Source organism: Paroedura picta, chromosome 1, assembly GCF_049243985.1.
Source record: "Paroedura picta isolate Pp20150507F chromosome 1, Ppicta_v3.0, whole genome shotgun sequence".
Lineage (NCBI taxonomy): Eukaryota > Metazoa > Chordata > Lepidosauria > Squamata > Gekkonidae > Paroedura > Paroedura picta.
Window position 1 is genome coordinate 26,869,620 of NC_135369.1, and position 143,394 is coordinate 27,013,013.

Consider the following 143,394-nt stretch of genomic DNA (forward strand, 5'->3'; position numbering starts at 1 on the left):
AATGCAGATATGGCGGCCAAGCCAGGCTTGGACTCTTGGGCTGTAAGAAGTAAAAGGGCACCTTCAAGGCAGAGATAAAGCATCACCATGTATTTAACTCTTTTGCTGCTGCTGCTATTCCCTTCTTGCCGGTATTTCCTTTTATATTTTTCCAGTTTGGTGGTTTTCTCCCTCTGTCTCATTATATGGCTCTGGGGCCGGCATTTGGAGGAATCCCATGGGTAGGAACGAACAGCAGCCACCGGCAGCAAGTTCTTCATATTATGTGCTTGATTTAGGAGGACCCCCCCGCCCCCCAAAAAAAGTACAGAAAGCCTTTAAGGCAGGGGTAGTCAAACTGCGGCCCTCCAGATGTCCATGGACTACAATTCCCAGGAGCCCCTGCCAGCATTCGCTGGCAGGGGCTCCTGGGAATTGTAGTCCATGGACATCTGGAGGGCCGCAGTTTGACTACCCCTGCTTTAAGGGATAGGATTCAGCGGTGTTGTATTGATATAGTGGTTCTTTCTCTCTCTGCCCAATCAGCCTCAGAGGAGCGTTGTGTGGCGATAACATGCAAGGGAAAAAATTGTAACTAGAGCAGAGTCCCTTTGAGGGGAGGCAGGATAAAAACCAGGATAACGTGCCCTCTTGCTGCCGCCCGAAACCTTCCAACTACCCCAAGAGTTTCCAGCTGTAATTAAATTATATGTCTTATCATCCAAGCATGAATTTGTGTGTGCTTTACAGTTTTGAGTGACTCATCTCAGTAGTCGAATCCCAGTTTTTCATGGGCAGGGTTCAAAGTTCATTCTCTGGGGTCAACAGGATTTCCTTAGTTGCAGGGGGAAGATTTGCAGCCTAAAAACTGCAGAGGGTTGCTGTCAGTTGGTATAAAAAATTTAGGCTGGAGAGACCAGCTCTCTACCTCACATGTGCACTGACTCAGTGCTGTAATAGATAAGGCATAAGCCCATAAAGTTCAAAATTATGATTTCAAGGCCCAGCTAGGGCAACTTCAGCATCTGTTTATGTTAGGTGCGGTATGTGTTTTTGTTTTTTGGGGGGGAGCAACAAAGAAGCCTGTCCCCTTCACACACATTCTGCTTGTGTATTGCTCAGGGCCTAACCTCACAACATGATGAGAATTCCATGTCAGGAGCACAGAGTTAATTTCTGTAAAAGTAAATTCTGTGGTGTGTGGGTTTCAGGTTTGGATTGCAGTGTAAAGGGATTGGGCTAAACCTCCCTAATTTTCCCAATGTAAACTGGCTCTCAAAAGATGCCACTTGCTCAGTTTGGAAAATAAGGCATAGTGATATCAGTACCTAATACAGGGTAGAAAATGTTCTAATGGTTAAACATTATTTAATCTTTACATGTGCATTTTGGAAGCCTTAATTCCTGCAGAGCGTGCTTTTTATATCATGTTCTTCTTTGAGGGGTATGGGGTCAGCTATCAGGATACGCTTGAATCTAAGAGTGCAAGAACTATGGGATATTTGTTACATGTATGGATTGTTAGATATCTCCCCCAAGAAGTTAAAGTTTTGCAATTTGTACAGTACACAAAAGACGTACATTCTGCTGCCTGCCCTTCCATTTCCAGTTTTATGGCCACACTTGAGTTATATAATATGTAACTGAATTCATGCTAGATCATTTTCACTACTGCCCGGTAACAAGCAGAATCATAAAAACATCTTAGCAGACTTGATAATCCTGGCAGGGCCTTCTGCAGAGCCAGCTAGGTGACTTGCAAAAGAACAGCCCACAGCCTCTTCTAGCAAGCTACTCTGCTGAGCTTGCTGCATGCGATTCTGTAAGACAAAGGGACATTCAGAGCTGGAATCCTCCTCTGCAGCCTGTGCCAACAGTCACCCACACCTAGAGGCATACCTGGAAGGAACGGAAAAGATGTCTTGGGTTTTTGAAAGCCAGTTCCTGGTAAAAGGTAAAGGTAAAGGTATCCCCTGTGCAAGCACCGGGTCATGTCTGACCCTTGGGGTCACGCTCTCTAGCGTTTTCATGGCAGACTCAATGCGGGGTGGTTTGCCAGTGCCTTCCCCAGTCATTATCATTTACCCCTCCAGCAAGCTGGGTACTCATTTTACCGACCTCGGAAGGATGGAAGGCTGAGTCAACCTTGAGCCGGCTGCTGGGATTGAACTCCCAGCCTCATGGGCAGAGCTTTCAGACTGCATGTCTGCTGCCTTACCACTCTGTGCCACAAGAGGCTCTTGGCCAGTTCCTGGTAGGTGTGGTCAGTTGTCCTTTTTGACTAGTGGGAGTACTGTCCCAAAGGTAAGTGCTAGCCCTACAAGCACGGCCACCGGCAGAATGTTACTAACTGGTAGGATTTGCTGCCCCAGAACTTAGTGGAAGCACATCTCTTATCTGGCTAAACAACAATGGCTTGGGCGGGCAGGGAGTCTTTATCACTATGTGATTGGCAGAGAAGTTCACCTGATACCCCTCCACTGACACCACTGGAGACGGTGAGCTAAAATGAGCAGGGAGGTGCACTGCTGTATGAAAAATGAGCTAAGCAGATGGGGATTTTTAGCTTAGGGGGAAAATAAACATGACAGAAAGGAGAACACAATAGCAGTTACGAATGAGGAATGGCAGGAGGGACAGAGCAACTATAGGAGAGCTACAAAGCGTCTTGCATCTTACAGATATGTCGCGGCGTAAGCCTTTGTGGACCCCAGCCCATTTTGCCAGAAGCATAAAATATTGTTTCTCAGCTGCCAAATCACCAAGACTGTACACAGCAGGGCCAACAAGAGGTCATGGGCTGGAACCCTCCAATTCATTCCACTAGTGGTAAAAACTTCTCGCCAGCACAAGGAGCCTTCCCCTGATGCAGGAGGGCTTTAACAAGCTTACAGCCATCTAGGTCCTCTGAAACCATGGAGAAGGGCATGCCTTTGTTTAGAGATTTGCAATGGAACAATGCACTCATAAGGGTGCCCTCCTGGGTAGTCAGTCACCCTGAATAGCTCAAGGAGCATGCGGAGTAGATTTGTTTCGGATGGCACTGTTGTTTTCTTGGGGCGGGAGCTTTCTCCTTGGCGCTGAAGGGAAGTGCTCGTGTTAGCCGTTCAGATCTGCACAGTGCACGGGGTCCAGCGTGTCTGTGATGTCTCTACACACAGCCTAAATGTATGAACGTTCATATAAACGTCCTTCTATGAACCAGACCACTGGCTGATCAAGGTGCACACTGGCCACTCTGACTGGTGGCACCCTCCGGGGTCTCAGACCAAGGTCGTTCACATCACCTCCGACCTGATCCTTTGGAAATGCCTGTGATTAAACCTGAGGTCTTCGGGAAACGAAGCAGATGCTCTGCCCCGGAGCCCTAGCTTCCTTCCCAGGTAAGAGCCATCCCTGACAGAAGTCACTTCTGAGAAAATGATCTTTCTGGCTGACAAAGCCATGGGTCACAAATGTCATTCTGTGGGCTTGGGCTACGCATGCAGGACACTGGGATGGCAGAATATTGAGATGGTAGAATGGGCTTCACCACTGCAATGAATGAGCCTTTGCATGCGGGAGGGGAGGGGGGAAGCTCCCACAACTAGCACAGCAGAAAGAAAACTGGATCGCCGTCCCCTTGCTTGCTGTACTGGCGTTTAATGAAGAGGGAAACATCCCAAACTGTGATATTCTGTAAGCCTGGCATGGTGTAGTTCATTCTCGCATCTCATCATTCTACCACCTCATTCTTTTGCCATTATAGCCTTCAAGGTGTCAGACATCTCTACTGATGTTTCCGCTGCAACACCAATACCCGCTCTGGAATTTGATGGATAGGAGAAATTGGGGTGTGGGGGTGTGCTCGTGGGTGTCGGTGTGCGTCCCTGTCCTCTAAACATAAATTAATGGGCTGCCAGCAAGCTCAGGAAGAGCTGCTTCGAGCAACAAGGGTAAGAACTTTGAAGCAACACCCACACGGTGCCATGACAGTCCGTGGCAGAGGTGGCTTTTCAAAGGACGTGGTGATTAGCTGTGATCCCTTGGGAAGTAGCTTCCCTGTAGAGGAGACACACAGCTCTGCATGCCGGCTGCTGGAGACCAGGAAAGGCAGTTGCATCTGGATGCCGGCTGCTGGAGACAGTAACAAATCATTGGGCAGCCTCTGTCCCTCCCCCCCCACAAAACCCCCACTAGCCTAGGGTCCTTCTGCCTCTCCTGGGTGTTGTCCTCCCCGTCCCCAATTCCTCTAAAGTCAATGGCATGGGCCAAAAAGTGAAGACGCGAGAGCCTCCGGCCGTGAGAACAACCTTTAATGAGGAAACAGAAACGCACTGCAGGTCGCTAAAACAGCCATTACAAGACTATTCCAACATGTAACAGGGCAGGGCTGCGCTCAGAAGCCGAGTTCCTCCACTGCGATCCTGGGAGCTGGGGACTCCGTCGCGCCCGGCTGCCCGGCCTCACACACCTAGGGGTTATCAACTAGTGGAGGGGGGGCAGGAAAGTGCACAAGTAACAGTTCACATTTCACGCTACTCCGGAGGGAGACCTGGTGGGCAGAGGGTTGGGGAAGGGGGTAGGGGGTAGGGGAGGGCCCCTTTGGCCCCCCAACAGTCAGCCAGAGCAGAGGGTGGGGATTAGCACCATTGTGTAGGGAGAAGACGGGTTGGAGCATGCTCCCTGCCCTCTCAGAGCACCCGTAGCTCAGTGGCGTGGGGCTGAGATCCCGGAGGTATTCCCCCATTCCCTTGGCATCAAAGAGGAGAGAACCTCTACTCTCATTTGCAACATCTGGGGGACATCCGGCGCCTTCAAAACCTGGAGCCAAGAGGGTGGCTGGAATGGCAACTGAGATAGCAAAAGAGGGAGCCACATGGCTGGAAGAGCTAGATCCGCCACCACTCCTTTGCTTCGGACTAGCCTTTTGGGAGGTGAGAGGGAGCAGCGCTGGGGGGGGCTGCCTCACACCCACAGACTCCTCACAACCATCAGCATCTGCTCTGGAAGCCTATGCAGGACTTAGGTCTTCAGAGCACTGGATGCCACCCAAAATGGAAGCAGCTGGCTTGGATTCTAGGAATGGGACAGATCCATTGAAGGGTCTGTCCTTGGGGCTCAGGAAAGGATGGAAGCAGAGGGGCCTGCTGCCCCCTCCCCAATCCTTTGAAAGGTGAAGAGGTGGGAGATCGTGCTGCTGCATATATCTGTGCGGACAGACAGGGGGATCGGAGGGAGGGCGGAGTCCGTGCCTGTCAGCCCTTGCCTGCTTTAACCACTAGGCTGCGTCCTCCAACAGGGATCTAAGCTCACCTCCTGCCATCTAGCTTGGCCCACTGCCAGAAGGGGCTTTGCCGTCACTCGGCTGTAGTGCTGTCTAGAGAGACATCTGCTGGGAATATGAAAACAAGGGGGCACAGAACCTCCCCCCAATCCCCACCAGCCCAATCCATTGTTCCCTGAGGGGGAGGGAATAGTGGCTCCCCTACCCTCCGGTCACACTGGGCTAACCCACCTGGCGCAGAAAGACAGCTGTTTGAAGGGAGGGGGCGGTTCGGCCCTCCCACCAGGTCCCCATCCCAGGCCCCCCTCCCCGCTTCTATCCTACTGCTAGTCACACAAAAGTACCTTTATTTCCGTATTTCTTTTTCCACGTGATGCACAAACAAGTCAAAAATGTCACTGATCCAAAAACCCAACGTGCAAAACAGAAAGGAACCAGCACAGACAGGCCCCCTCGGCCCTGCCCCTTCCCCCGGCCAGACCCCCCCCTCACCGCCACAGCGCTGGAGGGAGCCCCCACCCTCCACTAACACAGCAACAGCGGCAGGCTCCTCCTGGGCGCATCCCCCAACATTGCAGTGCAGCCATGGCAGGGAGGAGGGCCCCCTCGTCTCCGTCGGCGTGACGTTGGGTGTGGGACGGTGAAGGGCTGGCCGGTGTCGCTGGCTCCGATGAAAGGTGTGGCCACCTCAGGCCCGTGGGGTGTCGAAGGCAGCCGGGCAACGTGGGGGGTGGTGATGGCGTCCTTAGTTGGGGGACAAGTCTGGGGGGCAGTTACCAAATGCCGCTAGACCTGCCTCCGGGGGGAGCGAGAATCCGGGCCGAAGCTCGCTTTGGAACATGGTCATCGATTTGAGAACCTGTGGCGAGAGGAGGGAGGGGAGTGCTGCATCAGACGCACGTCGGTTAGGATTTTTAAAGAAGATGTTGCATCCTGCTCCATCCTGCCCCCCATGTAGGACGACTCAGGGCTGCTGTTGCAAGGCCGGATCCTGCTCCACTGGGATGGCCCAAGTAGGGATTGCCCAGGGCTCCCAGGACCCATCTTCAGCACCCCAGGAAGAGAAGCGTGGTGCAGATAAGCAAGAGGCAGGAGGGAGGGCATGCTTGTGGCGGTGGAAATGAGCAAGGATCATGTAGGGAAGAGACAAAATCATGCAGGGCTCACAGGAACACACACACACACAAACAGCAATGGGACATATCTGAGTAGGAGAGGGGCTATTAATCGCCTTTCCATGTTCAAAGGCAGAATATCTCTGGAGTCTCAGATGCTGGGGACAAATGGCACAGAGGAAGGGTGTGACCAGGGGTAGTCAAACTGCGGCCCTCCAGATGTCCATGGACTATAATTCCCATGAGTCCCTGCCAGCAAACGCTCATGGGAATTGTAGTCCATGGACATCTGGAGGGCCACAGTTTGACTAAACCTGGGTGTGACTATCACACGCTGCTTTGTAGCATCCAGACACATCTGGTTGGGTACCACTGGAAACAGAATGGGACCACATTGCTCTGATTCAGCAGCAGAGAAGATCTTAGAACACCTGGGAGGAAAGTTGCCCTGAGGTCAGCATTAAAACCATTCCAGTTTTTAGCCCATTCATTTGGACGGCCGTGAATTTGAATGCAATGGTCTACATTTTCAATGTTTTGATTGAAACTGCAGCTTCAGTGAAGTGTATGTCGCTAGGAGTTTGGAAGAATGAATGAGTGAGAGTGAATGAATGAACGAAGAGGGTCGAAGCAAGCATCTTTCCTGCAGAAGTCCACAGAACAGATGCCCCTCGGCCCCACACAACAAGCACGTCACACCTCCACAGAGACACAACACAAGGCAACACCCCCTACTCCTGCATAGCTGTAGGAGCCCGCCAGCTTCCCCTATATCCTCACTGAAGAGGTCCATGCCCTAGTAAAAAAAACCCCAACCCATGACTCTTTTGACATGCAAATGTCTCTAGCTCTACCGAAGAGGCCCCCCACAGAACCTATGGGAAAGATTTGCAATATTTAGACCCCAACCACACATCTAAACCCACATGCAGAGTATGCTCGCCCCCCAACCCAACTATTGCTAAAATAAGATTAGGGCTCTTCTGGGGATATCTGCTCTATAAAGGAGAACACGCCCCCCCCCCTCCGATTTGCATTATAAAAGGCCACTTGGGGTTATTTCTCCAGCTCTTGCCCGAGATGCCTTTTGCTGCAGCCTCCAAACGTCCACCTCTGACCCACACCTTTGTCTCCTGTTCCTGCATTGAGCAGGGGGGTTGGACTAGATGACCCTGGAGGTCCCTTCCCACTCTATGATTCTCTGTCTCCATCCTGTTTTGTGCTCTGCTTTCCACCCACAGAACTGTGCCTTCCTCCTCCATAACAAACGCAGGGAGCTACAACCCTCCCCCCATCCCTACTTGCCCCATCCCTACTCACAGCCACTGAACCGGGGCAGCAACAGGGGAGCAGACAGCGCAGGCAGTGAGACTAGCTGGCTGCTGGCCCCGAGGAAGCAGGACAGAGTGAGGAGAAGAGCTGTTGGATTTGAGGAGGGGCAGAAGAATTGAGAGCGTCTGGGCAGCCCTAGCAGAGAAATGTGCTCTGATCGTTTGTGAGTGTAAAAATCATTCTGTCCCTCCCAGCTGTCCAGTGATCCCGGATATGAAATGCTGCCCTCCGGGATTAGGGGGAAAGGGGCACCAGGGGTGTTTCAGGTGGAGGAACGGGCAACGTGGTGGTGGTGGTGATGGACAGAGCATCAGGTTTGTGATCTAGGTGCCTGAGCATCACTGGGGGGCCAGGGTTTCCCACTCCCTGGGGTCCTCCCCACAGAAGGCCCGCTCCAGCCCCGCTCTTACCGGACAGGCTGAAGCTGGACTCGTGGAGGTCCCTCATGCCCCCGTGTCTTGTGGCAGGTCGGGTGGGGGTGTCTGCAAGTGGCGTCCCCGTCTCTTTTTTCCCAGCGTGCACAACCACAGCCACGTCCCCCAGGTACGGGGTGCGGTCCACGCCCTTAAGCTTTAAACTCTAATTTTAAAAAAATACACAAAATAAAAGACAACCGTGAGAGCCCCACCCCTGAAAAAGACTACCTGCGAGAAGCCACGTCCCCTGGGGAGAGGCCACCTCAGAACTCCTTGACCATTTCTGCGGGGCTAAGGGGAGTGTGTGTAGTTGGGCCCATCCCCACACATGGGGCACAGTCCCTTAGCAGCAGGATTAGGCGGGGCAGGGCCAGGACGGGGCAGGTTCTTCAGCTGGGCTTCTCTTGACCCTGGGGTAGGAATTCTGTCCCTGGCTCTCTGCTAAGCAGGGGTAGCCCAACTGTGGGGCTTGGCTCAGTCCTTGCAATTTCCTTTCATAAAACAAAATATTTCTTGAAGCTAAATTCTGCACGCAGGTGTTGAAGACACCAGCCTGTGGGGCATGCACGGTTCTCTGCCCTCTGCCCACCCGCCACCTCCTTTTATTCTGGCTTCTACGAGCAGAGCAGCCCTCTCTTCTAGCATTATCCTTTTGAATGCCCAGCACTCTTCCTGCCGTGGAATTCCATAATCAATGCATGAACCGCCCCTCCCCGCAAAAACACGTCCTTTCACTTCCCCCTCCCTCGACAATTGCATGGGGCAGGCATCATCTAATCCTCAGCACTGGCATTATGTTCTCAGGGTCCCGCATATGTAGTCTCAGCAGAATCCAGGCCACCATCCCAAAGGTGGGCTTTTATCCCCTGGTTCTGCAAATGAAGGGAAGGAGTGCTGACTTGCCACCTTTGACGAGTTCTTCGTTTCAACACGGGACTCATATGCTCAGACTCGGTGCCACCATGCTCCGCCATCTCCCTCTCCCTCTCCCTCCAAGCTATGCCCTGGCCCCCTGTGCTGAGCGCTCCCCTCCTGGCCCTCATCTTCCCCACCGTACCTTTTCCCGCTGCACCAGTTTCTTGTACACAGAATCTGGGAAGGAGCGGAGTGGGAAGAACTTCCCGGTGCCCTCTGCACACATGAAGACGCCATTCTCGTAGACCACTCGTCCCCGGCTGATGGTCACCAGGGGCACCCCATGGCAGCGCATGTTCTCGTACAAGTTCACATCGCCACCTTGGGCCTGGGTGCTGGCTGAGATGGTCCTGCGGAAGAACAAGGAGAGCTGGAGAGGATGGCCGGCTTCCCTGGGGGTGACTGCAACCCACAGGACACACAGGTGACACTTAGAATAATAGAATAATAGAGTTGGAGGGGACCTCCTGGGTCATCTAGTTCAACCCCCTGCACTATGCAGGACACTCACTTGTTTGGGCAGATGGCAATAAAGTCAGGTGGATGGACACCACCAAGAGATGGAGCCCCAGCTCTTCCCTGCTTATCAGCAAAAGACTAATGAAGGTACAACCTTGCCTGGCTTCCTAGCAAAGAAGCTCCAAGCAAAGAATAAGAACCTCTCCCACTCCATTTCTTGGATGAGTCCTTGAAGGTTCCTTGGAAGAGTCCTTGTAGGTTCCTTGGAGGAGTCTGGTTCCTTGGAGGAGTCCTTGAAGGTTCCCTAGAGGAGTCTTTAACCTTGCACATTTCTCTTCTTCATCTCCCTGAACTTCCCCTTTGAATTCATAAGCCCAGAGAGTTCAAGGGATAAGTGGAGGTCCTTAACAGAGGAAGGTAACTCAATCATAGAGGAGCTACAGGCTCAGAGGCAGAGCACACAATTTACATGCAGATAGTCTCCCTTTCAATCCCTGGCACCTCCAGCTAGCAGGATCTCAATCAGAAAGGCAGGGAAAGACTTCCTAGCTGTGGGGGAAATCCTAGAGAGCTGCTGCCAATCAGAGTAGATAGCGCTCAGACAGATGGATCAGTGGCTTTGCTCTGTATAAAGCTGTTTCATATATTTTTTTCAATGCAAAAGGCTTGTGAGGCAATAAATCCATCCCCTCTTATTCAAACCAGGTTTGTACTGGGGTTACACCACCTAGAGCATCTTGGAGAAAGTTGCAGGAAAAGACGTCTAAAGATGGGCTTTTCTTTTTCCTAATCAGGGGATTGGAAGATACAGGTACTACTTTACTCAAGAAGCAACGCAAATTCACTGTTAGTGGACATAGCGGTAGTGATAGCTATGAGCATTAGAGCATTACAAGGGGATTCGACATGTTCATGGTAGATAAGCCTATCACTGTTTACTAGCCATAGTAATTAAGTGACACCTCCATAAACGGGGGCCAAATCAGAGGATGATCCTGGCCTCTCTGCCCTATCATTGGCCTTTAGAGTCAGAGGTTGTTTCCTGTGTGAAACAGGATGCTGGACTAGAGTGACCACTGGTCTGACCCAGCAAAACTGGTAATAATACGGACTTCCTACCTTCATGCAATCCCATGAATCAAACATGATCCACTTTTGTAAATCCAGTGAACTGACTCAAGACAGAATTTGAAAATCCAATGAATTTTAAGCACCACCTTCATTGTATGGCCTTCTGGAGAACCACAGAGTGCTTCAGAGACTGCACACACAATGTTTTTGTAAATGTGATGTTCTTTGCATCCCCTGTGTGGCGACAGTGATGGTTATATAGGATTTGTATTATTAAACTCCTTCCCTCCTTCTGAAAGCACCGTGGAACTGATCTGGTAGAGTCTTGAATGACTACCAGCTCCCCACTACACATAATGACAACACAAGTTTGACCTCTCAACTGGGTTATCACCCCACGTCCCAGGTGCCTACTTTGTGGCTTCAGGGTCCCACACAACCACGTCAGCGTCCGCTCCGGGGATGATGCGGCCCTTTCGAGGGTACAGGTTGTGGATCTTGGCAGCATTAGAGCTGGTGATGGCAACAAAGCGGTTCTCGTCCATCTTGCCCCCCACCTGCACATGAAGCACATGAAGCACATGAAGAGAGGCTGGCTGAACACTCTCCCTGCAACAGTGGGGTCGACGAGGGAGCTCCAATCTGCACTGGATTATGGAAGTGGAGTGAGGCATGCATGACATAGCCCGTTGCCTGGTTACAATCCCTCCTCCCCCACTGGAAGGAACCCTTGCTCTTATTCCTGTTAATCCCGTCATTCCTTGAAAGGAGTTTCAAAACTCTGGGCCAGGTACTGTGGTAGGATTTCCCCTGTGCTTATAGCCTTGGTAATACTATATGGGAGACTCTTGTGGCACAGGGTGGTAAGGCAACCGATATGCTGTCTGAAGCTCTGACCATGAGGCTGGGAGTTCGATCACAGCAGCCAGCTCAAGGTTGACTCAGCCTTCCATCCTTCCAAGGTCTGTAAAATGAGTACCCAGCTTGCTGGGAGGGTAAAACGGTAATGACTGGGGAAGGGAATTGCAAAACCACCCCGTATTGAGTCTGCCAAGAAAACCCTAGAGGGCGTCACCCCAAGGGTCAGACATGACTCGGTGCTTGCACAGGGGATACCTTTACCTTTACCACTATGTGGATCTTGCTTCCCTTGCTCCACTGAGATGCAGACCCTTGTATGAGATTCTTGGAGACTGTTTAAAAGGTAGGCAATGTGGGGTGGGGTGGGGTGGGGGAGTCACAGCCAAAAGAATATGGAAGAAGAGATGTGTTTGGAAGCAACAGACCAAGCACTGAAGAACACGGGCCTGGTGGGAGTGGTCCGGCTAGTCTGGGCGGTGAGCTATGGAGGAACAGCACAGCACAGAACCACTAGGCATTACTATCCTGTGCACAGAGAATGTTGCAGATGGACCTTGATTAAGCAGGGGCAGTCAAGTGTCGCAACTGACTGCACCTCACGGTGGCTGGTGGCCAGAGTCGTGGGCATTCTGTTGTGGGATGAGCTGCCCCTCATAAATAGCTAAAAAAATCTATCCCAAGGCTACTAACAACATTAACAAAACTAATACAGGATAAAGAAAAGTAAAAAGTCTCTTCTTATTATGTAGGTTTATTGTAGCATCCGACCAGAACGGGTTCCAGATATCTCCCGTTTTCAAAGGGAATTTTCCTCAGTGGTTGTTCCTCTCACTTGTGTGAAAATTGGTACTTCAATACCTCTATTCAATCTCAAAATGTTAAGAATATACCCCGGCCTTTGGCTCTATACTGTAGAGATGCTAGTAATCCAACTGTACCAATTTTTGCACAAGTGAGAGGAACAACCACTGAGGAAAATTCCCCCATAAATAGCTTGCCATCCAGAACAGGACAACTCTGCACCCCCACAATTTCCAATGGCCCCACAAGCGGCAATTCCACCTCCAGCTACAGCTGTCGGCTTCATTAGGAGATCTTGCCTGGCTATGTGGTAGCCGATACTGGAGTGCTACATGTCCCTGTAAGTGGCCGAAATAAGGGGCAGGTTATAACTCCTGGAAAGGCTAGGCAAAGAATGATCGGCTTGCCCAAAACATTTTTTATTTTAATTATTACACAGATTTATAGACCACCTCTCTCTGCAAGTGGGCTCAGGGTGGTTTACAAAATGGTTAAAACATTCATAATCAAAATTTAAAACATCCTACAATTAAAACTCCAAACCCAACCCCACTCTACCCCAACCATCTTCCATTTGAATACAGATTGGCCCTTAGCCTGGAACATATGCCCAGCCGAGGAGAAAGGAGGCAGACCTGGAGAGGAGAGGCAGAAAACCCACATGTTAAGCCGCCCTGGCCTCACCCATAGGCTTGGTGGAAGAGTGCTGTTTTACAGGCCCTGTGGAACTGGGATAGCTCTGTCAGAGCCCTAACCTTGGATGACAACTCCTCCCACCAGGCCTTGGCCAGTGCTGAAAAGGACTGGCCCTGGTTGAGGCCAGGCACATCTCTTTGGGACCAACAAATTGGCACTTAATGAATGCAATGCTCTCTGGGGGACATATTGAGAGAGACAGTCCCTCAGATATACAGGACCCAAACTGTGTAGGATCTTAAATTAACAGTGATTTAGGGGACCCTGTGGGTTCCCGTTTGTCAATTTCCTATGCTTAGAATTGCCTCCATGCACCCACTGTGAAGGGGGCAAGGATCCCTGCCTTCTAAAATCACCCCACCCCACACTCGTCACCTACCACGCCACGTTCCCAGATGACAGCCATACGGTCCTGGACCCCACTGACTCCATGCGGGATCTTGGTGAAGTCCTCCTTGCCCATGGCCTTCTGCTTGGTGGTGAACGGCCGGTGATCGGAAGCCACTATGTTCAAGGTGTCACTAGGGGAGAAGTAGAGAGATGGGTAGGGGAGAGAGGGGCCCCTGCCTTAATGTCCACCCCCAGCACCATCACTCATCTGAAAAACAGGGTGCTCCTCTGCCTCTCTGCGCAAAGTCAACCCCTCTTATTTATTTACTGGATCCCCAATGTAGTTTACATCATTAAAAAGTACAGTTATAACAATTAGAATCATTGAGTTGGAAGGTACCTCCTGGGTCATCTAGTCCAACCCCCTGCACTGTGCAAGACACTCACAACCCTTATTATATTGCATACAGAGCCAGCTTGGTGTCATGGTTAAGAGCTGGGTTTGATTCCCTGCTCCTCCTCCACGGGCAGCCAGCTAGGTAACCTTGGGCTTGTCGCAGTCCTGATAGTGCTGTTCTGAGCGAGCAGTAGTGTCAGGGCTTTCTCAGCCCCACCTCCCTCACAGGGTGTCTGTTGTGGGGAGAGGAAGGGAAGGCGATTGTAAGCTACTGAGATGCCTCCAGGCAGTGAAAAGCAGGGTATAAAAACCAACTCTTCTTAAGAAACACCACCAGAAGCCAGCTGAAAGATGCAGGCTTTGATCCTATGAATGAATTCCAAATCAACCCTGGCGACCAACGGGATGACAGACATTGCAGCCAGACGACCCTCATATCCAGTGAATGAATTCCATGCATGGTAGACAGGCTCTGCCACAGAGTGCTTCCCCTCTCCCACTACAACTTCTGTTTCTGCAAGATCCATGGTTTTCAATAGGCCTTTGTGCAAACAGGAAGTTTAGTAGGAAAGGTATGGCAGAGACTGTCTAGTCTGCTCAGGACTTATTCCTAGGATCCAAGCAATAAGGGATAAAAAAGAAAGCCAGCAATTCCTGACGTAATAAAAACCCTTTCGCCCCAGGTCCAATTGCGGGCATCTCTAGTTACGGTTCAGGAAAGACCTCCACCTGAGACTCTGAAGAGTCTCTGAGTAGACAGTGCTGACCCTGATGGACGCATGTTCCAATTCCATGTCTTCACGAAATTCCCCATTCTCAGGCCCCAGTGACTGTCCTTGGGCTCCACAAACCTTCCCTCCCAGAAGAGCATTTTGCTTAGGACTCTGAGCCCCCAAAGCTCCCTTACTTGGCAAGCAAGCTCATGAGGTAGGTGGAGGTGTTGGTGTCCAGCCGCAAGGGTGGCACGGTCACGTAGGCTGCTGCGTGTGACCAGTCCTGGTGGTAGTAGTGCAAGCCTGTCAGCGTGGCGTGTGCCGTGGTGGTCTCTGCATACACAACCTTGCCTGCAAGAAAGAGAGAGCAGGAGCCTGAGGCTTTGGTGGCGCATCCTACTTGTCATAGGGCTTTAACACTCCCTCTATTGCAGGGGTGGCCAAACTGTGGCTCTCCAGATGTCCATGGGCTACAATTCCCATGAGCCCCTGATGGGAATTGTAGTCCATGGACATCTGGAGAGCCAGCTTGGCCACCCCTGCTCTATTGGACTGTATGTACTCTCAAGCCAAATACAAGATCCATGGCAGACATGAGCCTCTAACTCAGATGTAAGTGTGGTTCAGCAAGAGCCTTACCTATTATCACAGAAGTGTACTAGTGTCTCTACACAGACTGCTGCAGCCAGATGAAAGAAACCAGATATCTAGTCACCCAAAACCAACCCCTTCAGGAGAGGGGACAAATCAGTGGGGCAGCCACACCTAAGAGCAGGGGTAGTCAAACTGCGGCCCTCCAGATGTCCATGGACTACAATTCCCAGGAGCCCCTGCCAGCAGTCCATGGACATCTGGAGGGCCGCAGTTTGACTACCCCTGCCTAAGAGGAACCAGACATTCCTGCCTCCTTCCTTCCAATGCATCACAGTCATGGACCATTTAGAAGGAAGCAACCGTACGAGAAAACCTTTCAGAGGTCCAGGTTGGTGCACTTCTAGGCTGGGAAGTTAGTGCAAAAGCGGGCATTTTACACTGACTCTGGAAAAGATTACGCCCCCTCTGGAGCCAGGGAACAGTGGGTCTTACCTTGCATTTTGGCTGTGGCGATGACATCCCCAGCCGACATGCTGGAAACATTGACCAGGTAGACGGGGCAGTGAGTCTGCCAAGGGAGGAGAGATACAAAGGCATCAGGTAAGGCTGTGGGGCAGCCAGGCCCCAGTGATGTGGGGATGATTCTGCTAGGGATCAGACTCTGCCCTCACCCAAGGAGCTCTGGGGCTGAAAGTAACTGAGAGAGACCAGGGTGTGTGTGTTGAAGTGCCCTGGGGCAGACAGAGGGCCAGGGCACTGTAAGAGGAAACCCCACCAGTTATATTCCCAGGTCCAGGTGAAAAGAAGGGAGGTGAGTGGGCATGGGGGCGCAACTGCAGGGGCTAAGGCTGGACTGAGGCTTCGGCCTACTGGGACAAGGAGCAGGGGATTGCTTGCTTACCCGGTTAGCAATGGTGATGACACGATGCGTGGCTTCAGCTTCCAGCTGCAAAATGCACAGAGGACAGAGAGATTACAGAGATGTCAGGCCAGGCCACCAGGAACAGCTCTGGAGGTGGTTTGGCTGGATGCAAGCATTATTTTTTTATTCATTTGTTTTATATACTGCTCTTCCCCATGAAGCAGGCTCGGAGTAGTTTACGATAAATAATAAATACCGATAACACCAATCCCTCTCCCTTCCACTCAGTAGATGCCCTCCACTGGGCTAATAAGATTGCAGGATCTCAAGCATGGGGGGGGGGGAGCTGAAGTGAAGGAAGGAGGCCCATATCACTACCAGACAGCCCTGACCTCAGCCATAGGCCTGGCAGAAGAGTGCCACTTTGCAGGCCCTGTGGAACGTTGACAACTTTGTCAGGGCCCAGATTTAGACTGGCAACTCATTCCATGAGACTGGAGTTACTAGAGAGCCTGCATGGTGTAGTTAAGAGCAGCAGACTTCAATCCACAGAACCAGGTATAATTCTCCATTCTTCCTCCACATGCATGCAGCTGGGTGATTTTGGGCTAGTTACAGCTCTCTTACCCAATCTCAGCCTCACCTACCCACAGGGTGTCTGTTGCAGGGAGAGGAAGGGAAGTGTTTGTAGGCTGCTTTGGGACTCTTTCAGGTAGTTTGTATTATTATACTCTGTTACTATCAGTTAATAATATTAATATTATAGTGAGTTGTATGTAATGTTTCCTGTATATATTTTTTCAGTTCTATGTAAACCGCCCCGAGCCTTTGGGGAGGGCAGGATATAAATGCAAATAAATAATTAAATAAATAAAAAGCAGGGCATAAAAACCAGCTCATCTCTCTTCTATTGTTCCATGTGTGGCAAGCAATGCTTATTTGCCCGCTGCAGTTCCCATCCGCACCAGCAGCATGAGGCCCTCCCCAGGTCAGGAGGCAGATGGCCTAGACAGACAGGCAGCACCATAATCAGGGAACCTCAGGTGAGGCCAGTTGTGGATTTTCTGTGCTAAGGAGGAAACAGCCTGTCTAAGCCCTGCCCACCAAATACTTCCAAAAATTAGCATGAGTTTGACTTGTTTTGCACAATTTATTCTGTGTTTGCCAGACACAGAGTGAGGTACCCCTGGATGGCCACTAGAATCTTTTCTCTGCTTGGAGGTGGTGCCTGAGACTTCATATGTTATTGCAGAAACCATAAGGGCTAGAAACTTACATCTTGTTCTAAACTGGGGCACAGTAATGCCTGCAACAGACCTCCCTACATGCTTGTGGCCTGGAAATAGTCAACTCGGCTACCTGACTGTCCTTTCTTTTACCTTCCTGAAGGTGCCAGGTTCCCCAGAGATCATGCATGTCATCACATCACCCACCCCTTTGACGTCTGGATGCTGGGGCTGACCTGTGAGAGGCCAAACATACCTGAAGACCTACTGAGAAGGGATATCTTGTGGCAGGAGCAGGGGAAGATGGGGTGGGGAGGTGGGGCAAAGGATTCTCTTGCAATATGAGCCACGCTTACCTCCTCTGGCCGGCTAATCTCGATTCCCTCTGGACCAGTGATGCCCAGGTCCAGCACCTCCCTGGCACCCTGCAGTGGAAAACAGAACAGTGCATTAGTCTGTGGCAGGCAAAGGAAGCACGACTGGTATTTTCCCTCTCTCTCTTGTCACTTTGGGTTTATGCTGAAAGTTAGCTGACATTCATTCCTTAAAAAAACAGCAACAACACAACCTCACAATCTAGAAAGGTAAAAGAGAGATTCCAAGCAAATGTATGTGCCCAAACCCAGCACACATATTCAATGCATAATTGATGGTGCAGGGGAGATTCCAATTCACAACCGTGATGATGTGTACAGAACAAGGGCTACTTCCCCCAGATTAACAGAAGGAGACTAGAAGGACATGAGCTGCTACTAGCTCCAGAGCTGTTCCATGCTTCATCAAAGCAGGGAAACCCTGCTCACAGCAACCTCTCCAACTGCACGGCATCCATGTCTGTGCTCAGAAGGTGATGATGGGCATCCTGGCCACAAGAGGGGTAAAAACCTTTGAGAGCATCAAGGAAAGGGCAGTGCCTGAAGAGGAAGAACAGTTCTGAGCCCCATTAGGGAAGAAAAGATCCTGGCAGCTCCAGTGCAAATATCACTGAGGTGAAATGGATCAATGAGGCAGAGGAGCCAGCTGCCAGTGGCACAGATCAGATGAGAACCTGCGGGTCCACCTTAGGAAATGTGTGTGCAAGCCAGAAGGAAATTATGTCTTCACTCCAGTAAGCTTGCGTTCTGGAGATCCAAGCAAGTGGGGGGAGGGAGACCAGTTTTATAATACTGGCAAACCTTCTAACCTCCAGGGAACAAGGACCCAAAAGTTGACTTCTACAGAGAGGGGCATTGGTCCTGCTAGGCTCTGGATTTGCAAGTTCCTCTCTACCCCCCCTATTTTGCCTTTCCACCCCCTTCCCCGCCTCGAGCAGCTCACCTCAGCAACCAGCTCTCCATTCTCCGCGTGGACACGGGCAATGGCCCCAATGTCCTTGCAGGCACGGAAGACCTGGTAAAGCTCACTGTCCCGCAGCATGTACAGATCCTTGTAGGTCATGAACATCTGGAAGGAGTTGACTCCCTTTTCTCGCACCAGGGTCTCCATCTCCGCTTTCACCTGTGGCGCAGGGAGGGCAGACCGAAATTATCCTCTTGCCCGTGACATGAATGCAAACCCCCAGTCTCAGGTGTCTCTCCTTCCTCTACACACGCACAAGGACAGCAACATGTGTATGCCACACCTTTGAAACCCCAGAGCAGGGGTAGTCAAACTGCAGCTCTCCAGATGTCCATGGACTACAATTCCTATGAGCCCCTGCCAGCGAATGCATTCACTGGCAGGGGCTCATGGGAACTGAAGTCCATGGACAGCTGGAGGGCTGCAGTTTGACTACCCCTGCCCCAGAGCCAAGATACAAGGTCCCCACAACTCAAAAGGCCATATAAACAAACAAAGGTGTTTTCCCCAAGCTCAGCCTCTCCAAACTAACATCACTGGCTAAATCCTGAGAGCTTAGCATCTGTCTCCGGGCTGTCTAATGCACATGCAATCTTCTAAATGTAACCCTAATATAGAAAGAAAAAGGGCCCTGGGCTGGCGATCAGATACTGGGGAAATCCTTGCGTTGGAATTCTCATGCAGAATCTGCTACCCAGTGAGAACTGAATGTGAAAATCCTGACGGCATGACCTCTCATTAAGACAAAAATAGTTTCCACGCCTAATGATTACAAGGTTAGGCCAGGAATAATGTGCAGGAGATCTGACAGAGATTCTGCTTTATTATTTCAGTCCACAGCAGGGTGCACTTCGGCTACTATTTCATATCAACACCACAAACAACTCAACTCTGCATACAAGATGAAAATAAGAGAAGCTCATGTTTAGAGGCTCAACGCGTGTTGTACGCAAAGCCCTAATGGCCTTTTAAAAACACAGCAATAAAAGTGGGTTAGGGTGGGAAGCTTAACCCTGTCCTTCTTGCCATTTCCCTGCTCCTAATGTCTCCCTCCCAGTGGCTTTTTTAAACACAAAGTTGCCTGATACTAAATCAAATTGGTAGCAGCTCTCCAGACTCATCCAGCTGGAGGTGCCTGGGACTGAACCTGGAACTTCCTGCGTGCCAAGCAGATGCTCTACCACTGAGCCACAGTCCCTCTCCTCACTTTGGCAGGGGCACTAGGACCCCACCTCCTCATTCGAATGGCCCCAGGGTGCCACGATTGGCCCTAAAGGAGCAAATAGGTATCAGTACCTGTAAATTTCCTCCAGGGGGCAAGTACTGATTCCCCCCAGAGCCATTTCCAATTGGGAGAAAAATATTCAATCCACTGCAACTGTGCTCTGTGCTCCTCTGGTTTGGTCCCAATGTCAACACATGATGCTACCATATACTAAGTTGTACCGCTGGTCTATCAGCATTCTCTGTTCAGATTGGTCCTCTGCAAGGGATCCTTTTAACTGAGGATGCTGGGGTTCGACCCTACAATTTCCTGCATGCAAAGCAGGTGATCCACAGCCCTCTGCTGAGATGCTGCATGATCACAGGTGCCCACAATACATAGGTCTGGTCTCAAGGTGCTATAAAGGGCAGAACTAGACTGGGCTCTGTCTCAAGTGAGTCGTCAGGAGGAGACCTGCAGGTTTAGAGGAATGCTGAGCAGACTGGGACAAGTGGAAGGGGAGGTCTGCAGATAAAAGGCTGCTGAAGGCAAAATTGCTGGATGTGTCAGGTGCCACAGAAACCACGCCCCTTTACCAGCCTCCTTCATCTTACCTTGGGTGCCCACCAGGTGATGCCCATGTGCAGGGCGTAGTCACAGCACACCTTGGGGTCGGCCAGGCTGCGGCACTTTTCGTAAGCATCCAACAGGGAAGTGTCTTTATCTGGAAGCACATGTCCAATCACCATGGTTGTGCCCCCCACCAGGGCAGCCTGCGGAGAGAATGGAAGAGCCTTGAGAAGGGAGCGGGAGCAAGAAGCCCCTTGCAGATCGAAGGAGCACCCTGAGGACAAGCATGCCTGCAGGCCCCAACCTCCAGAGGCTCAGTCAATCTGACAAGAAGGAGTGGCCGACTGTCTCTCTCTGCACATGCTCAGGGGCACTCTCCACGCAATCAGAACCCAGGGCCAGATGTTGGCTTCAGAAGCTTCCAAGTAACAAACCACTGGGGCAGGATTGAGCAGAGAAAGAAGCTGCTGAGTTCCTCCTGGTAGCTCCTCACACTTCCCCAGAAATGACTTTGGGTATTTATTTATCGTATGAAGTTTGTAGTGTAGCCAGGAGATCTGAGGATTGTCTGGCAACCAGGCAAGGGACATTCAGAGGTGGTTTGCCATTGTCTGGCTCCACATCACAACCCCCTGGAGTTCTTGGAGGATCTACCACCGAAATCTTGGAGGATCTCCCCTCCAAATGCTAGCTGTAGTCAGCCCTGCTTACCTTCCAAGATCTGGCAGGATCGGGCTTGCCTGGCCTATCCAGCTCAGGACATAGCTTTGGCTGCCATGCCTTTTGGGGGGCAATATGAGGGAGATGTGCATGGTACAATGACAGATCTCTCTTACCTGAGCTCTCTAGGAGGGTGGGGCTCACACAGCTGCTCCCTCACCCCATGAGCAGAGACCGAACTGAGCTTAATGTGGTTTACAGCAACAGAAGACTCCAATTTTGAGGGAGAATAAAATTTTATCTCAAAGAATACAATCAAACAATGGAAATGTGAATAAATATATATGAATAAATATAGCAGAACTGCCGAAGATTATAGGTATCTGAGCACAGGAAAATTAAATAGAGAAAAAAATCCCCCCTTTTTCCTTAATTCTAGACTTCACTCCAGGGTGAAATCAGAGTCCAGTAACACCTTTAAGACCAACAAAGATTTATTCAAGGTGTGATCTTTTGAGTGCAAGCCCTCTTCATCAGACTATAGTCAATGGCAGAAACTATAGTCCGACAAAGAGTGCTTGCACTCGAAAGCTCACGCCTTGAATAAATCTTTGTTGGTCTTAGTGCTACTGGACTTTTTATTGTGCTACTTCAGACCAACACTGCTACTCATTTGAATCACTCCAGGGTGTTAAAGAGAGAGGCAGAAATATTTTGCTGGTTTCAGGCTTGGTGTTTATTTTGGCTGTGTTTCCCCCCTGAGGAGTTCCTTCTGACCAAAATTCTCCATGTCACAATGCAGCAGGGTGGGGAAAAGCAAAGATTATCCACTGACTGAGCCAAACTCGGCCCGTTTGCTGTTCTCAAGCTGTATTAATTGTCATACTAAGTTGCTTTATTTCCCCCTCATAGGCTTGGAATTGGGAAAGGGTGAGGGAGTTTAACTCTCCGTTTTGACCAGGATAACTCTGAGCTTAACTTCTGATCATTCACAAAGTATAAAACCCAACAGGTCATACTACTGACTTGAGTGTTAAATTAGTCCTAGGGAGACCTGGATTCATTGCTACTGGACCACAAAACTTGACAATCTTGGTTCAGTCACTGCATTTCCATTTAACCTGCTATACAGGATTGTTGTGACAATAAAGGGGGTGGAGAAACAGATGTGGAAACCACAAAATTTGGGGGGAAATTTTTCCTGCCCTCCCCCAAGGGGGGCACGACAGAATTACAACATATTTTCTCTCTTGGAATGAAATATTTTTAAGACAAGGTTTTCAATTTTATAAAGTTTATGTTGCTAGCCCTATCATGACTGTATGAAATTGCTTTTTACTACAAAATATGTTTTCTGATTTCAACATTTATTTTTTCCTCTCTTGGATAGCAGAAACTGAGACACATGTACTAAGGTGAAGCATAGGGTACAGAACTTTGAATCCCCCCCCTTTTATTATTGTGTTCATTTGCTATCCTGCTTGTAGAAAATGAAGGCATTTATTTCTTTCAATGTAATAAATATGCAATAAATAAGTTATAAATGATGAATTTTGTGTTAAAGCACTAAAATGAGCTTAGGCTTGATAAGAAAGTAAGTATTGCATAGATTTCAATTCCACCCAGATTTCCTACTTTGCCTAGATTATTCCGGGCTTCATGATTTCCAGAAATATTGCATCTCTAGATAGGAAGAGACTATTTATGCTGCCCAGAGCTACATAAGGCAGGAGCTCTATAAACATTTTAATAAACATACTATATTAGCAGTGACATCCTAAACCGGGTGACACCCTTCTAGGTCTATTGAAGTCAGGACTGTCTAGGATAGCACTGCAATACAGCCATAAATCTTTCATGTAGCCTGGGGCAGCTCTCAGCACTGACAGATGGAAATATGTCCCTCACTAAACATTCTTCCTGTGCTGTACCATCTCTTCATCCCTCCTCCTTCCAAGTGTTATTGTTCCCATCACTCACTTCTGGTTGCCCCCAAATCTATGAGGCTCATATGTTACCCATGTCAGTTACTTGTGTCAACAAAGAGAATGGGATAGACTCTCTAAACACCATCTTGGGATTATTTTGTGATTTAAGTGGCAGCAGTTACCTCTTCCAGTGAGCATCATTAATCTGTAGAATTTATGGCTCTGGATGAGACTCTGGAGGATTTTCAAAGCAGTGGGTCACATCCTGTCAATCCATTCCACTAAGGGCAATACTCTCTCCCAGCACAAGGAACCCTTCCTCTGCACAGATCTTCTGTCCGGGGATCTCTTCATTGGTTAGTGGGGGAAAGCACCACCATTAGTAGCACAAAACTGAGCTCCTACTGTGGTTGACTTCCATTTTCAACTGTACCTGCTGTATTTCTGCTGTTTGCAACTAAGGACCTAGGGACCACCCTGGTTTGGTGTAGAGCTAGTTTGGTGTAGTTGTTAGGAGCGTGGACTTATAATCTGGCATGCCGGGTTCGAATCTGCACTCCCCCACGTGCAGCCAGCTGGGTGACCTTGGGCTTGCCATGGCACTGATAAAACTGTTCTGGCCGGGCAGCGATATCAGGGCTCTTTCAGACTCACCCACCTCACAGGGTGTCTGTTGTGGGGAGAGGAAAGGGAAGGTGACTGTAAGCTGCTTTGAGACTCCTTCGGGTAGAGAAAAGCAGCACATAAGAATCAACTTTTCTTCATCTTATTTCACCTCACAGGGTGCCTGTTGGGGAGACGAAAGGAAAGGCAACTGTAAGCCACTTTGAGACTCCTTCAGGTAGAGAAAAAGTGGCATATAAGAACCAACTCTTCTTCTTCTTCTTCTTCTTCTTCTTCTTCTTCTTCTTCTTCTTCTTCTTCTTCTTCTTCTTCTTCACTCTTATTTTGAAAGAAGCTAGAGCTTTTTTTACCACTGAGAAACCCTTCAGGCTTCAAGAAACCCCAGAAATGGTACAATCATGCAGAATATGGTTGGGAAGCATAGCTGTGTACACACCTACCCGGGGGCCCTCCCCTTACCACCCACTCCAGGCCCATCATTGGCCATTTTGGAAGGGGGGGGGCAGATCAGCATGCCCATATATGGTTAGAGCACCCAATAAATGTTTAACACATTTTAATAATGTGTAAAAAATTAACTAACTCCTACTCATTCAGGAAACCCTTCCAGAGATTCATGAAACCCTTGTTAAGAAAGTATGAGTTAGAGGAAACTTTGGCCCCACTCAGCATAAGGCAGCTTTGTAAATTATCTGGGAATTGCTGTCCTGAGACAGAAGGCATGAAGAAGTGAAGGATGTTTCCATTGTTTTCTCCTCCTGGCCAATTTGGGCCCATCACAATCTGCTTATCTTTGTCTGTGGGACTGTGACTTCTGCTACCATTTTTGATGGACCTCTCCACTGAACATGAAAGTGATACCCAAACCCCGGGCTCCTCTCAAGGCTTTCTGGTGCTCATTCAGCTACTTCAACCTGGTGATTCCTTAAATGCAAACAAACCAGAGGCTAAGGTACTTAAGAGCCACCCACTCCCTCCTGGGCCTTTTCAATGCTGGTACCTCAGCTTTGGAATACCTCCTCTATTGTTTCCTAGCTTTAGATCGCAAACTCTATTATTTGCCCAGGAATCCTTTGCTATTGTTGTTATTGTTATTATGTTAATGTTATTGTTGTTACCACCTTACTGTTACCATTTTGATGTTACCTGTACCATTTTGTTGTTTCATGTAAACCGCCCTGAGCCTTCAGGGAGGACGGCATATAAATACAATAAATAATAAATTATGTGGAGTCCACCCCCTCCCCATGACTCCAGCTAAAAACATCACATCCTCATTTATGACTGCTCTCTTGAACTCAGAAACTGATTTATTTCAGCTTGATCTAAAAGGAACTTGATGTCTTTTCCCCCCACATCACTGTTCAAATGGAATTTTCATCCATTGCTTGTAATGTTTTTTAGTTATATTTCTCTTTAATGTGGATTCTTAAAATGTTGGCACACAGTACTTGGTCTTTGTTTTTATAATATGACCTACTTGGAATACGTTAAAATGGAAGAGACAGCTAATACCTATTTTTAAAATAAATCAAGTACAGAGCCTAAGTGTATATTACTGGAATGAACACATATCCTTCCCATTTATTCTGGCTGCCAGAGCTGATTCTGTAATGAGGCAACCTGCAGTAGCTGCCTTAAGTGGCAGGTTTTTTTGTTAGCACTGTTTTCTAATTCTGTAACCCAAGTCCTGTTCATTTGATATTGGATGCTGTCTGAATTTTGAAAAAAACTGGAACTCACCTTGAGTCTCAAAGGCAGACTATGAAGTAAATAAAGAAAACTGGGGAGGGTCAGCAACCTCTCTCTCCTGCCTGTCTAACAGCCACTTACTGCCCCATCCAGGAGCCAGAGAAGATCATTTTCCTTACCTCCTTATTCTCTCATGCCTGTTTAGAAATATCAGGGTAGGCTGTACACACCAGTTCCCAAATTATCACAGGACCCCTCCTTTTGGCAGGCGTCCAGCTCCCATTGCTAGTTGCCTGGTGCCATGGCAACCAAAATGATGGCCAACCACTCACGAGGGGAAATAAGCACACGAGAATTCAGTACATCTGATAGAGTAGATCAGGGATAGTCAACCTGTGGTCCTCCAGATGTTCATGGTCTACAATTCCCATGAGCCCCTCCCAGCATTCGCTGGCAGGGGCTCATGGGAATTGTAGTCCATGGACACCTGGAGGACCACAGATTGACTACCCCTGAGGTAGATTATCTCTGCTGGGGGCAGAAGCACAGGCGATGAACACATGAGGCTGCCTTATACTGAATCAGAGGTTGGTCCATTGAAGTCAGTGTCTGAGATATTTCGCACTGCCTTCTGTCTGGTCCTTTTAATTGGAAATGCTGGGGACTGAACCTGGGACCTTCTGCATGCCAAGCAGATGCTCTGCCAATGAGCCACAGCCCCTCCTCCAGTGAGGTAAAGGGGATCGTGGCTACTGGCCCTGGTCCCTCAGGCAGTTCATGACCTTGAGCCTCCACTCCCAACTTCCCTCCCCCTGTTGTCTTCCTCCAGCCCAATTCTAGAGCCTCTAAGCTCCTTGGAGACAGGGACCCATCTCCTGATAGTTCTTGCACACTAATGGAGAGCCAGTTTTGGTGTAGTGGTTAGAAGTGCGGACGTCTAATCTGGCATGCTGGGTTCGATTCTGCATTCCCACACATGCAATCAGCTGGGTGACCTTGGGCTCACCATGGCACTGATAAAACTGTTCTGACCAAGCAGTAATCTCAGCCTCACCCACCTCACAGGGTGTCTGTTTTGGGGAGAGGAAAGGGAAAGCGACTGTAAGCCAATTTGAGCTTCCTTCAGGTAGGGAAAAGCGGCATATAAGAACCAACCTTCTTCTTCTACCCAAGTATTAAACGGACAGAGCCCCTTCAGCTCTGGTAGGGAGTAAGGAGTAAATCTCAGTGTCAAACTAAATGTGCAGATTTTAAAGAGGCGGGCCTGGCTAGCCTAGTAAAGGAGAGCCCATGCTGAGAGAATTATTTTTCCCATTTTTGCTGCTCTACATGAGTGCACTTGGAAGTGCAGAAAGGAGGAAAGAACACCTCCCAGCCCTATTCCAGCATGGGAAGACCTGGGAAGCAGTCAGGAGCCCTTCCTCTCCCCACTCTGGAACACCCAGCCCAAACAAGCTCTCCTTTGTTTTTTAAACAGTCGTTCCCCCTGTGGCCTCTGCATGGCTGCAGGGAACCCGAGTTGAGTCCATGTGACCCAGACCCGGCTCTTTAAAAACTCACATGTCCAGTATGGTCTTCACTTATGACTGTTGTCGACTGAGCTGGTCAGGAGCCATGAAAGTTCTTCCTCTGGCTGCTTTAGTCTAATTGCCAGAGGCTGGAAGTGCCCAGAAAGTGTGAAAGGAAAGGGAGACCATTCATGCCCCCAAAAGCATTGCTTAACTTTGTCCCGCACTCACTTTTGGTGGAGAGAGAAAGAAAATCATTGTGGGCTGCTGGCTTTGGAGCAACTGTCTTCTCCAGAGCCCCCTGCCTTTAGAAGAGGGATCTGGATTAACCCACAGACCCAAAAGTAGGTTATGCAGCCTCTGAAAGTTGGTCTCAGGTCAGCCCTCCCTCTTGGATGCTCCAGCCCTTTGCATCATTCTTCTTTCCCACCTTGTCAACACCTCACCTTCCCCCCTCTTTGCAACAATATGTGGAGGAAATCTGTCAGGTAACTAGCAACTTGATGGTAGTAGCTGGAAGGAGGGGGAAGTGGGATCCCCCTTGCTTGGGGTAAGCTGCACCCTTTTGCATGATGCTTGTGGGTTTCTCATCAACACCTGGTTGGCCATTGCCGAAAATGCAGTGCTGGATTAGATAGGCTGGCCCTAAATGTGTTTTAATACCAAATAAATTTGTACATGTGAGTCAGCATACCAAAAAGACTGGGAACTTGTACTCTATTTCAACAGAGAGCTCTAACTTGTCCCTCTCAAGACATTTATTTGCAAATGACAAGAAGCCCAAACCAGGATTTCTAAGTCTGCTCCAGCCCTTTTTTAACAGCCTCAGGGGAAGTACTGATGTGTGAGCGTGGCCAGGAAAGAGCAAGGGGAGGGTGATGTCTCACTTTTTAGCCATGCCAGGAGAGCCGTCTGAGGCTATTTCTCATTGCTATGGCAAAGAACAAAGAAGCCCCTGGAATTTCTCAGGAACCAAATGACAACCTCACAGAAGCCTGGCTGCTTGCAGGAGTTATCAACCACTTTATTTATTATTGTTAATACTGTGCCAAATGTTGTGCAAGACACTGCAGAATAAAGAAAAGGACTCAAGGGTCTCTTCTTGCAGCTCACACGCTTTCAAAATAATAAACAGAAGGATGAAGTAATGCAAAGAGAAAGGAAGGAAAAAGTAAAACAAAGGCTGCAATATATAGCTGATTGATAGACCACATTAACGGGTTACAACATTTTGATGAACTACAAAGAAGCCCCCAATTCATTATGCAATTTATTCATTTTAATAGTTCTATTTAATACAAGCACTTCGCAAAACGGCAGATGGCCAGCCTTGTCAAAGAACAGGAATCTTTGTGCTTGTGCAAAAAGTGGGAATGCCCCTTGTCTGGAGATGCATGGGGTCTGGGACTCTGGAGCAGAGGCGGCTTTACACCTGGGGAGCACACCTGTAGTCAGACCACAGCAGCTTCTTCCAACTTAATAGAGCTAGAAAGGGAATGGAGAGAGAAAAGAGGTATCCTTGTGGGCAGAAGCCAGCTAGGGATTAGGCCAGGTGCAGAAAAAAAACAGAGGGAGTGTCTAGGAATGAGAGAAAAGGGAAAAATAAGTTTTGGCTCAGAGGGATAAGATAGGGGAAAGTAGGAAGGGGAGGAGTTTGGATTGGAGGTTAAAAAGAGAGCTTGTGACCCTGGCCAGGGAGGAAAAGGAAGGAACTCAGATGAAGTTGAAATGGCACTCCAGAAAGCCGATTCTGGGAGGCTCCTTTGGGTAGTAAAGAACAGGGAACAAACAGCAACAACAAGCCCCGCTCTTCTTCTTACTGCCTTTCTCAGGCTGGAGTAAATGCAAGTGAGCTGGAGCCAAAGGATGAGCTTATGGAGTATCAGGAGGGCTCTTCTTCTTTTTATTTATTAATTTATTAACCACTGCTCTCAGGCCAGCTGGCTCGTGGTGGTTTACAACAAATAAAATACAGTGCAGTATACAGGGGTATACTGAGAGAGCCTCTTGTGGCGCAGAGTGGTAAGGCAGCCGACATGCAGTCTGAATCTCTGCCCATGAGGCTGGGAGTTCGATCCCAGCAGCCGGCTCAAGGTTGACTCAGCCTTCCATCCTTCCGAGGTCGGTAAAATGAGTACCCAGCTTGCTGGGGGGTAAACGGTAATGACTGGGGAAGGCACTGGCAAACCACCCCGTATTGAGTCTGCCATGAAAATGCTAGAGGGCGTCACCCCAAGGGTCAGACATGACTCGGTGCTTGCACAGGGGATACCTTTACCTTTACCTTATACAGGGGTAGTCAAACTGCGGCCCTCCAGATGTCCATGGACTACAATTCCCATGAGCCCCTGCCAGCAAATGCCGGCAGGGGCTCATGGGAATTGTAGTCCATGGACATCTGGAGGGCCGCAGTTTGACTACCCCTGGCTAATACAATATTCCAATAGAATAAACTTCTAACAACAAAACCCACCCTCCAAAATGTTCGGCTCCACAGCCCAACTCGACCTAATGAAGATGCTCCTTGTGACCTACGCCAACTATTTAAAGGCACAGAACATGAGTTTCTTTTTCCTTTAAGCAGCCATTTGGAAAGGAAGTTGAGGACTCTTTTTATCAAAACAATGTAAATTGTGTGATATAATTTGGTTACTGTGCACACGTGGAATTTTCTCTGGTTTGTCCTTCAGCTTGCTCATTGAAAAAGGATTAACCCTATAACTTTGTTGAATTCTCTGGATCTCAGGCCAGTCTTCCACGGGGACAGTGCCCAGGCTCCTCCCCCATCTTCCAGTTCTGATATAATGAGCAGTTTGGTAACCAGCTGGAATGAGAGGTGGCAACAGGAATTCATGGTTGGGGACCTCTGGGCTGTTTCTACAGCTGAACCCCCCCCCCTCCATCAAGCTGTCCCACCCAAGCAGAAGTCACCGCTGCATCTGTTGGTTCAAGGGAAAGGCTGTATCCTCAAATGACCCTCACAAGCCACCAGCTAATCTCCAAAGCTGCTTTGCAGGCAGTTTATTCTTTGGCAAACAAAGAAAGGCCTGCAGAAGAGATGGAGGGGAGGAAGACGGCTGGGTAATATTTTCCAGGCAGCCCTGCATGAAGTTGGCAAGGATGAAAGGAAACCAAGGCATCATTTTGGTCCCCACCTTGCAGGACTCAAGGCTGAACACGCACCAGGCCGAGGATCAACACAAGACATTGTCGAAGGCAGATGCTGGCAAGCATGTGGGTGCAGGAACACACCTGAGATGGTCATGCAGAGTATAATTCTAGTCGGGGATCAGCCTGCTTTCAGGGCCATGATGGAACCTTGGCAACCTTTCTGTAAGTGGCAAGAATATGCCTCCAAACATGTGCAAAGAGCATTTCTACTACCATTCCACTTATCAGTAAATATGCCCAGAGACACCCAATGGCTGGGGGCCTAGCATGTGAGCACAGAAGCCAGTGGGGGTGGTTGAATCCTTACCACCTCTCATTAAAATGAACCATGGACAAGGTCTGGCCCCTCAACTTATGTAGAAGCAGGGCATGAAGGTAAACTGAAGCTCCAGCAGTCTCTTGGCCTTCTGTAACAACACAAGATTCCTTCATGTTTTATTTACTGATGTTATTTATAATCTGTGTTTCTTCCGTGGTTTACTCCCTGGGATTTGTTTCTGAAGAATGGAAAGCAGCAGATCTCTCACAGTGGGCAGACAGGAAGGCCACCACTAGGAAGGAAGGAAGGAAGGAAGGAAGGAAGGAAGGAAGGAAGGAAGGAAGGAAGGAAGGAAGGAAGGAAGGAAGGAAGGAAGGAAGGAAGGAAGGAAGGAAGGAAGAGAAATGTCATCCTTCATTAGACCCAACTTGGGGGTGGCAATTGGAAACTGATAATACATTGACTTCCTGAAGTGGTCTTCCCCAAGGGCTACTGCCTACATATGGACAAGCAGGACATCAGTTTGGGTCTTCAAAGTTAACCAAGGGGGCAGATGAAGTGTACAAGGTGAGAAACAGGCCTTGATATGAGTTAGGCAATGAATTCTACTTCCCAACCCACAGTGGCTGAATGCGTAACCTAGAAAAATCACTTCCCTTTTATTCCCAAGCAACCACCTGACAAGCAGCAATGGCCTTGTTATGTCCAATAGGTGGAACCCACAAAGCCAGAAGGAAAGTCAACAGACAATTTACGAATAAACCTAAAAATGGCTCATCCAGCGCAGCAACAGACACATGTGTGAGAGACCAAACCAAGGACCAAACCAGGTGAGATAATGGACAGTCATAATCAGCTCTTCTGATAGTTTCATTTTTACTTAAAAGAAGCCCTAGGGAATGCTGCATTTGTTTGGAGAAGTGATGCTCGAGGGGGAGGGGAGGTTGCCTGTTTTTTCCCCTGTTCCATTTCCCTGATTTTTCAGCACCCTGAAGCTGCTGTGGGCTGACTAGGGGAAATACTGGCAATACTGGCATCTTCTCCTGCCGCATAGGTAACACCAGCTTTTGTGTATGCATGGGAGAACAGTTTAGTTCATCCACACAAATGGGATTTGGAAAGAATTTAGATTTACGCTGATGGCCTTGAGCTTCTAGGAAGGAAGACAAGTTAAAAAATTAATTGACAGAGATCAGGAAATTGGCTGGGAGTGGAGACTTCCCCATTCAAATTAGTAACATCCATGTTTGTTTCAAATTGAACATTAAAATGCAGAATAGCCTTTTGCTGCCACCTCATGCATATTTTGGCCCTGAAGCATCCTGGAGTCCTTGACTTGCATAGGAACAAGTATCAAAATACTTTTAACAGGGTTAAGCAACTGTCAGAAAACAAGAAGCTAGTCTCCAATGTTCAGATCTCTTCCTTAGGCTTAATGTAACAAAAAAGAGAGTGGGAGAGAGCAAAAGAGAGCAAACTGTTGATGCAGGACATGGTTAAAAACCCTGCGTAAAGTACGTTACAGGTGGTAATACAGGAAGCTGTTTGTGGATCAGGAAGGTGTTCAACTCTCCTCCCTACAGCAAAGACCTGGAAGATAGAAGCAGTGCTTTTCCCTTGGGAAACAGAAGAGCCAACAAAGATATGACTCTGGCATGAATCAGAACTTACAAGACCTTTGGAAGGCAGGAGTTCAGTAGGAAGTGTTCAGGGGCTGCAATCTTGGCCTTTGTTCTACACAGTGGCAACAGCATCCCCTCCTGAGCCCAAAGTGATGGCAATGGGGTCGTTCTACTGCTCTGCTGAGACGCTTCTGCCTTAGGCAAGAAGCCAAGGTCTGTCTGTGTTTTTCAGCACCACTTTCAAGGACAGCTCCAGGCCCTGTAGCCTGCCGGTGGCAGAAGCCTGAAAGTTCACTGCTGGGGAAATCAAGGGAGAAACAACAGTGCACTGCTTCTTAACCAGCTGTGCCACATGGTGGCAAAAGGGATCCCTGGCCTTGTTCCTCTTCTCCCTCCCAGGCAGTTTCAGCTCTAGGACAGAGGAAGCTAAATCCCCCAAGGCACTTCCCCAGCTTCTCATCCTCCATCCTTTGGGCAGAAACAGCCTAGAACCTGTCCCATGTCACCAAGAACCAGACGACTCACTCAGATAATCCTAACATTGGGACGTGGAGTAGAACAGCAGTCAAGAGAATAAATGGAGGAATTTGCCCCTTCAAATGTCAGCTACAAACTCCCTGCACTAGCCTATAGTCTCTCGCATTTTCAGCCTACAATAGGGTAAGTTCAGCTTTATCTTATAAAGCTCTTGTAAGATTGCTGTGAGAATGTATGCAGGGATTTTTGAACTATACTAAATGATTCACAAAGTTACCTGGGACAATTACTAGGGACCATGCTCTATCCTGCTGTACATAGCTTGCCGAAACTAGGAACCTGCAATGAAACTCCTGCAGCATTTAATGTGAGCTGTTAACACACTTGGCTTCAGTCTTGGTTGCTAGACTTTTGGTTGGCTCTGCAGCCCGAATCCTATTGCACTGTTTACTGAGTGTCCCGTCCAGTGACTGTATTGGCTCCTTGAGTGTTATCTGCCTGGAGTCCAAGAGAGCAGAGTGGACTATAAATAACAAATACATATAAAGGCTAAGCAGGATAATTATAAACATCTTATCGTGCATCAGTGTGTGTGGGGGATTTTGAACATCATAAGCTGCTTTGAGAACTACTCACACCTGGAAAGTAGGGGGAAAAAACCAAATTAATCAGCCACTGGTGCCTAAACCTTTGCTGTACCTGGGGTGACCTGTGAAGCAGAAGCTTACCCTCTCCCAAAAACAGTGATGGGCTTTTTTTCCTCCCAGAGAGATCAGGTCCCCACCATGCCCACCACTTCCCTGGGGAGCATTATTGGGCTTCATAGAAATGCTGGCTGTTCAGTAAAGACTAAGGTTACCAGATTTTAACATTGGTAAAGCGGGACACCATTTACCGGGGGGGGGGGTCTTGATTTAAAATTTGGTCTATACAGAGCAACAAAAATTTTCATAGAATGCAAAAATAGTATTCTGACATATATTTTTAAATTTCAACATAAGTACAATTTGCCAGGTGCCCCCAGATGCCCCTCCAAAAGTGGGACAATCTGGTCACCTTAGTAAAGACCCCCACAAATGACTGTCTTGGGTGGCGGGGGGGGGGGCACACCAGAGGGTCATATCACATCATGCGGCCCATCTCCACCATGTGATCTAGATCTCTTATGCCCTAATGGCTTATTTGATTCTCCAGCAGGGGTGGTGGTAAGAATTTCAGCCTACATTCGCAACTGGGAGAGCCAGCAACTAGAGCTGCTCTACATTCATTAACCCAAAGCCAAAGAGCGTGACCTTTCACAGCGGGTCCGACAGAGCAGGCAAGCAGAGGGAGATGAAAGGGAAACAAGGCCTGCAGCAGGAGATGAAGCCAGTGTAGGAAGAAGAGGTTTGCAGAGAGAGTGGGGAAGGCTGCTTCAAGCAAAGAATGTGGGGGGGGAGTGGGAGTAAGAAGCAGGAGGGGGTTGCAGAGGGAGATAAGTTTGTGCAAGAGCAAATGATGGGAACTCATTCAGTGTCATCAGACGTGACTGACAAACCACCCACTCCTCTCTGGGGTGACAAGCAGCTCTCCTGATGTCAAAAGGGGGGGGAGACGGAATCTTCCACACTAAAACAAAAAGCTATTTCGTTCTCAGACCCACCCACACAGGTGAAGACCTGTTCCCATTTGGGAGGCTGGTAGATGGCTGCTTTCCTTCGAAGGTGGCATGAGAAAAGTAGGACTCAGTCCCCATTTTTAGAACTATTTGAATCGGTATGGTAATAACACAACATATTGTCCATAAAGTGGGCTGGGTTGCAGAGCAATTAGCCAATGAGCAGGAACAACAGAGCATCATTGGGTTTTAATAATGCTTTTAATATTTTAACTGTACATGCAGTGCGTTTTGTGACTCAACCTGCGTCTGCTCACCGGGAGAGGTGGTATGCAAGACCAATAAACAAATATTTATACTGAGGCTCTGCAGGCTATAATTACCCCCTGATGACACAGCGTCTGAACCACAGGCAGAGGCATCTTTGCCCAAGGGATCTCTGTCTTTTGGGAGACATTTCAGGGCAAGGATCCAGCTGTAGCTCTTAACTGGGTATTCAGAGGCCTAGTAGTTTTGTTTTTTTGGCTTGCAATGTGACCAATTAAACTTGGACCTGTCTGAATTGTACCTATAGAGTTACTGGGTCCTTTTTGGAGCTAAGCCACTCAAGAGCTGCCTATCTCTTCTTCTGTGAGTAGCAAGAGGGAAGCCTCTGGCAGCTGAAGGCCTCCCCCCTCCACTCATTCAGGGCCTCTAGCCCTTCTCAGGTTGCATCCATTGTACTCCATACAAAGGAGCCCTGGGGCCCCTGATGTGCCGTTGCCACAGAGACATGCTGGTATCCCCCAAGGCAGGAGGGAGTGGGGCTGCAAAGTAGTGCTCTTCCCAGGCAAGAAAGACAACCCAAAGCTCCAAATCCCACGGCAAAGAGCTACTTCCCTTCCTTCGCCCCACCTGCCTCCCCAGCACAATCCTCCTTGATTGCTCCTTGAATTGGCAGACTCCAGAGGAGTAGCCCTGCTAGCCAGCTGCAGAAAATCCTGAGGTTCTCAACAGTTAAGACCACTTTATTGCAACATCTCATCAGGTGCTCTAAGTCAGTGACCAATATCTTGGAGGTAGACATCCAGCATGTGGGAAAATACCTTTCCTATGATGTTAACATTCCAAAAGGCAGGTGTACTGTACCTGAATCCTCAGAGGGATGTTCAAAAGGTTCAAGCACCAAGAATCAGCTGCCCGTAGACACGGACAAACCACTTCAAACTTTGTCTCTGAAATTGTGAGGCTGAAGTTGGTTCCTCAGTTCATGTTTCTCAGTTCCTTCTTGGTGAATCTAATGAAAAATACTGAAGATAATTCCCCAATCTCTGGAGGCTGTCTCCTTGAAAACCAACTTGGTGTGGTGGTTAAGAGCGGCAGCTGCTATTCTACAGAACCATTTTGATTCCCCACTCTCCACATGCAGCCAGCTGGGTGACCGTGGACCAGTCACAGTTTTGTTAGGGCTGTTCTCACACAGTAGTTCTGTCAGAGCTCTCTCAGCCTCACTTGCCTGACAGGGTATCTGTTCTGGGGAGAGAAAGGGTAGGCAATTGTAAGCTGCTTTAAAACTCCTTCAGGTAGTAAAAAGCAGGGTATGAAGAAACAGCTCTTATTCTTCCTGCAAAAAGGAATGCAGTGGTGCACAGTCTAGAAAGTAGAGTTCTGATACCATGTGTTTGTAGTTGGGTTACTACCAATAAGCTTGCATTCAAAGATTTGGATAAGGAACTATTAATAAACTGTTAAAGAAGAAGAGTTGGTTCTTATATGCCGCTTTTCTCTACCTGAAGGAGCCTCAAAGCAGCTGACAATCCCCTTCCCTTTCCTCTCCCCACAACAGACACCCTGTGAGGTGGGTGAGGCTGAGAGAGCCCTGATATTACTGCTCAGAACAGCTTTATCAGTGCTGTGATGAGCCCAAGATCACCCAGCTGGCTGCATGTGCGGGAGGAGCAGGGAATCAAACCCAGCCCGCCAGATCAGAAGTCTGCACTCCACCTAACCACCACACCACACTGGTAGTGGCAGGAGGTTTGTGCCCATTATTTTCTAGCAGTACCAGGCCAGTTTGTAAATTGCAGAAGGATAAGGTTCTGGATGACGATGGTATGTATGGTGGGAGATGTGGGCTAAAACCTGCTTCAGACACATGTATGATGTTGGCTCTCACAAAACCAATGTTTATAGAAGTGTTATGAAGAAGTGTGACCGAGTGTGAACAACAAAGTCCGAAGGCTCAGAACTTACACCAGGAAACGTAATAAGGCAAAACTTAAATATAAACGAAGCAAAGTACAGATGCTAGTCATAATGGCAGCAATGCAGTTCTCCTTGATTGGCAAAGCAAGTCAATGCCTGTCAAGACTGAGGACTCTCAAAGGCAACCCAACATTCCCTCTTGTTTTTGCAGCCTTAATACGGGCCAGGCACTTATGGGAACAAAGCAAGCACCAGAATTTGATCTTCATAAGTCAGGGTCTCAGTTCAACAGCCCAGCTCTGGCGAGGAGCAGCACTTTCAGGAGAAATGTATCTGTGTGAGGGCTGCATAAAGAAGGAAAAACCCACCGCCTAAGGCCTGTTCCAGGAAAGTAGGGAGGACTCAGTGCAGACCCATTCAGACTTCATGGTTTTAACTAGGAGCCCAGGTAACAAGCAGGACTACATAATAATAACAACAGCAACAGCAACAACAAAGCAATAATAATAATAATAATAATAGCGGCAACAGGAAACTTTATTTTTATAGCCCACCATTCCCAGTTAGTTCTGCTTTGGGGGTGGAGGAGAAATGGGCTTAGCTAGTCATGTGATCGAAGTTGGCAGAGGGAGGAGAGAAGCCTGGACGACTTAAGGGCACCAGCCTCAAGCTGCTGGCAAGAGCCAGATGTTCTTGACCGATGGGAGTGAACGAGGAGGAGGCAAGTGTCAGGGGGCAGTCACCTGGCTGCCCTTCACTCCTTCATAATAGTCCCCTAGGGCAGGGGTAGTCAACCTGTGGTCCTCCAGATGTTCATGGACTACAATTCCCATGATTCCCACATGCTGGCAGGGGCTCATGAGAATTGTAGGCCATGAACATCTGGAGGACCACAGGTTGACTACCCCTGCCCTAGGGCTCACCAGCACACCCTGTGTCTTCTTCTCCCTGGCTGGGCATTGCAAGTTCCACAATGTCGACAGATATTGCAACAGGTAGCGCACTTGGAGCAGCAGCCAATGGCAGGCCTGTATGCACAACAGTCCAACTGCCTAATTGTGCTGCAACAAGAGGCCAGAAAACAAAGGCATTTCTGTCTATGCCCCCCTTCCCCAATGAGCTGATCTCGCTGCCAATAGTGGCTCAGAGGGCTTCGCCAAGGAACGGGTTCACTAAGAAAAAAATCAGGAATTTACAAGGAGGTTTATATAGCTCCAGAGATTCCTGTCAACAAAAGGATAGGCTTCTCTGCAGATCTTCCACGGTTAATATTTGTGCTCTTGTGAACCAAGTCCGGCTACAGACTGCAGGAAACAAAACCCACGATTAGGCCTCCATTTTACCACCGTGTGGAGGTACATTTATGCAATCGACTATGGAAGAATTATAGAGGTTTTAAAACAACCCTGTGGTTAGAAGCTTAAAGAAAATGCAAACATGCCTCCCTCCTAAACAGAGCTAGAAGCCACAGCCAGTCCATGCTGCCCTCTGCGCTGGGTTGTTATTAGTCACCAGCTGTTTGAAAACAAAGGTAGTATTCTTGGGCTGCCCAAGCAAGAAGTCAAGCTACTTGGCAGATCGAGTCCCAAGAGACACTGCTCTGGCATCTGGGCTGGTTTGGTGGGCTTCAAGTGAGAAGAGGTACGTTTGTGTGTGTGTGTTTGTGTTTATATATTCAGCACCATCAAGTCGCCTCTGATTCAGGGTGATGCTATGTATTAATGTCCTCCCAAACGTCCTCTTGCTGCCTTGCTCAGGTCTTGCATGGTTGATCTGCTCTGCCTCCCAGAAGCAGCCCAGGCTTCCACCTGGATACTCACTTCCTCATTCCTGAAGCAGGTCAGCTGAATCTGCACTGGAAGAGGGTGCCAACCTGATGGCCTCAGAGGGAGCACTGCACTCCTGCTGCTCATTCCCCAGCAAGAGGTTAACCTCTAAGCCTCTGGCAACAGCAGGAAAGGCAGAACAGCAAGCTGGGACCAGAGAATCCCAGGCAGCCACAACCCACCCACCCCCCTCAATATACCCAGTTCTAGCTTCTCCTTTGCCTGGTGCTGCACAGCTATCCCTCGGGAGAGGAAGGGGAGCACACATGTGCCACAACAGCCTCCCTAACTAAGGAGGCTACAGCCCTGGTCAAGACTGGCAGAGAGCAAAGCAGCAGCCATGACAGATTAAAGAGGGACTGAACATATTCCATTTCTTACCTGTGCTTGAATGCTTCTGAAGGAGGCCAGTGGATCAATATAAGCTCAGCCCACATGCATTCGTTGCTTTGGCACGGCTTGTTGTGGGTTTGTAAAAGCAAATTGATCCGGTTGGAGTTACAGTGCTGGCATTTCCAGCCAGCTCAGCTTACAGACTTGTGGTCTGCACATTTGCAGCTGACTACATGCAGTAATTTGCAATGCTTTACTTAATACATGAGTCTGTTTTGTTGTGTTGGAATGAGAGGAGCAATGGCATGCAGAGTAAGACCTTGTAGCCTCAGATCTATGCATGTATACCTCCCCAAGCAGCTGACACTTCCCACTTTTATAAAGCTGGAGGTCCTGGACTTCAACAGGGATAGTCGTGGTGATCCATTCTGCATGGACATGAATGTACATGCACAGGGGGTGGGGGATATCAAACATTCCCAGTTCTTCACTCAGTGCAAATATACGGTATTTTCAAAGAAAAATTCTGCTGTCAGGACCTGATTTTGCAAGGACCTTGGTGCAATTCCTAAGGACAGGGAGAGGAAAGGCACAGAGTTTGGAGGGAAAGGGAGTTTGGAGGGAACAAACAACTGGCTTAAGGCCTTCTGTCACCCCCACCACAACTGAAGAAGAGCTGTTTTCTTTTTTATACCCTTCATTTCACTACCTGAAGGAGTCCCAAAGCAGTTTGCAAGCATCTTTCCCTTCCTCTCTCCACAATAGACATCCTGAGAGAGCTCTGACAGAACAGCTCTGCAAAAACAGCCCTGAGAGAACTGTGACTAGCCCAAGGTCACCCAACTGGCTGCATGTGGAGGAGTGGGGAATTAAACCCGGTTCTCTAGATCAGAGGCCACCACTCTTAACCACTACAGCAAGCTGGCTCTTATGCACGGTATAACCAGAGAGATGTGCCTCAGTGTGTTGACAGTGTCTCTCGGTTTTGCCCCTCCCTTCTTTGAAGGAGCTCAAGGGGGGTGCACACAAAGCTCCTTTCCCAACTTTATCCTCCAACCCTGTGAAGCAGGTTAGACTAAGATCAGCTGGAGCCATTCATAGCTGCCCAGGGAACTCAACCCAGGCATTCCCAAAGCCCAGCAGTGTAGTCGCATGGACTCTCCTGCTCCATATGAAAGGCCTAATCCTGAGATCCCACATTGTCAGGGGTGGTGCCAATTAAAATGCTGCTGGAATCAGAGGTGAGTAAAAGAGGCCAGATTCAGGGCAAAACTGGAGCCCCCAAAAGGACAGGGCGGACATCAAGGAGATTAAGCAGCTTTCCAGATACCCGAGAGAGGGCTGGCTTGGATGCAAAAATGCTCTCACAGAAGAGAGGTTACAGAGCAAATCAATAGAAAAGTGGGGGGGGGGCAGGACAGTAGCAAGAGCCTCACTACAGTGATGGGAGGGTTCAACTTTTCGCTGCTGTCTTTGCACCTCTCATTTGAAGGAAGGCTTTCTCCCCCCTCTGAGATTCTCAGTCTTCAGCCACCCGGCCAAGACAGTGACTTGCCAGCAGCCTGAGGATAAACAGAGCAGGAGCAGGAAGAGAAAAATGCCCAAAGCAAAGTCTTGGGCTTCAGACAGCCACTCACGCCCCCATCCAGCAAGACAGCTCAAGGAGCCAATTGCGTCAGAGCAGAGGGAGTCCACATATTTTCCCAGTTAGAACAAGTCAGCTGGATCCTACAAACTGCAGGTCCAAACACTGTGGTCCTTTCCCATTTCCCCAGCAATAGCAGTCCTTTCTGATCCCAGGAGAAGTTTATTCCCACAGTCAAGGAACCTGCATGGATGAATGGTCCACAGGGAACACGGGTAGTCAACCTGTGGTTCTCTGGATGGCAGGGGCTCATGGGAATTGTAGTCCATGGACATCTGGAGGACCACAGGTTGACTACCCCTGGGTTAGAAGGCTGCAGTGAGAAGGGGAAGGGGACGAATAATTCCCTTCTTTCTCCTCTATCAGTGGAGCTGTCCTGATGGAAGAAATGGGATATTCCATCCTTTTCCCACTGCAACCCCCCACCCCATGTGTTGTAGTCTACATGGGTCGCACAATCTTCAAATTAAGCTTTCCTTTTCCATCAGTGCTTTCTGCTGGCAGACCATGGGGTCCACCTCAATGTTTTTACCATCAGCCCAAATTCGAAGCTACACAAGACTACTGCTAAACTATTTTTGCCTCTGCAGATGGGCGGAACAAGATCTTGCCTCACTCAGATGCATGAGACACATGCCACACTTTTAAGCTGCCATGGCAACCAGCTTTAGGAAAAAATAAATGGTTGTCCCATTAAGCCTGAGCACAGACAGGCAAGGCCTGGCCTCTGAGTCCAAGAGAATGATAGGAATCCCCCTGGCAAAGTGGCAGGACTGCCCCTCTTAGGAAGAGAGCTAGTGGTCCAAGTCAGCCACTGGACAAACTAGACCAAGCAAGCAATGAAACCCCACTGCCAACCCTGGAGACCCCCTCCAATTGCTTGCGTTGCCCCATGCAAGGAAGTTGGGTACCTTGGTGCCATGGTAGAAGTCATCAACGCAGGTTGCATTCATGAAGGTCTGGTGGAAGTGGGTACTGGTGTCAATGCCCCCTGGGATCACCAGCTTTCCAGTGGCGTCGATGACCTTGGCCCCACCAGGAATCATGAGCTCACGGCCCACCTGCTGAATGATGCCATTCTCGATGTAGACGTCAGCCTCGAGGGTGCAGTCATCGTTGACCACCTTCCCCCCCTTGATGAGGATCCGCATCGTCGCAGCGTTGGCCAACATGGCTCTGGAAATGGAGAAGGCAGGCCACACTTCAGAGGCAGCCTTGCAAAACATGCACCATGCATGTCTGAGCTACAGCTCCACATTTCTAGATTAATTTAGACCACCCCCAGTTTCCCAGGTTCATGGAAGCCATATAATATAGATGGGGAACATTGTTCTGAACACAATGGTTCTCTCTCAATCTGGTTTGCAAATTCTATTCAAGGACAACCAAATGGCCTGAAATTTTGAAGCTACCTGACTTCAAAAAAACAAGATGCATCACGGATTATCAATACAGGGATTTCCTAGCAAAAGGATCTCCAAGGAGTATTTCCACTCTCCTACTGCTTCATTAATCTGGATTTAAGAATTGCATTAACTAAACTTGTAGGGCAGATACTGGAAATCATACAGCCTCTCAACTTCCCAACATCAGAGCAGGAATTCTTTCTCCAGTTACTAAACACACCCACACAACTGGGAAAATGTCTGCCTTTAATTACTAACCTTGACATTTTTGTGAACTGCAACTGAACCCAAAAGACTGAGTAGCCTTTTCAGCAAAGGATTATCATATTGCATAATGTGGATGTTATGACACAGTTTACTAATTTGCTACTCATTTCCTTTCTCCTTATATCTGCAGTTTAATGACCCGTGTTCCATTGTGTGTTGTCTGAGGAAGAGTGCATGCACTCGAAAGCTCACACTTGAATAAATCTTTGTCTTAAAGGTGCTATTGGACTCACATTTTGTTGTTACACCCACACAAATAACTTCACATGCACACTACATGAATGCCATCCCCTTTCTCCATCACCAATGAACACCTGTGCAAAACACCTAGGAAAAAGCTGGGCAGGACCTTTGCTTCACATCAAGATGTCATCTTCCTTGTCTCTGGCTCATAAAAGCACTGGAGATGTGACTCTAGACTGGAGACAGAAGCTGGACATTTTGATGCCACCGCTCCCATGCTGCAAGATCCAGAAGTCAATACCAAAGCCTGCAAGTAGACCTACTTATGTAGGGAGAGAATGCATAGCTTACTTAAAACAGCAAGATCAGTCTGTCTGCAGAAGAAGCCTGCGCATCAGCAAGAGGCAAACATATGAAATTGCTGCACAGAGTCAGATTGTTGATTGATTTAGGTATGGTCTACTCATAACTGGCAGTAGCTTTGCGAAGTCAGAGGCCTTCCCCAGCACTGCAACCCACAAATCTTCAATTGGAGGTACAAAGGATTGAATGTAAGACCTTCTACATGCAAAGCACCCCCTACCCAGGACCTCAGACCACCCATCTAAGGAGTTCACTGTCTTGATCTTAAAAAGGCACATTGTAGAGGAGTTGTTTTTTATATGCCACTTTTCTCTAACAGAAGGAGTCTCGAGGCATCTTCCAATCACCTTCCCTTTCCTCTCCCCACAACAGATACCCTGTGAAGCTGAGAGAGCCCTGATACTACTGCTTGGTCAGAACAGCTCTATCAGTGCTGTGACAAGCCCAAGGTCACTCAGCAGGTTGCATGTGTGGGAGGAGCGGGGAATCAAACTGGCTTGCCAGATTAGAAGTCCACACTCCAAACCACTACGGAACCAAGTTGTTTAACTACCCTGCTTGCAGGCATGACGGAGACAGTAACCAAGGACAAAATTGGTAGTGGCTCTGCAAATACCTTTTTATACTCAGGTTGTTTTTATGATAATCTGGTGGTTTTATTTTATTGGGCTTTATTTTGTAAGCAGCCTTGAGGAGGCCTTTGGAGAGGCAGCACAAGCAATTTCTAAATAAAATAAAATAAAAATTTCTAAATAAAACTATATTTGTTAGTACAAAATTCAGGCAACAAAGGAATAGACGGACGGACAGAGGCTCATCTAAACCCTAGGAAATCTTGTCTTTTGAATGTCTCTTCTCCACAGCCAGGAGGACCCGGAGTTTGTTTTGTTAGAAAGTTTCTGGATGCAGACGGTGTCAACAAAGGCACTCCCACCCTGGCAAAAGAAAATACAACTAGCAGCTCTCAAGAACTCAAAAAGCACCCATGCTGTCATGCCACTACAGATGCCCAGATGAGCATTACAAGATACTTGTTTATCAAGCTGTTTGTTGGCCTCAAGCCCTTCAGAGATATTTATAATCCAGTTCTTCACAGAAGTACACAGCACAAATACCATCCGGTACTTAAACAATAGTCGCATCTTGCAGGAAGCCAAGCAGTCTGAAGGGGTGATGAGACACATTGCTGCCCACTGCCAGTCTCATTCTATTGTCATTTTTAGGCATGGGGAGGAAATTCCTCTGTGTGGGAAAGGGAATGAGAATCACACAGAGCTGGAAGAGATCACAAAGGGCCATCCAGTCCAGCCCTGCAAATTCTCAGGGACTGAAAACAAACAAACACACACACTCTTGACTGGTGCTCATCCAATATCCTCCTAAAAAGTTTTAATGAAGAAGACTCCACCAACCTTTGAGGCAACATAATACATCTAGTCCTCACTGTCAGAAAATCACAGAATCACAAAATCACAGAGTTGGAAGGAGCCATACAGGCCATCTAGTCCAACCCCCTGCTGAACGCATCCTAAAGCATCCAAGAAAAAGGTGTATCCAACCTTTGCTTGAAGACTTCCAGTGAGGGGGAGCTCACCACCTCCTTAGGCAGCCTATTCCACTGCTGAACTACTCTGATTGTGAAAAAAATGTTTGGAGATTTGACATGTTAGCAAGATGAGGACCAGATGAAGTCCTCTTCCACTGTGGAACGCACCACACACAATGGAACCAAGGTAATATTTCCAACATCTACCACTACAGAATGGCCCTTCTAGAGTTCACTAAAATCATTAATTTTTCCTCCACTTACACTCAAGCCATCATTGCTCATTGCTGACCATTTCTTGGTAGACCAGGGAGCAGTTTAGAGTCTAGACAACACAAGTAAGCATCAGAGCTACCACCTGAATGATTGCCCTGTGCAGTGTTTCTACAGTGGTTGATGCCTATCTTATGATGGGCAAACCATTCAGATCTATAGGAATGTAGAGACTCCCCACCCCCTCCCTTCACAGAGCTGGTAAACAAGAAAAATCCAGGAGATAGGAGTCACTGTAGGCCTCCCCCACCCATCCCACCTTGCTCCAACAAGGTGCATCTCATGGTTTTCTTTCCCCCGTTGTATTTTCACAACCGTGTGAGAAGGGTTGACTATGGGTTAGGTTGAGTATGAGGGGCCCAAGGTCACCTAGGAAGGTCCAGAATGGGGATCTGACCCTGGCTTTCCTAGATGCAACTCCAGCACTAACTATAACCACATACTGGCTTATTTTTCCCACCCTTTCCACAAGGCACACAGTCCCTTCCCCAACAAAAGCCCTGTGAAGGACATTAGACTGCAAGAACAATGAGTCCAAGACTAACCAAAGGGAAATCTGAACCTAGGTTTCCCACTAATTTGTTGACCCTTGCATGATCCCTGTGCAGAAGAATTAGGCAAGTCAAATTTCTCTTCCTTTTCTGCCTATGAAGTCTGCCCCAGGAAATTTGCTCTTGGGGGCAATGGCAGGGCCCCAGGCTTGCCCCCTGGCTGCTCACCCACAACCCCTTCCAAGTAGCATCCTTGGAATGCCAGCAAAGGGACCACTGTAACTCCATTACTATGTGCCTCCATAACCTCACAACAGTTGAAGTGGAAATTTAAATTTAAAAATGCAGCCTTGGGTTCTGTAGTTAAATAGCCCTGTTGACCTGCACGCTTCCTTCCATTCTGCCCCTCCAAATAGTCTAGGCACCCGGCAAAAGTCTTGAGTCTCTTCCAAGCTCTCCCAACCCCTGGAGGAGTTTCTCTCTCACTTCTCCTGCTGCTGCCAACTCATTATTTTAGGAATCATCCACTGGGGATCATCTACCTATTACACACTTGGGAAACTACAAGCAAATTGCCCTGTACAAGTTCAGCACGTGACTCAGTCCCCTTTCAGAGTATACGTACGTCTTTCCTGGAAAGAAAGCTGCAACTACACTACCATGCCCAGAAATGTATTTAGTTTTCATGCTGAACTCCTCAATTTTCCACGAACACTCTTGAAGCTTTATGTTTGAATTATTCATGGTTTGTAGCTAATGTAAAGATGTTAAGAAGCTAAACCAGGGGGGGGGCAAACTGTGGCCCTCCCGATGTCCATGGACTACAATTCCCATGAGCCTCTGGCTTACATACATTTAAGCTAGTCCAGTGTCCATATAATAGCCAAGCACACCTTTTGCACTGTAGACAGGTTTCTTTCCCATGGGATGGGTTTCCTACTCAGACACACTATGGGCTGTTTGGTTCTTTCCCCCTCTTGCATAGACAGCCCAATGCCTTAGTCGGCGATGTCTGCTGCAACAAAAAAGCACTTTTTCAAGGTCAAGAACTTTAAGAACACGCAGGGAAATTACAGCTTTCTTTAATGGCCTGAAAGAAGCTTGACATGCGGGAGTCTGCACCACTTTGCCTGGCAGGTATTTGTTGGTGAGTGAGGAAAGGAGGTCAGCTATCAAGCTAAAGCCAGACAAATCTTTTGTAATGATCTGCCAAAACCATAAAAGCCCTGACCTGCCTGTTGGTCTTTGGGGATTCCCAATCCTGGATTGCCTCCACCTTGCCCCACATCATGGTGATGTTCCCATTACTTGCTCTGTGCCCCCAAATAAACCATCTCCAGCACCCCAAACTGGTATTTTCTCAATCTAACGGCAAGCCTCTCCTCCTGGATGGCACCTAAATCCCTTACTAAACACTGCAAGTGTTAATCCAGGTCCTTGCTATAGACTGCAGTTTCATCTATATAGATAAATAAGCCACAGCAAATTCTGACATGCCACTCAACAGGTTATTCAGGAGAGTTCCTGGGATCAAAAGACAGCACCATGAACTCATATAGACCATCCACAGTAATGAAATTAGGTTTGTTGTTGTTGTCAGCCATTCAATCATGTCCGACTCTTGGCGATCCCATGGCACAGCAGTCACCACAGTCCCCAATCCTGAACTGCCTCCCTCAGCCATGTTCTGGCCAGTGCCCATCCTGATTGCGTCCAACCACCACACCCTTTGTCGGCCTGGTTTCCTTTTACCACTGACCAATCCTAGCATAACTGCTTTCTCCACTGAGTTGGATCACATGATATGGCCAAAGTAAGTGAGCCAGAGTTTCCTACCAGTGATATATCAGAAAGCAGGTTTAGCTTATAGAATCTCAAAGCTGGAAGGGATCTCCAGGGTCATCTAGTCCAACACCCTGCAGAATGCAGGAAATTCACAACTACCTGCCCACCCACAGTGGCCCCAATTCCATGCCGAGATGATGCCCCCCCCCCAAAAAAACAGCCTCCTGTTCCAGTTCTTGTTCCACAGTGGTTATCACCCTGGCAGAATCAAGACAGGACCTAACAATGCATATCCTATGCTTAGGGGAGATACTTTTGGTTTCATGACACTGTACTTGAGACAGAATTTAACTGAATCGTTGGCTTGGCCCCTGCAGTAACAGGGATTTAGTGTCTGAGGAAGTGTGCCTGCGCGCCAAAGCTTGCGGCCTGAATAAATCTTTTGTTGTTATAATAACAGGAGTCAAGGATTACCCTTGCCCCTAACATCATGAGTCTGCCAAAACCTTACCATTCATTCTGTGGAGGGGTTCATCAGATAGGCCTGCCCTTCTCACAGAATTAGTTGTGAGTATAAACAGGACTTATGAAGTATTTTGTACTCTGCTCCAGAAATCATGAATATGTACAAGCCTACATGATTAAATGACTTTCAGACCCATTACCTAGGGGTGGAAGTAGTGAGGAGTACCATCCCTTGAACAGTCCTGCTTTTATCTGTTCCACTTAATATTTCTGGTAAAGCCTAGGAGGAGGAGCTGGTCTCATAGCTTAAGTGCCACTCAGCGCTTAACACCCACTCATGGCATCTATCCTGCCCCTGAGTGCCTCCTCCTCCAACCAGCTGTTCAGCGGCCAGCCAATCGGCTTCTGTCCCCCACCCCTGACCACCCCCTCCTCCTTCCACTTCCTCAGAGGGTACAGATTCCTGCTGCGTGAGAGCAGCCCCTGCTGATGAGTTCCCTTCCTGGGGGCCTCCAGCCTGCAGTCTTTCCAGGTCCTGGGGGGAAGGGGAGGCCATCCCCAGCGTTCTTCCAACCCCTCCTCCCCCCAATCTAGCACCTATTGTATTCCTGAATGCAACAGGCTTTGTCCCTAGTTTAAAAAATAAAGCCCGATGAACCACAAATACCCCCTTCCTTGGAAATTAAACCTAAAATCATTTGAACTAGCAGGTCACTTCTGCAAGACTGAAAAATAATGTGCTTTATTTTGTCTTCCTATTCTCCGGGACCCAGGTGATAACTTCTGCTTGGCTCGTTTACTACCAAAAGAGGAAAATCCACTCTGCACCTTTACAACCAGGCTGTCCATGGTGTCGGTTTCCCCACCCCCCAACCTCTACACGCTGAGTCTTTTACTAGCTCCCTACGTCCTACTTGTCTCACATCCTTTTTGCATAAACAGAAATATCCTCTCTTCCCCCTCCATATTGACAAACATTCTCCCCTCCTCTTTGCAACTGGAAGAAAGAGAGATGGCGAAGGACCTCAGCACAGCTAACAGGTTTTCAATTCAATTTTGCAATTCTGGCATCCAAAGGCCTGGGAGCTGCTCCCCCCCCCCCCCCAGCCTTGCTCAGATGCAAAAGCAACTAATTCAATCCCCCATTCAATGTCAGAAGCTCCCGTTTGCTGTGAAATCCACACAGTAAACGGCAGGCCCGACATCTGCCAGCTTGGAGGCTCCCAAACAACCCACAGCATCAGCTCCTATTGTGTGTGGAGACAGGGATCAATGGGAGCTGAGAGGCCCTAAAAGCAGGAGAGGTCCCAGGGAGGGGAAGCAAACACCCATTCCCACAAGCCAGAACCAGATTAGAGCAGGAGAACAGGGAGAGAAACCTTCCTCATTCTAAGCCCTCTAGACCAATCTACAATAATACTTCTGACAGCAATAAATAAAGGGGAGGGGGGAGCAAAAAAAAGATTGCAGAGCAGGCTGAGAAAGATGGAAGAGGCCGGCAATTGCTTAGACAATTTACTCTTCAGGACCAGGCAGACACAGGAAAAAGGGAGGAATGGCCAGGAAAGCTAGCTCTGCCTGAAGCACAGACAATGGGCAAGTGGAGCTCCCACCCCACATACCTAGCCAAACCCTTGGCCCTAGGGCACCCAACTCCTATGATCTTCCCAGCGACCAATTCCCACTTCCCTTAAAGCAGTGGTTCTCAACCTGGGGGTCGGGACTCCATTGGGGGTCAAACGGTCACAGCAGGGCAAGCAGCTTGGCTGGGGGGGGGCACCATCCACACAACAGCCTTACAGGGTTGGACAAGATAGAGCGTTCATCTGTCTGGAGCAGTGGAAAAGAGTGAGATCGGCATGGTGGGACAAGAGGCAGAACTGAGAAACCCCAGGAAAAAAAACAATTTTTATACAATCATGAACAATGGATCTTCATGCCATTGGTCAGTTTTGGTTTAATTTCTGTGAAAGAACACTTGCATAATTTTATGGCTGGGGGTCACCACAACATGAGGAACTGTATTAAAGGGTCGCGGCATTAGGAAGGTTGAGAACCACTGCCTCAAAGCATAGTCCATCTTCAGGATGGCTCTCTCACATAATATAATCTCTCCCTGGATGACTGAGAAATGGATGTTCTTCCTCATTCAAATATTTGTGCAACTGACCAAGTTGAAATAACACAATTTATTATTTATTACATTTCTATAACGCCCTCCCATAAGGCTCAAAGGGCAGCCATGCCATACAGTCCCCAGTTATCCCCCCCAACACACACACACACACACACACACACTCCCCCAAGAGCTGAGGACCTTGGCAATAGTACTGGGCTAAGTAGACCAAAGAGCCTCTTGTAGTGCAGGGTGGTAAGGCAGCCGACATGCTGTCTGAAACCTCTGCCCATGAGGCTGGGAGTTCGATCGCAGCAGCCGGCTCAAGGTTGACTCAGCCTTCCATCCTTCCGAGGTCAGTAAAATGAGTACCCAGCTTGCTGGGGGGTAAATGGTAATGACTGGGGAAGGCACCGGCAAACCACCCTGTATTGAGTCTGCCATGAAAACGCTAGAGGGCGTCACCCCAAGGGTCAGAGATGACCCGGTGCTTGCACAGGGGGATACCTTTACCTTTAAGTAGACCAAAGGTCTAACTATGGGATGTATAAGTATTTGTTGACATTATTGTGCATGAAAATTTGAGGGATTTATATTAGCATATATTCTCAGGTAAGGGTTACCTTAGGCTTGAGTGGGACATTGCAGGTTTATTTGGAGCACTGTAGGGTTGAGGAAGAATTTATGACTCTTAGGAATAGCTTTAGAAGTATAATTATTTTTTGACATTATTTTGCATGGAAAAATAGACGAATACTATTTTATTTATTCTAATTCTATATTAACAAATTCTCAGGATAGGGTTAAGGATAGCTTAGGCGTGGGTCTGTTTGGGGAGTTTGTAGCAGTTACATTAATAACATGTTGAGTCTTTCTTACAGAAAGATGTACCTCTATACATGCAGGTTCACTGTAACCTGTGAACAGGGCAATGGGGTCTATCAGTTCTCCAAGATCTTTGGTAGAGGCCTTTCACATCATGTACTGCCTGATGCCATTAACTAGAGATGCCAGGGATTGAACCTGGGACCTTCTGCACAAGAAACAGGGGCCTTACCACTGAGCTATAGCTCCTCCTGTCTCAAGGCATTAAGCAACAAGGCCTCTTCTCAGCGTGGCCAGATGATGCCTACAGAATAGGAAGGTGATGGCAAACACCCACAACACATCCCCTGAAGGAATTTCCCACCTCCTTCTAAAGTCTGCATAGACCCAACACACAGACCCCAGCCCATATAATCTGGGCCATGGGTGGTAAGCAGAGCCAAGAGGACTCCTCTATGAGGCAGATTTTTATTCAAATAAGGACACAAAGGCACAGACTATACCAGAACAAACAACAGCTCGGGCTGCCCACTGTCCATTCTTGAGCATGTCTGCAAAGCAGCTGCCACCCCATGTGGATTGGAGAAGAGCAGTAAAATGTTGACCAGCTACCATCTTCTGACCTCCTGTCCTCCAGACCAGGGGCAGTCAACCTGTGGTCCTCCAGATGTCCATGGACTACAATTCCTATGAGCCCCTGCCAGCAAATGCTCCAGACCACATAGGTTCCAGAATCATTTGACTGCACTGATTCAACACCACCCCAACAGTCATCTAGTCTTAAAAGCACAGGCAGGGATGGCTAGAAGACCATCCAGTCACACCTCTTCCTCTGATCAAGAGGGTGGTAGAATCCAACCAGGAGCACATCCCAAAAGAACAATCTACACAATTTAGGCTGGAGTTGATCACTGGCAAATAGCTTTGCAGAGTCAAACTGATTGAGCCAAACCACACACTGCTAGCCAAGCTGCGCCTTCTATATATATTCATTCATTCATTCATTCATTCATTCATTCATTCATTCATTCATTCACACACTCACTCATTCCTCGCCTCTCCCTGTAGGCCCGAGGTGAGTTACAAACATAAAAACCCCATTAATACCATACAAATAAAACATATAAAAGCATATCATACACAATTCCCCACATAGTTAAACAAGATGTGGTAAAAAGTCAACTCATATCTAGACTAGAAGAGCTCTGTTTTGCAGGCCCTGCGGAACAAGGCGTTCCACAGCCAAGTGAACTGTCCTCACAACAAAGACAGGGACCCTGGAGTCTGCTAAATGGACAAAAAGTGCTCAAGAAGTCCCCTTCTCGGCTTTCACACCCATTCCTCCAGGAACTCCAACTAGATAGGGCGATTTGAGGCTCATTTTCTGCATGGGTGGGAGAAGGCTGCAGAGGAAGCAAGCCCACCCGGCAAAGCAACTGCACCCAACAGCTGTGGGTTCAACCCTCTCACCGACACCACCAAATCAGAACTGGGAGCTGAAGCCCTGCGGCCCTAATCCTGCAACAGCTGAGCATCCAGCAGGGCAGCAGCTGGAAGGAAAGACGCAGAGGGCATGGAGCAAGAGAATTCTGAGCCTGTGCATGATCTGAGGGGCAGGGCTTCTGACATCCCTCTCACCTCAAGGAAATCCTCTCCCTTCACATTTTCACAGAACAAAACTGTTCTCATGGTCCATTCTGCCCATCCTATGGAGACCATGGAACTTCTTCAAAAACAATTGGCATGACTGAGACTTCACCTTAGAGGGAAGACAAGACTCTGCTTACAAGAAACGCTCCAAGGTCTGCAGCTGCATGGAAGAGGACACTGGCTAGAGGAAAGATCTGGACCGTCTGTCTTCTGATTGGTCCTATAATCCTGGTTTTTGCACAGGCCATGGAACCATGCTAGTTCTTATTTGTTTTCTGGAGACTCAGCCTTAACCCTGAACATCTTTGGCGGCCTCCCTGGTAGTCCTTACATGAGACCCTTCATTTATTGTCTTTCTACCAAGTCAGTGCTGCGAGGGTACACCAAAAGGCCCTCTCTCCCTGTCTGCCCCTCAGCTATGGGGATTCTTTTCCTCTTGACTTCCACCCTCCTGGTGAAAGATTTCTTTAAGCTGGCTTTCAGTGACTGGGGAAGGGTGCTCTTGTGTATGGAGTTGCAACATTTATGAGGTTTTTACCTACCCCAATATATACAAGGACATTTTGGTAGTGGTGGAAAGTACCATCCATGTCACAACCGACTTAAGGTGATCCTGGAGGGTTTTGAAGACAAATGACCAGCAGAGGTGGCTTGCCATTCCCAGCCTCTCTGTTGCAACCTTGGTGTTTCTTGATGGTTTCATGTCCAAATATTATCCACCTTAGTTTCCAAGACGTGATAAGTTTGAGCTAGCCCGGGACAGGCTAACGAAAGAGAGGAGATGGGCTGAATTGTCTCTCAGCTCAATCAAAACTACATCAGACAAATGGGCTCTCCCATTGTCAGTCTTTACATTTTAAAATAAATTTTACCCTCCTCTCCCCGCCTTCACCACCTCCTTTGTTATCAAACCCCAGGGAGGGCAGCCATAGTTGTGAACTTTTATGGCCCCATCCAAGTCCCAACACTCAGCAATAAATCTGCACAAATCCTGCAATCACAAAGCTCGATCTAGGGAATGAATGGTTGCAAACAAGGATGAAATCCATTACATCTGATATCCATCACCTGATAAACACCAACGAGAAGCCCGCAGGATTCCAACTGCCATGTAAAATATGGAATATGGCTAATAGAATACAAACAGGCTTTGGCAGTGGTGCACAGCTGCTGTTTAAATGGGGCAAAATACCAGTTCCTGAATGTGATCATGATCCAGCCCGCCAAACTATTTTCCATCTTTTGCTGGAATGTGAGCATCGTGCTTTCCATGGAGATGTGATGGAGCTCTTTGTACTCCCCCCCCCCCCAGTTGCGATGGAGTGGATTCAATTAGACATTAGTATTTAGGGTGATTGTCCAATCTGTTTCCATAACCATTATACCTCCTTGGTTACAAATTTTATACTATGATATCGGCTCTGCCATATGAGAAATATGGCACTGTAACAAAACAAGATCCCACCAGTAGCACTTTAAAGGCTGAAAGAACTTATTCCAAGGTAAGCTTTTGTGTGTCACTGCTCCCTGCATCAGAAATCAGTCCATCTCCAATCTTGATCCAAGTCTTCTCTCCCCATCGCCTTCCCGCCACTTGTCCCGGGCTGGTGCTCCACTCTATTGTCTGCCTTTAACCTTAAGCCCACCACACAGGGGGGTCATTGGAGGCACAGGTGGTGCTCAGCACCAGGCTTCGAAAATGCAGCCCATTGTTTTCCCCAGGAAAGGGAAACGGCTCCAGCCAGAGTCACCACAACACAGAGAGGCCTGTGTGCCAGGGAGGGCAGAACAATGGCTGCCTTTGTCCCAAACTCCATTGTTAAATCTCTCCCCTCCACCACTGATTTCATCCTCCCCCCCTCCATTTATTTAACTCTTTTGCTGCCAGCCTTGCTCAAGCTGTGGTGCCAGAGAGTTGCCGTCTGCCCCTTGTAAGCCCTCGTTGCCCAGCTGAACACAGTGCAGTCAGTCAGGGCTTCCTGAAGCAGTGATAGGGGAGGCGCTCCCGAGGTCTCCTTCCAAGGATTTTGGAGTGGCACCCTTGGATCAGACGCAGGTGAAATCCAGAGGCAGGCTCCGCAGACTGCACAGCTGGCTCAGCGTGGCAGCAACCTTTTGCTCCAATTCCAAGGATGGGAACAGGCAGGGATTGATCCTCGCCCTCAGGGCTGCCGCTCCTTTCTGAGTGCCAGCGCTTTCGTTGCCAGAAGAGCCCGGCACTGTGTTCAGCTGAGCAATGAGGCAGCAGTGTAGAGGGCTTACAAGGCACAGACTGCAACCGTCTGGCACCACAGATTTGGGAAGGGAGCAGTGGAGGAGGAGGGTGCATTTCTGGCTTTAGAAAAAGACACTAACAGGGTGCTAGGGAAGCATGCAAATTAAAGCATTCCCCCTCCCCCCTGTGCATAGGGCCTGGGAGGGGGCCCAGACCTTCCCCCTCCCCCAGAGCACCAAATGATTTCCAACAGTGTGGTGCATTGCAGCAGCACTGAGATGAAAGCAGGTTCTCTCTCTGTTTTTTTGGTGTTTTTTTAATGATGGAAGCGGCTGGCGGAAGCTTAATGAGAAAAAAGAAGCTTTTGTGCAGGTTCCAAGCAATGACACATCGGTGGAGCGCTCGGTTTACATGCAGCTCTTTGTTTTGAAGTCCTCGTCGTCGTCGGGAGCACTGACAGCCCCGGTGGAGATGAGAGTCATTAGAAACATCTGAGGAATGAACAGAGTCGAGAAGGAGCTTTGGCACAGGCAGATCCCCACCCGTGGCCTCATTTAAAGCTTTTCATGTTTACGACTAAAAACTACGGCGTGCGTTTAGGATCCTTCCTCCTGTGGTTGGGGGAAAAAGGAAGGAGTCTCGTCTGGAGAGGAATGGCAGCCAGGCCACGCACTCCATTCTCTGGACGGGACTACCTCTGATAGCTAGCTTTGGGGCAGACTTACTAACACCCCCCAGAACGTGCTCAAGTGCCATTCGACCCTTTAAATGAGCAATGGTCATGGATGCCAAGTGCTCCCCCTTGCAACAGGCACAGCATCAGGTGGCCATTTTGAAAAGCAGCATCCGGGTCAAGTCATCTCCAGTCAAGAGAAGAAAACTCTGTATGGAACGGAGGGGTCTGTCAGAGCTTCTTGGGTGGATGGAGCATACGACAGAGAGGAAATGACTGCAAAGCACTTCATCCACACAGCTTGCAACTTATCCCTGCAACATGTGGAATGCATGGCACTCGCTTCTAGCCACACATCATGCCGGTGGCAACCACCGGGCCTAAGAACTCACAAAACTGGATATAATTCATTTGCTTCTTGGAAACAGTGGCTGCAGGATTAATAGAACATATCATAGTGTTGGAAGGGTCACCAAGAGTCCTCTATCCCAACCCCCTGCACAATGCAGAAACTCACAACTACCTGCCTACCCAGTGATCCCAATTTCATGCCCAAGTGATCCTCCCCCCCTGACCAAAAATCTCCAGAATCCAGCCTGGCCTGATGGAAATTCACCTAACATTCTACAGTGACAATCAGCAATTCCCTGGGTATGCAAGGAAGGGCCACAAGAGACAAACACTGGCACATCCCTTCCTGCCCACCCACTCACAATCTGCCTATGTTCATAAAATCAGAATTCCTGTCAGATGACTGTCTGGCCTATGCTTAAAAATTTCCAAAGGAGAACCCACCACCTCCTAAGGAAGCCTGTTCCACTGAAGAACCACTCTAACTGTCAGAACCTTCTTCCAGATGTTTAGCTGAAAATTCTTTTGAATTAATTTCAACCCATTGGTTCTGGTCCAACCCTCTGGGGCAACAGAAAACAACTCTGCTTCATCTTCTTTATGACAACCCTTCAGGTATTTGAAGATGGTTATCATATCACCTCTTAATCATCTTCTCTCCAGGGTAAACAGACCAAGCTCCCTCAACCTTTCCTCATACGACTTAGTCTCCAAACCCCTCACCATCTTCATAGCCCTCCTCTGTCTACATCTTTCTTCAGTTGTGGTGGCTAAAATTGAACACAGTACTCTAAGTGAGGTCTAAGCAGAGCGGAGAAAAGTGGTAACCTCACCTCACATGATCTGGACACTATACTTTTTTTTAATACAGCCCAAAATCCCATTTGCCTTTTAAGCTACCAAGTCACACTGCTGACTCATGTTTAGTGTCTGGTCTACTGAGACCCAAAGATCCTTTGTACTCAGTACTTTCTACTGAGACCCACACACATTACTGCCAAGAAAAGTCTTGCCCACCCTACAGCGATGCATATGAATTTTCCTAAATTCATTTTAACCCAGTTTTCTAGCCTGTCAAGATACCTTGTATTCTGACTCTGTCTTCTGGAGTGTTTGCTACCCCTCCCAGTTTAGGGTCACCTGCAAATTTAATAAGTACTCTCTCTATTCCTGCATCTTAATAAGCACAACCTCAATTCATTCCCCTCCAGCATCCTGACCTCTGAAGCATCTTTCGATTTTAAGGAGGACCAGGGTCTGTTGTGGGAAGCAGGCTTGGAGGCCACTGTTTTATCATGGCTTTGACTCAGTAACCATTTTTGGTCCGTAATACACCATGCTGGCCAAACACCACTGGGGTCCTGTTCTACAACTGCATGTAGCACCAAGCGCCTGTTCCTAGCAGTGGCAGCAAACAACAAACGTGTTCTGTGGCCAAAGGTCACAAGGGCCAAAAGCATTTGTGAAGGGAGCTGCACCAGGCACTGCACAGTGTTGTGGAGTAGCAACCAAGACTTCCTCTACCCAAGAGGCAGTGGGTGCTCAAGATGTCAGTCAGTCCTAGTGTGCACAGTTCTCAAGGGCCTTCAAAACTGAGCTGTTCCACCAGGCCTATGGTTTCATTTTTATCTACTTATTGTTTCATTTCCCACCGTCTCTTCATAGACTCAAGGCAGCTCGCAACATTTACACCTGGTTGAAGCCAGGTATAAACATCCTACTAGTGGCCTCCCAGCTGGAGAACCTGTCCACCCACACAAGGCCCCTCTAAGCTCTGACCAACCTTAGAAAGGTGCAAATGATTAGGAGCAGGGGGTGGTTTCCTTGTTTTTAATGTTTTTATTGATCTGTATATGTTTAAAGGTGATGTTATCCATCCTGAGCTGACCAGGGAAGGGCAGGATAGAAATAAAAATCCTTCATAATCATCATTATTATGGTTTGGACACCTTTTGGTGAAACCAAAAGATGAACACAACAATGAAAAAGAAGAAGAGTTTGTTTTTATACCCCACTTTTCACTGCCTGAAGGATTCTCAAGGGGGCTTACAAGTCGCCTTTCCTCTCCCCACAACCGACACCTTGTGTTGTAGGTAAGGCTGAGATCTCTGACAGAACTGTTCTAGGAGAACAGCTCTAACAGGGCTGTGAGTAGGCCAAGGTCACCCAGATGGCTGCATGTGGAAGAGCGGGGAATCAAACCCGGTTCACCAGATTAGAAGCCACTGCTCTTAACTGCTACACCAAATGCAGGGGTACATCCATTGAACAAGCAACTCAAGAGCTTGCCTAAGGATCATTCTGAAGACATGAACCTACCTTAGCACAGTCTACTCTTGACTGGCAGTGGATCTCCAGGATCTCTGTGGGAGGGCTTTCACATCACCCAATGTTTTTAACTGAAGCTTGAGCCTGGGGCCTCCTGGCATGCAAAACAGCCCCCTCCCCACACCATGTGCTTTGCTACCCAGGCCAAGGAATAACAGGAAAGAAACCCAGACAGAGCTTCCAAATGGACAGAAGACGGACAAAAGCACTGCTGATCACCTGGGAGGAGGAAGGAAGTCAGGAAGGACCCCAGCACTTTGGCAATATGACTAACTTTTTGCTAAGGGAGAGAATGCATTAAATGCAAATGTTACCCCATCCTAGACTCGCCGCACGTGTGGCAAGGGGTCTGTGTCTCTCCAGTGATAAACAATCACCGGTTAGCTTATGCCCCATGACCATGCCGCACAGACACATCTCTGCTACCAGATGGTCACCTGTGGAGGAGAGACCCAAGTTCTATTTTGACTGCACCCAACCGTTTGAGCCTCAAGACTCATTATGACCAAACAAAAAATGCCCTCTTGTGGCTTCTCTATTTCTCATTGCAGCCTTTTCAATCCTCAAAGCTTCTGAACACTGTTCCCATCTTTTCTCTCCTGACACAGTCCAGGGAACCCAGAACTCCTGGCTCTCTGACGTTTCAGTTCACCTCATCTGAGAATGGCTTCTTCTCACTGAAGCCACCGTGAGATTTGCCAAAGCAAGAATAGAATTCTCAAGGAATCTGCAGTTACTTATTCTGCAAACCAAGGATGATAAGTGGCCTCCAGTAAGGATGGACCCCCCCCATTTCACACAACAGCTGCCAACTTTGCCCAGCATCATGCACACAACAGAGGAGGTAGGCACGCTTTCTTCTCTCTCTGGGCCCCTCCCACCCTCGGCATTCTTCTGAACTGCAGGAAACCCACCAACTGACCTGGGTTCCCTGAGCTCTGCTGATTAATGCTGAAAAAGCCGTGGATTTCCTATTCTGGGCCCATTCCGCACACATAGGATAATGTGCTTTCAATGTGCTTTGGCAGCTGGATTTTCCTGTGTGGAACAGGAAGATCTACTTCGAAAGTGCCTTGAAAGTGCATTATCTATCGTGTGCAGAATAGGAGAATAGGCCCTGGATCAGAAGACCCCCTTATACCTTGCAAAGGGTTTAATTGTTTTAAGAATCCCACCCCACCCTTTTAAGGATGTTCCCTTGACAATTCCTTGCTACAGCGTGTTCTGCCTCGCAGCCACAGCAGCTCCTCAGGCACAGTAAGACAGAGGAGTTTTGGGTGTCTGGGAAGGGGCCCCTGCTGCCATTTATAGCTCCTGTGATCTCAGACGGATCAAGGCCAGTCTGCTTGAGGCAGCAGGAAAAGCGCAGAGGAGACTGCCTTGGCTTTGACACAGGGTGGGGGTGGGCGGGAGAAGACGGCCTAATTAATTCCATCTTTTGTCACTGAAACTGAGCACTCAGCGTTATGACTCTGGCTCCAGATGTGTGACAAGACAATTCAGATCACGCTGCCGGGCTGAACAGAATGGAGGATACCAGCCACAGGCGAGTTTCACTCCCAGTGCCATGTATATATGTAGATGCCTTATACTTAGTCAGACCCATCAAGGAAAGTACTGTCTGCTAAGAGTGGCAGCAGCATTCCAGGGTCTCAGGCAGAAGTCTTTCCCGTTAGCTGCCACCAGATCCTTTTAGCTGGAGATGTCTGGGATTGAACCTGCGACTTTCTTCATGCCATGCAGATGCTCTGCCAATGAGCCGCACCCCCCTCAATTCCCACTTGTTATAAGTTCCCCTGTAATTTAGGCTGGCTGTGAGCCCTCCGAGCAATGACCATGCATTGTTACTATGCATCAGTGTTTTCTGTAAACATTTAGGAGTATGCAGATCATTTGCATCCGGATTCCTGAATAAGGAATGAGCTCAGGACAAACCAAGGGGCCGGCTACAGATAACCCTTAGACACTGTGCAAAGCAAAAATAAAAAATAAAGTGTCAGCAGCCCTGCTGGCCCCCCATGGCATGATGCATGTAACTCCACTGCAATTTAGAAGTTTTTCATTAGTCATCATTCTGCATAAAATTACTCCAAACTAAATCAGTTACTCAGTTTCTTACTAATCCTACTAATCGTCATTGTTAGCATCTGAACCAAAAACAAAGCAGAGAATACTAATGTACCTAAGCTGAATTCAATTCCTTTTTAAAAGGGACCTTGAATCTCTGGGTTCAGGTTTTCCAGCATGGTCTACCCAGACCAGCACAGAGTCTTCATAGACAGAGAAAGCTATGCTTGATGTCTAGGATTGTAGCTGTGAATTTCCTGCATTCTGCAGGGGGTTGGACTAGATGACCATTGATGTCCCTTCCAACTCTATGATTCTGTGATCCTCCAGAAGGGACCTGGAGATTTCCTGGGATTACAGCTGGCCTCCAGGTACCAGTTCTCCTGTAGAAAATGGCTGCTTTGGAAGATGGACTGTATGGCATTATACTCAGCTGAGGTGCTTCCCCTCCCCAAATTTCCCAGCCCAGAGCTGGCAACCCCACTGAGCCCTGATATGAAAGATCATTTTAAATGGAGACACTAAGGACTAAACTCGAGAGCTTCCGCATACCAAGCACGTACGGTATCCCTAATGGATGCAGAAGCAGTGGAAGCAGACCTGGACTGTGTGATTACAGTGGAATAATGCTAATACACAGATGGCCCCAACAGCTTACTGATCCATCCAAACCTAATCCATGCACCCGATCCAGAACCCTGATCAGCTATGGTTACAACTCCAGTCTCCAGCCCTGGTAAGAGTTGTCAGATGCAGTTTTCATAGCAGACTCAATTCTGGGTGGTTTGCCAGTGCCTTCCCCAGTCATTACCGTTTACCCCCCAGCAAGCTGGGTACTCATTTTACCGACCTCGGAAGGATGGAAGGCTGAGTCAACCTTGAGCCGGCTGCTGGGATCAAACTCCCAGCCTCATGGGCAGAGCTTTTAAACTGCATGTCTGCTGCCTTATCACTCTGCGCCACAAGAGGCTCCTGAAAAGAGTCTACTAGAGGGTAAACAGGGAAGGTATCCTCTGCTAGTCCCAAACTTCAAAAAGGTGCAGAGATTGGTAAGGATACCAACCTGCAATCGAGGCCTGGAGATCTCCTTGAGTTACACCCGATCTCCAGACTGAAGAGAACAATTGCCCTGTTGAGAAGTGGAGAATGGACTTTGGGCACATCACGGAAGAGCATGGGATGGCACCCTCTTCCTCTTTCCGGCAACAGGATGCAAGTCCCTGAGGAGAGCCACTTGAAATTCTGCCAACAACTATCACGGGTAAAGAAGGGTTTCACATATGACATTCCTTAGCACAGCGAAATCACTGGCTGGCTTATTTCTCACACTGAGGAATCTACAATAGCTGAGTAATCTATAGGAAAGAACCAAAACTAAGAGAAGTTTCCTGTGAAGGAGACCTCTGATCTAACCTTGTGAATATACGTAGAGAGCCAGCTTGGTGTAGTGGTTAGGAGTGCGGACTTCTAATCTAGCATGCCGGGTTCGATTCTGCACTCCCCCACATGCAGCCAGCTGGGTGACCTTGGGCTCGCCACGGCACTGATAAAACTGCTCTGACCGAGCAGTGATATCAGGGCTCTCTCAGCCTCACCCACCCAACAGGGTGTCTGTTGTAGGGAAGAACCAACCATATAAGAACCAACTTCTTCTAGCTTCTTTATATATCAGGCCATTGGATCATGTAGCTCAGCGCTGTTTTCTCTACCCGGCAGCTACTCTGCAAGGTCTCAAGCAGAGAACAGTCTTCCTGCTATTATTATGGTATAGTGGTTAAAAAGCAGTGGACTCTAATCTGGAGAGCTGGATTTGATTCCCCACTCCTCCTCCGCATGCAGCCAGCTGTTATTGTAGAGCAGTTCTGTTAGAGCTCTCTCAGCCCTACCTAACTCACAGGGTGTCTGTTGTGGGGAGAGAAAGGGAAAGGTGTTTGTAAGCTGTTTTGGGACTCTTTCAGGTAAGTAAAAAGCAGGGCATATATATAAAAAAGCTCTTCTTCTTTAAATGGAGATACCAGGGACTGAACCGAGGTTCCTTGGCATGCTCTGTCCATGAGCCACAGCACTCTCAGAGACAATGCCGGAACAGGGAAGCCATCCGTGCTTTTAACAGTTTACAGACCCCCCCTCCTTTCCTCCAACCAGTGAACATGGTACAAGAAATACAGCATACCTGAAGCCAACTTCCTGCTGCATCCTTGAAACAGAACAATCACAGAGTTCCAAAGACACAAAAGAGTACCAGAGCCCCTCCTTAACTGCTTCTTCCATACTTTATCTACATCAAGTTATATCAACCGCCCCCAAATGGCCAATGATGGGCCTGGAGGGGGTGGGGAGGGGAGGGGCCCTGGGTGTCCAAAGCTATGCTTCCCAACCATATTCAGTACGATCTCACCACTTCTGTGGTTTCTCTAGGTCTGAGAAATGTTTCAGAGGTTTCTCACTGGTAAAAGAGTTGAAAAGGGCTGATCTAGGGAGTACAAACACACACTGTCACAACCAGGAATGAATATGATGCAGCCCATTAACCAGCCCGTGTGTAGAAGTCAGGTTCAGTAGATCAGGGTAGTCAACCTGTGGTCCTCCAGATGTCATTTGCTGGCAGGGGCTCATGGGAATTGTAGTCCATGACCATCTGGAGGACCACAGGTTGACTACCACTGCAGAAGATGACACACCAGATCGGGTACTAGCTATAGGGTACTAGCTATAGGACCCCTCAAGGCCACAGAAGCTAGACAGGCAATATATACTCCTAAGGACTCACAACCGAGATACCAGAATTTTAAAAAGTAGGTGCTTACAAAGCTGGATTCAGTCTTTCCAGGACAAAAAGACAACCTCCACCCTGGATCCAATGCAGACCCACCCTGAGTTTTTTGAACATAAACATGCTTCCAACGGCTGACAAACATGAATTCTTTGTCTGAAATCACCAAAACCCCATGTGGGAAAGTAGTGACCATCTTTAACTAAGCGCAGTATTTGGAGTTCCTTTCTATTTTAGACACATACAGACACACTTTAATTTTGTTCGGGGACTCCTTAATCATGTCATCCACAGTGCAGAGTTTACATGGATCTAGCAGACTTTGCATGGTACCACCACTGAACGGACAATTAGTAAGAATCAATGAACAACAATCCAGGTAGATGGCCGGCTCCCTTAAAAATAATTAATGTCATTAATGGCTTGTGCACTGGCTCTACCATTTCCATTATTAGGATAATCTGATCCTCGGGGTTTGGAAAGGAATGGCGATTCTGGACTTCAAGTTAACAAAAATGGCTTCGTATTAACATACAATTCTGCAGGGCCTGCAAAGGGGAGCTCATCCACCAGGTGTTATAAAAATCTAACAAATAAATACAGCACAGTTCAAATAGTTAGTACCAAGCAGAAGCCTTGATCTGGTAAATTTTCCAGATCACAGGGCCCAAAAGCACTCTCCCCTGTCCTTGTATTCTTTAATCCTGGCTCACTGCCTCCAAGTTCTGCCACTTCTAAGGTGTCTGTTTACAACACCGCAGTTCCTTCTCAGAAGTCTCTTTGAGAAAAACACCTGGCCATGAAGATGCCAAGATCTAACACCAGGTTCTATAAGCAAGTCCAACTCAGAAGAGTCAGGGTGGAAGCATAAAATGGGGCAAGGACCTTGTATAAACACAACCAAGTTTGACTCCATTGGCACCAACAAGGTTTTATTCCGTTTATAAGCTTTCTGAAGAACAATGGTTGCATAGGGAAGCTTACACTTTGAATAAAACTTTGTTGGTCTTAAAAGCACCACCACTCAAACTTTGTTCTGTTGCATCAGCCCAACATCTGGATCTTGTAGAAACACAGTGGTGACTTTCTCAGAAGCAAAGAGGGCAGGATGAGAGTTTTCAGAAAACAAGAGACGGAATCCACAGGAAGAGGAGCAGAAATAGCCTTAGGTCTGACCACTAAATAGCCAGATGGGGTCCTCCACTTGAAAAATATGATGGCCCAGGAAGACCTGTCTGGATAGAATCATAGAGTTGGAAGAGTCCTTACAGTCCAGCCCCCTGCTCAGTTCAGGAATCATCCATATATGTCTAGCCGCTGCTTAAAGACTGTTGATGAGGGGGTGCTCTCCATCTCCTTAGGCAGCTGATACCACTACTGAACTATTCTGTGATTTTTTCCCCCTGATATATAGCCAGTGCCATTCTCCACCTAGTTTAAGCCCATTACTGCGGGTCCTTTCCTCTGCTGCCAACAGGAACCTCTCCCTGCCCTCTCCCAAGTGACAACCTTTCAAATACTTAAAGGGAGCCATCATGTCCCTCAGCCTCCTTTTCTCCAGACTGAACATTCCCAAATCCCTCAGCCTTTCCTCACAGGGACTCCGCTTGTTGTTGGAATGCATTGATAAATTCAGCCGGTGAGCCAAATGAACAGCTCCCTTCAAAACCAGCAAGCGGAGGAAAAGCGTTGATGAATCCCAGAATGACTCTGAGTTCCACTTTAGAACCCAATCCATTCATCACCTTCCCATTGCTCTGTCAAGCCATTACGTTTTCTAACACCACAAAGACTGCAACTATTCCCAGAGTTTCTCCTCCAAGGGAAATTAATCCCACCAGGTTGTCTGAACATATCTTTACTTGGAAACGGGCAAGTATTGCTATTCAGACGATGATTCCCCCCCTCCCACACATACACAAAAGATTTGCTGATGGGGATAGGAAAGATTAGGGGGAAGGGGAGAGAGCTTCCTTTCTGCAGCAGTTTGGAAACCCTCTTCCCAATCCCTTTGGTCACAGAGCTGGTTGAAGACAGTTATTGTCCCTGAATAACTGTAGGGCATAACCCACACCAGGAAAAAGGTTGCAACTCTTGGAGTGACTTGACTTAAACACATAATGCTCTCCCCATCCCTGGTTCAAAACTTATTTAAGCCCAAAAATGGATCACTGGGAAATCACTCTTCTCTCTGCCTCAGCCTCTGTCCACACATGAACACGTATGAAGGTGCCTTCTACTGAATTAGGCTCTTGGCCCATTAAGGTCAAGGTTGTTTACTTAGACTGGCAGTCACTCTCTGAAGTCTCAGCGTGGGGTCTTTCACATCACCTCCTTTAACTGGGGATGCCAGGGATTGAACCTGGGACCTTCTGCATACAAAGCAGAAGCTTTTCCTCTGGCCTATAGCCCTTCCCCCACTGCCACATGGGGAAATAAAAACTGTCCTATTTGGTGGAACTGCTATGAAGAACCATTCTCAATAATGCAACACCAAGTATTGTGACTTAAAAAAAATCAGCTGCTTCAGTTGCTTATGTGGTCATTTGGGCAACAAGGAAAAATCTCTCTCACACAGTGCAACCCTTTACTCCGCTGCCTGTGAGAGCAGGCTTATTCAGAAACATTGGGTTGGGGGACCTTTTGCCTGAGCCTTCTGCACAGAAGGGCATTGTGTTTTAATTAAGAGTGTAAAAGCAGCAGCCAAGTAGTAGCTATTGTCTGCTGCCCCACTGTGCTCCACCCCCTTTCAGCTCAACCTGACTGCCTTGTTTTGTTTGCTCCTAACAGGCTGTTGCTTCCAGTCCCATCACCGGGCAGCACAGAAGGGCCAGCTTGGAGCCATGGCTTGAGTGTGACAATGCTGGGATGCAAAATGCACTAGTTCCCCACTGAACCTGCAATGTTCCAGATGCTGTATGTCACAAGACAACCTGACCTCTGGCCAGGAGGAGCCCAAAGACCAGGAGCATATGCCCCCTCCTTTCCTTAAGATCAGAGGACCAACCACTAGTCTAAGCAACATGCTCTTCCAGGGCTCAACAGACAGAAGCTCTGATCTTTCAGGCCCTGCTCCGCTTCCCTTAGACCAGCCAGTTTCAACTGTTCTTACCATTGGGAAAACCCTGAAAGATTCTTCAAGCTTCAACAAACCCCAGAAATGGCACCATCATACAGAATACGATTTGGAAGGAGAGTTGTGAACACACACACACAGGGCCTCTCTTCTTCCCACCCCTTTCAGGCCCAACATTGGCCATTTTTGGAAGGAGGGAGTTCACATGACCACTTATGGTCATATCACCTGATAAATGTTAAACAATTATATATATATTAATTCTTACCAATTCAGGAAACCCTTCCAAAGCTGTCAAGGAACCCCAGGGTTTCATGAAACCTTGACTGAGAAAGCCTGTCTTAGACAGCAAATGACAATGTGGGGATTTTAGTAAAGGTAAAGGTAAAGGTATCCCCTGTGCAAGCACCGAGTCATGTCTGACCCTTGGGGTGACGCCCTCTAGCGTTTTCATGGCAGACTCAATACGGGGTGGTTTGCCAGTGCCTTCCCCAGTCATTACCGTTTACCCCCCAGCAATCTGGGTACTCATTTTTCCAACCTCGGAAGGATGGAAGGCTGAGTCAACCTTGAGCCGGCTGCTGGGATCGAACTCCCAGCCTCATGGGCAAAGCTTTCAGACGGCTGCCTTACCACTCTGCGCCACAAGAGGCTCATGTGGGGATTTTAGGGGTGGCCTTAAAATAGGTTTGTGCCTTGTCATAAGGCAGGGGGATGACTACAGGGCCTTTTGGTCCCTTCCAGCTCTGTGAATGGGCAAATGCAAAAGAGAAGAGACCAACCGGTGAGAGGCAATGTTGTCATCTAGCTATTCATATGGACACTGATCAGATTAGAAGAAATATGTACAGTTTGGGATGTGTGTGCAGATAGATGCTTTAGATTTTTCCAGCTGTCATGTGCAGCTAGCTTACCACTGCATGAAACCGCCAGTGCTTAAGACAAGATGTTTAGTCATGCCAGCACCTCACATGCACACAGCCATCAATGAATTCATTCCAACAGGATCAAACAAGGGGATCCCACTTCAGTACTCTCTTCGCCAAAGCACCAGTGTAGGGGATGGGAACATTCCCAAGTATGAGAACATTTCCGATTTTTGCAGGAAATTTCCAGCCCATGCTAAAACTGAAATCAGAGTAGAGTAACAAACAGTGGCACATCATGGATAGTTCTCAGTATATCAGCAATTTTCAGAGTTTTGATTTTCCCCCCTTCAATTTTTAAGAGTGCAAGGGTGGATCTTTGGTTTTACTTAGGAATACCCCAATAAAAATAGTTCTCACTTTAAACTTTGCATTCATTCATACATTTGCACTACATTAAATGTGTTTTGCCCTGATCTGGTTGGCTGAGGCTAGCCCGATCGCATCACACCTTGGATGCTAAACAGGATCGACCCTGGTTAGTACTTGGATGAGATATCACCGAGAAAGCCCAGGACTGCTGCATAGAGACACATGATGGTAAACCACCTCTGTTAATCTTATCTTTAAAACCCTACAGTGTCACTATAAGTGTAACTTGATCAGACTTTCCACTACCAAATACGTAAATTTGGAAAGGTGTCCTAATCCACTATTTCTGTCCCTTGGGGGAAAACTCTGGTTTCTATAGCATATAAAATTGAGCCAGATTGTGGTGGCCTCTAATTTGGAGAACCAGATTTTATTCCCTGCCCCTCCACATACAGCCACCTGGGTGACCTTGGGCTAGTTACAGTTCTCTTAGACTGCACATATTAGGAAGGCAGTCTTAATTGTCCTAATTTGGCTCCTAGCGCAGAAAGCTGTCTTTTCTCCCACCACTCATTCTGCTTCCATCTATTTTGTGATTAGCTCAGTTAAAGGGTTTCTCCTTTTGACCCTCAATCAGGGCTCAAGACTGATTTAAAACAGTCAGAAGAACTCACCTATGTGTCTTTGTTTGTACTCCGCATCTCATTTACCCTGGGCTGGTATCAATACAAATTGCTACATGGCTAGTAAGCATGTCAGATATTGGCAGATGCTGTAGTGGTTTGCTAATTAAACACACAGACTGACTTTGCACAAGTAGGAGCCCAGTCTGAATGAGGTGCAGAGCTATACGACACAGTTGTTTCATCTTAGAAGCATAGCATTTAAAGCAGGCCTTACTTCTGAGTAATCGGAACTGAAGGCATCTTGAACATACACGAAGCTGCCTTATACTGGATCGGATCTTTTGGTTCAGTGAGATCAATATTATTTCTTCAGATTAGCACTCTCTCCCCAGGGTCCTAGGCAGAGGTCTCTCCCATCACCTCCTATCTGACCCCTTTCATTAGAGACACTGGGGTGGGATAGAGACCAGGGATATTTCTGCATACCAAGCAGATAATCTATGCTTAAGGCACAGCCTCTTTTCAGGTGAGGGGCCCATGGCCAGAGAGTTATCTACCTATGAGTTACCTTCAGCAACAGGAAAAATTCTACACCTCAATTATAGCCAAATTTGGGGGTAAAAAGCAGGAGGGAGAAAGACACCTGTCCTCACAGTGGTGCAAACTAGCCAGAGTAACACCTTTCTTTCTTTGGCTGGGACCTTTCTTTCCCAGGCAGGAACTAACTCAACACATAAACTCATAATTCCAACAAAATATTAACCCCCCCTCCCCCCCAAAAAGGATGCAGCTATAATCCCTCCAAGACGCTCGAGGAGAGAGCACAGGCTGCTGAGAAAGACATCCAGATGGAAGAAGACTCCCTCCTTGCTGGATACCAAAGTCCCTAGAGAGGTGCCAACATTAACCTCTGGGAACCGAGTCCAGATGGACTGACGTGTTCCAGGGAGCAAGTCCAGCACCGCCTGCCCTCTGCTAATCAATTTATTTCCCCAGGCCTCGCCCCAGGGGGAGGAGGGGGGGGGCTGGGCTGAACTGGAATGACTCTGCCATCTTTGTTCCAAGAAGATTATTTTCCCGCCTTCAATAAGAAACTGGGCTGCCGGATCAACAGGCCCTCGGAGTCACAGGGCAGCAGGGACGGCTTCCCTGCTCCCCCCCCCCCACCACCACCACGGGTAGGGCCACTGGGCCACTCCCTTCAGGACTGAGGCGAAGCCAGTCTCCCGAGCAGAGGCCGCAGGTGAGGCCCAGCGGGAGAGGCCTCCTTTCAGCCGGGCACAGCAGGACGGGTCACCGGTGGTTGCTCCCGCCAGCGTTGGTGGCTGTCCTTCTCAGGCCCAGGGGCCTCGGCCTCGGCCCTCCTCTTCGCCTACGAGGCGCAAGGACCAGTCAACCCAGCCGAGCGCCGCGCCTCGCCCGGTCCGAGCACAACAGGCGGCAGCAGCAGCAGCAGCATCCGAGCCAGCCCCGCCCAGCCGGGCCAGCAGCAGCCCCCCGCCACGGCTCCCCCAGCCAGCCAGCCAGCCAGCCAGCCAGCGCCCCTCTGGGGAGAGGGCAGCGCCCGAGCAGACAAAGGCCCAGCCCAGCGGCGCCGCCAGAAGCCCCGCGCCCCGGCCAGGCTGGAGCGCGCAGGAGGCAGATGGAGGAGCACAAAGACCGGGCGAGGGAGGCGCAGGGCGGGCGGCGGCGGCGGCGATGGGGCGGGGCTGCCAGCCAGCCGGCGCACCGTGCGCTCCAGCCGCCCCTACCCGCCGGCCCCCTCCAGCAGCAGCAGCAGCAACAGCAGCAGCCGCCCCCGCCAGCCTCCCCCGAGGCGCGCCACAGGGACCCCACGGAGGGCACAGCCCAGGCTGAGGCGACTCTCGAGGCATCCCCGCGCGCTCCCTGCAAGCCACGGCGCCGTCGACGGGGCAGAGCCAGCCGCTCCGGACAGCCGGAGACAAAGGGGGCAGACACGCCCCACACCCAGCCCGCACGCCCGCCGGCCCAATGGCCCCGACCAGGAGGGATGCCCCGGACCCGTCACGCTCCCCTAGGGCTGGTTGCTGCTGCAAGGCGGGAGGGGAGGGGAGCGGAGGTGTGCCCCCCCCCCCAGAAATCCTGTGCACATCCGAAGGCCACAAAGCACCCTTCGAGCCCCCTCCCCAGGCTCTCCCCCTTGGCTCGAAGATGACCCTTTCACTGAGGGGTGGGGGTGGGGAGAGGGAGCCTCGAGCCACTTACCCCGCACTCTGCGTGCCCCCCTCCCCCGCCGGCTCGCGCGCCTCTCTCGGTCCGTCCTCACCCAGCTGCCCCCCGCGTTCACCTGCTTCCCTCGGACACAGGCAGGGCTGGGGAAGGAGGCGGAGGGAGGCGGCGGGGCTCCCTCCACCGCCCTAAGCCAATCACAAACCTCCTCCAGGCTCTAGTGGGCGGGGTCCTCGGTGGGCAAAGACTACTGTTCCCGGAGGGCCAAGCGCCAGCGAGATGGGCGTGGCTAGCGGGAGAAGGGCGGGGCCTCCTCCATCCTCCTCTGATCGGTGCTTGGGTTGCCATGACGACTCTGGAGCGGGGCAGCGATACCTGGTCCAGAACGTGCCCCTGTGACTCCGTGTCAGATATGTCAATCGGTGGTCCTAGGGGAGGATGCCAGAGTAGGCTGCAACACGGAACGCCAGAGTGAAGAAGGAATGCAGTTGTTGAACTAAGTTTCAAAGATGTTGCCTTTTTGCAAGTTGGGAACCCAAAGGTGGAGCAAAGGGGAAAAAATAGCAATATTTATTACATAATGCCCATTATTATAGGATTAAAATTAATACAGTAAATAAATACATTAATCAATAAGACATATAAAGATACCATCGGAAACTCAAGATGAAACTGGGCACCCATTCCCAAAGAATCACAAAACGGGGTTGCACTTCCTGTAACCGTTGTTACAGGTTCCGACACTTGCACAGTCCCAAGGTGTGTCTGCACACAAGACCGACAATGAATAATGGGTTGCACGTGTATAATAACCAAAAGATCCAATGTGTTTAAACCAAAAAGGTCTTCTTCAGTGGTCAATATTGGATTAACACATGCTTAAGCTATATCAACATAAATATTTTTGAGGCTAGGCGGGTTGTATAGGAATAAAAAAAAGTTAAGCCTCCCCTCCATGGATGTAAATAAATTCTGCATTGACTAGGATGCCACATTAATCAAGCATGGTCTCTAAGAACCACCATTCTGAAGTTAAATTCCCCATTTGTGTGTTCATGTGCAAGCCAAAGAACAAGGTCATTTTGCAAGTTTCTCCAGTACTGGACATTGCTGGGTCCAATGCAAAATACCTTCTCCCTTTTTGACTAGTATAAAACCATTCGGGCTATCTATATATGGGTCTCTTTTTTTCTCTCCATCTTTGTGCTAGATAATAGACAATTTAAATGATTAATACCTCTACGTGAATAAACACAAGCCAATGAGCATGGATGACTAAGTATTCTCCTAGAAAATTTGGCATACCTTAGGAAAGTCTACACTCAAAATTGCTTAGGGCAGATTCATCATCATCATAAGCACAAGCACAGAATGTCTGCATGCAGTTTTGTTCCTTGGCGTTTCCAATCTCTAGCCAGAATCTTTAGTACTCCTTTTAAGGAGTTTTGCCAGCAGTCCTTGACTGTAGCTGGCAGTGGTGTGAGCCGAGCCTTGTATTAATGGACCCTAAGAAGTGGCAGCTGAGCTTGGATTCTGTACGACAAAGTTTGTTTCTAGCATTAGCCTTCCTCCAACTATCAATTGAGAAAACAACAAAACAGGTGCCTATTCAGAAACATTGCTTCCTCCTGTTCTCTAGCTAGCTTGTGTATCATACAAAGAAATATAAGAGCTTGAAAAGGTTTCGCACCTCCACAAAGGTTATTTCATTTTAATAGTGGAAAATCAGAACAGGGAAGCAACAGGGAGTTAAAATGTTCAGACCCATATTCACTTGGCCTGGACAATGTCCAGGGAGAGGTAGGTTGTGGGAGATTCACAGAGCTGGATCTGGTGAGATATCAAGACAACCTCCCCCTCCCCCCAATATATCATTTCCCAACACATATCCAAATGGTGCCTATCCTGCCACTTATTATCCAAGAGGGGAATGACCTCTCTGTTGCTCAGGAAATGTGAAAGTAAAGGAACATGACTAGGTGGTTGTCACAGTAGACAAGATCAATGGGTGTGCAGGAGGATTGCCCTAGCCCGTTCAACTGAGACATTCAAAAGGTGCTAGAGAAATCTAGGGAAAGCTGCTGGGGCCGCTAAGAGGCAAGAAGTATATGAACCAGACTATAAACAAAAGGAGGAGAAAAGAAATGTTGACACTAATAACATGTTGATTGTGATTAGCAAAGATGGTGATGACTGTTGGGAGAGGTGGCCTCAGACATAAGAACTGCCTGGCTGGATCAAGCCAGTGGTTCACCTAGTCCAGTATCCTGTTTCACCCCGTGGAAAAATCAGTCACTTTGCAGGGCCCACACACTGGGAACAGAGGCCGAGGCTAGCGCTGGTATCCTGAGGTTTGCTGACTTTGCATGTGGTGTTTCTCTCGATGAACTTCTCCTCCATGAATCTGTTGGATTCCATTTTTAAGCCATTTGTTCTCAGCCTCCACAGGTACTGAATTTATAATTTAGTTACCCTTTGAGTAAAGGAGCACTTCCTTTTGTCCATCTTTATGACTTCCAAGTTATAGGATTGTGTGTGTGTGTGTGGAGGAAAGGTTCTATCCATTTTCTCTACTCAATGCATAATTTTTTAAACCTCTCTCATGCCCTCTTCCTCATAGGAAAGGTCACAGCACACCCTCGGCAGAAACTCCTACTGAAGCTGAGTGATCAGCAAGCACCCTTGGAACTAATCAGTAGCACATATCTAGAGGGGGGTCTGGGAACTCCCAACCATGGATTGTGACTCCTCCCATGACATCAAGGTCTGTTACATTATTGATAGAGCTTCAGGATGACCCCGTATCTGCAGTCTTTCATTCCCCTTGGATGAGTAATTCTTCTTCCAGGATGTCACTTTGCCTAGCACGGTGGTACATATGAGTAAACACGGGGGGGGGGTCACTTTAGTTTATGGGATTTTTGCCATTAACAGGAATCATCTGCATCTCAGTTATCTTTTTCATGCAGGAGCACAATCTGGGCCGGGCGACGTGCGCCAGGCCAAATGCTCCCCTGCATGGGAGCAGGAAGAGGCGAAGCAACCTGCCCTGGCTCAAACTCCAGGCTGCAGCCAAGTGCGGAGCCTCCGATGCGGAAAAGGTCTCTACCTATTCCTTTCTATCTCCACCTGCATAGTTGATGATGTTAATATTTCTTCAGTCTCTGCCAGATCCTTATGCAAACGGGTGGACAGTCCCTCCCTCCCTCGCATCCAATTAAAGTTCTCCCCTTATGAATACAGTTGAGGTACCTGGTTGTTAAAGTAGTCTCACCCAGCTTGAAGTAAATCTAGTTTTTCTTAGCTAATATTATTTTGGAATCCATGCCACATATTTATTTTCATGATCCCCCAAACCAAAAGGTGACACTGGTAACTAAGTTGCTTGTGTTACAGTTGCTTGTGTTTGCTGTTTCATACAGTGGACTACATGTTCCTGTTTTGTGTCCCAATCATCTTTTCGATGTTAGGCAAGGCCTTTAATGTATAATGGCTTTTTGTAGTAAAGGTTACCCTGTTTTGACTGTCAAGAGTTCCAAGCCTTGACGCGTTGCTTCTGTCCTAGGGAGACCTGGAATGGACATTTCCACCACCGCCTAGCAGCTACGCTGGCTGCATGCATGGGCTGCTTTATTCTCTTTTGTAAATAAATTAGCAATCTGCAGGTTCCCCCTTGTGAATGAGAAGCATTTCCAATCCTCAGAGTGACTGGGGCAGCTCGCACCCACGCAAAGGGGATATATTTTCACAGTTTTGAACTGGGCAATGTTTTTTTTTTTTGGCTCTGCTTGTGCTGCCCTGCGCTGCAGTTTTGTACCCATAATTCCCTGTTTGCTCTGTCTTCTAAGAAACAGCTATGTTTATTATGTTCCCGAAGCCCAATATCCCTGAGACAAAACTGGCACTCCACCCCATCTTTCATTCAGACTGGCTTCTGTCGCTTCTGAGTTGTTTTTCCCTTGCCTCCCGTCTTCTTGCGAAGAGTCAGGGCCTGGTACCTTGGACAGCGAATGGAGTGCCACGTGATTCGCATTCATGTTGCTAGCGCTGGACGATCTGTATTCGTTCCTCAGCTCAGACTAGCAATTGCCATAAACTAGAGCTGTCCCCTTTCAGCTGGAACCAAGGATCACCAGGAATTGACCCCTTTCCTGGGTAAAGGTAAAGGTATCCCCTGTGCAAGCACCGAGTCATGTCTGACCCTTGGGGTGACGCCCTCTAGCGTTTTCATGGCAGACTCAATACGGGGTGGGTTGCCAGTGCCTTCCCCAGTCATTACCGTTTACCCCCCAGCAAGCTGGGTACTCATTTTACTGACCTCGGAAGGATGGAAGTCAACCTTGAGCCGGCTGCTGGGATTGAACTCCCAGCCTCATGGGCAAAGCTTTCAGACAGCTGCCTTACCACTCTGCGCCACAAGAGGCTCTTTCCTTTCCTGGGTAGTTCAGTTCAAAGGTATCTTTCCCTGTTGCACACACATACTAAGGTGGTTTAAGCCAGGGTGTCCGGCAGGTAAAGCACTTTCTTAGCACCTGCTCTGCATGCAAAGCACGCATCCCACCTCTGAAACACAGCCCTGCCACAAGGATGCATAAGAGGTTTCAGTGGACAGCCATGGGATCTGTTTGTCTTTTTTGTTAGAGATATAGCTGAGGTACAGATACTGCATGGGTTCACCTTCTCTTTGAGGCCTTCCTAATTAGACCTCCTCCTGCAACAACAGCACACATTTTAACTAGATTTCTGTGCAGGGCTGCCTTCAGTGTCTATTTAGAAATTTAAACTGGGACTCCCTCCTCCCGGCCAAGGAGGCCTACAAAATAGTACCAGTATGCCATGTTCTGTCAGCAAGGGATGAGAGAGAAGGGTTCCTGGAGATTGCCCCGTGATCCCCCTTGAAAGTTTGCTAAAAATCTTTGGGAAGGGCTGCAAGCTCCATTTGAAGAACAGGTGCATCAGTAACTAACAGTGATGTAACTAACAGCAAAGAATACACACATTTTGAGAGGTGGTGTATGCAGATACTGGGGAGAAAGAACACAGGAGTCTTGTCATTATGATTTCCCCGGGATGGACAAAGCTGGACGCAGAATGCCAGACTAGTGGGATCCTTTATCTGATCAAGCAAGGCTCTTCTTACACGTTCTAGATACCCACATGCGGCTTGCCTTGTGCTGTAGTTCTTGATGAATAGGAACTGGCTGCAAAATATCTTCCCTGGCACTTCCTTGAACTTTGCCCATTCCTGCCTCATTTCCTTAAAGGCATCAGAAGAAAATGGTCCTTGAGTGTTTGTGAAACTCCAGCAAATGGGAGATTTTGCCAGTGGGGGATTTTAAAATCTCCTATATCCCATGATGCTGTGCAAGTGCCCGTCTTGTTCAGATACAGTTTTAAGCTGGGCTATTTGTCAGAGTTACTTAACTACTTTGAAAAAAAATCTAATTTGATCTTTAACATTTTTGTTTATCTTGGCTGACAGAAACAGCTATCGGGCCAATCCTCTGAGTAAGGAATGGAAGGAAGTCTCCAGATCTCCAGCATGCATAGAAATAGGTCTCCATCTCCATCTCAGATGGAGCCCATGTTTTCTCCTCTCCTTCAGTCTCTCTTTGGATTTGTGAGCAACAGCCTTGGAAATGGACTTTTAGAAACTGCATTTGACCATGTTGTGATACTAAAAATCCTGTGATGGTGATGGTTTAAGGAGGCTTCTTTGTTCTTTTGTATTTGTGATGTTAATCTTAAAAGTATCTCTTAGGAAAGTTGCAGTAGTCCTGGGAGTACCACCCCAAAGCCTCTTTGACTGTAAATAGTCTCTGCAGCCCCCCAGTTGTCTCTTGGTTTCTGAGCCAGAAGAGCCTTTTATTTAGTGGCATTTGGTTGAACCCTTTAAAAAGCTGTTGTTTACACATAAACACTATCTGCCATTCCCCTCTCCACTATAATAAACTCTCTCAACCCAAGCAGTATCAAGAGTAGGGGCGGGCAACAGACTTGGCAGGAAAAAGCTTGAGGCTGGGTTTGAGTCAAAGTGTAATCTGAGGTGAAGTTTTGAGGCGAACAAATTTTTGTGGGGGGAGGGGGAGGTCCCTCGATTTCACAAAGGCATCAAATTCCAAATGTTTCTAATGGTTTCTCGTGCCATGGGGCTCAGCATTCAAGTGATACAATAGTTAAACCAGTGGTTCTCAACTGCAAAGCAAGCCTAGCCAGGATGCAGGGTTTTTCTCAATGAATACATTTGAATACCTTTGTATTCTCTCAGTCCCCATGTCTACATGCCTGGCGGTCTGCCCCGTGGTGACCTAGTCTGCTACGGATTATCCGTGACTCTTTGATATGTTAGTAATAACAGAATCTCCTGTAAACATATAAATGTCCTCCTTGGGAAAAGTGGATTTTAAAATTTTTATTGTGGGTGGAACTCAAGTTTTTTTTTTTTTTTAAAAAAGAAGAGACTGATGGGACATAAACTGTGAAAGGCAAGAGTAGTCAAACTGCAGCCCTCCAGATGTCCATGGACTACAATTCCCATGAGCCCCTGCCAGAGAATGCTGGGCTACCTTACAGGGTTGTTGTGTGATGATAAAACAGAATGGGGCAATAATGTTGTGAGCTGCCTTGATTCTCACTATGAAGATAAAGGTATCCCCTGTGCAAGCACCGGATAAGCAGGGTATAAGTATGCCTATCTAAATAAGTGTTGCTACTAGGGGAAATGGAAGCAACATCAAAGACACGTCTAGCAGGATTTGCTTACAGGGATTAAGGACAGAACCTTAAAACCAGCTTGGTGGAGTGGTTAAGAGTGGTAGCTTTTACTCTGGCGAGCTGAGTTTGATTCCCCCCTCCCCCACATGCAGCCAAACTGGATGACCTTGAGCTCATCACAGTCCTGATAATCCTGTTCTCACAGAGCAGTCCTTTCAGCCTCACCTCCCTCACAGGGTGTCTGTTGTGGGGAAAGGAAGGGAAGGTGATTGTAAACCACTTAGAGACTGGGCATAAATACCAACTCTTCTTCAAAACACAAGCCCTCACTTGAGCCTCTTCTCTCTCCTGAGACAGGTGTACACCCAGACTCACACAGGATGCCATGTTAACGTCTGAAACTATGGGACAGGGGACAAGCATACCTTCCACACAGGTGGAGAGTGTGTGTGTTTTTCTGCTAGAAGTTAAAGGCCATTATCTCCCCCACCTAACATTGTTTGTATCCTATACAGTACGAAGATCTGGATGGCGACTTGATGTCTTAAACTACCTGCAAAGCAATCCTAAACAGAGTTACATCCTTCTAAGCCCATTGAGTTCAGTGGAATTAGAAAGGTCTAACTCTGTTTAAGACTGCTCTTCAAGTCTCCCAATATGTGTGTTTCATTCCAGGCCGTCCGGCCGCGATGTCCACCCCCCTCCTTGTTTCCCCCAAACACTCAGAACTACCAAGGGGTACAAAAAGCACATGACGGCAGAGAGCCTCCTCTTTTTTTTTCCTTTTTGCACAAAACAGAACATTTATTCAAGTGTTCTCCAGCACAAGTACATCAGCAAGGAGCCTTCCTTAATTCGAGTGTTCTGGGCATGGAAAGAAAAATGCAAAAGATGGGGACGGAGGCAGAACGGATAGACTTTCTAACATCTGCTGCACCATTGACCTTTTAATTAGTTTATAAAACAGCTATGTCACGAGCAATACTTACACAGAGATACAACAGCCTGCCCACGGGGATGACGGAGAGTTGTCCTCCCCCTTCCCATCCCCTGGCAAAGCAGAACCATACTCTGAAATGTACATTATTTATTTGTCAATAAATATAGAAGCAACCCTAAAAAAAATAAAAAAAAGGGGGGGAAAGAGCATCTGAAAGGACGGGGCATCCCAAAACCATTTGAGAAAAGAACGGGGACGGGAAGCAAGGGGTCGAATGGAGAGGGGGCATGGAACTGGGAAAAGAAAGGAAGGAAAGAAGGAAGGACATCTGGGTTTAGCTGCATGGAATGTCAGGTGGGCGGCAGGCTGGAGAGCAGGGAATAGGCCAAGCTCTTCCCAGGGTCTCGACAGTTTTATTCTTCAGCATGAATACATGATTTCCCACAAACAGTAAAGCGTCTCAGCTACTTCAATGTCTAGCCTAAAACACATGAATTTTTTTCCTTTAAGTTTCAAGTACAAAGTTAAAATGCCTTTTTTTTTTAATAATAATATATAAGAGTAAAATAATAGAGCTCTTTTAAACTCCACTACAAGAAAACAAAAACAGTCATTGTCCAGACAGCAGACTTAAGTTAACAATAGAGATCTGTAATAAACAATTTAGCACCTTGGTTGTCACCTCGTCCCTCTGCGGATGCTGAAGGAATTCAGGCAGATGGGGAAGGGGGGCAGGGGCCGGTTGCTTTGCTTTTCAGTCTAGGGCTGTGCAACCTGACAAGAGGGCTCTTGGCTTAAAAGAGAAGGTGTTTGAAAAAGTCCATCTCTCCCCTCTTCTGTCCTCCCCACCCCCTGAGGGAAGCAGGTGGATTCTGTGGCAGACAGCAAAACAGGCCCAAGACAAATACACCAGGGGATTTTGAAGGACATAAAAACAGACAGAACGCGCTATCGCAAGGAGCCACTTCCAGTTTTGGGGAGGGTGCTGGGAGAGTCTGCGCTAGGAGACCCTACAAAATTGGGCTGTTCGGAACGAGGGCCTGCCCGACAGCCCTAGAGGAAAGCAAGGGAACCAAGCTAAGCCATGACCCGCTGGATAGGGACCTCTGGGGGGTGACGTAGCTAGCTAGCCCCACGGCTGAACCAGAAGTCCCTGGAAAGAAGGCTCTGGGGAGATGAGGGTGTGTTGACGCTAAAGCCACTATTCCCACCCCACCCCCCGTGAATGCCCCTCCAAAGCATACGGATTAGAAGGCTGGAGCCCCACTGCTCTTGGGGAGTGCGTCTGAATTTTCCCTCTGCTTCAGCCAGCCCCTTGGCTCAGATTGCCCTGGGTATAAAGCACCGCCCCACCCCCAAGGCCAGGTCATTACTGGGGATGGTCTTGCGTCTCCCATTTAGCACCAGTGAGACTAGGAGGGACGTCCCGCTCTCTCTTCCCCCTGTGGCAAGCGGGCTGGCAGGGAATCCCACACAGCACCAGGGAGACCAAGCCCCTCCAAAGGCTCCTGCACCCACAGGCATCCTCCAAGGCGGCCAGAGGGAGGCGGGCCTGGAGGCACGGGGGGGGGGCAGGCCTCTCTCGCTAGGCAGCCCCATCCAGAAGACTCTCCCACTCTCCTTTGCCCACCTGGCCCTGAGTTGAGACCCCAGCCCCTTTCACAGTTAAGAGGAGAGGTAAGAGGAGACTCCCGTCCAACCATCCCAGCCAACTCCCTGAAATGTTAGCACCAAGACCGGCAGCTACCCCACAGAGACCTCCTCTACTGGCTGCGACCGCTCCGCACCCACCGGGTGAGTTGTGCTGCGGGGGAAGCGTTGGCGGGGAGGGCAGGGGGGAGGGGAGAAGGCCGTCCGTCCTCACCCGACGCCACTAGCCGATCCCCTAGCTTTGCCTCAGCACCTGCCCCGCTGCCTCTGAGAGCACCACTGGACGCAGGGAAGACGGGAGCGGAGGGGAGATGCTGTCCCCTTTGGAGGCAAGAGGCAGGGGGAGCTGCTGAGGCAGGCAGCTGGACTCTAAGGGTCCCCTACCCCCTCTCCCCATTAGCACCAAGGGCTTGGGACCCTGTTGGGAGCTGCCCCTACAGGCAGAAAGGGAGAAGCATCCCCAATTTCAGAGTGATCAGAGCCCGAGGGGCATTCCTGACACCCCAAAGAAATCACAGGTGAGAGGGTCGCTTCCCCTGTTGCCCGAAGGAGTAAAGTGCACACAATTGCCTAGGCATAAACCAGGAAAACACAGTCTCCTCAGATGGGCCTCGCACAGGGAAACCAAGAAGGACCTAGGAGAGCTAGGCCCACATCGGAGCGCTCCCTCCCCTCCCCATTCCTTGCCCTTTCCATCCCCTGTGGTGAGAGGGCAGCACAGCCGGGGCCTGATCAAGCAAAACAGGAAGTATGGAATTCACATCAGCCACAGACAGGGGGAAGGAGGGGGGAGAGGGAGGCAGCAGGTGCTGACCTCCCAACACCACGTGAAATAACGGAGGAACGGGATAGGGGTGCTACTGCAGGGTAGGCGGGCGGGGCCTCTTCTCCCTACTGACCTCCCCACCCTCAAAAGTGGGGAGGTTTGCAATCCAAGGGGCGAAAATGGAGAAAAGGGGCCGAATCCAAGACCTTATGAACGACACTGCAGCTTATGAGTTCAGAGATGACCAGAACTGGCGCGGGGCCTCAGAGTGGCCCGCCTCCCTGTTTGCACACTGGGCAGGTGCCAGAGGGGGCAGCCCAGAGAGGACCTGCAGGAGGGCACCTGTCACAGGAAAGCACCAGCATCTTAGGGCTGCTGTTTGGAATTCCGCAGGGGGAGCCGACTGGGCCCTTTGCGCAGGGCCTCTTGCCCCTGGCCTGAGGGAGGGTCGCTTTCCCGGAGACGAAAAGCATTATTGCATGACACCCTGGGGCGGAGAGTGGTGCCTAGCTCTGCTGCCCACCCGCCCTCCCTCCCTCCCTGGGAAGAGGGGCATGATCGCTTCGAAAAGCCCCCCTTCCTCCTGCGGGCTGGCACATAAAAGCACCACAGAAGCTGCCATCAGCCCCACCCCCAGCTGTTGTAGAAGCACCATTATGAAAGTCAGTTGTACAGTAGTAACAGTACCTTTTATATATAGACATCTCTCTCTCTCACATAACTCTCACATATATATAAACTGTAAACAAGAGGTAAGAGCGGCGGTAGGGGCTGGGCTAATCAAGGTCTCCTGTGTCGTAGGCACCCGAATACTGTAGAAAAGTGTGTGGCTGGGAGGGGGGGCCAAGAAGGGGCTGGCGGGGCTCGAGGCTTCCCTGCTTGCGCTCACCCCGGGAGCGATGCTGGTAGATGCAAGGAGGCCCCGGCCCGCCCTGCTTTGTGCTCCTAAACCGAGCAGAGGTGATGTCGCCCCCAGGCCCGCTCAGCTTTGGGCTTGGCTGGCGTCTTCTCTGTTTCAACAGTGTCGGGGACAAAACCCGCACTGCTGGGGCTAAGCCGAGGAGAGGCAGAAACCAGACTAACAGACGAGCCCATCCAGAAAGAGCAGGAAAATTAAAGGGTTACCAACAGAAAGTGGGGCCGGTCGGTTTGATTTAGGGTGGTTCAAATCGGGGAGAGGATGGGCGGAGACTCGGGCGGCAGGAGCCGGCACACGCGTGGGGGCCGTCCTCTCCCTCCCTCTCAACCCACCAGCCACCTCCTCCGTTCTGGTGCCACTTCTCTTCTGTTCCTGGGGATGGTTGTGTTTGAGACTCCTCCCTCCGCTTTGCCAGTTCCGTGGGTGCGTCTCTTTAAACGCAGGCAAAGTACTCCTTCAACGGGGCGAAGAGGTGGCGGATCACCGGCACGCTCCAGGAGCGACCCAGCAGTCTCTGCCGAGCCAGGCGGCTCATGTTGGACACATCTGTGTAGTGGACTGGGAAGCCAAAGACCCTGTGGAGACAACAAAAGGGCAAGGAGGGCCCGATTACTATCAGAGACCCAGCAACCAGACTTTGATGATCTTTGGTGAGAAACCACGGGAAACCCGGGCAGATGGGAGTCAAACAGTCTTGGAGGCTAGCCTGGGGCCCTGCAAGATGAATCCCTGCTAAGGAAAATCAGCCAGGATGGTGGGTTGGCCTGGAGGGCAGGCCCAAGAATCTGACAGCTTTCAGAAAACTGGTTAGGAGAGCATGCTGGATCTTGGGGAGTTCTTGGTGATGCAGAGTGGGGAGGCAAGAAACAGTTCTAGGACTTGGGAGAAAAGCACAGAAGCTACAGAAACTGGCAAAGACGGACATTTCACTTGACGGTGGGCCTGGAATGAAGAAAACCACATCTGTCCCAACCAATTAAGGGAAGGGAAGGCATGAACAACAGATTATTAAAGAAAAACAACCCTGCCTGCTTAGCTTTCCCACCAAGCTGCTGCTACTCTGGATCACAGAAGGTCCTGTATTCCCAGCAGTACAATTCCCACCTTTCCATCTCAGTGCACCACAGGATATCTTCCTTCTCGTTCATGAAGACGGGGAAGTGCTGATCCTTGCCTTGCTTGATGGAATTGGACCGAGTGGTGATGGTTCGGACTTTGCTGAACTGCACGGGGGAGACGGCCAGAAAGAAAGTGATGGCAGGAAGTGTCCACCCTGCCTCAGACGGCTCTCCTATCCCACCACCCAACTAGCCCGAGTGTTTCCCCCTCCCACCACCTCTTTCCCCCTCCTACTTCCTCAGTGGGGTCCCTGTCAACTGTGCCTTCCACAAATCACTGCCCCGGGCATTCCTAGCAGCAGTCCATAGAATGAGAATCACACAGAGCTGGAAGAGACCACAAAGGGCCATCCAGTCCAGCACCCCACTGCCTCGGGGACTGAAGAAATACACACTCCTCATCCAATCTCCTCCTAAAAATTTATAACCAAGGAGACTCCACCACCCTCCAGAGGCAGCATAATCCACCCATGAACAGCCCTCACTGCCAGAAGATGCTTTCTAATTTTTAAGTGGAACCTCCTTTCTGGCCATTTGAACCCACTGCTCCTAGTCCTTGTCTCTAAAGTGCAGTAAGTAAGCTGTCCCCCTGTCCAACATGCCTACCCTTGAGGTAGTTAAACACAGCTATATCATATCACCCCTGCCCTCCTCTGAGCTTGTAGCGTCTGGAGGCACGCCCCTTCTGGTTCTGCCCCCTTCAGCCCTTTTGCCTGTCTGTCACTTTCTCATCAGACCAAAGATGGATGTTCAACAGGTTGCAACCAAGATGCTTTTTATTCAGTTTGTCGAACAATATACTCCTTCACGCTCCAGCGATCCCTCCTCCATTCCTCCTTCTCCTACTTTCACCACACCACCCCCCTTGCTCCCCTGATTCCTTTTATTCCCCCTGGTGACTCCGCCCTCTAGCACTTAAACAGCTGTGCCTTATTCCAGCCCCCAGCTGCTCTTTCCTTGGGCGTTGCCTGCTTCCCTTCCAGTTTTCTCTGGTAAGCATGTTACTTTCTCTTTCGCCTTGCCTTTTCCCTTCCTCCTCCCTTTCTGCCGATTTTCCAGAGCCCTCCTGTGTGATCGTTTCTATCCAAATCTCCTCCCGGCTCCCCCACTCCCCTGTCTTTTTTCCCTTCCCACAAGCTAGTCCGGAGCAAATGAGGAGTGACGGCTGCAGCAGTGTTTCTCATGCAGTCTTGACGCGAACAGGTCTGGTAAGTGTTTTGAGTCTGTCTTTTCCCCCCACCCTTCCTGGCACCTGAGGGGTCCCTACCTCCGCAGCTGCCTTGCCCACACCCGGACAGAGCTACACACACCCAACTCTCTCAACCTTTCCTCATAAGACACAGATTCCAGAAGTTGGCCACTCGGGCTCTGTTTGTGCCCCCCCCCCAATCACAGCAGTTCACAGAGAACTCCAGGCAGTTTCCTTTGCCCCCTCCCTGTCCCAACGGCTCCATGAGACACCCAAGCTCACCTTCGCTGTCCTGCCATGTTCCAGACACTCCTGCAGTTCCAACTTATCATTCACAGTTGAAGCCAGTGGCCTGAAACAAAAACCCAGAATTCAACTGATCTCGCTTTCCTTGAGAAAGCCTCCCTTCTGGCCAAGTTCCTGCTTTGCAGACAAAATACATGAAGGGACCCATCGTTTCCATAAAAGCCTATGATTATTCAACTTTCTCTGTGAAATACATGGGTGGCATTCCATGGATTTGTCCCTTTCCTGGGCTATATGGGAACTTTGGTGAGCAACACGGACTGACCAGCTGGTGGGGGGAGGGGGGGGCGTTTGGGCCTGGCCACCAACCTGTTCATGCCGGGCAGGTTTCCCCAGAAGTACCGGGCCCTGTGAGCTGCAGAGACCTCTTTGGCATCGATCATCACTGGGTTGGACTGTAGCCCAGAGAAGAAGGAAAGGAGAAAGACAAGTCACATGGCACAGTAGTGCAAAATGTATGACAGAACTATTTAAAATATTTACTTAAAACCTAGTCCTTAAATTAGGCAAAAGGCACGAGTATCATACTTTCCATTTAGAAACATAAAGGTGTGTAAAATTCGCATGGGCTGCTACAAGTGGCCTGGGATGCCCTGTAATAACGCAAGTGCCCTCTAGTGGCAAGAGGGACTCATTGTACTGGGGGGGGGAAGAAAAAAAACAGGTTCTGCCTCTTGGGCATCTCAGGCAGCATCTCTCTTGTTCCCGTCATCAGCTGCTTGGTTCCAGACCCAGCCTTCTAGCCCTGTGGTCCCTTGTTTCTAGGGTGGATGGGTCCTTTGCAGCGGCATGCAAGGTTTGGGCCTTCTGCCCTGAGGCATTTCCAAGGGTTAAGCCCCACCCACTCACCTCTAGGAAACGAGAGATGTCTCTTTTGTCACTGACGCCCATGGCCACCACGTTCTCGAAGAGCCAAAAGAAGGGCCGGTCATCTCCCTCCTTGGGCCGGGCCTCATGCAGAAGACGGTAGAACTCGAAGAAGAGCCGCCCTGTCCCCTCTGGGTTAAGAAAGCAAAGACAGGGAGAGGTAGGGGATCTTACACTGTGAATGGTGAATCCTCAAACGGAGCTCTTGCATCAGGTCTATGGTTGAGGCTGGGCGGCAAGGCAGATCAGGAGTGGCAGTAGTGATTTCCCTCTGCGCTCCCTGCTCACCCTTCCCCTCCAGAACGCATCATGGGGATTGTTAGAACTGGGATGAATATTTTGCCACAGCATCTTATCATCATGGGGCTTTGAATTGTATAGTATTTTATATCTGTTTTAAGGGGTTTTATTGGGATTTTATACAGACACTGTAACCCGCCTTGAGCCTTCAGGGAGAGGTGGGCAATAAATTTAAATATTACATAAACAAACTTTTTGTTTACAGAACACGGACATGTTGGCCAAGACTTCCATAGAAGGTGGTTTTGGAAGTTCCTAAAGAAAACTGACCAGTTTTCTTGCACTTGGAACAAACAAACCAGCAGAAAACCATCTTTATTCACTTGGACACATGTGTGAAGAGGCATTATACGCTGGACTCTTAGACTCTGTGAATTTAGTTGATGATTTAGGCCAGGGGTAGTCAACCTGTGGTCCTCCAGATGTTCATGGACTACAAATACCATGAGCCCCTGCCAGCATGTGGGAATCATCGGAATTGTAGTCCACGAACATCTGGAGGACCACAGGTTGACTACCCCTGATTTAGGCAACTACAGAAAGGCTCAGAACTCGGTTCTGTTTCTCCACCACCATTTCAAACACGAAATGGCTCCTCCATCAGCCTCCTGTACCCACACTTGGAGTAACCAAAGGGCAAATTTACTGGCAAGGGGCAGATTCTTCCTTCAACCGGTTCATAATCTAGATCAGGGGTAGTCAAACTGTGACCCTCCAGATGTCCATGGACTACAATTGCCATGAGCCCCTGCCAGCGTTTGCTGGCAGGGGCTCATGGCAATTGTAGTCCATGGACATCTGGAGGGCCGCAGTTTGACCAGCCCTGATCTAGATGAATTACAAGTTCTGAGTCGGGCTCTTGCTGAGGCGAAGATCAGAAGGTGGCACCTACCATAAAGGCCCTTCCTGGCAGGATTGACGATGGAGAGATCATTGCAGGGGCTCCCTCCAATCACCAGGTCAAAGGGGCCCCATTCCTGTATCTGAAATGCAGAGAGGCAAAAGTCAGGTGCAGGGAAAAGAAGCGTCTTGAGGTGCTGGGCCAGTCCCAGCGACACAGAGGGAAGGGGAGCCTCCCCCACAGTGCTCCACGTACGTGTTTCTGGGTGACATTGCGGACGTCCCCAACATACATGATCTTGCCCTGGTGTCGGACCATCCCAACCGTGATGGAGTCTTCACACACCTCAGAAGCGATGTACCGGTCCACCTGGATGCCCAAGTCCTTCAGCACCAGTAGGCCTGACGGCAAGCCGGAGAGGGAGAGAAACAGTTTCATTGTCTGGAGAGCCAGGCAAATAAAATTTATGTATTTATTTATTATATTTATATACCGCCCTCCCCCGAAGGCTCAGGGCGGTTTTCAGGGAACAGGAAAAGATACAGATAACGTAGAGCCTCCTGTGGTGCAGAATGGTAAGGCAGCTGCCTGAAAGTTTTGCCCATGAGGCTGGGAGTTCAATCCCAGCAGCCGGCTCAAGGTTGACTCAGCCTTCCATCCTTCCGAGGTTGGTAAAATGAGTACCCAGCTTGCTGGGGGGTAAACGGTAATGACTGGGGAAGGCACTGGCAAACCACCCTGTATTGAGTCTGCCATGAAAACGCTAGAGGGCGTCACCCCAAGGGTCAGACATGACTCGGTGCTTGCACAGGGGATACCTTTACCTTTACCTTTAACGCATGGTAACAGGTGATATAACATGATCCCAACAATAACATTAGAAAATGTTGGAATTGCAAGAGCCTCAGCTATCCCTTCCACTCCATGGCAGGCAGAGTCAGCTACTGTTCTTCTAATGGACAACCGAGCCCTTGTGATTATAAGCCTATCCTGATAGGCCAGTAAGCACATTGGAAACGACAGCGCTATACTGTTACATTGTTATACGGTTACAACCATTAGTTATTATTGTAAAATTATTCACTTGTTTATAGATTGTTCTATATATTGTTGTTTGTTCTTATGTAAACCGCCCTGAGCCCCCGGGGAGGGCGGTATATAAATATAATAAATAAACTAAATAAATAAAATAAAAAAAGACAAGTCAGTGAGAGGCAGGGAAACGTACGACTTGAAACTCAGGCTCCTCTGAACTTTTAATAAAGGGGGCGGGGGGGGGGCTTGGAAGATACTACACAAAGCTGGACACATTTTCCTGCACGTTTTGCTCACCTGTGGCGATGCCGTCGAAGAGCGAGAGCACCCGGATGGGCTTCCTCTTTTCAGCAGGAACTGGAGGGTAAACCTTTGGTGGGTCCTGGCAAGGCACAGAGCAACAGGAGGCAGGCAGAGTTAAGACAGGGCCCGAACAAACAGACAGGAGGGAGCAAGCAGGGGACTGCCGAGGCTTTCACATAAGCAACAAGGCCCTGTGCGCAACGCCACTGAAAGACAAGTAAAAACAGGTGGCTTCCAAGAAGCCAACAAAGCCAGGCTTGTGTCACCAGCTGCCAGGGAGGCTGGAGGGCACGGATTCCGTCTGCTCGCAGGTGGCAGGAAACCCCACACTCCATTTTGGCCTCTCCCCTTGTCCCCTATGCTGCACTTACAAACTCTTGGTCATGGTTGTTGGCGAAAAACATCTGGAGGCGCGATGGCCAGTCTTCCCGCCGCCGGAGCAGGCCGTAGACACCCTTGTGGCCGCACATGTAGCAGTTCCAGGGATCCTCCTTGATTGCTGCCTGAGCTGCACCAGGGCCCACCAGCAGGTCCACACACTCTACACAAAAGCACCTGTGGACACAATCACACACTGAGGGCTGGGCCTGGAGACTGCTGTGGGACTGGCTTTGGGAGGGCTGTACCACTTGGCCAGTCTGGAAAATAAGTGCCGTTCCGGCTATATTGTTAAGACCATTGAAACTGTGTTGCTTTAAAACCACTGTTGAATTATTGTTGATGTTACTTTTGACTGTTATATGTAAACTGCCCTGAGCCATATGGGAAGGCGGCATAAAAATCTAATGAATGAATGAATGAATGAATGAATGAAATATGACTGGCGTGTCAGGATGAAGCCCATTTCCAACACGAGCTTCTGATTAGCGAAGAGCCCCATGTTCACTTTTGTCCTAGCCGTTCCCCAAATGACTAACAGGGCCTTCTTTTGCCTTATTCAACTCTGAACTGCCTTTTTGTACCCATTACCTTCTGAAGAGCATCTTGCCTACATAACTAAACTCCCCGCAAACCATGAGCCTACTCCTCCTGAAGTGACTGGTACATTCATTTTAAGCCAGGCTTACTCAGCCAGGGTTTTGTGAAACCCTGGGATTTCTAGGTGGCCCTGGAAGGGTTTCCCAAATGGGAGGGAGTTAACTAATTTTTCTACATATATTTTAACTTTTAAAACATTTATCGGGGGATTTGACCATATATGGACATGTTGACGACCACCCCCCTCCCAAAATGGCCAATTATGGCCCTGGAGGGGTTGGGGAGGGGAAAGGCCCCACATGGGCATGTACGCAGCTCTGCTTCCCAACCATATTCTGCACAATCGTGCCACTTGGGGAGTTATCGAAGCCTGAAGAATGTTTCAAGGGTTTCTCAATGGTAAAGAAGTTGACAAAGGCTGCTTTAAGTCAAGGGCTTCCTACATGGGAGTAACAAGACGAAGGGCTTTCTCTTGGCTCCCCCGCGCTCTGGCCTACCTGCAGCAATTGTTGTTTCCACACATGAGGACTTCACGGCCTCCGCAGCAGATGGTGCAGTAGGACTGGTAGCCATCATCATCGTACTGGTAGGCGCACTCCAGAAAGCAGTTCTGGGGGGACAAGGATGTGAAGGGCCCTTCTGGCAAACCCATCCAGGGCAAGAGGTTAGTTACCCCACCTGCCACTCACAACCCACCACGGTTCCCATTTCACACTTTACAGGTGGTGATTTGGGAGGGCAGGACTTCCCCAAACAGCATGCCTAAAGCAGAAAGAAAGCCTTGAATCCAATTCTCCCAAACCTATGCACCGTTTCCAAGTTGTGGGACTGAATGCGGTCCGTTTAAAACTCCCCTTCTTGGCCCTTCGCAGTCTCCTCCCTCAGACCCTTGACAGATCACACTGTGATAAAGATTTGTCTTTCACAAGAGGATCTCTCCGTGCCATTTTGTGTGGTAAATATTATATCTGAAAGTGTCTCTCATGTCTGGGACCTTGGCAATACCCATGTAAGGAAGCCCACAGAAAACCAGAACGTCCTCGTCTGAATGGATGTCTGGACAAGCTCTGTGAGCAATCCATCTCTGGGCAAGGGGCTTGCTTCTAAATCTCTGTTCCCCTCTCTGTGCCAAGGGGGCCTGGTTTCTGCAACGTGAGCTTTAAAAGAGCAAGGAAACGTATTTTGAAAACATTTCCCCCGCAATCCTGGTGCATTTTAAATCCTGGAGTACTTTGTCTAAGGAAAACTTATAATAACTCATCATGGAAAAAGCTGCATTGCTGAGACCATCATGGAATGGTTCTACAACTTCCCTTCAAGGAGAGTGAAGATGTTTGAAACACAGAGGGGATTTTGGAAACTGTAAAGGCAGCAAACAGCCTCGTTTGCACCAACCAGCTTTTCCTACTTTTTCTGATACTCTAATCTTCACACATGCACCCCAATTCACTAGGCATTGACTTTGATTGGCCTTCAACCTGTTCCCTACCTTGCAGTTTTGGCACATTCCTCCAATAAAGAGAGGGTGTTCCAGGGTGACGTTGAGGCTTCCGCAGGAAATGCAGATATCTGGGGTGGGGTGTAAAGGGGAGGAAGAGAAGATATGATACTGAAGTGAGGAGAGACAGTTGTTGCCTTCTCTGTTTCTCAGCCAGGAGCCCTCTCCTCCAAAAGGACACCCAGCAGCTACCTGGCATGGACAATTTTGGTTCTCTTGGGATGAGTCAAGTTGCATGGTAGGACAGCACTTACAGCAGTGCAGAGGCAATAAAATGCATACACTCACCTTCAATATTCCTGCATTTCTGTCGGACCTCATAAACAAGACGCTCTAGGAAAATGAAGCCATGTGTTAGATGGGTACAGAGAAAGGTTTCTCCTGCTATTTTAGACAGGATAGGACACATCCTGTGTGCAAAGCAAATTCCCTACCACTAAGCCTTTGTGCTCCTTGCTCTCAACACAGGACCACTGGCCCTTCATGCCTTTAACAGGGCGTGAGCTCCTCCTCCTTAGGCTTCTTGGAGCTCTGGAAGCCTTGGCAACTCTTGCTCCCTCCACAAAAAGGGACCAAAGTGAAACTGGCCCGGCCACGGCCTCATACAGAACAGGGCGACAAAAAGGGAGAGAGGGAAGATGGGCAGGTAGAAAAGGAGTGGGCAGAGCTGGAGAAGTTGGCAGAGGCAAGAAAAGAAGGGGGCATAAGAGAAATATACATAAATACATACATACATACATACATACATACATACATACATATATATATATATATATATATATATATAGAGAGAGAGAGAGGGGTCCTCAGCAGGGGTGGAAGGAGGAGGCGGAAGAGGGGTGGACCTCACCATGGGCTTCTGTACTTTCATGCCCACAACCAAGCTTTGGATGAGAACTACTGAATGAAAAAGATATGACTGGCGTGTCAGGATGAAGCCCATTTCCTTCCTTCTTGTATTTCTCACTGAGCAGAGTGGGGCTTCCTCCTATCAAGCACCTTGGCAATGCCACCGGCCCCCACTAGCCCTTGTAAAGACAGCATCCAGGGCTTAAAACAAACTGCAGATTTGTTACAAAGTGGTTTTTATGACACATAAAGCAATGTAGGTCTCTCAAGTCCCATCAAGCAGCAACAACCTCCTCCATGTCTTCAGCCATTCTTGGGGCTGCATTATCCGTGTACTATCCTTCTGGGACTGCAAACCTTTCCATCTTTCCCCAAGCCCCTGGTAATCATGGACCGTCCTGGGGTCTCCTCTCTCCTCTTTATCTGCCTCAGGGGCTGGAAGGATGCTGCCAGGGATGGTCAAAACGAATCAGGCTGTCAGGCCAGCAGCCACAGCAGGCAAACTCCCACCCCTGCCCTCAATTGCCTGTGCTTGATCAAATGAGTGGTGGTAGAAAAACTGGGGAATAAAGGAGTCAGAGAGAGGGGAGGATTCCCGAACAATTCAGACAAGAGAGGCCTTGGCAGCCTGCACAGATGGGTCATGTTTCTCTATGGGGCAGAGGATGTGCCAGTGGGTTGGGTAATGTGAATGTAAGTACTGGTAGAAATGGGATTTAATTGGCCTCTGCCAATTTAAATATAGATTTATAGGCTGTTAGTGCAGCGAAAAGCTGCTCTCCCTGTAACAGAGGCAGGAAAGAACTGGGGATCACTGGGCTGCCCACACAGGAAACAGGAAGGAGAAAAAAGTCCTGCCTCTCTGAGATGAGGGGTGAGAAACACCTAAGATGTCTTCTGCCTCTGGGGGGAGAATAGTGATGTCACTTCTAGGTAATCCACTTTGCTAGCTCTGATCAAAGGGAGGGTATGCATTCTGTAAATGCTAACAATAATCACTCCAGTGCTATAGGAATCCCTCCCTCAAAAGCTCCTGGGATTCAAGGCTTGTGGGCTTGCCAAGCCTACAGGTGGACCACGGATCTGCCTCGGGGATCAGGCGGCTTTTTGTGTCCACGTGGCAAGTGCTTGCCTGCGCCCCTAGAGCGCCATGCTGTTCTTCTTCCCCCAGAAGAGGCTTGGAAGGCCCATAAGCAAGTCAGGGGAAGGGGACAAGCCAGCCCCCTTGTGAAGCTAATTGCAGAGCCACCACAGCCCATCCTGCCCCGGATATACCTCTGGTGCGCTCGTCTATGATCTCCTTGACCTTAGGCTTCTCTGTGCTTTTCCTTGGTTTTTTGGCTGGCGGAGGAGGGGCATAGGCAGCAGCTTCTGGCTCCACCCACATCTCCGTGTAAACTTCTTTGTAGGGGTTGCGTTCCTCTGCAGCGTGGAAAGAAGAGTGTCAGATGCTGAGCCTTGTGTGCTGACCAATGTCTGGCTTCTGGGCCAGCACACCTGCTCCATGGCATAAGCTAGTGCACTGAGCACAGGGGGCTGGAGGGCCAGCGGCCAGATGGCGAGAAACACCCCCACCCCCAATGCTACCGGAGCTGAGAGCAAGAAACCAGTGGGTCAGAAGCTGGCCCCCTTTATACTGCGGCTCTTGCCTTTGCACACTGTGCAGCATGAGCCTGGCCCCGTTACCTTCAGGTGGCTCCAGACCCTTGGGGCCAGAAGGCTGGAACCCCCCCAAGGCCCATTCGATCATCTGCTTGTTCTGCATCTCCACTACTTTGGATGTATCCGTTTCATCATTCTCTGGACAGGAGGGGAAGATCTTGCCTGCTCTGCTACTGGCCACCTGCAAGGTGAAGAGGGGGATGACAAGGCTTTTATTAAGCTTCATTTCCGTGGCCTCACTGCAGTCAGGAACATTCCCTGAGCACAACACAATGTAGGGACTGCCACAGCCAGAGACAGGGCGCTAAAAGGAGAGGAGAGGAAGGAATCTCTCCACCAGCTAGATGCCTGTTGACTCTGGAATGGTGGCTTATTTCAATTTGGTTGCCTCTCTTTCTGTAACATATCCTTTGGCTCATTTGCACGAGCAATCTCATTCACGCCACAAATGCCTTTCTGCAGTGTGCTTCCTCTGTGCTTGTGTCAGACACATTTCAGGTTGTCTGTGGCTGAGGAAGCTTTTGGAGAGATGCTCCCTTACTGCTCTGTGGAGGAATCATCTGGGGACAGATGATGTTCTCTGGGTGAAGGGCTTCAACCCAACTCCATCATAACAGTCCTATATTTTCCCCAATTCCAGAAAGAAGAAATGGTTTTTTTGTACCCTGCTTTTTACTACCCAAAGGAGTCTCAAAGCAGCTTACAACTGTCTACCCTTCTTCTCCCCACAATAGACACCCTGTGAGGTAGATGGGGCTGAGAGAGAACTGTGACTGGCCCAAGGTCACTCAGCTGGCTGCCTGTGGAGGAGGAGTGGGGAATCAAACTGTAAGAGAAGAAGAGTTGGTTCTTCTATGCCGCTTTTCTCTACTAGAAGGTGTCTCAAAGCGGCTTACATTTGCCTCCCCTTTCCTCTCCCCACAACAGACACCCTGTGAGGTGGGTGAGGCTGAGAGAGCCCTGATATCACTGCTCGGTCGGAACAGCTTTATCAGTGCCGTGGCGAGCCCAAGGTCACCCAGCTGGCTGCATGTGGGGAGCACGGAATCAAACCGTCTCACCAGATTAGAAGTCTGCACCAAGCTGGCCACCCCGCTTGATCTCCACAGCAGACTGGCTCTCACCAAGTTCCATTCATGATCACAGGCTGGTTAGAGCTCAACAAATGAACCACCGTTTACCTGCAGCACCTCGTAAATGGCCTTTCGATACATGGGTTGCTTGTTGTATGTAGCTTGGTGGAATGCACTGGCGAAGGAACTGAGTGGCAGCAGCTTCTCCACACAGACCTGCCAGAAACACAGAGAGGGAAATGTAATGCAAATCTCCCTGACCCCCTCTATCCCCTCCCCCAAATAACCAGGAAAAAGGAATGAAGGCAATCAAACTAAAGCTTTGCACAAATGTAAGCCTAAACCAGGGGTAGTCAAACTGCGGCCCTCCAGATGTCCATGGACTACAATTCCCTTGAACCCCTGCCAGCATTCGTAGTCCATGGACTACGAATTGTAGTCCACGGACATCTGGAGGGCCGCAGTTTGACTACCCCTGGCCTAAACCATCACTTAGGATTCCTGTATGATGAAGACAAAATTTAACTGCTTAGGGCAGTGGTTCTCAACCTAGGGGTTGTGACCCCACTTGGGGTCACTTGGCCCCTTCTTTGGGTTCCCCAGGTTGGTTGCTGCCATGGTGGCGGCGGTGGGGGCAGGCAGCGGTAGGCAGCAGCAGAGCCATTGCAACGGCTGCCTCCATGCTGCCCGACCATTGTGCGCACGTGTGCGCGTACACGGCCACCGCCCCTGCTGCCGTCGCAGTTGGGGTCGTGGCATCAGAGTGCTTGAGAACCACTGGTTTAGGGGGAGATGGAAGAGCTGTTTGTCAACTTCTCCACAGAGGAAGAGATTCAGCTGCTCTCACAAACGTTTCAGAGAAAGATGGCTCTCCTACCTAAGCAACATAAGCTCCCCCCCCCTCCTCCAAGAGAGAGCAGAAAAGCCCCGGGGAGAGGTTTAGTGACTGCAGAAAGGACTGGGTGCCAAATGTCTCTCTAAACCTCATGCATGACACCATGCACAAGATACACTTAAACAGCTGGTTTGTACTCCCAATGGATGCACGGTGTTATCGCGTTCTCTGCCGTGGCCTCAAAATGCATTATGTGCAAAGAGGGAACAAGTTTTGGGAGTCAAATTCTTGTGCTTCTGTTTTCAGGAGTGTTTCATGAGCCAGTCGTGGACTGAACAGCAGGGCCTGCATGCCATAGGGTGCAAGGGAGGAAGGTGGTTTCTTTAGGAAAGGTGGGAGCTAAAGCTTAGCTGCTGCAGCAGAGAACAGTTCACCTGACAACTCTCACGACAATCCACATGCAGCTGAGCCACGTACCACAGAGAACTTCCCGTCGCCAAACCACATGACCCAGCGGGTCCCCTCAGCAGCTCGGCTCCTGCCAGTCATCCACCAGGAAACAATGCGGCCTGGCCACCAGGAGAATCCACGCAATTTCCCCCAGACCAACTCCCCGATCCCAAATCCTCGGCCATCCTGTGGGAAGACAAGAGAGACTGCGGTTGATTGATACGATCGCTGACCAGCAAAGTTTCCAACGCACTAGAAACAGGCAAAATAAAACTCTGATTAACAATTGGGAATGGCACCATCCCTCTTCTGAATATTTCCCAAGCAAACGTTAAATTAGTTCCAACAAGAACCACCATTAAGAATTACATCTCATACCCGAAATTCCAACTGCAAATGTATAAGAACTACATCCTAGTTATTATAAGAACAGATATAAAACACACAGCACAATATAAGTATAAAAACTAGATTAGAACTGTAAGAGCTACATTGTCATCCGCTACCACTCAGGTTGTTTAAAGGGGATTTCCATTTGCAAGTCGCTAGGTAGCAACACTTTAATACTGCATGCAAAGCCTTATTACACCTATCGTCCAGTAAGTATTTCAACAGTAAATCCTCTGCATGATTCCGGAAACTTTCTAGGGGGTTAATGTGTGTGAAGATGTGAGAGACCATGGGGTCACGCACAAAGAGAGCTAGATGCCCATTAACTTAGGAATGGCAAGACAGAGAGAAACTGAGCCATGTGGGTTCTGCCAGGGAAGGGCACCCCTGTCAAACTCATCTCTTTGCCTGTCATTCTTTGTATAAATGTCAAGATTCTCGTCCTGAGTGGAAATGCTTTCACATCAACGAAGCACAATAACAAGAGTGGCAGCCGGACTGCTTTGTGCATCCCTTGTGAGTACATCTGTAGTCGCCTCATCAAACTGGATCAAACCTTTGTCTCCCTGCCCTCTTGCCTGGCCCTCCCTTTCCCTTCACTATTAAGCTTCTTCCTGTCTCACGCTCTTCCTTAAAACCAGCAAAACCTTTCCTAACCACCCTCCTGTTTCACTCCCCCCCGCTCCAACTTCACTTTCAGCTCCACGTTCCAGGTCTTTCTTCCCTCCTGCTCCTGCTTTTTTCTACCAAGAGGAGGACCTTGCCCTGTCTGTGCTCCGCATGCACTGGGGGATACTGTACAAATATAAAGCTGTTGTGAGAGTGGTGACAGGCAGATTCTCCCTCTTCTGCAGCACTACAAGAGGAGAAAGTGCCTTGAGCAAATTCTCCCTTCAACATAGCTAATACAAAGGGAGGATGCCCTGCCCACAGGGACAGCAATGGTCAGGAACGAGCCGAGGGCAGCCTCAGGGTGCCGGAGACTGGAAGGGTAAGGAGATTTCACGCCTCTGGTGGAGCTTGGGGGTGGGAGTAGTGGGAGGAACACAGAAGGAAGAATGTATCGCACCTCATATTCTGGCTCATCGTCACCCGACTTGGATATGCCTTTGTCCACAGCATCGGGGCCCACAGGTTCTGGTGTAGTCGCCACATTAGGAGAGGCAGGGTCAGTGGGCTGCTGCAAGGCGGGTGGGCTGGCCTCTTCTTCCTTCTGGGGCTCGGTCCGAGGTGTCTCCTCCACTGCATTCATCCCAGCAATGACCTTGGCTTTTTTCTCAGCCTGCAAAGAGAGCCAACAGGGTTGGAGCGACAAAGAGCAGACGCCCTGAAAACGTCCCTTGCAAGGTTACAACGGCCAGCTGTACTGAACTGGAAGGAAGTCCCATTGAAATGAATGGGTCTAAGGTCAGTAAATTTGATTAGGATTGCACTGTGAACAATGAAGAAGTCTCGGTTCACCTGGGAAGGTTCTCTTCGTCTATCTCACAGCATGTTGGTGCTTGAGAACAACCCCACATGGACCAAAGGAAATTCTGGCAGCAAAGACATCACCACGTGGATCCAGACGACCAGTGCAAGTTCTCAGAATAGCGTAACCAGCCAAAGCCTTTGCAAAAGAGCAGGATACAAAGCTGCCATTCCTAGTTGTCCAGTATCTTTTTAACTCACAAAGGACTTCACTATCAATAGCTGATGTTGCCTTCATACAATCCCGGGAGGCAGACAGTCACAGGGATTCCTATTTTACAGATAGGAGGACTTAATCAAGAAACCACAACTTGCTTCATCGCAACACAGGCCCACAGTAACTCTGTGACCTCTAAGCCTGAGGCAAAGCCTCTGCTCAAATGGTCTCCACGCACAGTTGGCTCACACTAATTGCTCAAGAGAAGAGGCAGAATGAATATGGTGAGAAGAGAAAGGTTACGCACGGGTCCCCATATCCCAGAATCCAGAGTCTGAAAAGGTTGAAGGTGCCTCCTCTTTCTCCTCCAAGAGTGCACACTGCCCTTTTAAAATTCACAAGTTACCCATAATGAGAGAAGTTCATGTCCCACAAGGGAAGGGAAAGTTATACCCTGCAAGGGATCATGGCCTATTACTTCTCCTCCAGGAAGAGCGGAAGGAGGTGGGCAGAGCAGGATGAGACGTCTTAGAGCAAAAGTGGTTGATGCCAACTTCTCACAATGAGGCGTGTGGATGGGGTGTGTGTGTGCTCGGAAGGGGGGCCTGGGAACCTGGAGAACCCAACATTTGGAGGCATTTTTTCCTGCAGGGAAAGGGAGGGGTGTGTGGCAAAAAGTCCCACAATCTTTCTCAGCCACACAGTTGGCTTCTGGTTCATAGGATCTGAAAATATTCAGTGCTGGTTTCCATTTGCTGTTCCTCCCAACGGCCAACACAGAGAAGGAAGGTGAGGCTTCTGAAGACATGAACACTGTGCTCCCAAGGTCCCCAAGACAAGGAAGATGCTGCCAACATATTCTGACCTTTTCCCCTGAATCTGGGACCGAAAGCCAAATTTCCTACAGAAAAAGTGATAACGGGGTGGTGGCACTTGAGGCAATTATCTCAAGGGGTGCACCTCTCAGCAGCATCTCAGCTTTGGGACTTCCCGCCATCCATTCATCAGAGACAGTCTCTGCCCAGACAGTGAACCTACCCCTCTGCAAGTGAAACACGTTTCTGTGCAAAGCACTCACCGGCCACGGCACAATCAAGCAGGCTGCTCTTCAAAGGACTATAGCTGGGTGCCCTCATCTGCTGCAATGAGGGCAAGATCACTTTAAACCCCCTCTTTATTTCCATTCTGCACAACCAAGAGCTCAGCTGGCTATTCGTAATCAGCACAATGTTTGTTATTTAAACAAAAAGGATGCATCTGCTCCTCAGATGCCCAGGAGAAAGGTAAGCACATAAATATTTTAAATCAACAAAGAGCAACATGTCTGGGTAAGTAAATAAAAATGAATGCCAGGGCTCTGTCATCCTGAGTTCTAGTTTGGGTATTCAGGCCCATCAGACCTGATGTGAACTGCACGTGACTCCATGGGATGCAGGAAATCTCCGGCATGCTGAGCATGAAGGCAGAGTTTGGAGGTAAAGCTTGCCACACTGAATGAGCAGGAACTGGCTGAAGAACAGGAGCTGCCTGAGGAGGCAAGTGTCAAGGCCTCACCCAAAGACTGGCTTCCAGATATGATCACAAACTGAGGAACTCTGCTGATGGGATCAATATACTTCGGTCACACTGATATTATTTATTTGTAGTATTTGTAACTCATTTTCCTTACCGTGACTAAAGACTGAAAGCAAAATCAATCCCATTTCTACCAGTACTTACAATCACATTACCCAACCCATTGGCACATCCTTTGCCTCATAGAGAAACATGACCCATCTGTACAGACTCTCGTCTGGATTGTTCGAGAATCCTCCCCTTTGACTTCTTTAGGCCCAACACACTCCAGGTTTGGCGCATTGGGATTAACTACCTTCTGCCTCGCATTGAACCCACATTTTGAACCAACATTTCCGCTCAATTTCCAATCCAGTGATAAAATATTCCCATACTCTTTATTCATTACCCTATAACTCAGGGAAGAATTCTTCCCGCAAGAGTTGTCTTGGGCACCATAAGGTATACTCGAGCCCCTGCCTTGGGCATGGACACCTGGATTCTTCTGCGAGTTTTGAATTCTTCACAGCACTTTGGGACTGACAGATCACTCTCTCTGCACCTCCCCCTCCTCTGCCATCTGAATGGGGTACCTTGCTTGCCTTTCCAGTGTTCAATATTGCCCACATATCTAGTGCTACTGATTTCCTCACCATAGTATTTTGCACAATCTCCCCAACACAACATTTCCTGGGGGCATCCCCTTTATTGCTTCCAACGCTGCAGACCCACTTCAATGACCATTTATACAACTTAGATTCAATTCTGTAGTATCTCAGAGACCAACAAGGGCTTTGAGCTGTGAGCTTTTGAGAGTCAATGCTTCCTTCTTTGAGATTAATGAACCTTTAGAAGCATTTCAGAATACAGCTAGCCAGGTCACATTGTGTTTGCATGATTAGACCATTAAAGTAAAGGTAAAGGTATTCCCTGTGCAAACACTGGATCATGTCAGACCCTTGGGGTGACACCCTCTAGCATTTTCTTGGCAGACTCAATACAGGGTGGCTTGCCAGTGCCTTCCCCAGTCATTACCGTTTACCCCCCAGCAAGCTGGGTACTCATTTTACCGACCTCGGAAGGATGGAAGGCTGAGTCAAGCTTGAGTTGGCTGCTGGGATTGAACTCCCAGCCTCATGGGCAGAGCTTCAGACAGCATGTCTGCTGCCTTACCATTCTGCACCACAAGAGCTACACTTAAAAAGGGGAACAGCTGTTAATAGGAGGTAGTTTCTGTACAGCATGTTTCTAATGCCTGATTTGAGAATATGGACCTGCACATCCTGGACCATGCTCAATAACCAAAAAGCAGGACTAGAGATTGTGACAACTGTAACATGGCAATCCTTTTGGTCCATCTCCCAACACACAAGGAACACCTGAAGACACTCTTCCCTTAAGAGTACAGGATGGACCCACAAGTCTGAATTTGCCTTCAGGTTCTTGAAGGCTGATCAAGAGGACTCCTTTATAGTGCCACCACCCAACACCCGCCCATCTAATTTTTATCCTGCCTTTCTTTCAAGGGGCTCAGTGGTTCTTCACTGCTTCTACTGGCTTCAGCAGTTAAACTCACTCAGTGGTTCAGGAGCCACCTGTGGATCTTCTGGGCACCATTCCCAATGTACCACCTGACATATCTATTTCTATAAAGCAGGTTAAGTCCTTTGCCTAGTGGTTCTTATGGCAGGCAGGTGGCTCCCACCTTGGAACAGCCAGCACCAGAGGAACATGAGAGCTCCAAACCTCCTGAAGGAAAAGGCCTCATGTCAGGTATGGAAGCAAACGTGAGTCTTTGGACTGATGGTACATGCAAATGTGGCTTTCCATTTGCTTCTGCATAACAGGAAAGCAAATGTAGGAAAGTCCAGAATGAGAGGTGCGTATTTGGCCATTTGATTTGAGAGTTCCCAATTAATCAGATGAATCATTAGAGGAGGCTACTGGGTCATCTTTTAATTACATTGTTATTACACATCTCTTTCTAAATGTAAATACCTTTTGAGGTGAGGTAACACAAACCTTCATAAACAGAATCTGCACCCTATTTAAAGATGCAGTTTCCTCCTGCTTGTTCTGTTTGCACCAATGTGGTGCTTATTGGCACCATGGTGGCCACCAAATGTTTTTAAAAAGTGGGCAGGATTGTGCACAGCTTTTGCCCAAAGGGGCTTATAAGATTTTTTTAAATGTTGTTATAGCATTAGCTGTCACTAAAGCACAAGGCTTGTCACTGTGCTGGGTGCGTATGTGAAGTACAATTTCATGTAAAATGGTCAAATTTTACTATTAGAGTTACGTAGAACTTCATTCTTTGAGATTTTGTGGCTGGTGCCTTGTTCTGCAGCAGCCATTATACAGGTAGAGTCACCACCCTGTGTCAGAATTCCAAAGGTACCTGTAGGCTCAAAAAAGTCCCCCCGATTTACGCTAACAACATAGCTCAAATGGCTTAAAACAAAAATTTAAGTTGTGGCTGGCATTCTCAGCCCCCAATTAAAATCTGCCCTCACTGGTGAATGGATGTGCTATGGCTCTGGTCAACTAATCTACCAATTACCTTAAAAGAAATGTGTGGGCCAAATAGCAGACCTTTTTGAGCATGGCCCCCTCCAGCTTGCCCTCCTCCTAATGCACATCATCACATTATACACCAGATCCTAATCCACTCATGGTGGGACAGAATATGAAACTACACAACCTAGCTGAAGCCAAGTCAGAGTCTAAAGAGCATCTGGATGGAAGTCTTGCCGAGAACCCCATTCAAGCTGCCTCAAGTTCTAAAATGGAAAAGCTGGGATATAATGTGCATACAAATAACGAAATGGAAATAAGAAGGGCTACTCTTCCAGCTGTAAAAGGCAACTAGTTCAACCTCTCGGCCTTGCCGGTGGCATGCTAAATGGCTGGATGGAAGCATTTCAGTAGGTGGATCTTCTCCCACTATTATGCTGGGGATGATAAGCTTATGTCAGAACTCCTGAACTTGAGACCACAACACCGCTGAGAACAGATTCAGCCTCTGCACTGCTGGTAAACTGTGACAAATGAGGGACAGCTAGAAGGAGGCCTCGTAACAGCAGCAGTTGCAATGGTCATGGTGGACTCTACAAATGTTTCCAGATGCTCCTTGCTTGACTGTTGTAGTTGCTATCGTCACAGCTGACTTATGGGGACCCAGTAGGGTTTCCAAGGCAAGAGACGTTCAGAGGTGGTTGGCCACCACCTGCCTCTATTGTCACAACCCTGATATTCCTTGGTGGTTTCCAATCCAAATAGTAGCTAGAGCCAACCCTGCTTAGCTCCCAGATTGGGCTAGCTTGGTTGCAGCCTTTTAAACAGTCTCCTGGTTGCCTTTATTAAAAATTAATATCCCATCTTTTCAACATCTGCCCAAGGCAGCTAATGGAGAAACCCATTTGCTCCTCAAGGCTTCCCATGAAGCCCAGGGCCACTAGGGTATTTCCACTCCTGGTTACCAGCCTCCTCTTGGCCTGCTCCTAGTGTGACAGGTGCCAGGTCTGGCAGCCCGCAGACCCTATCGTCCTTTCCAAAGTTAACTCAAACGTACAACAGCCAGTTTGGTGTAGTGGTTAGGAGTGCGGACTTCTAATCTGGCATGCCGGGTTCGATTCTGCACTCCCCCACATGCAGCCAGCTGGGTGACCTTGGGCTCACCATGACACTGATAAAGCTGTTCTGACCGAGCAGGAATATCAGGGCTCTCTCAGCCTCACCCACCTCACAGGGCGTATCTTGTGGAGAGAGGAAAGGGAAGGCAACTGAAAGCCGCTTTGAGATTCCTTTGGGTAGATAAAAGCGGTATATAAGAACCAACTCTTCTTCAGTAATATCAGGGCTCTCTCAGTCTCACCCACCTCGCAGTGTCTGAGGAAAGGGAAGGCAATTGTAAGCCGCTTTGAGCCTCCTTCGTATAGAGATAAGAACCAACTCTTCTTCATCCCATAAAAAGCATCACAACTTTCTCTGCAGGAAGCTTGATTTACTGGCCTGAGAATCCTTGGTGTTAAAAGTGTGGGATGACATATTCCCACCAGAAACCTGGACTCACAGTTCAATGAGGGAGGCACAGAGAAAGGAATATATGAAGAGTTTCATACTGCCAGGAAAGGAGCTGGATTTTCCATAAGCACATGGGTCTTGGTCAAAATGCACTAAGATTATAGACAGAAAGTTTGCAATTTACAAGGAAGGGACTATGGACCTAGTTTGCAAAAGCTAAAGTTGCCGACTTTTAAATCAGTTCCCTTTGATGTAAGTTTGATGTGCAAGCAATCATCAGGAAATCTTACTTAACTCAACTGCCCATTTCCGTTCATTCGCTCACTTTGTTTCGGATTGCTGTAAAGCTGTTATTAATTCATTGTTTGGCATTGGAAGTGTAGCTAGGCAATCTGAGGATTGTTTGGCAGCCAGAAAAGGGAGCCAGGCAAGGAACGTTAAGTGGTAAGCCAGCGGTCCGCAACCTTTTTCCGGTTGCAGACTGCTGCCAAGGGGTGGGGGGAGAGGGCTATCCGGGGCCCGCACATGTGTGTTTGCGCCTGACGGGGGCGCAAACGCGCACGTGTGGCAGTTTCTTGCATGTGTGTATGCGCAGAGCCACCATGCATGCATGTTTGCACTCCCAGCACGCTGGCGGCCACACTACTCCCCCCCCCCCGCGCAGCAAGAAGCCTGCCGGGCCGCAAGCTAATTGGTTGCTTCTGCGGCTGATTTGCTCGCAGCCTGGCAAACGTCTTGCTGTGGGAGAGGGAGCTGTGGCCCACTGCTGAGACACTTGTGGCCTGGCACCGGGCTGCGGACCAGAGGTTGGGGACCACTGTGGTAAGCTATTGCCTGCCTGTGTCATGACCCCTAGTGTTCCTTGGAGAAACTACCACCAAAATCCTAGGCGGTCTCCCATCCAGATACTAGCCAGTCAACCCTGCTTTGTTTCCAAGAGCTGAAGGGATTGGGCTAGCCTGGGCTAGCTATGATACTCAGACATCTCATCCTAACGATTGCACGGACCTGCACCATACAACCCACCTGGAGTCTTAGTGAGAAAGGCGGGAGAAATGAATTTCTATTTAAGTGAGAAAGAGAAAGGGTGTTTTTCCTACCCTTTTGCCAGCCTTAATGGAGACCCAGGCAGGCTTGCCAAAGGGCTTGAGCACAGTGTAGATTTTGTTCCCTTAACAGAAGAGTCACGAGGTCTAGGAAATCCCGCTGGCGGCCCTGTGTAGAAAGTAAAACATCACCCTGCTGGATTTCAGGCAGACTTGTCTCCAGGGTTGGGTGGCGGGGGGAGGAGGTGACAGCCCTCCCTGTTCCTCAGCACACAAAAACGTCATTCTGCTTTTCACCCAGTTTTTAATAATAGAATACTGATACTTTGCTTTATACAGCTTAGTTAAATATCCAAAGTGCTTCACACGTAAGGCAAACCACTTTATTTGCCCAGATTTGCAGACGGAGAGGTTAAGAAAGTGAACTTATTTATTAACTGGATTGCATCTCACACTTTCCCACTTGAATCTCCCTAAGGCAGATCACAATATTGCTAAAATGGAACATGTTACATAAAAAAAGAGGAAGAAATATGACTTACCAATTTAAAACCCATAAAATTAATGGAACTGTTTAAAGAGATGCCGCTAGGGAGTGACCAGTACAGATTTTTAAAAGCCCCAATTTTAAAACTCTGAACTTAAAAAATAAGCCAAACTATATAAACAAAACGTCCCCCGAAAAAGGAAAATATTGTTGGGGAAGGGGGTAAATCTGGGCTGAATTAGGAACGGGCTTGTGGGAATGCCTTGGCCTGCTTCTACAGAATTCTGGGACATCCTGGCTCATGGCAGTCCTAGAACCATTATTTGCACCAGCTCATGTTGTCATGTGTTTTGGCTGGAGTCTGTGGACTGGACTTCAGAGGCTAATTAGCAAGTAGGAGTAAGTGGGTCAGTGGAAGGGCAATTCTTCCTGGCTCTATGATTCCCTCTCAGAAATTGCACTGTGCATTATTGTACCCATCAGTCCCATTCATGGGACTGTCTTCTCCCATACCACCAAATGAACTTTAACGTTTAGGACAGAATTTTCCCCACTGCAGCTCCATTTCTGGAGTCCATGTCCCTTGATGACCTTTGTACCTTGTCTACCATACTGGGAAGTGGCATCATTGGGGGGGGGGGAACAAAGATACTACGAGGATCCAAAGACTACACCAGACAAATGCCCTCCTTGTATGTCTGTATGTGCTACCTGATGGAACCTCAGTGTTTTTACCAGATCTGTAAAAGGGAGAAATACAGCAGATGCAATTTTCCGCAGATGCAGTGATGGGAAAAGTCCTGTTACTAGTTCCACCTGCCATGCAGCTCTTGAAAGCACAGCCTCTCTGTCAGGAAAGAATCTGGCAGTCCATCTAGCACATAGCAGCTGGCCAAGGGGAGAGGCTGTAGAATCTGGGAGATCAAATATAGCAGAATCAAGGGAACATTCCAAGGTCTCAACCTTGGAACTGCAGATAAGCCATTATGTGGCTAGTAGCCTAACAAGAAGAGTTTGTGTAGTGCAATGATGGCAGCCTCTGGAATTGTTTGATATAGCACAGGGGTGGCCAAATTGTGGCTCTCCAGATGTCCATGGACTACAATTACCATGAGCCTCAGGGAGAGCCAGTTTGGCCTCCCCTGATATAGAATGTCTTGATCTGATCTGCCTGCTGGGCAAACAGCAGTGGCTGTCCCAAGCCAGAGACAGGACTTCTGTTTAACTGTTGGGTATTTATGCACAATAAGTAAGCCCAGCTGAAAAAGCCTCAGGATGCGATATGCAAACAGAACGTATCTGTGGCAAACAACCATTCTTCTCATGTAACAGACAAGGAAAGAATCAACTGGATGAACATAACATACACATTCTCTCTTTTAGCTGCAAAAGCTTCCTGGCTTGAGCTATGAAAGTGTATTCCTAATTCTTCAGTTTTCTTCTGTGTCACTTGCATTTGACATTTTCATCCATGTAAAGGGACTGATTCAGGTTTTTCATAACAAATGGGTCTACAACTTTCTTAAGTTAGGGCGTAAAAGTGGATGCTAGAGGCCTACAGGGATGGAGAACAGAGTTGCACTTACCTGTATGTGCTGTTCATTGAGTGGTCTTCGGTGCAGGCACACGTGGGACTGATTGCAGGCCAGCCATGGAAAGGAGCTTACAAGCTTTTCTGAAGAAGCTTCTAGACTCAGGAGTGCTGCCCCTCTCTAGAGACCCCTTTCTCCACCCAAAGGGTCATGTGATAGAGGCACAGTGTTCCCCAGAGTTCACGTCTCCGGTGATAAGGCCTCTGCACGATGGCAACCCACATCAGGGAAATGGGGGAGGGTTGTGTGCCTACACAGAAGACCACTCAATCAACAGCAGGTACAAGTAGAGGCAACCCTGTTTTCATCTTTGTGGCTTCTATGCAATCCAAAAAGGGAGGATAACAAGCTCACTTGCCCTAGGAGGAGGGTGGGCGGGCTGATAAACAGATAATTGCTCAGTGCAGGATCAGCCTAAAGCATCCATAAGTATTTGTCAGGCCACTGCTTAGAAACCGCCAGTAAAGGGAAGCCCACTACCTCTTAAGGCAGCCTATTCCACTGCTGAACTATTCTGACTGTGACCCCCCCCCAAAAAAAATATCTAGCCATGCCACGCCATGGTCTTTTCTTGACCTGGAGCAGAAGTAGCAGCATTTCTTGTTGCCAAATTAGGCAAATAGGTCCTCGGGTACTCTCTGTTCATTGAATATCGGGGGCAGAGAATGGTCTGATAAAAGACCACTCTTGTTCTATGCTTGTCTGCGTAGCCTGCTATAGTGATTGCTATTATGTTGCTGAGACCTGTATTATGAACGGCTATCAACTGGACTCTGCCTTATTGCTCACTGTGGTTTCTCTGAACAGGCAGAGGGATCCTGTGCCTTCCTGTTTATTCAGGTAAAACTTGGCTGAGACTTGCACAAGTGAGCATATGGAACCACTGCAGTGGTTGAAGCCATATAACCCAACTGTTTTTATATATGTTTGGATGAATGGTATCTGTCAAACAGAAATTTCTTCATATAACTTGACCCTGGTAAGGGCAAATACGGTTTCCCTTTATGGGAATCCAGCATGGCCCTAATGAAGTCGATTGACTGAGTGGGAGAAGCACAACTGATAGTATGTAGGGCTTGGGACTGCTGAGTATAGGGCGGCCTGATGTTCTGCTGAAGGGACGGAGGGGGCTGGTATATGTAGCTCTGTGCCCAGAAAGGCTGAGGATGCTTTTGAATCTGCCTTGGAAAGTACCTTTGTTATACTCAGGGATTTTGCTGTTAATTTGTTCTTCCAAAACCACATCCAATGGAAGGGCTGAAGAGCAAAATACCAAAAATGCCTTTGAATGACAAAGCCAGAGGCTATTATAATCAGCTCTATGCCTTGCAGCATTAAGCTCTTGCTTCCCTTATTTTTGTCACTCTGCAATTTTTGTCCCGTGGACGACTTTGCACAGATGGCTAAAGCTGTATCCTAAATCCCTTGCAGCAAAGGAACTGCCATAGGACTGAATTGGGATATATTAATTATAGCAGTGGTCCCCAACCTTTTTATCACCAGGGACCACTCAACGCCGGGGACCACTCAATGCCTTTTACTGAGGCCCTGTGTGTGTGTGGGGGGGTAGTTTACTCCTCTACTCTCAACCACTGCCCTAACGCTCTCTGATCGCTATGGTAATGTTTAAACATCCCTTCAAAATAAGATACAGACACGCCACAACAATGAAGTGTGTTGTAAAGGGCTGGGGGGGGGGGATGAAGTAAAGGGTCGGGGGGGGGGAGAAGGCGTCCTTCGGGGCCCACCTCCAATTAGTCGGAGGACCACATGTGGTCCGCGGCCCACAGGTTGGGGATCGCTAAATTATAGGATCTGATGGTTGCAGTTCCAACGTGTTGAACTCCAGATTCAAGGCTCATCATTTGGACCAATCACCCTGAATATATCTTCAGGTCCTCTGTTGTCGACGGTGTAGATAGGTCAGCAGCTGTATTCTCAAGATGGCACTGAAGTACTCTCCAAGCCTGCTTCTGAGATTTGCTACAGTGCATCCTCTGAATTTAAACCATGATGGGGAGAATCCAGACTAGATATTTTGCAGGTTTCCATGGATATGGACACTGTAGGGATGTGCACTGTGCCCACTCTAATGACATGAACTGAAATGGGCTCCAAGAATTTTGCTTGAGTGCCTACTGATTTGGTGGTTGTAGGTCTGGTTGTCCTTTCTCCTGTGGCACAGGTGGTCCCGTGGGAGGTGCCTTCAAGATTCCATCCTCTGAGGAATCTGGGGACTGTAATACTTTTCCTGATGGCGAGGGGATCTTGAGTCTTGGAAATGAGTTGACACTGAGCCTCAATGGCAAGCCATAGCATCAGGGAGATTTCAATCTAACGATCATCAGTGTTGAAGGTCACTGGGGTCAGGTGAGGATTGCTGATCTCAAGTCTGGGAGTGAGACTGTGGCAAGGAGGTCTTTGGTTCCAAGGTGAGCCTGAATGCTGTTGAAGCAATGGTGATTCAGCTGGACTCATTTTGTTTCAGGCCCCCTTTTTAGGCATCTTCGGAGGCGGTTCTGATGTGAACTTCAGTGTGGAGCCACAGGATTCTGATCCAAATAGCAAGGGTGTTGGAGCCAAAGTCACTGAAGAGGCCCTCACGCCCTTATCCACCTGTTCACTTCACAAGAGTCCCACTTCATGTGACTTTACACAGAGAATGATTCAAATATAGAATTCACTGCCAGAGGATGTAGTGATGGTTGCAGGAATAAACAACTGTAAAAAGGGATTAGATACATTCATAGAGGATAGGTTGATCAGTGGCTACTAGCCATGGTGACTTAGGGAAACCTCCACATTCACAGACAGTAAACTTCTGAATTTCAGAGCCAGGAGGCAACATCAGAAGGCCTCAGTCTCTATACCCTATTGTTGGCTCTCCAGAGGAACTGATTGGCCACTGCATGAAACAGGATGTTGGACGAGACGGACCATTGGTCTGATCCAGCAGGGCTCTTATGCTCAGTGTATGCTCACAACTTTCCTTTTAGCACAGAGGAGATTATGAGATGCTAAACAATTCACGGAGCTAATTAATGACACTAAAGGGAAGGCAGCATGGTCAGATCTCAGAAGCTAAGCTGGGATGATACTTGGATGGGAGACCTACTAAGGAAGGCTCTGTAGAGGTAGGAAATGGCAAACCATCTCTGCTTCTCACTTGCCTTGAAAGCCCCCTTCCTGCAGTCACCATAAATGTACAAGTTGTACAACATATGTACAACATAATTAAGGACACTATCTGTTTTGGGGAGACGAACTCTCAAGGCTGGTTGCAGGGGTGTCCATATAGTGAATGAGTGCAACACACTTCTGCTTTAATAGATGTTTTTCATATGCCATAATTTTCAAGGCGAACTATTGTCTGCTGACCACAATGGGTTCAAATATCTGGTAAGCACGAGGAGCTGGGGCAAAGAGGAGAATATGAGTTTGATGCTAAGACACTACTTTCCACTCTTGGTGGAAGAGCTCAATATAAAAGCTACTAGGAGATGGGGCTTACTGTCCCTTGCATTGGTTTTTAGCAGTTTGGATATTCAGTTAGGAGTAAAGTGAAGTTTTCCTATTCACTTCATGCCATTGAAGACTTGGAAGGAGTAGCCCTGTGTCTTGCGTAAAGTCTCCAATGGGGAGACAAGGATGCCCCTCCCAGAATTATATAACAGGTCTTAAAGATTCAGGTATTTCATCCACATTCTATGAAATAGTTTCACTTACTTGAGCAGGCCAGAACAAGAGGGGGAGCTCTAAGGCTTTGGTACTTAGGAAGGGAAGCATTTGATGTGTCAGGCCTGGAGGAGGGGGGTGGAGCACCTAACGAGAGAACCCCTCATCTCATTACCATCCAAAGTGGCATCAAATAACTCTTAGAGCAAGACAGAGTGGAGTCTAGACACAAACTCTTCAGCATGAAGAAGACTGTTTCCTGACTCAAGGAAAGAGACTGATAAAAGTTGAAACAGTCCTATCTTAAAAGTTGCAGAAATATACAGAAAAAACCTGGCACTGGGCGAGTTTACACATCGCTGATCAAAGGCTAATGGTTTTTTGAACTGAGTTAAAAGTGGTATGCCGCTTTGTTTTCCATTATGTACACCCCCACACACAGTCACCTTTAATTAAACAGTGAAAGCAAGGAGAACACCCCCGCCCAAACTCTGTCACCCTGGTTTTACCAGTGGCAAAACCCCCAAGAGTACACCCATCACAAGCAGTAACCCGTTTTTCCAAACTGCTTTTAACCCCCTGGAGAATAAGCAGTCGGCTGGCACCTTCAAATGGAGGAATTTGCACACCTGGGGCAGGGGGGAGCCCAAATACAGGATGAGGTCTCAAGTACAAGCGCCCTGTTCTACCACCTGTAGGCTCAAGACCTCCAGTCCTCATAAGCTTTCACACCTTACATCCATTTCATTTGGGGCAAAGCTACTGCCTATGGCAGGGGTAGTCAAACTGCGGCCCTCCAGATGTCCATGGACTACAATTCCCAGAAGCCCCTGCCAGCGAATGCTGGCAGGGGCTTCTGGGAATTGTAGTCCATGGGCATCTGGAGGGCCACAGTTTGACTACCCCTGGCCTATGGTAAGGTGACCAGACTGTCCCACTTTTGGAGGGATATCTGGGGGCACCTGGCAAATTGTACTTATGTTGAAATTTAAAAATATATATATATATTACAATACTATTTTTGCGTTCTATGCATTCTATGAAAATGTTTGTTGCTCCATATAGACAACATTTTAATCAAGAACCCCCCCCCCCCGGTCAATGGTGTCCCGCTTTACCAATGTGGTCACCTTAACCTATGGAGTACTGCCTTCCTCACAGAATCCTCCTCAACTTATTTTCCCCTCCTTCAGCTATAGGGAGGGACTTCAAGCAAAGGATACAAGCCTTCCTTACCATTTCCTATTCATAGCTGGATGATTTTTTTGGGGGGGTGGTGTCTTTCATATGTATGAGGTCCCCCCCCCAGCCTTCCCTGTCAGCATATGATTCAGTTCTCCTCTCCCTGAAGCCATCTGGAGTTGTTTTACTGAACCGTTCCCTGCACCCCACAGGCATTCAGAGATGGCGTGCTGGCTCTTCCTCAGAGGTCGCTAACCCACATTACCCTGACTAATCTATAGGGAGATGATGTGGGTTTTGGGTGGTGTGGAGAAAAGGCATTTTTAAAAAACTAATCTTCCTGCCATGCCTTTTGAACTTTTTATCACCGACATCTGCATAGTCAACATCTTTCCATAAAACGGTGGACACAAAGCTATACAGTCCCACTGTGGTCTAGCCACCTACTTAGTGAGGGACACGTGCCAAAGGTTCTTGGAACCTGGACAAAATGGAGGAAGAGTAAGTCTAACAGGAGGAAGCAAAGAAAGCTCCTGTCAGCTGTTCTGCCTATATATTCTGCCTTCCACACTGACTACGGCCTACCATTTCACTGTTGCTCTCTATACAGAGCACTGGGACAACCAGGTACAATAGATTATAGACTTAAGAGGACACCAAAATATCATGGGTGAATGCAGATCCTAGCACCCAAGAGAACTGAAATCCACAGATAAGTCCTTTTGGAGATAACCTTGCAAACAAAAATTCATGGTGAATGGCTCACAGGAAACAATGTTCAGACCCTGTTTCGGATCCTTTCTCTCCACACATTGGCTCAAGAAAGTAGATTCAGGTGGATTCTGGTGGAAGCAGCAGAACAAAGTTCAAGTCCAGTGGCACCTTTAAGACCAACTAAGTTTTATTCATGGTATAAATAGCTTTTGCGTGCATACACACGTCTTCAATGAAATGGAAGTTACCAGTCCACGCATATGGGTAAAGGGAGAACATCAAATTAGCATACAGGATAATAAAGATGTTTAACAGATGCAAGGATCACAATGGAATAGTGAGCTTAGTTTTTATAGTCCCTGTTTGTTTTCAGTTCAATTCCAGTGAGAAACATTCTACAGTTAAGAAGGGTAGATCTGACCATCAATCTCCAATTTTGTTATATTTTATTTCCTTCACTATGTTTCCCCCTGCCATTTTTAAAAAGTCTTTAAGGTGCTACTGGACTCTTTATCATGTGTATACTAATTTGTTGCTCACTGTTATATATACATTTATAACAGTGAACATAATACTGAAATGAACTTCCATTTCAGTATATCCAAAGATCTATGTGTATATACAAAAGCTGCTACCTTGAATAAGAGTTTGTTGGTCTTAAAGGTGCCACTGGACTTGAACTTTTTTCTGGTTCCAGAAAGGAATGCTCAAATGTACTGTGGGGGAATGGTGAACCCTTCCCCACTGAGGCCCCCAGCCTCACTGACCAGTAGAACTTGTACACGATTTTGTTAATGCCACACAAACACGGAGAAGTTTAAAACATTCTTTAACAAATTCCCTCCCTGAAACCAAAACATTTAGCTCAGAAGTAAGTGTCACAGTGGAAAATCAGACCAGGATTTGAATACAAGGCTAGTTAGACTCACTGCATAAGCACTGGCAAGTCACACTCTCTGTAACCTCAGCAGAATAATGGATAGAGCAGGCAACTCACATTGGCCAGCGAACTGCATGATAGGGCTTTCCTCCAAAAGGTGGCATGCACTGAAAGCTATCTCATTTTAACTAGAAGATGCTGCAGCTTCTGGCCACCCCCTCCCCAGTGTGCGCCTGGGTGCTCCAAAGTCCAGGGTGCCACTAGTTTCAGCCTTCCAAGGGATATGCTGTCTGGGCCTCCCTTACTGGGTTTCAGGAAGTGCCTGCCTCCCCCGACAAGCAGCCTTTCACCTTTCCCCCTTCCTGCTGCTGGCTAAGCCTTTGGAGCTGGTTTGGGCCAGACCCTGGTTGCAGCGGCTGGAATGGACCTGTGCGGTTCCGGGTAACGTCAGCACAAACAGTATCTGCAACTGAAGTAGGAAGACCCTTGCAGAACAGGTTAAGGGGGGGGAGAGGAAACAAGAGTGATCCATACCATGGCCCTCCCCTCACAATCCCCCCCCCCCCCCCCGCTGAAGAGCCAGCAACCAGAAGGGCATTGGCCTAGCCGTCTTCTGAAAGGGGCCTGAGCTTAACCAAGCGAGGGAGCCTCTCGCCTCTGGACAAAATGGAGGGCTGACAGCTCTGGCGGGGAAAGGCGAACTCCAACTTCCAGGCCTAGCGCCCCCTTCTCCGCCGATCCTGATGGCTACTCACCGGACTCACTTCCAAATATTGCACCCACACACACACCGCTGGCCAAGATGCAGGTTTCTCAGGCCGGTGAGCCCAGGAGTGAGGGCTGCACTTCCCCCTTTGAGTACTTCTTCTGAGTGCCCAGAGAAATCTGCTTGCAAATATTCCCGACGCTTACACGCACCCACCCCAACAAAGGCAAAACTTTTGACCAGGTTTGGTGTTCGCGCCCATCCAGGTTCTCTCTTTAAAGGCGCTGGATTCTACCTCCAAGTGAGGAAGGACCCTTTGCAAAATGATGGTTCTTTTCTCCTGTCTGAACCGCTCCCCCCCCCGCCCCCGCCGAAGTTTTCCGTGCAAGCAACACAATTGATCACTTCGCTCGGATCCTCAAACGGGGCATCCTTGCTTCTGCAAGGCCAAGATCGAATCCCGGAACCTCCTGCACCCCCAAAGTCAGCAGCGGCTGCGGGACCCCCTCAGAATCATCCGAACTACTTTAAGGGGGATGCACCTTCAAGGCTCTCCCCTCCCCAGTGCGCCCCTGATCCTTTTGGGCCGTCCCCTTTACAAATGAGGCAGGGGGCACAAAGACCCCCCCCCCAAAAAAATGCCCCATCGACCCCCCCCTCCCCAACAGTACCTGCCTGCATGTCCCGCCGCTGCAGCAACCGCGGTCCTGCCGAGGGGGCTGGAGGGAGAGGGGGCGGGAGGGGGAGGGGGGCGTGGGGGAGGGGGGGCAGCGGCGCCAACGTTCTTTGTCTGGGAAACTCCGGGCCACGTGACGCCGGACGGTTCCTCTGGTTGGCTGCGAGCAAAGGGAAGCGAGGGGGGGCGCGAGGAGAGAAAGGTGAGGGGTGTTCGCAAGACCGCCGCTGGGCTGGCTGCTGGGGGGGGGGGGGGAGAGAACCATGCGCGTGAAACGCGGGCTGCTATTGTGCCTTCCCCCGAGGATCTACTGCGGAGATCGAGCCCGAAGTTGCAAGGAAAGGGGTTAGGGGACCTGCAGCCAAGCGGACCCCCAAAGCAGAGCTGCAAAGAGCAGCCCCCTCCCCCGCAAATCCGGATTCGCCGTAAGCACGTCCACACCGTCTCGGGGCAGGCGAATGGCTGCAAGCCCGAGCGCTCCTAGCTACGAATGCCCACCCTGGTCTCTCTACCCCCCCCCCCCAACCCGAGCAACGGGAGTTTGGAGGCAGCTGCAAAAATACAAACAAATGCAGTGGCCACGCAGAAAACACAAATGAGGAAGGGGGACGACTCTCGAACGTCATGCAAAGCTTGGGAAGGGATTGGTGGTGGGCGCAAGACGCACCGTTAGGACTGGCAAGGGCGTCCCGCCCCCCTCCCCCGGATCTCCGGAACTGGGGCTGCTGGAGTCACATGCTTGCGCCACTGCAAACCATCTGCAAAGGTTTGCGGACTCCATTAGCCCCCGCCAAAAGACTGCTCCCCAGCAACCACTTGGCCTTCGTGTGGCATTCATTTCAGGACCCCCCCCCCTTAAACCAGGGACTAAATGACCCGTCCAGTTCAATCGCCAGAAGAGGAGAAATTCGAACAAGATAACCCCCCCCCACACACACACACACACAAACAACTTCCATGTAGTCCCAGTTCTCATCCTAACAACCATATCTCTCCACCCTCTCAGTCCCGAGGGGCTCCGCTTTGCAGCAAGGAATCTCCTTTACCATGGGGGAATGGTCTGGGGGCTTTAGCAGTAAAGCGCACAGGCTGCAAGCAACCCAACTAAACCGCCTTCCTCAACTCTGGGGAGTGGGAGAGCCAAGCCCACAGGATAAGGAAGAAACAGGAGAACTTTGGCGGGGAGGGACCTTTTGAGAAAGGTAAATTTTTAATACAGCACACGCACTAACCGATACGTGTCTGCAACATCTGCACAAGCACATTCTGTGCAAAGCTCGCAGTTGCAACGGAAACACTGGAGTGGGGGGAATAGCACCTTCCTCACATCAAATTATAGCGTTTCATTTGCTGTGAGGATTACATTCCCCAAACACACCAGCAACACATCCTTGAGAAACAGCTTGTAGAGCCTCGCCAACTGCACAGCTATCATACTGAAAATGTGCCCCGAGGCATAATGAAAACCAAAGTTAATCACGACTAGCTTTTATCTAGTTCCATCTCCATGGATTTGAACCGTAAACTCCCTCTTCCGAAAACTCATCAGGCACCAACACTCTCTCTTCCTTCAAACCCTGGCTCAAAACCCGCTTCTTCCGCAAAGCCTTGACCCCTCCAACTGCAGCAAAGTGCAAGTCTCTGCAACTGAGTTGGCTCTCGTACACCCCCTCCTCATCTGAAATTTAAGAATATAAATTCCCTTTCCACTTATGTTCTCCTATAACCTGCTACATGCACCCATGGCACTACATGAAATATCAACAAGAGAATTAATTATCTGCTGTGGTTATCTGCCCCCAACCTGCAAAAAAGTCTCCAGTGAAGGCTCCCTGTTGGTTGGCGCTCATAAGCGCAACACTTCACTTTAACCTTACAGCCCGTGCAAGGAACTGGGACTCTTCACTGGCACGATGTTATGTTCACACACTCACAGCTTGCTCCAGATGGTGGGTTTCAGCTCTGGCCTAGCTGGAGACAAACTGGCTTTGAAGTGCAGCAGGGCTTCGTCCACAATGCAGATGTTAAACGTGTTCAAAGTACATTTCCTCTCAAGGAACTATGGAACTGTGTAATTTCTCCCTTATTGCATTTTTTAATTTGCACTTTACCACCTCTGGTTGTTTTCCCTGACATCAGCCTTGTGGGTACATCTTCATAGCTGAGCACTTAGGTCCAGTGGGGCATCCAAGACCAACCAACAAATTCCTGGGAGAAGCAGGGCTCAAACCACACCCAGTCTCTAGCCACTGAAGTGTAAAACACACGCTGTTCCTGAAGTGCATGCTAAAGTCTGCCGCATATGTCTGGGTTCCCACAGTACTCTCCTTCCCAGATATCACCGAGATCAAGAAAACCACATTTGTTAGTTTTGAATTGCAGTGAAAGACAGGACCTCTGGGGAGGTCAGATTTTGAAAATATTAGATAACTGGATTGTGTTATTGGCAAGCTTTGTGTGATACCAAATCTGGAGTGCAGCAGGTCTCTGGTGCAAAAGGCCTCTATAGCCTCAACTCTTGTCAATCAAGCCAGCAGAAAAGAGCATTCAAATCAATAACAAGCACATTTGCACATATGTGTGTACTCCATATAGTTACCATATAGCTAGCCTGGAAGAGGGGGGAAACAAAAATTCCTGAAGTCACAAAATAGTGTCAAGGAAGAAAGCGTGCAAGTGTGTTCCATCCAACCTGTCTTCTTGTCCGGGTGGCTCCCTGTCAAGTATGCAGCCCTCCCAAGCCAACCCTCCCCTCCCCATCATGTTTAGCCAGCGGAGGTGAACCTCATGAAGGCTCTGTCTCCCTGCAGGGGAAATCAGTTGCAACTTGCTTGTCTCATTCCACAGTATTGGGGAAACCCCGACATGAAATACCAAAAGCAACAATGACAGCCAACCCAAAGAGAAGGGGAAGGGGGCACTTGCTTCACTTGTTCTCCATCTCCCATGGTCAGAGTTACTGTGAGGATGAGGTGTGGCCAGTCCATATCTTGACCCTTCCCTTGAAAAGTCCCCTGCACCACCACCTCCTGGCACCTACTGTGTGAAAGGGAGACTGGATACCTCAGTTTCCTTACAACACTGCATATGGTCAGCAAAAGGTAAGCCTAGAGCTATACCAGAGAGACACCAAGTGGTGATTGGATGGGGAAGAAGGAGAGGCTGGCCAGTCAGGGAGGTTCAACAAGTGAGCAGGACGTCTAACTCTCATTCTGTGGATACATTCAAATGGGTAGTCGTGTTGGTCTGAAGTAGCACAATAAAATCAGAGTCCAATAGCACCTTTAAGACCAACAAAGATTTATTCAGGGCGTGCAAGCACTCTTCATCAGACTATGAACTCCTTACATAACAGGGAATATATAGCAAAAATCAATTCTGTTACATCAGTAGACTGTGTCACACAACCCAATATAGCCAATGATAATTCTTTTTCTCATTCTGTGTGTGTGCCATCAAGTCACAGCTGACTTTTGGGGTTTTCAACCGAAAGGACTTTCTGAGGCCGTTCACCTTTGCCTATCTCCATGTCAGAACCCTGGCATCCCTTGAAGGTCTCCCGCCGGGGCTGACCCTGCTTCACTTCTGACAAGAGATAACAAGAGCGGCTAGCCTAGGCCAACCAGGTCAGGGCCTACTTCCACTCTCCTCCAAGAGCCAGCTTGGTGTAGTAGTTAGGAGCGCCAACTTCTAATCTGGCACTGACTTCTAATCTGGTGAGCCGGGTTTATTATTATTATTATTATTATTATTATTATTATTATTATTATTATTATTATTATTATATCGATTTATTTCCCGCCACTCCCAAATGGCTCGCGGCGGGTTACAATGTCTTAAAAAACCCATTAAAACTCCCATTAAAAGTCTTTAAAATGTCACAACATGGCAGCACAATAATAAGATCCCCTTCCTACCCCCATTCCTAAAAAAAAGGGGGGGTGGAAGAGAAGGAGGTCAACGATGTTCAAGAAGCCCGGGGGAGAGCATTCGATGTACCCCGGCAGCCCCAGCCTCAACCATAGACCTGGCGGAAGAGCTCCGTCTTGCAGGCCCTGCGGAACGTTAAAGGGTCCCGCAGGGCCCGCAGCTCACCCGGGAGCTCATTCCACCAGGTGGGGGCCAGGACCGAAAAGGCCCTGGCCCTGGTCGAGGCTAGGCGTGCTTCCCTAGGGCCGGGAACGACCAGAAGATTCTCACTCGCAGAGCCCTGCGGGGGGCATAGCGCTGTTTGATTCCTTACTCCTCCCCCACATGCAACCAGCTGGGTGACCTTGGGCTTGCCACAGCACTGATCAAGCTGTTCTGACTTAGCAGTGATATCAGGGCTCTCTCAGCCTCACCCACCTCACAGGGTGTCTGTTCTGGGGAGAGGAAAGGGAAGGTGGCTGTAAGCCGCTTTGAGACTCCTTCTGGTACAGAAAAGCAGCATACAAGAACCAGCTCTTTTCCTTCTAAAGGCTCCGTCAGCCTCCTCAAAACGTCCCATCTTCACCAGAGAGACACCAAGACTGGAGCGTCAGTACGTTTCATTATGGAGTAGCTGCTTGCTTGGAAAAAACCGTATCAGGCAGGAACCAGAGCACAGCAAACTGTTCCTTCACCCCTGCAATTTCCAGAGCCCCCCTCAACTGCCTTCCCGAGTCCTGGTCTGGCCATTTGCCAAGCTGCACGATATCCCCAAAACAGGATGCAATAGGGTGCCTCACTCTGGGGTTTGTTTTCTTATGGTAGGAATAGTGCATGCTTGCCAAACCGGAATGTTTCAAGGAAGACATATGGATCAGAAACACTCCACCAGCGATCTCTCCAACTCTAAATTCCCCACTATGGACAGGAAACTAGATAACGTCTGTGAACCTATTAGTTTAAAGACTCATGGGCAGATTTTCTAAAACCACCATCTCCTAATTACCACAATCACAGTTCAAAAAGCCACATTATTTATTTATTATTACACAGGAAGTATGTGACACCCTTCCAAAGACCTTGCCAAAAGGCTGCACCACCTGAACATCGCTGTAATAGTCAGACAGTCCACGTTTTATTATAATTCCAAGGTACCGAAGTCTGCAGCAGATCCAGTCCAGGTTTTACTTATGGCTCCCTCAAGGCCAGATCTGGGCAAGGTGCTATGAAGGACTCTGGTGGGCCTCATTTTCCTTTGTTTCACACTCTTTTGTTCTAAATACATTTCTACAGTTTAAGCCAAGAGCACAACCTTCAAAAAATTCCTGAGTGAAAGGGCCTTACACCAGCCTCCTCGCCTCTCTCCAGTCCACATCAGCCCAGCCACAGGCTTTGCCCCAAGGAGATAGCAGGTCTTGAAAGACAGCATGGTAAAATGGTTAGAAGAATCAGGACTAAGTCGACTCTAGTTCATATTCCCACAGGGTATCAAACTTTCTGGGTAATTCTGTATGGGAAGAGGTCCATACACCACCCTGACCTTCCTGAAAGAGGGGTGGTATGAATACCAAATAAATACCAAATACCAAACAAAAAATTCTACAAAAGGGACTAAATGAGCAACTTGTGCAAGCAAGCCAAGCCACATCCTGCTGAAGAAGGCAAAACGAATCAAAAACACTCGGGTTCCACAGGTCAATCTGACTTGAGTGGAATTCTGCTTCCCGATTCGAAACGTTCAGATGGATCAAGTTAGGCCTCCGATCATGAGCACAACTAATCTGTCCAGCTTTCCCAGGAAAATTTTATGTGTCCTGCACCCAGTCTCCTGAGCTGATTCACTGCATAAATGCCACCTCCACCAACCTATGCCAGGGAGAAACCTTCCTGAGCCACATAATCCACCAAGTGAGGTACCAGAAATCACAAATCCCTTCACAGATGTAGGACCTGTGAGCAATTTTCTTCTCATGGCTGGTCCTAATGCTGGAAAGTACCATCAAGTTGCAGCCAATTCACAGCAACTCCTCATGGGGTTTTCAAGGCAACAGACAATCAGAGGGGTTTGCCATTGCCTGCCATTGAGTAACGACCCTGGAATTCCTTGGAGGTCGCCCACCTAAATACTAGTCAGGCCAGACCCTGCTTAACCTTCAAGATTGGATAAAATCAGGCTGGCTGGGCCATTCCAGGCAGGGCTCTCACAACTATTCCAAGACGATGCAGGATTAGAACTCAGAACTTTACCTCACTTTGACCGTTTATGCCCTGGAGGTTACACGCTGGGCTGCAGTTTTAGTCGTGGCAGGTTGCCCCACCTCTTCCTGCACCCACATGGGGGAGCACGTGGCCTGGTGTACCTCATCCACCCCTGATTTGTGCTTCTGCATGAGAACTGGGGCGGTGAATTTCCCAGTGCGTAAATGGTATTTGATTGGTCCCCTCTATTCCAGAGGTCTGTGCATACTTGTGTTCAGTGGCTCTGCTCACACTTTGGAATAAGCCTGCCACATACGATGCTAAAGAATCCTACATCAGTAAAAGGTGCAAAGCAGAAATAACTAATGAATGTCTCCAGCAGCTTGGTAATGACAACATGGCAGTTTTAGCTGCGTATATACAAAAAATAATTGTTTAAAACTGCAGTCTATTCTGTAAGCTGCTTTGGCTGTTGTGGAAAGGTGGGATGTAAATATTTTAAATAAATAGAAGGCAAAAGCCTTGTTTGCATTTCAGCTTTAAAGCTGTTAATGCCTTGTGTGTATCCTTTTAATGATTTTGCCGGCTTTCTCATTAGCCAAGAACAAGGTTTGCAGAGACGGCACCTACTTGTGAGCTGTCATGTGTCTGAGCGTAGTTCTGTGTCAAAATGCTCCACACACAGAAAGCTGACACATCAGGGCAAAGAGTTGTTATCTTAGCTTGAGAAAGTTTTCCACAGACTGTTTTTTTCATCATGGGTAAGCATTCAAGTTGCGAGTTGCAGCCTAAAGTGGTACAGTTTAAGAAGAACAAGAATACACCACATGCCATTTCTCTGAAATCATTCATCAGCCTACCGCCCTATCCTCTTCTTGCCCGATTTATAGAGCTGTACTTATTTACTTCATTTGTAGTCCCCCTTTCTCACTGAAACTCAAGGCAGATTACATAACTGTAAAGCAAAAGCCCTTTCCAATAACTCAGGCTGGATAACCCAGTGCTGGATGCTCATTCACTAAATTAACGCTTCACCCTGCTTGTATTTGCTCTAGCCTAAATGCTTATTATCCTTTTTATTTAAAAAAAAACAGGGGTGACCTAAACTGTGTACAGTTCTATGAAAAGGGCTTTAGACTGCCTTTGGGAGAAGGAGAACACTGATGCTACGGGGGGGGGGGGGCACAGCTATGTAGTAGAGCAGGGGTAGTCAAACTGCGGCCCTCCAGATGTCCATGGACGACAGCATTTGCTGGCAGGGGCTCATGGGAATTGTAGTCCATGGACATCTGGAGGGCCGCAGTTTGACTACCCCTGTAGCAGAGCATCTGCTTTTATTTGCAGAAGACTCCAGGTTCAATCAAGGGCAACTCCAGTTAAAGACCTCAGGAAACAGACAACAGCAGAGCTCTTCTTTTGCTCGAGGCTGAGCAGAGCAGCTACCAGGGTCTCACTTGGTATAAAGTGGCTTCATACGCTCATCTGACCAACATCAGATCTACATGGGCTGTTTATTCCCAGCCGCTGCGTCTGGTCACGTCTCTGGTTGGTACTGCTGCCCAAGGAGGCTGCCTTGTTCTTCCTGCTCAAGCAGGGAAGAGAGACACCTCCCTCAAACCGCAGCCTGACTACTTAGGAACAGCTGCTTCTCCCCCGCGGCTGTGACCAGGATGGCTGTCTAGTCCCTGTAGTTCTGTCTGTAGCGAGCGTGAAGGGGAGGGCATGCCTCCCTGGGCAGGGCTTAATGCGGAGACATCTCAGCCTCTTTGGGGAACCCACTGTGCCACCTTGACAGGGTCCTCCTTTGCACATACAGGTATCCTTGCCCCACCACGTACAGGTATCCTTACCCCATGGCTGAGGCATGGGGGGGGGGGAGCTGGCTCCTTTATTTGCACACAACAGACAGGCACCTCCCTGGCCCCTGCCTTCTGCTTCCTCACTTGATGCCCATGGCAAGTGGCTGCCAGGCAGAGCTATAAATAGCCCAAGCGGCGTGCAAAGGGACCTGTTGCTAGGGAGACACAGCGGTGAGACAGCAAGGAAGAGCATGGACAGGCAAGGAAGCATGTCGGGAGGGGACGGTGGCGCAATGCTGCAATGAAATTCTGCCCTTGCCATGGGGCACTTCTGCGGTTGGTATCTCCCCCCCCCCCCATGCCGCCATGAACACAAATCCTTCTTCGGTGTGAATAGATCTACCTAATACCTGTGGCAGGTTCCTTCACATGAGGGAGGAATAATCACATGAGTTGTCAATGGGGAGGGAAATGCTGCTCACATCCCAGTGGGGGATCCCTCAGTTTTTTTCTGCGGCGGTTTCTACAAGGAGGGGCTGCGGGTTCTTCACCAGCTGCCCGAATCTCACTGTCCCCTGCATCCTTATTTCGACATGGCTGTTTCGCCTCCCCGCACCCTTTGCCAGGCAGGGATCCAGCTGCTTCTGCTCCTCCTGACCCCACCACCAACCCTTCCTTGCAGCAAAACTAGGGCCAGCCTGACTACACAGCTCTGTGTTGTGGCAGCCAAGGTGCTGGCCTTGGATCAGGATGCCCCGAGTCTAAACTGGTTACCGATAACCATTGCAAGGGGGAGAGAAAAATCCATATGGCCAGTTGTTGCTTCTGGCCAGGACAACAATTGTGACAGACCGGCAAGCACACCAGTTGAGTAATGCATGAGGCTCACTATTTTCAGAGACCGCCCCCCCCCCCTGCTCCCTAGCAGCAGTGCAGCAATGGATGCCAGCACTGGCACTGCAAGGGACACCATGCACCCACTTGTGTTGCAGGCTGTCAGTGATCACTGCAGCTCCACAGCACACTCATGCTGTGTGTGTCTGTCCAGTTTTGCTACTGCAGGAGCCCCACCAAGAGGCACAGCATGCCCATTAAGAGTGTACAGCACCACTTAAATTTGTGCCTGGATGGGACCAAGGACGGTGCCAAGTACAACTGGCCAGTAAGCTGAACCAGAGAAGTATCAGCTGACAAAACAGATGGCAGAATAACAAACCATTTCTTATCGTTATCAGCCCTGTATAGTCGTCTTTAGGGATTCACAGAAGGATAAACAATTTATAAGTAGGGTTGTCAACCATTTAAAGATTTTTTTAAAAAAATCAATTAACTAGCCAGCTTTTAAATGATTAATCAATCCATTCAATTTAAACATATTTACAAACGGCAAAAACTCAAGGAAATGGCCTTTCTGAGGATCCTACAGGAAGAGGGCAGCTTTCACCACACTTCAGAATACGGCATCGTTGTCCTTACAGTACCCCACCAAAGCCAAAGTCTACCCAAACAATGACCGAGACTCCTGTGTTGTACAAGTCCCAATTTGAAAGAGATGTTCAGTATGTAAATGTCATCTCAATGTATCAGATCGAAGGACGTTCAGCTTCTGTAAAGGATAGCGAGATGCTTCCACAAATCCAATAAGCAGGGCATATAAGCCAGTGGTCCCCAACCTTTTTTAGGCTGGGGACCGGCAGGGCATTGGGCCGCGCCCGCAGGGACCGCGCCCGCGCGGGCCACGCCCACGCTTCGGGCCGCGCCCGCGGATCGGGCCGCGCCCGGCCGCGCCCGCCGGCCGCACCCGCGAGCCGCGCCCGGCCGCGCCCGCGGATCGGGCCACACCCGCGGGCCGCGCCCGTGGATCGGGCCGCGCCGGCGCGGCCTGCACGGGCGCGGCCCGGCCCTGATTCCTTCTCCCCGCCCTCCCGCAGTAAGTAGCTTCCCGGGCCGCAAGCTTGCGGCCTGGGAAGTTTTTTACTGCGGGGGTGGGGGGAGCGGGGAGAGGGAGCCGCGGCCCGGCGCCATGGCCTTTGCGGCCCGGCGCCGGGCCGCGGCCCGCAGGTTGGGGACCACTGATATAAGCAACAGCCAGTCCATCTGTCTTCCATCAACTGGTACCCAGAGGTATAATGCCGCTGAGCATGGAGGCTCCACTGAGTTATTATCACAGTCATCAGTAAACCTTTCTAATACTTTCTGTAAGGCTACCTGAACTAAAAGCTTTCAAAACATCTTGCTTTGTTGAACTCTGTAATCAGAAGCATACAAAGCCACGTTACACTGAGTCAGACTCACTGGTCTTTCTGCTCTGGTATAGCCAGATTTGTTTTCCAGGGTTAGCAAGGAGAGAGAGTGAAGACTTTTCTAACTGCACTATCTAGGAAACGAACCTGGGACATTCTGCCTGCACAACTGGCACCATGCCACTAGCTGTGGTTCTTCCCAATGACACGGTAACCTGCTACTTTTGGATATAAACAGGAAGGGCCACTCTTGTATCTCGAATCAAATCTGTCCCAGTGAAAGGAAGAGTACCCTTTTCCAAAATCCTGAGAAGAATCTTTTTCTGCTCAGAGGGCCAGCGAACTGGGTGGGTGGGAAGGAGCCAAGGTGGCTAATTTTAATCTACCATTAAGCCTTCAACAGCTGAACACACCAACTCAACTCATTTATTAAAGGCTGCAATTCCCCTAAGTTTTATTATCTGAAGCAGCAGAACACAATAAAGGCCACAGAAATCAGCTTCCTAAAAAGCTTGTCTTTCACTGAAAGGGGGGAAAAAACAAGTTTCTAGACCTTATGGCTCCCAAGATGTTTTCGTAAGTAACTAGCCACTGCCTGGTGACATCCTGGATGCCAATAAACCTGTGAGATAAAATTTAGAGAGGCTGAGGCCCCAAGGTCCTTTATAATCCTCTGCCTGTCCCCAATTGCAAGAGAAATTATGCAAAACAGTAAAAATGGTAGTATAAATTATGCAAAACAAACTAGTATATGAATGTTAATTTGTATGATTTATGCACATTGCAGAATGAAATAGCTGTCCTGTAGCAGAATGCAGAGTGCATCCAGCCCTGGTTAAATCTCTTCCTAAAGTTGCAATGTTGCAATGAGGAATCTGTCTTGCTAAATATAGATGCAATTTGGGTGGGAGTTTGGGCGAGGGGGAAGGTCTACAGGAGGCATAACACAGGCACAACCAGTGACATCAAAATGCTCAGATTGCCAAGTATCCTATGAGCATTTGTGCCATGGAAAGAGAATCTTGGAAGAAATCAAGTGTGGGTCTGAGTACATGAAAGAGAGAGGGGGGAGAAGAGGGAAAGCGAGAACGAAAGAGAGGCTGGTGGGGAAGGGCAAAGTTTTCATGCATGCCCAGGTCAGAGGCCTTGTAAGCAACAGGTTACCTCCATACCCACCCCAATGGTTTCCAAAAATCACATAATACAGAAGCAAAGCAGATATATGGTTGTGCTTGAGTGTATGCAGGTGTGCATGAGCAAGTACAACTCTATGGCAGCGGGCACACACATGGGAGGGTGTGAATGCATGTTTGTGTGTGTGCGCATCCACACGCCCAGCACACAAGCCCCGGTATGAAGGCCACATGAGAGACAAGCCTCCCCCCAAAACCCCAAAGGTGTGCCACGAACCTTGTCAAGCTGAGCTGCCGGTGGGTTATCAGTCTGTGGGAGAAAGGTAAAGGAGAGGAGGGAGTTAGCACACACAGAGCCACAGCAAACGGGCAACTCAGACTCCGTCCACCACCTGTCCTGGGCCAGGTGCAGCAGGGCAAATTTGGGGAGTAGGGAAGGAGGGCGTGGCTGTTCAAGGAAGAGAGCCCTGAGCCAATCCATCTAAGATGGGGGGTAACCTGGCATGGCACCACAGACCACAAATCCTGACCATTGTCCTCCCATCAAAAGGCTCCCTGCAGCTGGCCAAGACCAGCTCAAGGACAAAAGCTTCTCACTATGCAGTCAGAAGGTAACCTGTGGCTTCAAGGCATTCAGAAGCCTCAACTCTGGACCATGCTCCAAGTGGTCTCAGGAACACTTCTCCATCCCCAAATGCTGCACAGCAGGTCATTTCATTCAGAGCACAACAAGATCACCTTAGGAGAGTCTTCTTTTGACTCAATGCTCTGTCTAAATTTGTCCTGACCAAATACCGCCAAGTCATATAGTCACAACAATAACTGGGAGCAGAGAGGGCAACCATGTACTAACCACAGAGAGAGTATTTTGGTACAGAGCTAATATCTGTCACTACATCTTCATGAACAATTGCTGGAATCTAATTTTCTTCCTGCGTTGCTTATTGGTAGACCTACCCTTCCTGCAATGTACTTGGAGTGTTTCAAGTCATCTACAGCACAGCGTGTGCAGAGGGGAGAGAGGATTTAATTCTTCAGCACTGCTCACCTGCATGAGCTGAGCATGCCCCACCACCCCACAGGTGTGCAAAGTCAAGGAAAAGGAGATTTATTTGCAAAGATGTATGAATAACCAGACATGCACGCAATCAGAGTTTAATCTGTTAAACTATCAAGGCAGAGCAGTGGGGAAGACAATGCTGGAGGTGAAAGTCAGATTGATACAAGGCCGGACTAGTATTAAAGTTCCTGCTGCGGAGAAAAAAGGACTGTGTGAGCTTGGTCAAATCAGTGGGTTGGACCCCACAGAAGATTTCTGTGTTCCGCAGACCTGGCAGAAGCGGAAGTACAAAAAGTACAAAAATTAGTCCTCACTGTCCACTTGTGCTACAAGGAAGTGACTATCCCCCACTGTATACTCCACGTGTGCAAGACACAGCACGAGATGTTTATTCTGATGCTATTACAAACGCAAATTAAAACCATGCAAACAGTCTGTTGTGTTATTTCATTGGTCCATACGCACAGTGCAGTTTGATTAAAAATTATATTGAAGCCTGTGTGGCTGCAGCGCTTGTGGTATTCCTTGCACAAATGAAACTGCATTTAGTACATATCCCTCTCTGCTCAGGCATCACTGGATGCAACCCACTGTGTCTTAGCTTCGTTTGAAGGCTAAGATGGGATGATCTGTTGACTGCTGCCAGAGCACCTTGGAGGAAGGAAACGGCTCACAAACGACAAAATGAAACAAACAGGAGCTGCAAAGCACTTTCCCCATCAATCAAAGTAACCAGGCCCATAGCTCTTTCGCAACACTCTTTTTAATGTTTTCAGAGGGCACATCCCGACTGGAGATTAGGACAACAAAGATTAGCAGTCCTTGCTAGGCTCAATCACATGAAAAGACAAGCAAGTACAGAAGATGGGTGACAAAACAGAAGAAAAGGTTGTGTTTGCAAGATGCAGGGAAGAAACTGAGGGGAGAGAAAAATCAAAGAGTCACGTGATCAGTGCTTTAACAGATTTAGGTTGGGGAAAAACTGCTAACTGCTGGAAAAATTTAAAGTGTGTAGCAGTCTTCTGCAAAAAGAATTCTAAGAACCGAGCCACAGTTATGCTGTGCCGCAGAATACAGTTTTGTCTGGTGTTTCTGAAGTCACATCCTGGGGTCATGAAGCATTTCTCCCGCTTCAAAAGAGACTTATATTTTTCAGAATTATCAATGGGATGTTTACCTTTCGGTGCCATTATATTCTGGCCCCTCCATATGATGTCGCCTACATGCAGTGTCTGGGCAGTAAACGGCCGGCTACGTCCTCCATTTTAAAGTGCTATTTGGTGAACTGCAAAAAGTGGATTCACCAAGCTAGTTAATGGAGAGCGACCAGCAGGCAACCAGAGGAGGGAAGTTAGGGAGGCTAAGCTGCGCAAAAGGTGCCTGCCTCGTCCAGCCCTTGCTCCCCTCCCTCTCCCAGGGATGGGAACATCTTTTTTAAAATATTTGAACTCCTGGAGCAACAAATAGGTGGACAAGCATGCAAGCAATGCCAGAAAGAATTTTTCCCAAATGTTGTAGCACAAAGCATACCTCTCTAAAGCCCCCCCCAAAAAAAAACTGGGAACAAGATTAATTTTTAAAATCTACAAGACCTGTGATTCAAGAGGGGGTAGTGCTCAAAAAGCACTATGCATAGGTATAGCAATGGAGAAGTATACATTAAAAAAATTAGTGGGCATTGCGGGATCTTTAAAGCTTGAAGAAAGGGGACTGACAGCCTGGCATGATTGACAGGCGGAAGAGAGTCGCATATAAACTGCATTGCTCTCTTCCGCCATTTCAAGCAGGCGATGTGGAGGTTGAGAAGCATGAAAAGGCGGCAGAGAAGAGCAAGACAGGAAAAAGGTGAGGAGGGGATGGAAGGCGTGATTATATTTAGCGTTACACCATTTGGCTGGCGTAAAGCTATTTTTACAGATGTGCGGAAATGCCCTCAGTTTAACTGCTCCTGAGAATAAATGCTCAGGGAATTATAGTAATTGTACAGAAAAGGAAGCATAGCTTCCCCACAGCAATGGCTAAGCAAGTTCAAGTGGGACAGGAAAAATTGATTAATTGATTAATTGATTAATTTCTACTGGTCCTTAACGGACACTTTCAAGGCTAATCCTTTGGAGGCACCTAAATTCTGAATTGCAGGAAGCTATAAACTGACAATATACCACAGAATTTCTCTGAGATCTGCCACCCTGAAAGGACACCTGTAAGCTCCCCCCCTTATTAAGGACTAAAAGCAATGTCAAGATAACAAGATGGGGTTTAGATAAGGAGAACGGTGCTGTTTTAACCTCCCTCCCCCAGCCAATCCCTATATGAAACATCTACTCCTGCCTGATATTAGCATTAAAAAATGCACAGGACATTTGAATGTATGTTCTTGTCCACAGTCAAGTCTTCAGTTTGCCCCATGGGCATGTGCCTGAAATGCTATATTAATGCTATCTCCAAACTTACAACCATAACAATCTGGATTCTGAGAACAGATTAAATTACACTTTAGTTGCATCCCGTTGGATTTCAAAATCTCCCTCTGGATTCCCCCCCCCCCCCTTTGACATGACTGGGAAAATACACCAACTGTGAAGGCAGAGGGGGGTGAAGCTGGGAGGAAGAGAGAAATATTGTGTCTTGTGCCGAATGCAAACATTTCATCATCAGCCTAGAAATCCCTTCCAAACTTGTTCCCAGAATTCTAAATGTTTAACAGACACTGCTCACAGCCTTCAGTTTTTCCTTGAGCAACACACTTTATTTTACATTTTCTAAATATAAAGGTAAAGGTATCCCCTGTGCAAGCACTGAGTCATGTCTGACCTTTGGGGTGACGCCCTATAGCATTTTCTTGGCAGACTCAATACAGGGTGGTTTGCCATTCCCTTCCCGTCATTACCATTGACCCCCCCCAGCAAGCTGGGTACTCATTTTACCGACCTCGGAAGGATGGAAGGCTGAGTCAACCTTGAGCTGGCTGCTGGGATCGAACTCCCAGCCTCATGGTCAGAGCTTCAGACAGCATGTCGGCTGCCTTGTCACCCTGCGCCACAAGAGGCTCATATACAACAATATAAAAAGAGAACTTCGAAAATTTGATCCTTACCCAGTATTTTGAAAGACTGACAGTGCTTTGAGTTTGTGTTCCACAGTTTACCCTGGAATGCTACATTCGTGTAAGTAACCTCAGCCAGCCAAAGAGTCCCTTTATAAAACCTCATGCTCAGCTCAAACACACCTTGCCCTCAGTGTCCCTAATGTCAACAGAAAAAAGCCAGCTCTTCTCTCAAGTATGCTGTGGAATCCTGCAGCACTTCGTAAAACTGCCTTTAGTCCCTTCCACATCCCTCAAACAACAGCAACCCATAAGGCCTTTCTGGCCTCCACTGGGAATTCAGCAGATTCACCCCCAGAATGTGTGGGGTCTAGACCAGGGGTAGTCAAACTGCGGCCCTCCAGATGTCCATGGACTACAATTCCCAGAAGCCCCTGCCAGCGAATGCTGGCAGGGGCTTCTGGGAATTGAAGTCCATGGACATCTGGAGGGCCGCAGTTTGACTAACCCTGGTCTAGACATTGAGGCGAAACAGTAAACAAGCAAAGCAAAATGGAAGTGAGGAGCAAAATGCCAGCATAGGAGGATGAGCACAAGTGAGGCAAGGGTGTGAAGAGCTGGACCGATGGCTACTGTGCAAAGACTGGAGCTGTTCACTCCCCTGGATATCAGATATTAGAAGGCAACCAAGGCAGAAGCTAAGGTGCTCATTTACTTCACCGCGAATGGCTCCGTGTCAGATTTGGCAGACAGGCAGCTCCAGCAGCCAAAGCACAAAGAGCATGGAGGGTGGCTCTGGGAGAGGGTGGCTCAGCCACAAATCAGCCACTCTCAGATTCAGTGTCCCTGTCCGCAGAATGGAAGGCATTAGAGATCAGGTTTGGAAACTGCTTGATCACACTGCCGAGTATGGGAATCCCTTTCGTATGGCCAGGATGGGGTGCAGATAGCACAGGCATTAACCAATTCTATGCAAAGGGAAGGTCTGTAGCCTATAGGAAAAGATGGAAACCTGCAAATATCTTGTCCTTTCACATAATTCCTTCTCTCAGGAAAGGCAGCACATGGTACTGAAACTTCAACCCTGAAAATCAGAAAACTGGCTAAACTACTCCCTTTCCCCAAAACAAACAACCAAGGCTGGAAACTTGCCTTTACATAGCACTGTTTCTAGTTCCCCTCCAGTGAAAACAAGACACCGCATGTAAGGAAGAGGGCAAACTGATGCCATTAAGAAATGAAGCAAAAGCCCCCTGAGTGTTCCCTGAACGTTTTCTGTGATCCTAGCAACATGCCCAGTTGTCCAAAAGGGAAACATAAGAATCTGCTACTGTTCTGAGTAATTGACATAATTGACAATGTTCTTCCTCTTCCTCTGCAGCCTGCTTAGGCCAGCACTCCATCCATACTGCAGCAGAGTGTTCCTGCCCTGACTTCCAACCAAGATCCAGTAGAAGCATTCATCTACCTTTACTCAAGAATCCAGCAGCAGACTTAGCCTTTCCCCACTACAGTCCTGAAGAAGCTTCGCCACATCCTTGTTCTTACCTCTGAACACAATCTCTGCTGCGCCAAATGCTTCAGCAATGTTCCAATTGTCTGCTACTGGGCAGAATCAGCCTACAGAAGCCCTATCTGTGTTATGCGTATGCACAGGGGTATACTGATTTAATTGTCATGGCTTCCCCAACAGAATCCTAGGAATTGCAGTTCTGGCGAGATGCAGAAAATTCCCCATGCTTGAGACAGCTGGCCAAAATGACAATTCCCAGCATGCACTGTGAAACAGGGACGAATGCTAAGCCAGTTTTTTTCAAGTCTGTGCCCGAGTCTTCTGTTGAGCCTGGGTGGGCCATGGAGATGCTTGCCTTTCATAAAAAGCCACAGAAAATGTTTGCAAAAGACTGTTAGCAAGCCAAACCAACCATTCAAAGCCACCAGCTTAGATCTCCTCAGAAAGGACTGGAAGGCTTAGCAGGGAGATGCAAGAGCCTTCCTGCGGACAATCCTGGGCAGAAGAATCAGCCAAGGCGGCAGCAGCGGGGACAGCTAAGGATTCACCTGAGCTCCCAAGGCCTGGAGGGAGCCAGGGTGGTCACCAGGGCCCACCCTGCCCAGGACTGCATGTGAGGGGCTCCCTCGCGGCCAATGCCGATGCGCTGCCTCACCTCCCTCTTCCACCTGGCCAACCACTCGTCCCGCTTTCTCTTGCTGATGTAGTACGGGTCCCCAGCCTGGAAGGTCAGACGCTGCATTGGCCTGGGGCGCAGGCTCGACTCACAACCCAGCCCTCCGCGGAGGCGGCCTCGGGATCCCTGCATGCAGCGACAGATGGAGGGAGAGAGAGAGAGAGAAAAATAGGGGAAAGTGAGGCATGGCTGGGAGATGGAGGTCAAAAGCAAAGCAGGTGCTAGCATTATACCTAGCGATGTACGGATTACTTCAGGGGTAGTCAACCTGTGGTCCTCCAGATGTCCATGGACTACAATTCCCATGAGCCCCTGCCAGCGAATGCTGGCAGGGGCTCATGGGAATTGTAGTCCATGGACATCTGGAGGACCACAGGTTGACTACCCCTGGATTACTTGACATTAGAAAGCCCCAACTTCCTGCATCATAGCGCGATTAAGCAAAAATCTGTACAATGGTTATACAAAAATTCACTTTTTTTAGCCTATGAGGGAGGATTATAATTAGAATGAATTTGCCATCCTTAGCCATGCAGAAGTTCCTGCCCTACCTTTCTCGGGCTCAGATTCTCCCAGACATTGCATTTGAGATTTCAGAATTCATACCAGAATTGTGTTTACAACAAACCACCACAAAACTCCAGAAACCAAGGAACCAACGAAACAATACACAGTCCTTGGGTCAAGTCTGCCAGTTATGTGTACTCTTAAATGTAAGCTTCAGAGTTCCCTGCTGGGAATTCAGTTCCCAGATGAAGAGGGCAGGGTTTAACATATCCCAGGTGCCAGGTTGCCATCACACCTAGACATCGCATTGTGACACTTGGTATTTTCCAGCAATGATTTTATTTTAGCATCTTTCACCAGGTCTCAATGGCAGGACAAAGCTTTGGATCCAATGATTTTTCTACTGGTGAAAAAGGAAGTACGGGGTCTCCACCAACAAGGCTACGGTTCGGATCATGGAACTGCATGGGAAAAAGCCAGGTGGAATGGGGCTGTAATAAATAGGGGGACATTTGGAAGCACTGAGTAGAAAATGTGTCTGAATACAACCTAAAGCTTGTTTTAGAATATTTCGTTGAATGACAGAAAAATAAACGTGAATGAAGTTTTGTCATTACTTGTTCACATGTAAACTTTAAAACATTCATAGGTGGTGATAAATTTATTTCTTAAGATGTTCTCCATAGCGATTCCAGTCTTCAATTAAATGGCGCTTTTGAAAGCATTAATGAACCATGGGGAATTGGGGAGAAGTTATGTTGGGTCAAAGGTTAGTTTTTTATTGATGATGATAACCATCAGGGTTACTTCCATTTATATATATATATATATATATATATATATATATATATATATATATATATATATATATATTGCAGCATTTCAATAAAATTACAGGAACATGTGAAAAGGTCATGATTTTGCAGCAGCAATAATTAGACAATTGGGTTATTAAAATATGAGATCCTGAAGGATGAAAAAATTAGCCTGGTTCCAAAATTTTGGGCTGGCTCACAGAACCAATTAAAATTTGCCAAGGGCTTGCTGTTGGGTGCAGTTTGGATTGGGACTTCAGCATGCAAGGACAGGGTAGATGTGCATCCCCCTCCACAGTCTATTCCTCATATGAAAGCGCTGGAGCCCCCCATGCACGCACACATCTGTAGGGCAAACACCACTTGCCCCCAAGGTTGTTTCAGGTCAGGAAAATGGTGAGCAAAGAGGCTGGGGGAGACAGAATTCCCTTTTCTTCACACATCCTGGTTCTGATACAGGGAATCCAAGCATGTGGGAATTGAATTCTCAATGAGAAGTTCACAAGAGCAAGGACCCAGGAAAAAACCTCAAGTGCAGGGAAAAACCTCAAGGACCCTTTGGTGCTTAGATTGCTATGCTCTGAATCAGTTCCCACATTTCCATGCTAACAAAGCACGACTGTGGATGCAGGACTAGGGGCAATGCAGTAGGGCATGGAGCGGGTGTCACTGGGGGAGGCAGTTATGAGTTCCTTGCATGGTGCAGGCAATTGGACAAAATAACCTTTGTGATCCTTTCCAGCTCTTACATTTCTGTGATTCCAATTAAATAGTAGAATTCACCGACGATGGATGTATTTATTGATTTATTCACATCACTTAAATCCCATGTTTCCCCAACAAGGACCCAAAGCTTCCTTTGTTCTCCTTGCCTCCAGTTTTTCCTCACAACAACCCTGTGAGGTAGGTTAGTATGGGAGTGTGTGACTGGCACAAGGTTGCCCAGCGAGCTTCGAACCACGAGCCTCCCAAATCCAAAATTCTAACCACGATTCCACACTGGCTGTCATAGTGAAGGCTAAAAGGACAAATGGCTTTGAAACAGGAGTCAGACAAATTCATGGCTGCTAGCCATGTCAACTAAAGGGATCCTCAATGTCCAGAAAGAGTAAAATTTAGAATATTAGTGCTAGCAGGTGACATCACAGGAAGGCATTGGCTTTTATGCCTCTTTTCTGGCCCTCTAGAGCAGGGGTAGTCAACCTGTGGTCCTCCAGGTGTCCATGGACTACAATTCCCAGGAGCCCCTGCCAGCGTTTGCTGGCAGGGGCTCATGGGAATTGTAGTCCATGGACATCTGGAGGACCACAGGTTGACTACCCCTGCTCTAGAGCACCTGGTTGGCCACTATGTGAAACAGGATACTGGACTAGACAGACCAGTGGTCTCTGAATTTAGTGTTCCTGCTGGAAGCTTCTAAGGTCTCAGCTTATACACATTCTGTATTAGAAGTCTGGAGTCCACAGGCAATTGCAGACTTGACTAAGTTGCTGTCTGGTCTAATTCTCACAGCCATATCCACCCAATTCAACTTGATAGTGAGAACTGGAAATTAATTGCATTGAGAAGCTGATGCCAACATGGCTCTGGGACGTGGACGCTTTGGAGTCACGCGGTGAGTACAGTTGGTCCAGGACTGAAGTGGTTTAGACTTGTTGGTTTCTGCAGCCTACAGGAACATGAATTTTGATGATGGAATGGCTCCCCCAGGACCACCTGGCTGTTCCTGCTTGGCTCCAGGACTGTGCTGCAGAGTGGGAAGCAAGCCCACATGCATTTCTGAAGAGCATCATTGCACTTCAAGGTGTGTGCAAGGTGTGTACTTGCCTCCATTTTCATAGAGTTATAGTGGTTCTCCTCTTTCTCTTCTTTACCTGAAAACAAAAAGAGTAGCATGAATGCCAGGGTCCAAGAAGGACCAGGTGGGAGAGTTTTTGGCAGTGCACCTTTTCCTGTGGAACTCAAACACGCTCAACGAGTGAACCCAGCCCTTGAATGCACAGAACCCGTGCCCCCACGCTGGATGGAACTGATATGGCCTGAGGATCCCCATCAACATGCTCTCACTCTGCTCCCTGCCAAACAAATGTCCTTTTATTCTGTGCACCTCAATCTACATGCCAGTCTGTAAAAAACTGAACCTGAACTACCCCCCACTGTGTCTCCAGACCATTTATTAAGGAAGAGGAGGAAATCTCAGCTCATGCTATGCTAAGATGCCTCTTTGTCAAAGCAGGTGGGAACAAGCCCTTGAGAAGCAGAGGGGGAAGGGATGGGGCTCAGCCCTGCCTTCCTAGGGTAGCAGCAAGTCTTTGAACACCACACAGACCATCAAACAGGAAGTGGGGGTAGGGAGGGGAGGGGAGGGGCGACTTTGTTGTGTCCTGCTGCTGCAAGTTTGCTCAACCTCTGAGTTCACCTCTCCCCTCGAGGCGGCTAGCTTCCTGTGCTATCTGTACATCTCACCTCCTGGCAGGTAACCAAGGCAGCTTAAAATAGCACCAAGTATATTTGGGAGGGGCAGCAACTCTGGATGCCTTGGGGGGGGGCAGTCACACAAGGCAAACACACAGGCTAGTAAAATATGCCTGGAAGCATACAAACGCCTGGAAGCACACAAACTAGCGTATGCACACGCCTGTGAGTGGGGAAGAGCTGCCACAACATCATCTCTCCATGTTCTGCCATGACTGTCCCACATATGCAGATGTAGAAGCATAGCATTCCGAACACCTGGGCAGTGAAGACAAAAGTGAGATTTCCCTGTGTTTTTTTATGGGGGCGGGATTCCCCAAATATGATTGTAGCCCCCTTATATTCTCTCACAAACAGGGAAACCGCTAGGAAGTTGAAGCAGCAGGGCCAGGCCACTCCAGACAGAAGATGCCCAAATGATTTGCACTAGAAAACTGTGACACACACACACTACGGAAGGGCCACTGGAGTGGATGGGGGGGGGGGGCTTCAGATTCTGTGATTATTGTTTTATAACGACTAAAATACTTTGTCAGGCAGTTGCCCAAATTTATTCTTTTTAATATAGTTTTATTCAGTATCTTCCTGCAATCCACCTCCACAGCTTCTCACCAATCCATGTTCTCCCTTGTTTTTAAGTATAAGAAAGCATCAACACTGCCTGTATGCGTGCATGCGCCTATGCACGCATGCACACCCCCCCTCTAGTCCCTCTGATAATTTTTTGTTAAGTATCGCTCCCCTGTCCCAATGGAACTTTGTGAATGTGGATGCCCACACCCCCTCTTTTATTCCAGGGCATGGCAAATCCATCCTGGTGCCTCATTCCCCATATATTCTGCGTCACCTCAACTAGCTATAATGTAGGTTATGGTTCTCCTCCCAGGTCTCTCACCGTCCACATTTCCTGCCTGAAGGAGGCCCCTTCCTAGCGCACAACTCCTGGCATGACAGCAGCCAAGGAGACCCCTCCTCTTGCAGGCTTCCTGCCAGCAGGAAACCTAAGCTCCCTGGGAACATGGAATTTGCCATTCAAGTCCACTCTGCACAAGCCTCCCTCTGGATTTCTGGGGCAAGGCAGAATTCCACTGAGCCCCACCCAGACAGTGTGTGTGTGTGTGTGTGTGGGGGGGGAGACAGGGATGAAAACCAGACAGGAGGGAGAAAGAACAAACCCTCCTAGGAAAAGCTGTTTGAAGAGACTTCATTTCACTGCCATCTCAAAAGAAGCAACCTCATCAGGAGAGAAGATATGGCAGCCCCCTCAAGGAGTGGATTTGGGGCACCACAGAGGGCAACAGAGTAGGAGACTTGTGTCCCAGAATCCTCCCAGAAATTCTCCTCTGTCAATCCCACTAAAACAAACTGCTGTGCTCTTTATGCCACCCCTCCTGAACCAGTCATCTCAGGGCGATGCACAGAGTAATAATAAAAGCATAAAACACACAAAGTTAAAACTACTAAAAAGCTAACAATATGACGTTATCAGCTGAGTCACTGTCTGATGATCCTCAAGCTGGTAGGGGAGGCTCATGATGTTTTAGTTTTTCCAGGTATACTGGCCTCCACCATATGCCTGGTGGAAGAGCCCCATCCTATAGGCCCTGCGGAACTCTGCCAGCTCTGTCAGAGCCCTGATGTTCTGCGGGAGCTCATTCCACTAGATGGGGGCCAGGGCCCAGCCCTGGTCAACACCAGTCACACCTCTCTGAAGCCGAGGAGTACCAGTTGGTTAGCCATGGCTGACTGTAGCATTCTCCAGGGGACATATTCAAATAGGTGGTCCATTAGACATACAGGTCCCAGACCATGAATGGCCTTAAAAGTGAATACTAGAAACCTGAATTGAATCCGGAGCTCAACCGGGAGCCAATGTAGCTGCTGGGGGATTGAACATATATGTCCTCCATGATGTCCTAGTGAGGATCTGTGCAGCAGCATTTTGGACTTTCTGTAATTTCCACGTTAAAGCCAAGGGCAGGCCCATGTAGAGCAAGTTACAATAATCTAGGCTAGAGGTGATTGTCGCATAGATCACCATAGCCAGGTGCTCCAGAGCCAGATAAGGAGATAGTTGCTTAGCTTGGCGAAAATGGAAAAATGCTAGCTTTGCTACTTGCATGACTTGAGCCTCCATAGACAAGGAGGCATCAAAAATCACACCCAGATTTCTGGCTGTATGTGCAGTTCTCAGTTGCACGGTATCCAGGTGATCACGCTTCCTGTTCTGGGACTTTCCACCCTAGTCACAGGACCTCCATCTTCGAAGGGTTCTTCTTCAGACAACTTACCTTGAGCCATCCCACCACAGCCTCAAAACATGTGACCAATGCATCTGAAGGGACATCTGGTCAATTGTCCATCAGGAAATAGAGCTGGGTGTCATCTACATATTGATGGCACCTAAGCCCATAACTCTGGATCAGTCAGGAGAGGGCGCATAAAGATGTTAAATAATGTCAGGGAGAGAACTGCTCCCTGTGGAACTCTGCACTGGAATTGGCAGAGATGCGATTAATTCTCCCCGATTATTACCCTATAGGAGAAAGGAGGTAGCCCACTGATGTGTCCCCGCATCAATGAGATAGCGAGCAAGAAGCTTGTGGTCTACCATGTCAAACACTGCTGTAAGATCTAGTAATACAATCATCACTGAGCCACCTGAGTCCAGCTGTCTCTGGAGATTTTCAAGGTGATGAGAGCTTTTTCCACCCCATGGCCAGGATGGACGCCAGATTGGAATGGGTCAAGGACAAATGTTTCCTCTAGGTATGACAGCAACTGGTCCATGGCCGCCTGCTAACCACCTTCCCCAGGAATGCAAGATGCAACATGTGGCTGTAGTTAGCTAGGTTGCTCAGATCCAGTGATGACTTCTACAATAGAGGGTGAACCACTGCCTTCTTTAGACCGCCCAGGAAGGTTCCTGGTTCTGGCCCTCTAGAGCAGGGGTAGTCAACCTGTGGTCTTCCAGATGTCCATGGACTACAATTCCCATGAACCCCTGCCAGCATTTTCTAGCAAGGGCTCCTGGGAATTGTAGTCCATGGACATTTGGAGGGCCGCAGTTTGACTACCCCTGTGATAGGGCATATTGTCCTCACAGCAACAGGAGATATATTGGCTCAGCACCCACATCCATACTGGGGCTTGCCCTCCTATCACTACATGATCCACCAAACACCAGCTAAGCTACAGCAAATCACATGACAAACTCTAGTTGAGGCTGTGGCTCAGTGGTAGGGTATCTGCTTTGCAAGCAGAATGTCACCGGTTCAATCCCCTGGATCTTCAGTTTAAAAGATCAGGTAGCGGGTGATGTGAAAAGATTTCCATCTGAGACTCTGGAGAGACACAAAACACTACACTGACCTCAGTATAAGGGAGCTTCAGGCATAAGAATTCTTAAATTCTTGCTGCAAGCAGCTAAGGGTGAAGGCAAGCATAATAATGAACTCAGAACAGGTCTCTTTCTCTCAGCTTCATGACAGACATACCAATGAATCAAATGCTGGTTCTGGAACTAGCCTTGTGTCTCCACTGCTTTTCATGCACTACATATAGACGTATATTGTCCCTTTAAAAATGGTTTTTATAAATCAAAATTCCTCCAAAGATTGGGGATTTCTTAGTGACATCACAAGCACCAGCCAATCGGCAACATCTACAGCCAGCTTCTTTTGAAAGAACAGACTTTTTAAATACCTTTATCACCAATAAGAAAAATAAGTTTGGACCTAATGCAGTGAGCATGCTTTCAGATAAGCATTACTGCTCTAAAAATGTCCCATCTTATCTGCCTCCACCCCAAAAAACTCGCTATTCACAGTGGCTGCCCAGAATCATCACTATTAGCTGCACCTAATCTTTCCTCCTGGCCCTAATTTGGGTGGATCTTCACAGCTTGACATCCTGACTCATGCCGAGCGTAGAGTTCAGATCACCTGGAGCCCAACCACAAGGCATCTTACTCATGGATCTTTCTACTGCAACAGCCCAGATCCACTGGATCCCCCCAGCTCACCTTCACTGGCAGGTGGGTCAGGGCTGTCCTTGGGGGTGCAGCGTCCATTTTCCAGGGCCCGGCCCATCTCCCCATCTGGGAGGCTGCTGGATTCATTCTCCCCACGCTGCCTGCTCTTTAGATCGGTGGTACTGCTGTTCTCCGGGCTGCCCATCTCTGCATCTCCGTTGGGCACTTGCTCCATGGGGCTGGTGTCATGGGCAGGCGGGGGGCACTTCGGTGCTGAGGCTGTGTCTTTGGGGGCTTCGTTGCTCTCCACCTGAGAAACGAGACCAAAGCAAATGGGTGTTGTAAAGAAAGCAGCTCCTCAACTTAACTCACATCCTCCAGATCTAGAGACATGCCTCAGAATGAGGGCCATCAATGCTTCTGCAAAACTGCAACCAAGTGACCCACAGCTGCAGGGTCCTTAGGGAAGTTGAGGGCCGCCTGGGACAAATGGGGAGTTCTCAGAAGTGAGAGCTGTAAATTCCACCATGTTTGGAAATCAGGCACATTTGTGTTGTTGTTTTTTTAAGTGACACTTTATAGGAAGCTGGAAGTATGGGGTAGTTTCTCACTAGGAGGAGATCTACATGGAAGGGATTTTCAGAGGCCAGAAGCAGAGCGGAGCAAATTTCACCCATGAGAAAATTCATTTATTAGCTAACAAAATTTGAGTCCAGTGGCACCTGTAAGACCAACAAACATTTATCCAAGGTGTGAGCTTTCGTGTGCATACACACTCCTTCAGACATTTTTGTTATGCGACTTCAGATCAACACGGTTATCCACTTGAATCCTCATTTATTAGCTGTCATCTTGTGGTTTCTGATCCAAGATGTTTTGAAGCATTGCAACCTGTGAAACCTGCTGACAGGACCGAACAGTCATGTATATCATGGCCAGTGAGGTCTAATCTCTCATTTGCAGTTCTTCTCATGCAGTTTGTAAGTCTGCCCTTTTACATAAGGAGGAAGAATTTATTTATGTCATTTTTATACCTCAACTTTCTCCCTAATAGAGCCCCAGAGCAGCTTATATCACTCTCCTCTGTTCCTTTGCATCCTCACAACATTCCTGTGAGGTAAGTTAGGCTGAGAGTGTGGGCGACCAGCCTGGCCTCACCCAGAAAGCTTCTGTGACAGAATAGGGATTTGAACCTGGGTCTCCCAGATCCTATCATACTTTAACCATTATTTCCCATTGGCTCTGCACTGTATTACAAGTATCAAGGAAAGGAAGAACTGCCCTGGTTTTTATGAAGCAGAAAGGTAGTTTCTGTGCCTGTTGGCTGCCAGTTACCAGTTGACCTCAAGCATGGTTGTTACAGACATGTTATTTAAGTTTGGGGCAGGAGGTGCCTACAGCAATACAGTTACCTGTCAGATTTTGAGGTGAGTTTCCAACCAGTGTAAAAACCAAAAGCCACTGGAAATGAATCCCAAGGTGGGCAGGGGGAGCTGAAGGGGGACAACTCCAGTCATGGCATGCTTCATCTAAGCATTTCTGTAGTCAGATTTCTAGCTCGGGTAAAAGCAGACATTGTAAAATATCAGTCCACCAATATTTTCAGAAATAAGTAACAGAAACAAGACCAGAAACCTGACTGGGCCAGTCTGCTATTCCCAATAAACAGCCCACTGATAAGTGAAGCAAGACAACAATAGCCATTTTATAATCCATCTTTCAGACTCCAGGCATAACTATGGCTTTTAAATGTGAAAGTTCCACTCCTGTCCTCTAGCTGTTTATGCAGCATTGTTAAAAAGTCACATTTGAAAAGCTGTTACAAGAGGAGTTCCTTATTGACTACATAATGTGCTCAGACCATTACACCCTCAGGGGTAGTCAACTGTGGCCCTCCAGACGTCCTTGGACTACAATTCCCACAAGCCCCTGCCAGCGAATGCATTCGCTGGCAGGGGCTTGTGGGAATTGTAGTCCAAGGACGTCTGGAGGGCCGCAGTTTGACTACCCCTGCTCTAGAGGCAAGGAGTTCCAACAGGCACTCAGCAAGTACACAATTAGTCCCATGCTGGATGTGGTACTTAGATTTGTCCTCAACCCCTTGCAATAAAGTATTCTCAGGGGGGCTTCTAATGTTTAGTAAAAATGTAAATTGCAAAACCAAGCAGCTATAAAAATGCATGACAGAGCAAGAATAAAACCACTAAAGCAGCTAACCAAGCAGGTAGAATTGTATTTGATAATTTTTATGCAGTCTGTTTATTGTTTGCTTTGGTGTTCATGGTTCTCACTGATCAGTAAGTTGCCTTGATCACCATGTTGTAGAAGGTGTGGGATATAAAAATTCTGAGAAAAAAACTTACAAGAGCGAAAAGCAGTACCACCCAGCTGATATTATTACTATTACTATTACTATTACTATTACTATTACTATAACTATTAAATTAATATAATTTTTAGCCTCCTTCCTCTAAAGACTTAAGGCGGGTTACATAAAAATATAGATTCCATAAGATCCCACAAAACCCCCTAACCCGTATAACTCCCAAGGTACTCAGATGGCCAGGTCCCTCCTACCTCCCACAGACATCTAACAAGGGGTGCACTAAAGGTTGTATAGCGCAGCCTGAAGGGGGCCCATCGCTCTCACCAGCCTGGCCTCAACCAGAGACCTAGCAGAAGAGCTCCATTTTGCAGGCTAAAACCCAACAATAAATGCTGAAAATATTGACCCAGATAAGACACAAGGACACACCTTGAGGTGGAAGGCACAGTAAAAGACTCAGTAAAAATAAAACCTGTTTTGCCTGGAATCTAAGGGTCATCAGCTTTACCATCAAGGGAAACTGTGAGCAGGGAGCAGTAAGGGCCATTTCCCCAGGTGCTCACCTGCCTAAGTGAAGAACTTCAAAAGGGACTCTAATGTGTTTCACTGTTTGAAGCCAAATCCTGTCCTTTTGAAACTAGAACCTCATTGCTTGGCTCATTATTTCACAAACCTCTTTCCTCCAAATCATTCCCCTCCTACCTCTGCTTGTTTCTTCACAAAACAAAAGCTGCAACTTCTTACTGTCCGAGAAAAAGTGGTCAAGCACACAGGAATGTCCAAACTGTGGCTCTCCAGTTGTCTATGGACTACAATTACCATGAGCCCCTGCCATGTAGTCCATTGGCCACAGTTTGGCCAAACCTAAGACCTGAATCAGTGACAGAGAAAGAATTAAGGACTGTGTCCATCACAGAAAGCACAGGCCTATTTAGGGTTCATTCTCTCAGTGGGACATCTGGATAGGGTTGTCAGCCTCTAGGTGGGGCCTGGAGTTCTCCCAGAATTACGCATAATCTCCAGACTACAGAGATCAATTCTCCTAAAGAAAAGGCAGCTTCAGAGAGTGGACTGTACAGCATCACACCCTTGCTGAGCTCCCCAGAATCAACCCCCAAACCTCGAAGAATTTCCTAACCCAGAATTGGCACCTGTGCATCTGGATAAGAAACGGAAAAGGGGATCTTGCTAACGTGCCCTACTCTCACGGCATGCTTTGACACTTCCTTTAGCAGTGGCCATTTGCTACCCGTTCTTAAAGGTCTTCTCCTTTGAGCGTAAACTTTTGACCTTACTAAACACTCAGGCATTTGGCTTTCCCAAAAGACAGCAAAAGCACCAAATGGGATTCCAAACTGCAGTAAAACGGGAAGCCTAGCTTCGTGGGAGGCAACAAGTGTGGCTGTGCCATGGAAATCCTAGGCCTGGATGAAAACAGTGAGGCCTGGAAGAAACACACAGTCCAAATGTAGTGGATTTCTGCAACTGTTTCCCCCTCGGTGCTCAACAGACAGGGGTTGGGATGACTTCAGGCTTTCATGCTGCAGCACAATGGCATGCAGCAGCTTCTTGTCACACACGCAACATTACAAGTGCTGGGCACACATCCCCAGTTTCAGTTTTGTCCCTTCTGCTCCTTCTCTCTGTCTTTTAGCAGCAAGCATGTGTGGTCAGAGAGACAGATTAGGATCTGAGACCCTGGTTTAAATCCACTCTCTGCCATGGAGGTTCAATGGGTGACTTTGGGCCACTCGCTCTCTCAGCCTAGCCTACCTCACAAGGCTGTTGTGAGGATAAAACAGAGAATCATGCTGTAAGTTGCTCTGGGTCTCCATGCGGGGGGGGGGGGGGAGACGGCTGTGTGTGTGTTTGTGTGAAGCTAACATTGGGCAGACATGTTCCGAAACTATTGCTGTGTGAAAGTTTTGACTATGAACAATTTCAGGGCGAAACTGAAATGCTAGGGAACCCGAAGGACCCACATATACACACTACCTCACCTGTAGATTGGAACAGCCGCTGTTCCAAGGGCCAGTTTTTCTTGATGAGGTCCCAGCTAAGTGGGAACCCCATAATGAACAGCCTAAGGAACACAAAATGGAGATCTGTGATGGGCAGGAGGACCGCTGTCTGTATATGCATGTGTATAACTTCAGAGAATTGTTAGGGAATTTCCGCACATCAGAAAAAATAGTGTTATGCCAGCTGCATGGCATAGTACTAAACATTATCGCGCCTCCAAGCCCCTCCACACCTTTTTGCTGTCTCGGTTTTGCCTGCCACCTTTTCGCACTTCTCACCCTCCACAAATGGTGCTGGAAATGGTGGAAGAGAGCAACGTGCTTTACACGCAACTCTCTTCTCCCTGTCAATCAAGCCAGGCAGCCAATCCCCTTTCTCCATGCGATAGGAAATCATGCGATGCCCACTAATTTTTTAAAATTCATAGATCTCTGTTTAAACGCCTGTTAAAAAATTAATCTCATTTCTGATTTAAGGATGGGGGAACTTTAGAGAGGCATGCTTTGTGTTACAACTTTGGGACGGATTTATTTCTAGCATCTCCTGCACGCTTGTCCACCTATTCATTGCTCCAGGATGTAGACCTTTTTAAAAAGAGACTCCTGTCCCCAGAAACAAGGGAGAAGGAGGTGGATGCGAGGGTGGGACAAGGCAGGCTCCTTTAGCACTTTTGAGCCTCCATACCTTCCTTCTGCTGGTTGCTCTCCCTTAGCTAGCACTAAATAGGTTAAGGAATCCACTGTATGTGATTCCCCAACTAGCACTTTAAAATGGAGGATGTAGCCAGCCAGTTACTGCCCGGACACTGGATGTTGGTGACGTCATATGGAGGGGCCGGAATATAACAATTGCGTAAGGTAAGCATTTCACTACATTTAAAGGATGCAGAAATGCCCTTATTCTCCCCACTCCTTCGATTAAATGAGTTTGACAATACAAAAGGACAAGGCAAGGCAAGGCAAGTAATATGTTAATGTAAAACGGTGTTCGAGAGAGACAAAAGCCACTTTCCAGCTCCGACCTTACTCACATTCACTGAGCCCACATCCGAGTCTAAGACAGTTATTTTGGGAAACAAATCCAACCAGTTGCAGCAAAGACAAATGTACATTTACAATCTCCAGTTCTTCCTGCTCTGGGAAGGAGCTGTCACTTTTGTACAGAACCTACCACCTTGCTGTGAAGCGACAATTACAAGGCCTAGTTGTCATAATAAATTTCCTCCAAGCACATTCCTCAAGGAAGAAAAACAGCAAGATACCCATTTACTGTCCCCCTGCTATTCAACTGGCCTTTTTTTTTTAACCATAAACTTCCCCTTTTTGTCCCGGTGCTTCAGCTTCCTCTTCAACCAAAATGGGCTAGGCTTCCAGAAGAAGTTCCCTACCATCACCTAGAGACCGTCCCAATTCCCCAAGCCTTAGAAAGCTTTCAATCTAGTTTTAAAGCTAATGGATTGTCATAACTTCCCGAGAAAGCCAGGACTTGCAAGGATGCCAAGAATTTTGGTCAGCTACTGTGGGAAACAGGAAGCTGGACAAGATGGGGCCTTTGGTCTGATCCAGCAGGACTCCTGTGCAGAACTACATTCCCAGAATCCCTTGAGGAAAAGCCACTTTAGCTGAACTACAGTAGCAGTACTACCTCAGGCCAAGAGTAAAGCCTGGATAAAAATATTTTAATGAATAAGTAGAAGTTAAAAGCATAAGCTAGGGAAACAGCAACTCTGCTTCAAAGCTCAGCCATAATCACAGAAGGTCAAGGAAAGCGTCAGATCTATCTGCATAATGCAGACAATAGCAATAGTGAAACATTTATTTGTATATAGCCACAGGCCTTTACAAAATAATGCAGACAATAATAAGGGTCTACAAGGGTCTACAAGAATTATTGCTCAGGTAACACATGAGGTGCTATGAGTCATTCAGAAAACTGCTGTAGAAATCTGAAGTATATTACAAACTGTAGGCAGAACTTCATGCCCCATTTCCTCTGTATAGTCAGTCCAGAGCAGTCTTTCCCAACCCCCTATGTTCAGTAAATAGCTCCCAGTAACTTCAGATTATCTTTAAAAAAAATTTCTCTCACTTCCTCTCTTGACACGAAGGCTACGTTCCACAGACAAACCTGTATCACCTTCTTTCCAACTCAGAAGAAACCACAAGAAGTGGGGCCTCCTCCCTACAGTAGGCTTTCTCAACCAGGGTTTTGTGAAACCCGAGGGTTTCTTGATGGCCTCGGAAGGGTTTCCTGAATGTTTGGGAGTTAATTAATT

General features: G+C 48.4%; 2 protein-coding genes across 7 annotated transcripts in view; both read right to left on the reverse strand.

Moving 5' to 3' along the window:
* Positions 1 to 4,258: 4,258 nt before the first annotated feature.
* Positions 4,259 to 68,764, reverse strand: DPYSL5 (dihydropyrimidinase like 5). 2 transcript variants are annotated; one of them, XM_077330478.1, is made up of 13 exons: positions 68,615 to 68,764; positions 40,583 to 40,847; positions 20,190 to 20,348; positions 18,351 to 18,530; positions 17,390 to 17,458; positions 15,847 to 15,891; positions 15,438 to 15,513; positions 14,546 to 14,702; positions 13,291 to 13,432; positions 10,968 to 11,110; positions 9,166 to 9,373; positions 8,103 to 8,271; positions 4,259 to 6,104 (listed from the first exon to the last, which is right to left on the reverse strand). In XM_077330478.1, exons 2-13 carry the CDS (start codon positions 40,841 to 40,843, stop codon positions 6,019 to 6,021), a joined length of 1,695 nt encoding a protein of 564 aa, XP_077186593.1. In that variant the 5' UTR covers positions 40,844 to 40,847; positions 68,615 to 68,764; the 3' UTR covers positions 4,259 to 6,018. The 2 variants fall into 2 exon arrangements, with proteins under 2 accessions (XP_077186593.1, XP_077186604.1); XM_077330489.1 differs by lacking the exon at positions 8,103 to 8,271.
* A 7,462-nt stretch (positions 68,765 to 76,226) lies between these two features.
* DNMT3A (DNA methyltransferase 3 alpha) overlaps positions 76,227 to 143,394 on the reverse strand; it is a 112,409-nt gene continuing 45,241 nt past the window's right edge. For 2 of the 5 annotated variants that reach the window (XM_077330590.1, XM_077330571.1), the window contains 21 exons: positions 136,823 to 137,081; positions 132,151 to 132,197; positions 128,981 to 129,127; positions 122,984 to 123,016; positions 94,331 to 94,543; positions 92,899 to 93,057; positions 91,695 to 91,802; positions 90,538 to 90,694; positions 90,127 to 90,273; positions 88,291 to 88,335; positions 87,994 to 88,073; positions 87,002 to 87,114; positions 85,898 to 86,081; positions 85,521 to 85,605; positions 84,444 to 84,589; positions 84,240 to 84,330; positions 83,030 to 83,178; positions 82,490 to 82,575; positions 82,157 to 82,226; positions 80,672 to 80,790; positions 76,227 to 80,142 (listed from right to left, as the gene is read on the reverse strand). In XM_077330590.1, the coding sequence (XP_077186705.1) occupies positions 80,001 to 80,142; positions 80,672 to 80,790; positions 82,157 to 82,226; positions 82,490 to 82,575; positions 83,030 to 83,178; positions 84,240 to 84,330; positions 84,444 to 84,589; positions 85,521 to 85,605; positions 85,898 to 86,081; positions 87,002 to 87,114; positions 87,994 to 88,073; positions 88,291 to 88,335; positions 90,127 to 90,273; positions 90,538 to 90,694; positions 91,695 to 91,802; positions 92,899 to 93,057; positions 94,331 to 94,543; positions 122,984 to 123,016; positions 128,981 to 129,127; positions 132,151 to 132,197; positions 136,823 to 137,081 (2,580 nt within the window). In that variant the 3' untranslated portion in view covers positions 76,227 to 80,000. Of the gene's footprint in view, positions 80,143 to 80,671; positions 80,791 to 82,156; positions 82,227 to 82,489; positions 82,576 to 83,029; positions 83,179 to 84,239; positions 84,331 to 84,443; positions 84,590 to 85,520; positions 85,606 to 85,897; positions 86,082 to 87,001; positions 87,115 to 87,993; positions 88,074 to 88,290; positions 88,336 to 90,126; positions 90,274 to 90,537; positions 90,695 to 91,694; positions 91,803 to 92,898; positions 93,058 to 94,330; positions 94,544 to 110,796; positions 111,282 to 111,418; positions 111,825 to 122,983; positions 123,017 to 128,980; positions 129,128 to 132,150; positions 132,198 to 136,822; positions 137,082 to 143,394 lie in introns of those variants that run through there. The other 3 variants (XM_077330581.1, XM_077330599.1, XM_077330609.1) reach the window with 3 other exon arrangements.

What these genes read in the sequence shown, in the direction of transcription:
- DPYSL5 (XM_077330478.1), bottom strand. Translation starts at nt 40,843, where the DNA reads ATGTTGGCCAACGCTGCGACGATGCGGATCCTCATCAAGGGGGGGAAG. An exon ending in ATGGAGAGCTGGTTGCTGAG is followed by an intron (nt 17,459 to 18,350) that starts GTGAGCTGCTCG and finishes TTTCCACTGCAG; the next exon opens with GGTGCCAGGGAGGTGCTGGA. An exon ending in CGCCACAGCCAAAATGCAAG is followed by an intron (nt 14,703 to 15,437) that starts GTAAGACCCACT and finishes TCTTTCTTGCAG; the next exon opens with GCAAGGTTGTGTATGCAGAG.